The sequence below is a fragment of the Petromyzon marinus genome, chromosome 1, assembly GCF_048934315.1.
Source record: "Petromyzon marinus isolate PM22_M1 ecotype Great Lakes invasive population chromosome 1, UKy_Petmar_22M1.pri1.0, whole genome shotgun sequence".
In the NCBI taxonomy this organism is placed as follows: domain Eukaryota; kingdom Metazoa; phylum Chordata; class Hyperoartia; order Petromyzontiformes; family Petromyzontidae; genus Petromyzon; species Petromyzon marinus.
Genome location: NC_133667.1, coordinates 8,054,612 through 8,194,273, shown reverse-complemented (window position 1 = coordinate 8,194,273; position 139,662 = coordinate 8,054,612). Strand labels below are relative to the sequence as shown.

The 139,662-nt window shown below is 43.8% G+C and overlaps 4 protein-coding genes across 6 annotated transcripts; 3 read left to right on the top strand and 1 right to left on the bottom strand.

The window, feature by feature from the left end:
- Nucleotides 1-7,244: 7,244 nt before the first annotated feature.
- LOC116942706 (adenine phosphoribosyltransferase-like) lies at nt 7,245-28,021 on the top strand. 2 transcript variants are annotated; one of them, XM_032955007.2, is made up of 6 exons: nt 7,245-7,400; nt 11,703-11,840; nt 12,651-12,744; nt 14,854-15,000; nt 25,441-25,536; nt 27,259-28,021. In XM_032955007.2, exons 2-6 carry the CDS (start codon nt 11,718-11,720, stop codon nt 27,435-27,437), a joined length of 639 nt encoding a protein of 212 aa, XP_032810898.1. In that variant the 5' UTR covers nt 7,245-7,400; nt 11,703-11,717; the 3' UTR covers nt 27,438-28,021. The 2 variants fall into 2 exon arrangements, with proteins under 2 accessions (XP_032810898.1, XP_032810952.1); XM_032955061.2 differs by having other exon boundaries at nt 7,311-7,404.
- A 16,977-nt stretch (nt 28,022-44,998) lies between these two features.
- Nucleotides 44,999-111,911, bottom strand: LOC116941482 (uncharacterized). The gene is made up of 6 exons (XM_032952597.2): nt 111,726-111,911; nt 64,765-66,371; nt 63,946-64,009; nt 61,052-61,370; nt 59,969-60,038; nt 44,999-59,149 (listed from the first exon to the last, which is right to left on the bottom strand). The coding sequence occupies exons 2-5, from the start codon at nt 66,336-66,338 to the stop codon at nt 59,977-59,979; spliced, it is 2,019 nt and encodes a 672-aa protein (XP_032808488.2). The 5' UTR covers nt 66,339-66,371; nt 111,726-111,911; the 3' UTR covers nt 44,999-59,149; nt 59,969-59,976.
- LOC116942562 (E3 SUMO-protein ligase ZBED1-like) lies at nt 97,295-103,916 on the top strand. Of its 2 annotated transcripts, none has more exons than XM_032954752.2 (2): nt 97,295-97,445; nt 98,442-103,916. In XM_032954752.2, exon 2 carries the CDS (start codon nt 98,682-98,684, stop codon nt 100,674-100,676), a length of 1,995 nt encoding a protein of 664 aa, XP_032810643.1. In that variant the 5' UTR covers nt 97,295-97,445; nt 98,442-98,681; the 3' UTR covers nt 100,677-103,916. The 2 variants fall into 2 exon arrangements, with proteins under 2 accessions (XP_032810643.1, XP_032810557.1); XM_032954666.2 differs by having other exon boundaries at nt 97,295-97,735.
- MRPS23 (mitochondrial ribosomal protein S23) lies at nt 111,596-117,301 on the top strand. The gene is made up of 5 exons (XM_032954876.2): nt 111,596-111,713; nt 113,400-113,621; nt 114,160-114,231; nt 114,993-115,113; nt 116,234-117,301. Exons 1-5 carry the CDS (start codon nt 111,667-111,669, stop codon nt 116,300-116,302), a joined length of 531 nt encoding a protein of 176 aa, XP_032810767.2. The 5' UTR covers nt 111,596-111,666; the 3' UTR covers nt 116,303-117,301.
- The last annotated feature ends 22,361 nt before the right edge of the window (nt 117,302-139,662 follow it).

Here is a 139,662-nt window from a genome sequence, read left to right as displayed (position 1 = left end):
GCTGGGTGGGGGGTGGGAGAGGTGGGGCTGGGTGGGGAGGGGCTGGTCACCCCGTGGTGCCCTTATAAAGCTCAACGTTTAACCTACTCACGCCGGCTTGTGCCCGCCCTCACAGTCGGGCATATTTGCGGAATACACCTCGCCGCCATTGACCCTGGCCATTGACCGAGCAACCCAACGTTCCTACCAGCTGCCTCCGCAGGAATGTGTTTTGCTTCGCATAGTAAAATGCACGGGCGAGCATTGGCATCATTTTGAAACGGTGTGTTTACATGGTACGATGGTACGATGGAAAGCAGTCTTCCAGAAGATTAATGTAACTGCTCTGGTTGTGTCTCATCAGTAGGGTGAGACTTGTTTGGCCAATGAAGGACCATTTATATGGGTGCCGCAGTGACGAGATCTTAACTACCTCGCCTGGTATGTAGGAGGTTCGTGGGTTCGATCACAACCCTGACTCCTGCTGTATATTTGGAGTTTGCATGTTCTCCCCGTGGTTGCCCTCATTTATTTCTGCGCCCTCCGGTTTTTCCGTCGACATTTAGACTCAACATGTTTAACACGTGTTCAACAATGACACTCAATTGATTTTGGTAATGTTGAGTGCTGTGCAAAACTAGTTACGATTGGCCAAGACTAATTAGAGAATCTATCCAAATTGAGAGAAAGAAAAATAATTTAACCGTTCGGATAGCTATAGGCTTAGTGCTGCTTTGAAGCGAATCATAAAGTTTAACTGCATGCCTGTACAGGTCACCCCGTACGTCGATGATGATTAACTGCGAGCAGACAACAACAGCTACTGCGATTTTAGTGCACACAAAAAACGGCAGGATGTACAATCTTGATTTGAAGCTTTCGTGACTGCAGGAATCCATACTATTTGGTTCTTTTGGTAAAGTCACGTAGGTAGAAAATAAAATAAATCACGGCGTTTCGGGCGCACACACAAGCGTCCGTCATCAGGTGGGAAAGCGATGGTCTGCTGCTGAGGCAGACTGTTTGAAAAGGTTTGAAATGGGTGTACCCCAAGGTTCATAAAGAAGTGGCCGAGGCTAGTGATGTTAATACCTCTGCCGTGGGCTCACGCGAAATTAATTTTTCCAAGACGGAGGTACTCTGCAAACCTACCGGCTTCCTTCAGAGATTTGTTCATTAAGCCATCCAGATATATAAACACAGACACAACTTCAACCAAGAGGATGGGTACAAACTGAGCGATCATTGGAAGGACGTTATTAACCAGGTAAAGTCATAACTGACTGTGATGTTTCCATCCTACCTGCCTATGTCAGCTGTTATTTCTGACTCTGTCTCTCTCTCTCTCTCTATGCCTCTCTCTTAGATCTCTCATGCTCACATGTCCTTGGGATTACACTCTCATGCTCACGTGTCACTTGTATTACACTCTCATGCTCACGTCTTTTGTATTGCACTCTCATGCTCACATGCCTTTGTATTGCACTCTCATGCTCACATGCCACTTGGATTGCATCTGTTGTGTTGCACTCCCTCGTCGAGGAGGCCGCTGTCCTCCTATCTTACAGCCATATGCTAATTGATCAAATTAACATTATGCTAATTTATCACATTAACATCACTAGCCCCGCCCACTTCTTTATAACATCACTAGCCCCGCCCACTTCTTTATGACCCTTGGGCTACACCCATTTCAAAAAAATTTTAAACAGTCTTCCTCAGCAGCAGGACCATCGCTTTCCCACCTGATGACGGACGCTTGGGTGTTGCGCCCGAAACGTCGCGATTTATTTTATTTTATACCTACGTGACTTTACCGAAAGAACAAAAGAGTAAGGATGTACAAGTACAATGTGCATGCATAATGTATGTTGAGTACCCTGTGAATAACCCAACCGGAAATGAATATCCATTGTAATTTATATGCATTGATTAAACCTCCTCTTCCCCCCCCCCCCCACACCTGATTGGTTCACAAGTGACGACATCACATTTATCCTTCTATTTAAGAACGAAACAGGAGGATTTCTCCACAAATCTGGATGTCGCCTGATGATGTTATTTGTAATTACTGGCAAAACGTCGTGCTCGAATTGTGAATGTTGTGGGTTTACTCTCTAACACACCGGTGTGCTGTACCAGTAACGAATTGGCATGTTTTGCTTAAGTGACAAACCTCACAAATTGGCTGTCGGATGGTGGCGGGTTTAACGACACATTCATATTTACGTGATCTAACCCAAAACGCCTCTATTATGGAGAATCAACATGCGTTTAGAGTACTTGGCTGCTATACATTTCTACGTGATAAGCCACTTCGTTGAGCTATCATTTGTGGCCAGGTCGCTCGGTGGGGCTTGCCTGGTAAAATAAACACAGTCGTTGAGTTTATATGTCCATTACTGTTACGTTGGCTGCAGGGCTACGTTGTCAGCAGGGGGCAGTGCGGCAAATGCAGGGTAGTCCCCGACTTACGATGGAGATGCGTTACGACGACCCCATCGTAAGTCGAAAATATCGTAAGTCGAAAATGGCCCTAGCCTACCCAAGAGTCTTAAAGAATGGTGATAATTTAGCAAAACAGAGGAATTTACGGTACCGTACTGTATAAACTATATACTGTATGTATTTATTAATTACAATACTGTATTGCACAGTAAAATTTAAAGTAATAAGCAAAGGTAAATTCTTAGCCTACCTATATGAGCTGCAATTTCATAGAAAGTTTTTTTCAGGAAACAATCCTATCTGCTATAAAACAAACTTTGTAACGTGCATTGCACGTATGTATCGTACCGTGATAACCCTAAAATGAAATCGCTAAAGCTACGTATCACACATGCATTGAACGTATCGTAACGTATCATATTGTCACTGTGCTCGCCAAGATTCTGTCCGTCGTCTGCATACTTGAACGATGTTAGATTGTTGATGGCTACATTAACTTATCTTCTTTGGTTCTTTCGGTAAGGTCACCGTAGAATGAGAATAAAATAATAAAATAACACAATAAAATTATCACGATGTTTCGGCCACAACTTAGTTGTCGGAAGAGGAGGATGGCGATGATAAAGTTACAGTATCGTTCCTCGCAGTACGCTGCTGCGTTTGCCTGCCGCGCGAAATTAAAAATATTTACAATTTTGTCATATCGCTATCGCCATCGCAAGATCGAAATATCGTAGTTCGGACCATCGTAAGTCGGGGACTGCCTGTACTTGAGTTTATGTATTCATTACCGTGACGTTGTCAGCAGAGGGCAGTGTAGCAAATACATTGTTCTTCCGCACTACACGCAAACGTTTATGCTCCTGCTTCCACGGAACGACAATTACAGGCGTGGTGAAGTACAGTAAAACCTTGGATTGCGAGTAACTTGGTATGCGAGTGTTTTGCAAGACGAGCAATTTTTTTAAATAAGTATTAATTTCATAAACGAGCGAGGTCTTGTAATACGAGTAGCAGTACGTGTAGACGCTTTGTACTGCCGAGCGTCACGTGATCGCAACTGATATACGAGTGCTTTGAATTACAAACACGTTTCCGGAACGAATTATGCTCGCAATCCAAGGTTTTACTGTATTGTCAAATAATCCCAACAACGCACACGACGTGGGGAAGCCCCTATCCAGCAGTGGATTGACAAAAAGGATGAATATATACAGCATACACGTTTGCTGGCGCAATGGAAACCACATCACTTAGCACATACCCACTGGACTTAACACACACCTACTACGCGACACGTGTACCAGCGAACACTGCCAACCCACAGCGAACCCACTGGACTTAACACACACCTACTACGCGACACGTGTACCAGCGAACACCGCCAACCCACAGCTAACCCACTGGACTTAACACACACCTACTACGCGACACGTGTACCAGCGAACACCGCCAACCCACAGCTAACCCACTGGACTTAACACACACCTACAACGCAACACGTGTACCAGCGAACACCGCCAACCCACAGCTAACCCACTGGACTTAACACACACCTACTACGCAACACGTGTACCAGCGAACACTGCCCTGGCCCCAGGGCCCGATGCCCCCTCCTGGGCATGGTGTTTCGGCATGCGGTTGACAGCCGAAACACCATTGAGTTCGCGCAGCGGCCACCGTGATCCCCGTGAACTGCAGGTGATTGACGGCCACCGTAAACCTCGTGAACATTTATTTTAAAAAGTCTATTTAATCAAGTAGAGCGTGTTGTCTATATTTATTTAAAGTTGCGCATTTTTACGTGACGTCACATTTCTCAACTCCCCCACTTCGTCACACATCGTCACAAATGTCTGACCCCCCCCCCACCCCCAGGTGCGTGACGTCATTTATGGACAATAAACTCAACACAATCATTTGTTTTTTATGTTTACAAAGGTAAAAATACATCCCCGACAATGCTCGCTGACACCGCCGCTAGCCATAGGGACTACCGGATGGTGCTCACAAGTTTCTCGGGAGGATAGTTGGCCTACTCTTCCACGCTGGTCGACAAACTGTGCTGTGCACCCTAATACCGCTGCTGGGTATAGGAGGTTGGTTAGACGTAATGAACCCTCCCATTGCAACAACTGTCGAGCGGCGATATTTATTAAAAGTGGCGACATCTGAACTGCGAGGCGAGTGCGCTGACCATGGCACCACGGCAGCGTTTATTATTAATCAAGCGCTCACAGATGTAGAACAATGCGATCCAGGACACGGTCTTCGAGGACATGTTCTGAGCTTGTATGTTGTGTTCCCCTTTGATGCAAATGTAGCTTACGTGCGTAGACAAACTAACATTTGTCGTCATGGCTAAAGGGACGGAGGCAATTTCTTACTGCCGTTTTGGACAGTGAGGACGAAGCAATGTGCGAGTTGCGGTAAACTTAAACTTAAAAACTTAAGCAGTGTGTTTTGTATTCTTAGTTCTATCGGTAAAGTCACGTAGAAGGGAAAGAATAAAATAATAAAATAATAAAACAATAAAATTGTGAAAAGCACAGCAAGAAATTTTGAAAAAAGTATATTTTTTCTTCAAGTTTAACTTTTTTTTTCAAAATTTCTTGCTGTGGTTTTCACAACTGATGATGATTGCTTGTGTTGCAATCGAAACGTCGTGAGAATTTTATTGGTTTATTTTTATTATTTTATTATTTCCCTCCTACGTGACTTTACCGAAAGATAAAGAATTAAAGTTTTCGTGACTGCATAAATTACTCATTGTTTTTTTCGGTAAAGTCACGTATGTAGAAATCCAATAAAATTATATTAAAACAAAAAACAATCACGACGTTTCGATCACAACACAAGCGATCTTCATCAGGTGTCAAATACAACAAGGAGATGAGAGACGAGAATTCAACAGATCTAAGAAACATTATGTGAAGCACAACCAGTCAGGCCAACAACACAGACACTTCCTGGCGGACCACGAATTTCAAAAGAGAGTTAAATTTCGTGTTCAACCTCTGGATTGCACTTACCATATGTATATGTATTTCTGCTGAGTTTGTACCTCGTATTTGTTCACTCTGTGCTGCTACACACGAGACGTTTTAAATAAGCATTGATTCAAATGATTGCTATTTCAACCGATTTGTCAGAAGGCAGTAAAATAACAGTCGGATATCTTTGAGAAAGGTAGTTACACTCGGCTAAAGTGTAACTTATCCAAGACGCCTGGAAAGTTTTGACTTAAAACTTTCGTGACTGCAGGAATTCGTATTCTTTGGTTCTTTCGGTAAAGTCACGTGGGTAGAAAAATCATCGTAAAAATGAAATAAATAATGCGAATAAATAAGCATTTATTTTATTTACAATTTTTTTTCCTATCTTCGTGACTTTACCGAAAAAACCAAAGAATACGTTTGGAAAGCTTGGAAAAGTTGGCCAAATATCCTCTATCGAGCCTATCTAGAGCTCCCTCCAGTGGAGACCCTTTTGCTAGCAATGGCATGAGCCAGATAATTGCAGGGCTGCACCCTTACCTTTGAATAAAAAATGACCAGCTGTAAAGAGATCATATATCGCTGTGGATGAAACTGAAAACTATAAAATGTAATCGCTAGAATATATTATAATATTAAATCAAATAACATTATTTACACGACTAATCAAATGAGCGTTCCAAAGCTCTTGGGAACGTTTTGGAATGTCTCGCCAATGTAATGTCAAAGGGTTCCATTCGAGTTGAATCATTTATAAATGTAAATTAACCTATCATAGTGGTGCTGATAATAACGCAATGTGATCAAACAAATTAGCCCCCAATAACAATGTAGGGTCAATTCTGTTCTCCAAAATTGCCTGGGAAACCGACAACCCAGTAAACATCTAACGTCAAGTCAAGAACGGTTGACTTTGGGCCAATGTTGACACAACGTTGTACGTTTTCTGCGAAGGGATACGATTGCGTTTCGTTACACGAGGTACTGACGTGGAATGGTCAATAGGCCATCAGTGTTCCTGTTTGTTTATTTGACTCGGTCGCAGCATGTTCTTTTGAGCGTCTGTGAAAAACGTTGCCCCCATTGTCGAAGAGTGCCAAGAGCTCAAACGCGTCCAATGCAATATTGTGAAATTGCCATCGGTGGGATATTAATCTGAAGTTAAACTATGCGCACCAGTGTCACGACAATTCGGTTAAGTCCACGAAGTTTGTGCAACTCCCTGTGTTTGTTGCGTTTTTCAACAGAGCTGATGTCGAGTTGTTTCAGTCAGTTACGGTGCATTCTTTTTCACGATTCAATCTCACTATACCGTACATGCGCACCTATGACCAAATCAAACAGAATGTGCCGGGTCTCCTTCAGATGTATATACAGCCTGGGCATCTGGTCTGCTGTAAACAGAGCCCACTTGCTAGTCAGCTGTGTTTATGTCCTCTGCTCTTCCCTTCTGGCAATGTCTACAGCCCGCTGGGTTCACAATCAGCCTGCTGTGTTAACAACCTGCTGTCTGGTCCGCTGTGCCTGTATCCTGCCATCCAATTTAATGTAACAGGCCTCCACCTGGCCTGCTGTGTTTGCAGATTTGCCATCTGAAATTTGCCTATATACCACATCTGCTCTGTTCAGCCCACATTTTGGTCAGCTATGTCCGCAGCCTAGCTGCCACGTGTTGAGCCCATGTCTGCGGTGTGTAACGCAACTTTTTGACAGCTGTGTTTAGACCCTGCCACATTGACAGCCGTATTTAGAACTTGCAATCGAATACGTTTGGCTCGTCCTCTTCTTGTGCTGCGCGGCTAAGAAATGCATTTCTAACTAATCGCCCTTGAGTGTCCGCCCTGAAAGTTCGCGATTGGCCGTGAATACATCCGCCCACTGGCAATGCGCTGCTTTTAAAGGTGCCTCGGAGCACGAGGGCATCATGAGGCCGAGAAAACGGCACAGGATCTGAGCTCACATCGGCAACAGTCCAAAGTAGGTGCGTGGCTACGTGTGCGCGTTTATTTGTCCTGGTGTGTGTGTGTTAACGTTTGCAGCACTTGCCCCAACACTCTGTTAAGGCCATACGGGGGATCATTGTCTTTGTGTGCAGGTGTGTGGATTTCTGTGCAGGTGTGCGTGCCAGTCTGTGTGAGTGTATGTATGTAAGTGTATGTTCACCTCGTGTGGGCTGCGGTAGTGTAGTGGTTAGCACCACCGCTCTACGAACCCGGCGACCCAGATTTTGATTCCCCCCCCCCTCACGGCCACCACCAGTGACAATTGTCTAAACGGATGCTGGGCCTCCCCTGGGTTGACTCAGCCCTAAATAAGTGCGGTTTGTGAATGTAAAACGAGTAGGCCATTGTGGTCCAACTTTTCCAAAATCGGAAAAATTACCTACAAATCGCTCAATTCGGATCACACGTAGCAACATCGCCCCCTACTGTGAAACGACTGCGGACTGTGCCTGAAACGTAGCGCCTTCTTGATAGCCTTGTGCTCTAAGAACGGCTGAAACACTAAAGGCGGCTAAGCATGTGGTGTTGGTCATACTACCCTCAGAGGTGCTATGGGGGAGGCTAGAGAAGGACGCTACCGGTCAATTGGAAGCAGTCGCCCTTAAACAACAGCGGAGGGCAGAGGAGCGACGCTCACAACAACCAGCGGAGCGCCGGGTGGCTAAAACGAAGCAATCTGGCACGGTGGGGGAGGTGGGCATAGCTGGTGCATCTGGCTGTCATCTCAGTCGGTCAACCCATGGCACCCGGGTCTGTCCCGTGACTTCCTGTCAGCGAGCCTTCAACACTTCACGTGGCCTCAAAGTGCACCTGGCCTGGCATCAGCGCCGCGGTGAGGTCACCGCCACTATTGTTGTTGCTGAGGTGCTGACCTTTAATAGGTGTTCGTAAATATCGATAAATATCGATGTCCCTCAGTCGCCTTTCCCTCTGTCGCCGATGGCCGCGGCCAATTTCATAACCAGTATACTGCAGGTCCAATCTTTTTTTACAACATGCATTAGACGTGGTAATATGTATCTGAATTTGTACTGGGGAAACAAATTCAGCTGCGCATGGGTCAATTTTTGTCACATCACAGTACCAGGGGCGGAGCCGGGGGGGGGGGGGGGGTGACAGGGGTGACATTCTGCGTATAAGTGTACGACACTCGGTCTGGCGGACTCCGTGCAACTGCATTGTCAGAGAGTGTCGCCAACCGATGGTGCTTAGTTCAACAGCCTGACTCTCTAATCATTCTTGAAATTAAAATTTCTTGAATGTCACCCCGGCCTGAAATCCTGGCTCCGCCCCTGCATCACACAATCACATGCTGTACTAGCTTGAATTTGAGATTGCAGACATCATTTGCATGGATGCATTTGGAACTTATTTTGCGCCGCACAGTAGCCAACCGTGCTAATCGCAGGTGCGGGGCAAGAACGACGAAATATAGATCTGAAGTAAGGACAACGAACTAAACACAAAAAGCAATTCTATTCTTGGTTCTTTTTTTTTCTTGTTGTGGTTTTCACACCTGACGATGATTGCTTGTGTTGCAGTCGAAACGTCGTGAGAATTTTATTGTTTTATATTTTTATTATTTTATTGTTTCCCTTCTACGTGGTGACTTTACCGAAAGAACCAAGCATATGAATCCCTGCAGTCACGAAAGCTTTAAATCAAAACAAAAAGCAATTCTAAAGATATTAGTTTTAAATATAGATTTAACAGTGCATAGCTGCAGTGACTTCCTAATATTGGAATACAAGAGCGCATCATAGACGGCTGCAGAAGTGCATTTGGAAGCATGCAATGCAGTGACCATCTTTGTTCGATGGCTAGCCAACAGCCACTGAACAAGGGATAATTGTGATTTCTGCATGAACTGCCGAAATATTAACTTCACAAATCACAACACATCTCAGTAACACTTAAGAAACAGCTCACTAAGGCAGTACATTTTCTGGAAGCATTCCAATAAATACGACTATATTTAAACTCCCATTTATAAATGCCGTGGGCTATTTGAGTCTTTCATTTTCAAATACAAATGTGTATAATCTTATACATAGACTTTCACGACCCGCAATCGTATAAAACATGAATAATTTATTTTGTGTTATATCGTGTAAGTATAATGTATTTTTTTTACTATAACCCTCCATCACCCAAGTCAATTCAAGTTGTCACGTGGACAAATATGCTAATTGGTCTAGGTTTTTTTGAAAACTGGAATGTTGAAACCCAAGCAAATGCTGAAATACCAAGTAAATTGGCATATTTGCGCATGTGACAACTTAATTTGATTGGCTCTGTCGGGTGCTGGAAGTTTATAGTTCGAGAATTAGACAGCAGGAGGGTCTTTATTTATTTATTTATTGGGTTACATTCAGTGGAGAAGTCGACTGCAGCTCTGTGACGTCACAGGAGCAGGATATTTTACTGACACGAGGTGGCCCATCACAGTTTTTTTTTGTAATGCAATCCTAGAACCCTTAAATTCCCCGACGAGGAAAAGGTCGCTGCTGCAATTTCAGTTATCGCATCAGTTGCAGCACGTGCTGCTGCGTGGTGTTCAGCAATTTAATTTTAGCAACAGGAGTGGCTGTGGCGGTGTCCACATCCACCACACCTCTCGGTGTGGTTTTCACCGAGAGTCACATGCCTATACTCTCAGTTTGCCAGCGATCTTGAATATGCGCAGTCAAATATCCTGCGCTGCACAATTACGATGGACTACAATGAAATACGTGGGCCTATGAACCATACACAGGACCATGTCTTTCTTGGACGCTAAGCAACATTGAGCCTGGATAGAGCTTGGATGGGTGACAACCTTGCATGAAACAGGTTGGCACAGGGCTTTGGGGCTCTGTGGTGGGCAGCAGAGGGCAATGCAGTAAAATCCATTATCGTACCGTACTTCTGTGCTCCCAGACGCTTTGCGCACACACGCATATGTAGTGAGTTCAACTGAGTCGCAGACGTAGACGTGGAGGCAACACATTTATTCAAGTCCAACGCACGGGGTAATTTCCCCTGAACAGAATAACAACCTATGGTGGTGACCACCAGGCTAACTACACTAGTTACTACACTAGTTACAGGGTGACTAGTGTAGTTAGCCAGGTGGTGACCACCAGGCTAGCAACACTAGTTACTGCACTAGTTACAACGTGACTAGTGTAATTAGCCAGGTGGTGACCACCAGGCTAACTACACTAGTTTTTGTGCCAGATAAAAGGGCAAATACCTATTGCTATATCTTGCTACTGGCAAAGGAGGTCTCATAGTGTAAATGCTTACCCCGAGCTCTCAATACTCTGATAGTGCGCTGTTTTTGAGTTGTACGCCTTTTGGCATCTTCTGGTCCAACACCAGTGGAGACTAGGCTCTAAGAAAATCTGTCTCGGGTGTGGACCAATCAATTTCAAGGACAGTGCATATCATTATCAGAGTTGTCTCTTTTTGTTTGCATTTTGACTGCTTGTGTTGTGGTTATTGCAAACATGATCCCTTGTATAAAGGTGTCAGTTTTTGTGCCAGATAAAAGGGTAAAAACCTATTAATATACTAGTTACAACGTAACTGCTACTACGGACTGGAACCAACAGCTTGGGTCTGGGTCCACGTGTTGGAGACTCGTTGAACATCCTGGAAGGTTTCTTTCAGGATGAACAACAACCCCGGTCCCTCTCAGGACCCGGCTGATATCATCTGAAGCGTGGCCAGCTCCGCCCTTGGCCACGACCACCTTCTAGAATCCTCGGGAAGGATCTGGATCCCAACCACGTGACCACCCCTAGCCCCCTCTGGGGGCCCCTTTGTAGACTTAACTGGTCACGTGCCCTCCCGGGTCAACCAGAGTGCCATGGCCACGAGTAACCGGCACCCACACACCCTGTCCTGTAGGGTCGGCACTGCACGCAAAGCGTGGTGTCATCCAGCGCTATCATTCAGTGCTCACTGGGTCCCTCTAGGGCCGGTACTACACCCACACCCCTGTGGTATTCGCGATGTCAGGCGCTGCACGCAACATGTTGACATCCAGCGACGTCACTACAATATTTGCACGTATTTATGTTGGAACGCTGGGATAGCCGGTACCACGCTTTGCTGTGAATCCTTGCGACCTGAGTTGTATTCCCAACCCTGTGTCAAAATTTCCACTGAGCAGCATGAAGTATTCTCAAATAACCTAACCACGTCCTGCACGGGTGTAGTTGCAACTGTATGCGAATTTTACACCGCACCTTCTGATTTTTATCTTATTGAATGTATGGACGATTTTCAGCCTTACCCAGAAGCGATGGACGTGTGGAACCCGATAAACAAGCAGCGACGGGGCTGGTATCTGGACCTCATGGCACCAAACGAGAAGGGACCCACATATGCCTGGCTGGACCCATCTCGTCTCTACTGCAACAAGGAGGTTAGGAAGTCAGAGCTTTCGGGGTGGCCGCAACAAAACAGGTGTTAAGATGTTAAAACACCAAACTGAAACCTGTTTTGTTGCCAGAAAAAAGGGGAAAAACTATTCTCATATTTTGGTACTGGCAAAGGAGATCCCATGATGGGTAAAATGCTAGTTTCTTATAAATTAAGATGTCCTATCGATTTAGGGCTGTATTTGTTTAGTTACATATTTTGCTAATTTATATGTGGCAGAGCCTATTGTACTTACTATGGGTCGTAATGGGATACCGATATTATTAATCTTTGGTAGCCCATACAATCTTGGTGGTTTTGAGGCCCGTGGCTTCATTTGGTATTGCTCATTAAGCAATACACAATAAATATAGAGGAATCACATACTAATTAACTGATTACTAATCTATTATATAATTACAAAACCTCCCCACCTTCGTCTATGATCTCGAAACCTGATGGGGTTCAATGATGACGTCGTCCTGCACTATTTAAGACCGGAAGCAGGTGGATGGCTTCACTATTCTGGCAAATCGCCCGAAGATGCTGGATGTAATTACCAGCAAAACATTGTACTTCAATTCTAAATGTTGTGGATTCACTCTTCAAACACACCGGTGGGCTGAAGAAGTAACTAATTGGCATTTTGTTGACGTGATACATTTTTTACTGATTGGCCATGTCGGGTGGTGGAGGGTTGCGACACATTGATACTTACGCGATCTAACCCAAAAGCCTTTATTATTAATAATACTGGTCGTGAAAGCCTACGTGTTAAATCTACAATTCTACGCTCTCACACCATCTTGCGCAGGCTCTGAGAGACTGCGTGGAGGACCTGGTGGGACCCTTCCTGAACGACTCCATCGACATTGTGGCAGGAATCGATGGCATGGGCTTCATCCTGGGTGAATCACAGCTTCGGAGATTCACGCAGAGTGGTTGACTCCAGTTTCTTCAGCCTCCCACTCCCAGCCCCGCTCACTTGCTCTCCTTGCTCGCCCTACCCCACACCCCCTCTCTATCTCTCCTCCCTGGCTCCTCCCCCCTCTCTTACTTATATAGCCTCTTGTCACAGCAGCCCTCTTGCCCACTTCAGCAATTGTTTATTGCTGTGATTGTCCCACCTGATGACGGACGTGATTTAATTTATTTTATTTTATACCTACGTGACTTTACCGAAAGAATCAAAGAGTATGGATACCTGCAGTCACGAAAACTTCAAATCTAGATTGGTTGACTCCTCCAGTGGCGAGTGTGATGTGGGTGCTAAACGGTGTTAATTCAGTGGAGAATTTTGATTTAATGCTTTCGTGACTGCAGGGATTCATATTTTTGGTTTTTTTGGTAAAGTCACGTAGAAGGGAAACAATTATATAATAAAAATAATCATAAAAATATAAAACAATAAAATTCTCACGACGTTTCGACTGCAACACAAGCAATCATCATCAGGTGTGAAAACCACAGCAAGATAATTTGAAAAAGTGGCGGTTATTTTTAACGTTAGCACCACGGGGAGCGATTTGACAGTTTGTTCAGATGGACGAGTCCATCTATATTCTTGGTTATTTCGGTAAATTCACGTAGAAGGGAAACAATAAAATAATGAAAATATAAAACAATAAAATTCTCACGACGTTTCTACTGCAACACAAGCAATCATCATCAGTCGAAACGTCGTGAGAATTTTATTGTTTTATATTTGTATTATTTTATTGTTTCCCATCTACGTGATTTTACCGAAAGAACCAAGAATATGAATTCCTGCAGTCACGAAATCTTAAAATCAAAAGAGTCCATCTATGTTCGGAAAAGATGAGGGGGGAGACGAAAATAATGGATGCGGTCTGAAAGCCACCGTAAGCGTGAACAATCAATTAAGACCCGAAATAGTTGATCAAATCCTTCCAATGATTGCTAAGCCAGAATCCATCTTCTCGGTTGAAATTGTCTCTGTGTTTGTATATGTGGATAGTCTCATGAACGAATCTCTCATGGTAGCCAGATGGCTCGTGGTCTTAGTCCAGTCAACGGCAGCCCGTGGAGTTTGAATCTAGTATTTTGCTAATTGTATTGTTGTCTTCTTTTGTCGACTAAAGCACCCTAACGTACAGTCCAATCTTGGTCATTAAATGCTTTGGTGTGAGGAGCACGCAAAATTCCTCCCCATTTACAGGTCTGCTACTTGGTGAAATCAGTAATGTATATACACAGCCATTGTTTGGCTTCCTCAGTGCAATGCAGTCTCTAATAATATTACCGAAATAATCTTAATCTGTCTTCATTGAGGCTCGTTAATTTCACCCTGTCACACTTTGGACTGTGGTTGCGTCCGTGGTAGTCATCGTCGCGCTTGATGATTTTGTCCACGCAGGGTATATTAGGGTGCGGTAAGACTGTACAAATTATATATACATGTTTAGACAATACAAACAAGCCATTGCATAGTAGACAGTATGGATAATACACATACGACAGAAACCGGACGGTACAAAAACATTCATTCCTTAATGGATTTGTGAGCTAAAATCACGACAATGCATTACTTTGTGAAAATTTAATCAAATCTGTTGAATCGTTGAAGTGGTAATTGTTTTGCACACACACATGAATGCATTGAGAGGTTGGTGCACCCACACTCTACCCCACCACACGCAACCAATCGACTCACTGCGGAGTACCCGTTTACTGTATTGTCGATTGAGCAGTTAATAACATTTATCCTCTCTTTTATTATTATCCACCATCATTGTCGATCAGGGGGTGGAGCGGTGGCGCAGTGGTGAGTGCACTGCGCTATTAACCCGGTCCACACCTGGGTTTGAATTCCAGATCACGGCCAAAATCAGGTTGCGACGAGTGACATCTGACGACCGATCAAACAAGTCCACAGCACGGTCATACGCATTCAATGTGTTCACCATGAATGACGTCGTGCCTGCATCGCCCCTTGTGGATGATGGCGCACGCACCATCTCCACTTGTCGACGAGACGGTCGTTTTCCATTGTCCAGGAACGGCTGTCGCGTACCGCTTGCACAAGGGGTTCCTGGCGATCCGCAAGGCGGGCCATCTGTGCGTGAAAACCATCAGCCAGAATTACACCGACTACTCGGGAAAAAACAAGGAGCTGGAGGTCAGAACGGACGTTATTAAACCAGGTGAGAGAGAGAGAGACGCGCGCACACACACACGGGGCATGGGTAGGGTAGGTAGGGTCGCGGAAGTGGGAGGAATGGTTGTCGGTGAAGGAATTGCAAAGATTCAGCGGCAATACAAATGCACGTATGTATGTTGAACTTCTTTCGCACCGTACGTGGCCAACTGTGCTAATCGGAGGTGCGGGGGAAGGACCAAAAAAAACGAAACATTAAAAAAATTGTTCAATCTTGATTTGAAGCTTTCGTGACTGCAGGAATCCATACTCTTCCTTGGTTCTTTCGGTAAAGTCACGCTGGTAGGAATAAAACAAAATGAATCACGACGTTTCGATAGCAACACAAAGTCATCGTCTTCAGGTGAAAATCACGACAGCCGCGATGTCTGCTGCCTTGGTGTGGCCCTCCGGCCTGGCATGCAGGAGGTCGTGGCTACCATCCCGACACTGACGCCTGCTGCATATTTGGAGTTTGCGTGTTCTCCCTGTGGTCGCTTGGATTTTTTTCTAGCTCCTCCAGTTCTTCCCCTCCACATCATTTAGAGAAACATGCGTTTAGAGCATTTGGCTGCTTTATACTTCCACGCGACAAGCCACTTCGTCGAGCTGTCATTTGTGACCAGGTCCCCTCTGAAAAACAGCTAAGGGGCCGTCCATAGATGACGTCACGCACCTAGGGGTGGGGGGGGGGGGTCAGACATTTGTGACGATGCGTGACGAGGAGGGGGGGTGAGAAATGTGACGTCACATCAAAATGCGCAACTTTAAATAAATATAGACAACACGTTCTACTTAATTAAATAGACTTTTTAATAAATGTTTTCTCCTACAACGTCAGAGTGCAGCGCCACATTAAATACGCGCTACAATGACACTAGTTTAAAGCGATTTGAAGCATGTTTTATATATTTTGGGGGGGGGGGGCAGAGCTTTGTGACGTCATATTTGAGGGGGGGGGGTCTATTTTTGTGACGTCGTGTGACGAGGGGGGGGTCAAAAATCGTGCAAAATCGCGTGACGTCATTTATGGACGGGCCCCTAAGCTCCATTCAACAGTTCTGCCTTGCATTTTTTACTGAACTGATTAAATGTCTGTGAAGAGTCTCGAAAATCGTGCAGCTACAATGAGTTCCAGGCTGATGTACCGCTGACAGCGAAGCCGCAAGGCCCGACCATCGCTGTCCGAGTGCGCAGAATGATCAGGGTCACCATGAGCTGCCGAACGAAGATGGCAACGATTGGCTAAAGGAGTGTGCCGGCACCCACGTGTCTATCCGAGTGCGTGGAGCAGATTAGTGTGGTCACTTGTATATGAATGAGCGCAGCTTGTAATCAATCATTTGTTTAATTGGCAACCAGATCAGGTCATCAAAAAATTGCCGGTACGTGTATGTATGTCTGTTGAGCCTCTGTCCACCGTACGTAGCCAACGGTGCTAATCAGAGGGTGGGAGGGAGGGCAACGAATTAAACACAATAAGCAGTTCTAACGAATTAGTTTTCAATCTACATTTAAGATGTCGTATTTCCACAACTGCACTTTGAAACGTGCAGCTGACTTCAGGACAGACTGGAGTGTACGTAGGTGGAGGGCGCTGGCGCAGATGAAGACACGATTACAATAGTCAACACGACTTGTGATGAATGCATGAACCAGTGTCTTAGCTGCATCAAGAGTCAATGAACGACTATTCAATGTAGCTGTCACAGTTGGTAACAGCACCTGCCCGTCAGACATATACAGTGAGGGAAAAAAGTATTTGATCCCCGGCTGATTTTGTACGTTTGCCCACTGACAAAGAAATGATCAGTCTATAATTTTAATGATAGGTTTATTTGAACAGTGAGAGACGGAATAACAACAAAAAAATCCAGAAAAACGTATGTCAAAAATGTTATAAATTGATTTGCATTTTAATGAGAGAAATAAGTATTTGACCCCCTCTCAATCAAGATTGTAGACCTACACAAGGCTGGAATGGGCAACAAGACCATTGCCAAGATGCTTGGTGAGAAGGTGACAACAGTTGCTGCGATTATTCGCAAATGGAAGAAACACAAAAGAACTGTCAATCTCCCTCGGCCTGGGTCTCCATGCAAGATCTCACCTCGTGGAGTTGCAATGATCATGAGAACGGTGAGGAATCAGCCCAGAACTACACGGGAGGATCTTGTCAATGATCTCAAGGCAGCTGGGACCATAGTCACCAAGAAAACAGTTGGTAACACACTACGCCGTGAAGGACTGAAATCCTGCAGCGCCCGCAAGGTCCCCCTGCTCACATATACATGCCCGTCTGAAGTTTGCCAATGAACATCTGAATGATTCAGAGGACAACTGGGTGAAAGTGTTGTGGTCAGATGAGACCAAAATGGAGCTCTTTGGCATCAACTCAACTCGCCGTGTTTGGATGAGAAGGAATGCTGCCTATGTCCCCAATAACACCATCCCCACCGTCAAACATGGAGGTGGAAACATTATGCTTTGGCGGTGTTTTTCTGCTAAGGGGACAGGACAACTTCACCGTATCAAAGGGATGATGGACGGGGCCATGTACCGTCAAATCTTGGGTGAGAACCTCCTTCCCTCAGCCAGGGCATTGAAAATGGGTCGTGGATGGGGATTCCAGCATGACAATGACCCAAAACACACGGCCAAGGCAACAAAGGAGTGACTCGAGAAGAAACACATTAAGGTCCTGGAGTGGCCTAGTCAGTCTCCAGACCTTAATCCCATAGAAAATCTGTGGAGAGAGCTGAAGGTTCGAGTTGCCAAACGTCAGCCTCGAAACCTTAATGACTTGGAGAAGATCTGCAAAGAGGAGTGGGACAAAATCCCTCCTGAGATGTGTGCAAACCTGGTGGCCAACTACAAGAAACGTCTGACCTCTGTGATTGCCAACAAGGGTTTTGCCACCAAGTACTAAGTCATGTTTTGCAGAGGGGTCAAATACTTCTTTCCCTCATTACAATGCAAATCAATTTATAACATTTTTGACATGCGTTTTTCTGGATTTTTCTTGTTATTATTCTGTCTCTCACTGTTCAAATAAACCTACCATTAAAATTATAGAATGTCAGTTTAGGGTCAAGGTCTACTCCCAGGCACTTGCATCAGCAGTCAGAGGATGTCTGTGCCCCCCTCCCCTCCCCCCCAGGGTGATGATCCGACATTGATCCTTGGCGAGTTGCTGCCTGAAACCAAGGCAAACAAACTGCGTCTTCTCGGCGTTTTAACTTGAGCCCCTTTTATGGAATCCACTGATCAGCGTGATCAATGCAGGAGCTAAGGCGCGTTGACGGTGCGACACATGAAGCCGCTTTATCATGAAAGTAAAGCTGCGTGTCACCAATACCGTGTCGCTCGGGCGATGGTTGAGATGTCAGCCGGCTAAAAGCATGCAGTGCGGTGCACAGAATGTTGTCCGACATCTGGCCGCATGCCTGCATGTGAGTGACTTCAAATCGCATTTCGCGAATTTTGGGTAGATCTAGAAATAGGTGAGCCTCATACGTGCGACAACGCACACACTGAACCCACACAAAGCGAGGCAAACCTGTACAGTGAAGTCTATTCTCCTATAACGTGTGTTTTCATCACGTGAATTGGACGTAACGCGATGGATATATATCAGGGAACATTTTTTTATAACGCGGATGCGACTTGGATAGAGCGCAATTCAGTGAACAGAGCTAAGTCGCGCGATTAGGAATAATCGGTTTGTCCTGGCTGCCTCAGCTGAGCATCACACAAGGCGGGGATGCTGCTGGATCCTTCTAGATGCTACCCACGCGCCTCAGTCTTTGTTCAGCCTGCATACGCATCTCACGTGTTATCGGGGACTGCGCGTAACCCCATATTACATATTAGAACGTGATTTTTTTCTTCCAAAACGCAGTGTTCTATCAGGAACGCAACTGCCGCGGTCTAGGAGAACAGACTGTACTTCATACAGGTTAATGAAGGATGGGGGGGTATATTTTTATACTCTGCCGTCTACTGCCCACAACGCCTATTGCCCCCGTCTTTAAGACGTGGTGGACATCACCCAAGGGTCACAGCTCGATTCTGCTTGACTTGCAAAATGTGAAAGAAATTGGGTGCATCCCGAGTGATATGGTCAAAGGCCACCCATTCGTCATTGAAACATGTTTGTTGAGCAGTCAACCTGCGACTCAAACGTATGGATGCTCCTATCTCTTACAATGTCTGACCAATATGGAAGAGTAAGCCAAATACCTTATAGAAGGGGCCCCTGAGAGTTTTCCCTAGTAGAGGCCATTCTTCTGGGGAATGGCGTGAGCACGTTTCAGGCCCTACACCACCTGTCTTCTTTCTATTTTTAAAGAGAAACTGGGGTCAAAGCTGGACGACTCAAAGATCAGAGTGCCGAGCATGCACCGCTGAGATCCTGGGTTTGCATCCAGGCAGCCGCCTGCGATTAAACCCGGCTCTCTCGTGTGACAAGTTAGTCGCAGCAGAGTCACTGACGAACTATTGCTAACGAAACTGTTTTTTTTATTTATTTTACCAGGTAAGGCCCACTGAGCTATTTAGCCATTTTACAAAAGCAACCTGTCCACAAATAATAGCTCAACGAAGTGGCTTATCACGTGGATATTTATCGCAGCCAGATACTCCAAACGCGTGTTTCTAAATGTGGAGAGAGAAACCAGAGGACCCGGAGAAAAATCCACACGGCCACCGGGAGAACATGCAAACTCCTCATATACATGCGTCAGAGTCAGGATCGAACCCACGGCCTCATGCATACCAGGCGGAGGTAGTTAACATCCCACCACAGTAATCTCCAACATGCATTCTATTGGGGATTACTTTGAGTGCCAGAAAAAAAGAACACCATAGATTTAAAAAAAACAAGTATTATATGAAAGACAAATTTATTTATTCGAAAGTGGGCTTAGGCAGAACACATCGCTAGGAGGGACGATGGCCCAGGACGGGATAGCCACGAATGTAGCTCGAGTTGTAAGATTCGCTCACATGCAGGAGCTAGATATATTATGACATTGCAAGAGGAACGATGATGATAACGTGTGTGGGGGGGGGGGGAACCTTCATCTATCTGTAAATTGATAAAGACTATTACATGACTGGGTGTTTAAACGTGGGCATCAGCAGAAACTAGGAGTCGGCAGAATTAAAAATAAACGTGACCTAGATGCCATGTGACACATTTAGTTGATGTTTCTGGAATGCAGAAGGTGTCGATGACGGTTAGAAATATCCTTCCTCGGGGTCATATCCTTCAGAAGCAGTGAGCCATAATCTCTGCGGGCCTGGGGCTAGAGCCCTGCTTGTAATTAAGTTTGAAGTCTCGCGAATGATGCCAATATTCGGGCACAGGTGCACGGAGGTGCGTGTAATTATGGTTAAAGGTGCAGCCGTGAAATTATTTGCTCACGCCACTGCCGATGGTAAGGCCTCCACTAGAGGAAGTGCTCGAAAGAGTCTCTTTGGAGGGCATTTGGCCTATTCTTACATGCTGGAGAGGAGTCTTGGAGGAGGTGGGACTACGCACACTTTACCTGTAGTGTACCCATGTATACTGTGCATAAAGCATGTTTCGCAGTTAAATACTACATGTAAGTGTATTGACCGTGTACAAAAAATCCAATTAAATAAAAAAGTAGGGCATGCCCCCCCCCCCGACTGCCAGAATAATTTGAAAGGTCTGTGCTGCCTACACTTGGATTATATAGGAACAGCTGCTACTCAGGGAGGGGTGCGGTCTCTTGGTTTGACCTCCGCAGGCATTGAAATGGTTGAGATGAAATGCGCTTTAAGGCACTTTGAGTTTCTAACGCATTAAAGTGTACCATAAATGCTGCTGATGAAGAATGCTAATCCTGAATTAAGTGGCCTGTGTGGCTGAGGAGAATTTTGAGAGTTCTTCTCTACATTGTACGGAGGTCTCCTCGAGTCACTCCAGAGTTAGATGCAAGCAAACAAAATCCATTCTCAAAATAGGAATTTGGCCAAACACCTCTTGCGTAACCCATGAGTAAGAATGTTGACGATTGGATCTGGTGGCCGGTTGCCTTTTTAATCTTCATTGTTATGAGTCATGGTCAGTCCATTGCTGGATGAAGCCACCATCATATCCGACAATCTTGCGATGTAATAATTCACCGAGCACCCATTGCTGTGGGTTTATGTTTTACATGTGTAGTGTCTTGTAGAATCACTCAGACTGACACTTTGTAACAGGTCACCTGCTTAAACTTTTATTCGCCTATTCTTGCACCTCTGTCTACACGGTCACTTCTGTTCACCAATTCCCCCTAGCTACGTTACACCTCGCTAACCTGCACACAGCAGCTCTCGCTCTCAGCAGCTCCGCACTCAAGGCTTCGCACTCAGCAGTGCTCACACAGAGACTTGCACTCAGCAGCTCTCACACAGAGGCTTGCACTCTGTGTGATTGACGGCCATCAATCGCCCCTTATCGCACGTCTCCCTGGTAACACCTCTGGTGTCAGTGTGTGACCCCGGGCCGACCTGGTCTGCACTCGCTTCTCTCCCAAATTAGGTGGCGGTTTAATCTAGATTTGAAGTTTTCGTGACTGCAGGGATCCTTGGTTCTTTCGGTAAAGTCACGTAGATATAAAACAAAATAAATTAAATCACGACGTTTCGGGCGCAACACAAGTGCCCGTTATCAGGTGGAAACAACCACATCAAGAAACAATTTGCTGAAGTGGGCAAAGGGAGGCTGCTTCTGACACGAGGCTATATATAAGTAAGAGAGGGGGGGGGGAGCAAGGAAGGAGAGACTCCTCTCCTCACAAGTGTAGTGTGGTTAAATACACATGTGTAGTGTCGACGGGGCGGGAGTCGGGATTCTTAGGAAGGCACCTTCTTTATAAACACTCTCAGATTCACAGGTTCGCCCTCGTTCCTTCCAAGTCGTATAGACACAACCCTGACCGCGTTACACCGACGGCGTCGACCGAGGCAGCCAACAGCTGTCCGGCCGCGCAATTATCGAGCGAAGACGGCAGCGAGGAAGGCGGCGACGACGAAGACAGCGACGGAGAGACGAGTCCACTCCCAGAACCGGCAGCCCGGAGCTCCAGCTCTCCACTGCTTTTATCCTACTCGGCAGGGCCTGGCTCCGCCCTGGCCGCGCCTCCCTTCTCGAAGCCACTAGCGGGTTCCAGGGGCTTCCCGATGAGGTCTTCCGTGAGCCTTGCCCCAGTTCCTCCGCCCTGCCGGCACGCACGCCGTGTGTATACGCGAAGACGGCGTGAGTGCGCTAACTGTCCACCGCAGTTGCCGCTGCTGGACAGCAGTCGGCACTGTGTCACTACACGTGTGTGTGTGTGTGTGCATGAAGAGTGGTAGTGCAGTGGTCCGCACCCTGCACTGCGAACCTGGCGACCCGGGTTCGATTCCCACTCACGGTTAACGCCAGTGACGAATATCTAAACCAGTCTTGGGCCTCCCCTAGTACAGCACCTGGTGCGGTGTGTAAACATCGCCACTAGGAAGACAAAGTCGGCTGGGCGTGGTTGCTGGCCACCCACCTCCTTGTGTGCCATGGCGGCCTTCATAGGTGCTCGCGAACAGGACTTGTTCCTGCAGCCTGTTCATGAACATATTGCTCCGTGATCAATCGCCATCGTAGCTCCGACTGCACATCCATATATTTGTGGGAAGGTAAATGTATGCCTTGGCTGGAATAGAAGCAGCTGTTATTCGATAGGCATTTGAGTTTGAAATTACACGCTGACTGAGGAAGCCCGGGTGGAGTGTTCAGTGCTCGTCTTAATGCATATGAATCAAGTGCGTGTGCACACAGCCCCCCAATTTTGTCGAGGCTCCAATAAGTGCCCTCATCTTTCAGTGTCTTTTATGGCGACAGTAAAGAGGTAACATACATACATACGTAAAGGTCAGTTTAACACGTCGGCTTTCGCGACCATTATTATCCATAATATGAGCCAAGAATGTGTGTGTGTGTGGTCCCGCGTGTGACGTCACTGCACATGAGGCCCACCCCCCCGTGTGACGTCACTCCACATGAGGCCCACCTCCCCCCCCCCCCATTAATATTCATGAGTGGGTGGATTTTTACACTAACGCAGAAGAAAGTCGAGCTGAATTAAATAATTTATTTACAGAAAGTGACGGTAAAAAATAAATCCGAGCAGCACAGTGCTACATCTGTGTTTGACGTCACTGCAAACGAGCCCCCCCCCCCTTCATTAATATTCATGACCGCGTGGAAATTTACACTGACGCACAAGAAGGTCGCACACTCCACAAGCCGCACCCCTCCCCTCATTAATAATCATGAGCGGGTGACGTCACTCCACGTGCCGCACCCCTCCATTCATTAATAACCATGAGGGGGTGACGTCACTCCACAAGCCGCACCCCTCCCCTCATTAATAATCATGAGCGGGTGACGTCACTCCACATGCCGCACCCCTCCACAATAACCATGAGGGGGTGACGTCACTCCACATGCCGCACTCCACAATAACCATTAACGGGTGACGTCACTCCACATGGGGCAACCCCCCCCCCCCCTTCATTAATAATCATGAGCTGAACAATTTGTATATTGAATATTTCAGATTAACTGCAATATACACCCGTCCTTGGACGGGCAAAAAAGCGAGTTGGGTTAGATCACATAAATATAAATGAGTCGTTAAACCCGCCACCACCCGATACAGCCGATTGGTAACATTTTTCACGTAAGCAAAACATGCCAATTCTTTACTAGTTCAGCACACCGGTGTGTTGGAGAGTAAATTGTAAACCTTGTGATAGCAGAGTATCTTAAGACAGTCTTTTTGTTGTTCTAATCGGTGTCATGTCATGAGAGACAAATACAGCAAAACCTTGGATTGCGAGTAACTTGGTCTGCGAGTGTTTTGCAAGACGAGCAATTTTTTTTTTTACTTAAAAACTAATTTGATAAACGAGCGAGGGTCTTGCAATACGAGTAGTAGTACATATAGACGCTTTGTACTGCCGAGCGTCACGTGATCACAACTGATATACGAGTGCTTTGATATACGAGTGCTTTGGATTACAAACACGTTTCCAAATAATGCTCGCAATCCAAGGTTTTACTGTAACATTTCAATTCGACTTGTGTTAGAGTGTCATCTCGTGTCACAGCATTCCATTGGGAGATTAAAAGACAGATCGACTTCTCAAATCACATCAGTTGACTCTCATTACACATGAGGTGGCTGACATGGGGGGAAATTCACAATTATATCTGCAGCAGTTCCCTTTAAATCACAATTACGCTGACATTGCAATTCATTACCAAACGACACAATTATAAAGGCAGATTGATCCCCAGATCTGCCAGGTTGTGTCCTTTCAGAAGTGACGTGCATAGAGGGTTTATCACATGGCAGTGGATCTCAATTTTTTATTCTCAAAGGCTGAAATGTGAATTACGTTGAAGACCCACTCCTTCTCGTGCCGTATTTGATATTCCGGCATTCTCCTTCGTTTATATGACAGGGAGTTGATCAGCAACGTACATGGCATGGAGTTGAACAGCAACGCGTCGTGACGCATACTACAACATCTGACCATGTCCGTCCAGTGCTCGCCTAGCTGCATTGGCTTCCGCTTGCCGAACGAATACATTACGAGGTCGCACTCATTACACACAAAGTGCTCGCCACAAATGGACCACAATACCTTGCTGATCTCAAGGAGCAAAAACCATCAAGAAAATCCCGGTGATCCTCGCAGCAGCGGCTTTTGGCTAACCATCGCGCCCTTTCAGATGCGCTTCTTGCAGCCGTCTGGAACGCTCTTCCTTCCGATATTAGGAAGCCACTGGAGCTATGCACTCTTAAATCGAGATTGAAAATGAATTTCTTTAGAACTGTCTTTTTGTGTTTAGCTCGTTGTCCTTCTCCAGTACTTCTGATTATTGCGGTTGGCTGCAGACAAAGTTGGTAAGCGACCCGGCCAGGAGTCGTCTGGTGAATATCAGTGAATGATCGAAGGGGGTAGTGGCGTTATTGTGTGGTCCATGGTTGGAGATTGCTGACCACAGTCACACTGTGAGATATTCTTACATTTTCATGAGTGTAGGAGGTTGGCACACATGTCTTGCGATGTACTGTTGTAATTCAATATAGATAATTGTTTGCATTTTTTAAGATTGCTGAACAATTAATAACAATAATTACAGCCAATGTAGCAGCTTTGATCATACAATCCCAAGGTGCTTTACATCAATGACAATGGGGGAGGGATAGGTAAAGAAGTTAAAATCGGAAATGCTTTTTGAAAGAAGTCATTAATTTTATGCGAAGCTTGAAGGTCCCAATCGAACAGAACTCCTTGACTGCACTTATTGTAAAACTGAAAGCGCTTAGTATGAAGAGGCTATGCCCACTTAAACGGATGAACGTCGTCTTTGTTGTCTCTGCAGGCATCCGCGTCCTCATTGTGGACCAATGGATTGAGACTGGCGGCACAATGAATGCGGCCATTGCTCTGGTGGAAAACCTGGGGGGTATCGTTGCAGGCGAGTGACGGTCGATAATCGATAATTATCCGGCTGCTTCCAACATTATCCGGCGGTCCCGGGACGATCCGGCGAAAGCGACGAAACCGCTCGCAAAGTCTGTGACCAGTCCGGCGGTCTGGCACCACGCGCGTGACAAAAAGAGTTGCCGTGCTTGATGTCAGCGTCAAATGTTATATACAGTGCATTATACACTACATATAACTTAAACGTGTATATACATTTTTGCATGACTAATAACTGCAGAGGCACGGGTCCTAAGGCTGCATCAGTCGCGCGTTCGTCAAACACATCGAGTTGTTGACATTAAGAGGGTAAGCACGAACATCACCCCGTGCAGAGTCTTCGTGATTGGAGTGGTAAGTACGGTACAGTAAATGGAGTAACTTTTAACAGTGGGATATTTGTGTTGTCTATTTGTATGTTTATTTGTGCCAATTCCATATAGTAAACGCATTTAAAACACAAAAAACATATATACAAGAATGTGCAAAAAAAAAAGCTATTTTAAATAATGATGCGATTTTGATTTGAAGCTTTCGTGACTGCAGGAATCCATAGTCTTTGTTTCTTTCGGTAAAGTCACGTGGGTAGAAAATAAAATAAAACAAATCACGACGCTTCGATCGCAACACAAGCGGTCGATGACGACGAAATCACATCGACCGCTTGTGTTGCGATTATCCGGCGTTTCTGAAAATCCGGCACCGCCTTCCCCCCCCCGCCCCCCGATGATCCACTGCATGTTTGGTAAACTTCTTTGACACCGTACGTATGCAATCGCGCTAATCGGAAGGTGCGGGGAAGAACAAAAATCTAAACACAAAAAGCAGTTTTAAAGACTCTTTTCATGGACTGTAGATATATTGAGTTGCATATGCTATTGGAAGCAAAAGCATTGGGCAAACCATTCTGGATTTTTTTACGGTTCGTATTCTCCTAGGGTAGCAAAGTTCTCGGCAAGTTAATACCTACATTAGTGAAATAGGCTGGTGAACTCCTAGGTTCATGAACATCCAGATCGCGTTGAGCCGATTCAAATTAAGATTGACATTTTAAGTGTGTGTGTGTATACGTGTTCCACGTGATGCAGACAGCGTTAATTGTTTAGCTAATCACGTGGGATGTGTTTGTAACAATCACCTGGCGAAAACTGCAAGGAAGGACTTAATTTGTATTTGAATTTGGAGTAAATCGGTAAACGCGGAAAGATGTTGAACTTCTTTCGCACCTTGCATAGCCAACATCATGGTGGGTCATTCGGACTGGAGTTTGGGAAACTCTGCAATCGTGGTATCAGACCTTGTCATGGTGCCTCCCCGAGGATGACTCAGCTTAAATTAACATCTGGCGTTGTGAACATCAGAATTTGGGAAATAAAGGCATCCAAACATGGTGCTGGCCACAGCTCTGCAACCCCTCTTCTGCAACGCGGGCCTGAATAGGGACTCATAGAAGCAGTGATATCAATGGTCTCGATGGTGCTACGGCTCAACCAGGACTTAGCCCCTCTCTCACTTGCATCATTCCAACACAGCCTCCGCAGGAAAACATCTCCGAGCCAGACCCGGCGAGAGTGCAAGGTCACCCATTGTTGCCGTCTTTTCCCACGCACCTTCCGATTAGCACGGTTGGCTCCGTACGTCGCGCGAAAGAAATTTCAACGTGAGCACGGCAAAAAAATGGTGACGAAAAAAATGCGTCCGTGATTGTGCATTGCAGGCGTGGCCACAATCTGCATGGAGGAGACGGCAGCGGGGCTTTCCCTGCAGAAGAGCTACAAGTGTTCCGTGTGCATCCCAAAAGAGGTGCAGGGAGAGTTCAACTCCAAGTGGCTGGGCTCCTTCAACGCATTTCAGATTCAGCACGAGCCTCTTCGTAACGGCGTCGGGTGGAAGTGACGTGGAATAGGACCATGCGAGCTCATGAACACACAGAACCGGATTTTATTGATCAAGGGCCACTTTTCCCCCTCGGACTGAGCCGAGATGGGATAAAATTAAATATATTCAAACTTACCCAAAAGTTGGCAACCACCAATGGGACGATTAGTCGATCAATTGTTAAAAGCCACGTGAGACCGAGTGGTGTTTATACAACCATTGGGAGATGGACTCTGTGACCAAGGGGCAGCGTTATATGACCCACAAAATGGACGGGCTCCATCCATCTCTCACTCCCCCTCCATATATGGTTGCCACCTGCCCTGGAGTTCGCAGGATCGTCCTCTTTTTGAGGTAGCTATCCTGATGAAAAGTCTGTAAGTTGCTCCGGGACACTAAAATGCGAATTTATTTTTGTTAGTTAGTTGCGTAATAATTACACCACGCAAGAGGATGCCTTATATATGTAGTTCTCCCTTGTTTTCAGCAATGAAACATATATTATTCTCCCCATCGTGTCCCAATTTGTTTTGTACCTCAGCAGTGGAAACCCTAATTTCATCTGCAAAATGGAATAAAAAAAGTATTTTACGCTTTCAAAACAGACTTCTATCTCACGTCATCTCCATAATCGAGGGCTGATGTCCATGGCATAGGCATTGGATCTGTTGCGATCATCAGGGTGTCTCATGGAGAACAGTCAAATCAAAATGTAATTTTCAATTCCTCTACCCTATTTCCTTCCATTTTTCCCCGTGGGAACATCCTTGTTATCTTTCCATCGGCCGTCTCTCGGGTTGTATTCTGCATACACCACCTTCCATCTCAGCAGATGTCTCAGTAATTCCTGCTTGTAGCCAGAAGGAGAGCAACCACGTAGATGTTTGCTACACTGCACTCTGTTGCCCGCCATGTAGCCCCACAGCAGCCTCTAGCAACCTACTTGTGCAAGGCAGTTGCCCATCCAAGTACCATCCAGACTCACCCCTGGCCGGCTTCTGATATCTCAACAGATTAGACCAATTGCTGGTGATGTATTCACGTGTGTGTGTATGTATAAATGTGCGTGCAGGATGAGTGTGCTGCACGATTATTCTTATTATAGTGGTGTAAACTCACGCGGAGACGAGATTCTCTGTAAGGGCTATTGCCGGTTTATTAGCTACTACACTCACGTACAGGGTCACCGGATCGCACCAGAGGTAGGTACTTCTACACTTGGTCCTTCCCGTGGACCGTCCGGGTACCCGCTTTAACTCCTCGGCCTATCCTCACCTAACTCCCCCCCCCCCCCCACTAATCCCACTCCGACCCCGATCGAGAGTCTTGGTGCCGAGCGGCGTGTCGTCCGTTCCCTCGAGTTGTCCTCCGTTCCCTCGGCGCCCCACAACGACCCCGCCCCTCTACCCCCTTAAGTACCCCTCCCACTACTCCTGTACATTATTAAGATTGGAAATTAAAGGTAAGGGCTGCAGATATTAAGAGTATGGATGAGAGGGGTTTAACTGTTATTACATCCCACGAAGTTTTAAGAACCAAACAGAAAGCAACGTGGTTATTAATGTTACTCTGCATACCCAGTGGATTTGCTGCAAACAATGTATATAAGAATATGCAATTCTAGTGCAATAATATGCTGTGTTAAGACAGTATTGTACAGTGATATAGTTTATTTTATGTTTTTTTTGTTCAAGCCAGTCTGCTTTAACCTGTTATTGCCAACTGAGATTCTTGCAAAGCAGACCTGGGTAACTTTCAGTAGTCCTAACTGGCGTGGACGAAATTTGTAGAAGCAAAAAAACTTTATTTGCAGCAGAGTTACACATTACATGCACAAAATAAGGCTATAAATGAATCTGAACACAGCTTACAGTGAGGGAAAAAAAGTATTTGATCCCCTGCTGATTTTGTAAGTTTGCCCACTGACGAAGAAATGATCAGTCTATAATTTTAATGGTAGGTTTATTTGAACAGTGAGAGACAGAATAACAACAAAAAAATCCAGAAAAACGCATGTCAAAAATGTTATAAATTTATTTGCATTTTAATGAGGGAAATAAGTATTTGACCTCTCAATCAAAAATATTTCTGGGTCCCAGGTGTCTTTTATACAGGTAACGAGCTGAGATTAGGAGCACACTCTTAAAGGGAGTGCTCCTAATCTCAGCTTGTTACCTGTATAAAACACCTGTCCACAGAAGCAATCAATCAGATTCCAAACCCTCCACCATGGCCAAGACCAAAGAGCTCTCCAAGGGTGTCAGGGACAAAATTGTAGACCTACACAAGGCTGGAATGGGCTACAAGACCATTGCCAAGATGCTTGGTGAGAAGGTGACAACATCTTTGGTTCTTTCGGTAAAGTCACGTAGAATGAGCTCCAGCGCTGTCCTCCAGACAGTCTCGTCCCTTCACCTGATGAAGGCCACTTGTGTTGTGGCCGAAACGTCGTGAGAATTTTATTGTGTTATTTTATTTTATTATTTTATTCTCATTCTACGTGACTTTACCGAAAGAACCAAAGAAGATGAATCCTTGCAGTCACGAAAGCTTTAAATCGAAAGGTGACAACAGTTGGTGCGATTATTCGCAAATGGAAGAAACACAAAATAACTGTTAGTCTCCCTCGGCCTGGGGCTCCATGCAAGATCTCACCTCGTGGAGTTGCAATGATCATGAGAACGGTGAGGAATCAGCCCAGAACTACACGGGAGGATCTTGTCAATGTTCTCAAGGCAGCTGGGACCATAGTCACCAAGAACACAATTGGTAACACACTACGCCGTGAAGGACTGAAACCCTGCAGCGCCTGCAAGGTCCCCCTACTCAAGAAAGCACATATACATGCCCGTCTGAAGTTTGCCAATGAACATCTGAATGATTCAGAGGAAAACTGGGTGAAAGTGTTGTGGTCAGATGAGACCAAAATGGAGCTCTTTGGCATCAACTCAACTCGCCGTGTTTGGAGGAGGAGGAATGCTGCCTATGACCCCAATAACACCATCCCCACCGTCAAACATGGAGGTGGAAACTATATGCTTTGGGGGTGTTTTTATGCTAAGGGGACAGGACATCTTCACTGCATCAAAGGAACGATGGACGGGGCCATGTACCGTCAAATCTTGGGTGAGAACCTCCTTCCCTCAGCCAGGGCATTGAAAATGGGTCGTGGATGGGTATTCCAGCATGACAATGACCCAAAACACAGGGCCAAGGCAACAAAGGAGTGGCTCAAAAAGAAGACATTAAGGTCCTGGAGTGGCCTAGCCAGTCTCCAGACCTTAATCCCATAGAAAATCTGTGGAGGGAGCTGAAGGTTCGAGTTGCCAAACGTCAGCCTCGAAACCTTAATGACTTGGAGAAGATCTGCAAAGAGGAGTGGGTCAAAATCCCTCCTGAGATGTGTGCAAACCTGGTGGCCAACTACAAGAAACGTCTGACCTCTGTGATTGCCAACAAGGGTTTTGCCACCAAGTACTAAGTCATGTTTTGCAGAGGGGTCAAATACTTATTTCCCTCATTAAAATGCAAATCAATTTATAACATTTTTGACATGCGTTTTTCTGGATTTTTTTTGTTATTCTGTCTCTCACTGTTCAAATAAACCTACCATTAAAATTATAGACTGATCATTTCTTTGTCAGTGGGCAAACGTACACAATCAGCAGGGGATCAAATACTTTTTTCCCTCACCGTATGTACAGTACTAATCTTACGAGGACTATCAACTTCAGAACGTATATAGTTAAACATACACAATGCACTAAACAGAATTAAGATAACGACGCTTATTACACTTTACAATCCAGGGCACATTCAGCACATTGAAAGGTGCCAATATTCAAATCACCTACGAATAGACAAGGCAGCTTTACAATTATACTTCGGACAAAAGTCTTTATATTTCTCATCCTGACTGCAGTCATAGCTAGGGCTACGTTCTTCGCCTGTTATTCTGAGCGTGCCATCCTGGACAGGTCGTCGACAGCAGCCTATTTGCACGGGTGTCGATTCCACTTCATTTCCACCCGATTTGGACCTTCGAGTTGATGCTAACAAGTCGCATACCTTGTGCGTGCACAATTAGTCAAAACTAAACATTTTTTTTTGTATTTTACCAGGTTAAGGCCCACTGCGCTATACAGCTCTTTTTCAGAAGGGACCTGGGCACAAATGATGGCTCAACTGAGTGACTTCGTCGCGTGAAAATGTATAGCAGCCAAATACTCGAAACACGTGGTGTTGATTCTAAATATGGAGGGTGAAAAAACAGAGGACTAGGAGAAAAATCCACGTGACGATGGTGAGAGAGACACGGCAAACTCCAAATATACAGCATCAGGCGTTAGGTCGGGATCGAACCCACGAACCTCCTGGATACCAGGCGAGGAAGTTAACATCTCCTGGCCACCGTGATGATGATGAGAGAGAGAGAGAGACACGGCAAACTCCAAATATACAGCAGGCGTTAGGTCGGGATCGAACCCACGAACCTCCTGGATACCAGGCGAGGTAGTTAACATCTCCTGGCCACCGTGATGATGATGAGAGAGAGAGACACGGCAAACTCCAAATATACAGCAGGTGTTAGGTCGGGATCGAACCCACGAACCTCCTGGATACCAGGCGAGGTAGTTAACATCTCCTGGCCACCGTGATGATGATGAGAGAGAGAGAGAGACACGGCAAACTCCAAATGTACAGCAGGCGTTAGGACGGAGATCGAACCCACGAACCTCCTGGATACCAGGCGAGGTAGTTAACATCTCCTGGCCACCGTGATGATGATGAGAGAGAGAGAGACACAGCAAACTCCAAATATACAGCAGGCGTTAGATCGGGATCGAACCCACGAACCTCCTGGATACCAAGCGAGGTAGTTAACATCTCCTGGCCACCGTGATGATGATGATGAGAGAGAGAGACACAGCAAACTCCAAATATACAGCAGCAGGCGTTAGGTCGGGATCGAACCCACGAACCTCCTGGATACCAGGCGAGGTAGTTAACATCTCCTGGCCACCGTGATGATGATGAGAGAGAGAGAGACACAGCAAACTCCAAATATACAGCAGGCGTTAGGTCGGGATCGAACCTCCTGGATACCAGGCGAGGCAGTTAACATCTCCTGGCCACCACGGCGCCCCAATTAGTGATCGGAGTCGTACTGTCTCCACCCGTATCCAATCCCGATAGACCTTGCACGTGGGATATTCGTGATCAGTGCCGAGCCATCTATGCTCAGAACCCAATCTGGACGTACCTCTCTCTCTCTCTTCCCTGTGCTGTTCTCTGACACTTGGCGCATGCTGCTGTGAGATTTCTGGATTATTCACCTCTGAACACGACGTCGATAACACAGTTTGACTACATTGCTATTATCGATCTGCATTATGATGCTAGCTAGGACCTGAGCACCAATGAGAACCTTAACAGTAATGATCAGTGCTGTATAGCCCTGATATCTTACACAGCAACAGCAATGTGTAGTAGAGTGGTTTTGCTGCAGGAAAGTTCTGCAGCATATATACAGCAATGGTCCTTAAACCAATGTTTATATTTTCGTATAAAAATGCTGCTGCGGTCAACGAATTTGATATGAAAAAAGGTTCGTTCGAAATATTCGACTTTTCTGGCGTCACTTAGCGGATACTGACATTTCTGGCAGCCTTTCGAAATTCGTTTTGAGTTAACATACGAACGTTTACGTTTCTGATCTATTCGACGTCACTTAACACCGTGGCAACACGTCTTAATTTGCATATTCGTTGGATGCAAAAAAAAGCATCGTAGTTAACCAGTGCTTAAACAAAAAATACAACGTTAGCATGAAACATCGCTGATGGGGTCACATCATCAGTGGCAGTGCCTGTGCAATGCATGCAGACTTTTAACGAGACTTTTAAATGCAAATACCCCCCTTCAACGTGACTTTACCGAAAGAGCTAAGAATATGAATTACTGCAGTCACGAAAGCTTTAAATCAAAATTAAAACCCCACACATTATTTTCTGTATTTTTTACTTAATTTTTTTTTAGTTTTATCCAATATATTCTCTTTCTATTTTCTTTAACCGAGTGGGCTGCAATTCATGTCTGGGTTTAAGAGCCATCTTTCGGATTGGTTGTCTCGGCAGGAGAGAAATGATAGAGGTGGTCACAGGACTGACTGGCATTCTATACAGTATTGCATTGTTAACTAAACTTGATTCGGCGCTTTCGTGATTGCAGGAATTATTCTTTGTTTTTTTCGGTAAAGTCACGTAGAAATAAGAAATAATAATAAAATTACATAATAGCATACGACTGTTTCGATTGCAACGCAAGCAATCGTCATCAGGTATAGAAGAGCTAAATTTAAGAGAGAGAGAGGAAACACAGAACCGCAGATATATATACAGACACCTAAGTGGAGGGAGTTAACACAGCGACACAAAGAGAGACACAACGTATGGAGCACAGAGAGATAGGGTCTCTGTGCCGAGGCCTTAGCATGTAGGGGAGACAAAGAGAGATGGAGAAGCACATCAAATCGAACAAGATTTAGTAATATTAGGAAACGATATAATGCAACACAGTGGGTCGGTCAAAACACAATTAACGCATGGTCTGGCTGATTACGTTAGTTCAAAGATTGCTAAATTATAGGTTAAGAGTGATAGAGTACAGATCGCAGACACATGTATAGACATCTAAGCAGAGAGAGTTAGCACAGAGACACACACACAGAGACACACACATGGGACACAGTGAAACAGTGCTTCTGTGTCGAAGCCTTAAATAGAGGGAGAGGGGGGTGGAGACAGAGATAAGGGACTGACTTGGAGCAAGTAGAGGCACACACACACACATGCCGCCGCAAGCGTGGTGAGGGGCACAAAATTAGATAAGCATGCCCACAGTGACTGTGGAGAGAGAGACAAGAGACATACACGTAGACACAAAGGCAGAAACACAGGTAGAGACAACACAGAGACACAAACTTAAGTTAAGTGTGACATTTGAGAGAGAGAGAGAGAGACAAGACACATACACGGAGACATAAACAGAGACAACGCAAAGACACAGACTCGATACCTCCCCGTAGAGGTGGTTCAAACTTGATTTGGCGCTTTCCTGACTGGAGGAATTATTCTTTGTTTTTTTTTCTTTCGGTAAAGTCACGTAGAAATAAGAAATAATAAACAGGTCCCTGCATGGTGGGCTGGTAGGAACATTGGCAAAGTAACGTCACGGTGCCTTCGAACTCCGCCTCGCAAGTGGTACTCGGCCGTGGGCTTCGTGTGAATTTGCCACATCCCCAAAAGCGAAGTTCGCAAATGAGATAGTGACTTCCAAATGTTGGGTGCAATAAGACATATCAAGTCTCGGCGCTGTCTATTGCTGATTTTATACACCCAACAGCACGAGATTTCACTTCGTTAAAGTATTGAAAGGGGACGGACGGACGGACACATTCATCTATTGCAGGCTGGTACACTCAGTTTACAATCTTCGTTACTACCAGTATAAAGGATGTCAGTGACAAGAGAGTGACTCTCAATGACGTCACTCACGGCGTTAAATAAAGGATGTCAGTGACAAGAGAGTGACTCTCAATGACGTCACTCACGTGGTTAAATAAAGTATGACAGTCACACGAGATTTCACTTCGTTAAAGTATTGAAAAGGGACGGACGGACGGACACATTAATCTATTGCAGGCTGGTACACTCAGTTTACAACTTCCTTCCTACCAGTATTACATAATAGCATACGACGAAGTATTGCATTGTAATATTGTTTTAAAATTGCCTGATTGTTAACAAATCTTAACAAATCTTAACGACGTAAAAGTGAGTTGTGAGAAGCAGTTAGTGAAGGCAGATACCCCAGTTGCAAAGTGTAACGTCGGTAGCTCTGCATCACCAAAAGACTGATGAGGTCACTTCCCATATCGATGTTACAATTTTTTTTTGCATTTGCCAAGGAGCGGCGGAAACTACTGCGTATCCTCGAAATCGCGGGATATTTCGGGGGTGGAGCTTCCCCCGTTCATCAGTTTCTAAACAAAGGTTAAAACTACTTTCAAAAGTAACGAAAATTACACGCTGTGGTTTAGGGGCCGTCAATAAATGACGTCACGCGATTTTGACCCCCCCCCTCCCCTCCCCCCTTCGTCACACGGCGTCACAAAAAGTCAGACCCCCCCCCCTCAAATATGACGTCACAAAGCTCTGCTCCCCGCCCCCCCCAAATAAAACATGCTTCAAATCGCTTTAAGCCATTGTCATTGTACTACGTATTTAATGTGCCGCTGCACTCTGATGTTGTAGGAGAAAACATTTATTAAAAAGTCTATTTCATTAAGTAGAACGTGTTGTCTATATTTATTGAAAGTTGCGCATTTTGATGTGACGTCACATCTCTCAACCCCCCCCCCCTCGTCACACATCGTCACAAATGTCTGACCAGCCCCCCCCCCCCCCTAGGTGCGTGACGTCATTTATGGACGGCCCCTTAGCGGTACACATTGCCGAATGCCCCTTCTGTCTGACACCAACTCAAGCTTTGAAGCGAGACACTGCTATGCACGTTACATTCATTACGTTTTAAAGTCATGAATAAACCTCAGGCGTAAAAAAAACCCCACCGTAATAAAAACAAATTATTTGGGAAGTAAAAGCCTGCACCACGTGTAAAAAAAGACAGTCGATGAATTAAGAAGAATTAAAATATTGCAGCTGCGAGGCGGGGGGAGGGGGCGATTGGTTAGTTTGGAATTTTATAAGCATACATTTTTCACGTGTTGAACGCGGCGGTGTGATAAGACATTCAATATTTTATACTTGCAGAAATCTTTCTAAAATGCGATGCAATTCAATTATAAAATGTAGTGCACCGTACACATTCTAGTTCACGCGACGACTTTATTGATTGGTTGCATTGGGCAGAGGAGGGTGTCGAACGTATCGCTCACGCGATCCGACCCAAATGACCGCGAAACTCGGTCTCATTTGTGCATTATGAGTTCCTGCTTTACGCATGACATTGCAGAGCATTTGCTTGATGGTAAAAAAAACATGCCATCTAAAACTATTACGCCGACATTATCCAAAGTCCTGTAATAACCAAAGCTGAACTGGTCATGCAGTCTGGTCTCATCCAATAGCGAATCGTCGTACACTCCTATACTTAAACTTCATCTCATCAAAATGCAGAACCTCCGATTAATTTCAATGCAAACACATGTTTTTTAGTAGCTGTCCAATGTCTTCGCTCCACATGCGGTTCCTAAAAAAAAAACTCCCATCACGTGCACCGAACAATTGAAGCGTCCCAAAAAAACAAGTTGTAGAGGTGTACAGCACCACCAAGGACAACCCTATCCTTGTAGTCGGCTTAGTTTTGCTGAGAAATGCACAAGACACACACGTATACCATTTCAAGAAGACATGGTGTTATACAGGATCTTTTTTTTTGTAAACAATGCAGCTGTCATTCCAAATACGTACACTTTCACGAGAAATATTACGAGGATTAATAATTAATTTACGGGTCAAAAATGTGTCGTACACTCCTTCGCCCAACACAGGCACACGAACAAATGTGCCAATGTATTATTTGCTTGCGTATGGTAATGTGTTCAGGAGACAAATGCCAATGTCGAGATCTGCTAAGCACGAGCGAGCGGGCTGCACGAGAGAGTTTGTGTAGTTTTCATTATAAAGTGTTTTTTAGGTTCGATCGCGTTATTATAAAATGCAAAATCCCCGATTAATTTCAATGCAAACGCATTTTTTTTAGTAGCTGTCCAATGTCTTCGCTCCACATGCGATTCCTAAAAAAAAAAGCTCTCAGCACGAGCACCGAATAATCGATGCATCCCAAAAAATTACAAGTTGGAGAGGTGTTACTCCTCGGTTGAAGGAGAGCAGACTGCAGTGAATTACTATGTGGTCCATAGTTTAGCTTGCATGGCCACAATTGCTCTCTGTGACTTGACTTTCATTTTCAATTTTTAGAAGCCGACGTGCACATCGGCCTGTTGATGCGCCGATGCGGTGAATGGTTACACCAGTGTCTTCAAGGAATATCAAAGCCAGGAGGTGCAATGTTTGGGTCTCGAATGAGGCCTTGTTCCACTCTGTTCGCCATCGTACTGCCGGATTTTGGTGAGATTCTAGGATGGTGACAGCGCCATCCCAGAAGGAGGATCGGAACTTCAGTTGGCAGCAAGGCACGTTGCTGAGGTCTTGATTAATGGGTAGGTTGTCGTTATTCATTATAAAGGTTTTTGGGTTAGATCACATAAATATAAACGCGTCGTAACCCTCCACCACCCGACAGCCAGTTAGGGTTGTCACGTAAACAACGCACCATTTAGTTACTACTTCGGTGTGTTGGTGGACGGTTACGACACGGTCATACTTATGCAATCTAACCTAAAAAAAACCCTTTATTATGAATATTGGGTCGCGAAAGCCTATATGTTTAAACTGAGGTTGTTAGCAAGAAAATATGTAAACTCCCATGCCAATATAACAGCTTCAGCACACCGGTATGTTGGAGAGCAATCCACAACATTAAACAAATGGATTCCTCTCTAACATAGCAGTGTACGACAGCCGAAATTAATTGGCACTTTTGGGTGGAGGAGGGTGTACACGACACATTGCTTATGCGCTCTGACCCAAACAACAATTATGAATCATGTATGTAGTAGTGTCTGAGTGCTGTAGATCTGCGGTTGACTGTATCACTAAGTTTCCAGATCGACAACAGTGTTGATAGAGCCACAGAAAGGGGAGCCCACTTTTTTTCAGGCTCGGTGACAAGAGGCGAGTGAACTGGAGAAGCAGATTTGAGTAACTTTTTTGACAGGGGGTGGAGCAAATATTAATACCACGAGACAGATAAATGTGGAATGGGCACATTCTCAGAGGTGAAAGCTTGGCGAAGAACGTTCCGGAGGGGAAAATATTGAGTAAGAAACCAAGGGAAGCAGAACAATTTGAATTCTGGTCGATGAAAAAGTAAGAGGAACCGTACCGTGCAGGTAAATGGAGATTAAAGTTTACGGTCAGACAAGTGGAAGGAAACTTCATCCAAAGTCCTGCCATTTGGTAGAGACCGAGAGAAACATCCACGTAGCCGAAATGATTATATTTTATATGTTTTATACTCTTAGGGACTTACTACATTTCATTGGCAATTTTACATATGCATGTATCAATAAGTGCCTTAATTATAAGGTATGCTGAAGCTGCTTCAGTGACGTTTAAAAAAAAATGTTTTTAATGCTTTTGAAATGGCAACGTTCACATATCTGGCCAGCTAGCACGGTGCTGGAGCACGCAGCTAGCACGGTGCTGGAGCACGCAGCTAGCACGGTGCTGGAGCACGCAGCTAGCACGGTGCTGGAGCACGCAGCTTGCACGGTGCTGGAGCACGCAGCCGGCACGGTGCTGGAGCACGCAGTCTGCACGGTGCTGGAGCACGCAGCCTGCACGGTGCTGGAGCACGCAGCCTGCACGGTGCCGGAGCACGCAGCCTGCACGGTGCCGGAGCACGCAGCCGGCACGGTGCTGGAGCACGCAGCCTGCACGGTGCTGGAGCACGCAGCCTGCACGGTGCTGGAGCACGCAGCCTGCACGGTGCTGGAGCACGCAGCTGGCACGGTGCTGGAGCACGCAGCCTGCACGGTGCTGGAGCACGCAGCCTGCACGGTGCTGGAGCACGCAGCCTGCACGGTGCTGGAGCACGCAGCCTGCACGGTGCTGGAGCACGCAGCCTGCACGGTGCTGGAGCACGCAGCTTGCACGGTGCTGGAGCACGCAGCTGGCACGGTGCTGGAGCACGCAGCTGGCACGGTGCTGGAGCACGCAGCCTGCACGGTGGGGAGCTGCGACTTAAAGTCCCAGTTGGAGGTTGACTAGGTCCTTCAATTTTTCCGGGGGGTCATTAAAATAAGTATTGCTCTTAGGGGAAGTCGACAGTGGTCGTCCCACCACACATTCTGCCACCTTAAATATTTAGCAGGGGCGGAGCAAGGGGGGGGGGGGGTGACAGGGGTGACATTCTGCGTATAAGTGTACGACATTCGGTCTGGCGGACTCCGAGCAACTGCATTGTCAGAGTGTGTCGCCAACCGATGGTGCTTAGTTCAACAGCCTGACTCTCTAATCATTCTTGAAATTAAAATTTCTTGAATGTCACCCCGGCCTGAAATCCTGGCTCCGCCCCTGCCTGTGACAGTCCACAGCATGGCAGCGCAGATGTGTTTTGCTGATTTAGCATGCCGCACGAAACAACACTGCTGTGTTAGTGGTGGGCATACCAGCTAATTTATGAAGCCTACAGCAACATAACAGGAATTAATAACATGCTCCTGTAATACAAGGTGTTTAAAATTTTTGGACCCAATTTCAAAGCAGTATATTTCACGATGGCAACATGTTACAATTACACAAAGTTAAAAACGGTTTAATGAGTTATCAGGTTTTGCGAACCATTTTATAAATGCTCTATGTGCCCTCCACCTGCTGTACGGACAACATCGAGACGATAGCTGAATTCTTCCCAAACGTCTCTCAAAGTGTCTTCTCTTCCATTGAAGTCTCTGCTGCCGTGATTTTGTTTTTGAGGTCATCCAGATTAGTCGTTAATGGTGGCACAAAAACACCACGGTCTTTGACGTATCCCCACGAGAAAAAGTCGCAGGATGTGGTGATGTCTGGGGATCTTGGGGGCCAAGAGTGTAGCGCCAAGTCTTGGGGTCCCGTGCGACCTATCCAACGTTGAGGCAGTGCGTCGTTTAGAAAACGTCGAACCCGCAGGTGCCAATGTGGCGGTGCTCCATCTTGCTGATGAAAAATGAAGTCATCGGAATCTTCATCAAGTTGTGGAAAGAGCCATTTCTGCAGCATTTCGAGATACGCTTGACCTGCAATTGCGTTTCCCTCGAAAAAGAAAGGGCCATAAACCTTCCTTTGAGAAACAACACAAAACACGTTCACTTTCGGGGAATTACGCTCATGCTCTACAGTTTCGTGTGGATTCTCTAATCCCCATAGGCGCACATCGTGACGGTTAACTTTACCGCTTCGATGAAACGTTGCTTCATCATTAAAAATCTAATGCGGTAAGAAGCTGTCGCCCTCCATGTTCTGTAGCATCGCATCACAAAATTCCACACGCTTTCCTTTGTCGCCTGCACGAAGAGCCTGTACCGTTTGCAACCGGCATGGCCGCATGATTAAACGTCGCCTTAACACACGCCAGACAGTCGTATGAGGGATCGCAAGTTCTCGGCTGGCACGACGGGTGGACTTGCGCGGGCTACGCAGAAAACTCTCTTGAATTCTTCTCAGTGTTTTCATCTGAGGTGCGTGGTCGCCCCGTGCTCTTCCCCTTACATAAACAGCAGCCTGCTTCCTCAAATTGTCGCTACCAACGACGAATGCTCTTTGACATTGGCGGATCAATGCCAAAACGCAGTTGAAACGACACGCTGCACCGCAAATGCGGATTCAGTTTTTTGCTGAACTGCGGAACGCAAAACGCCCCTTGTGTCGCGGTGGGGTCACCGTCTTGCCAATGACCGAGGCTAGGGGCTGTTTGTGCGCTGGCAGTGGCATCTAGCGGTAATAATTTGAAACTGTATGCCCCGCCCTCTTTATGCCCCGCCCTCTTTATGCCCCGCCCTCTCAAGTGGTAAGAGTTCCATTCATGGGCGGTTCGTGGTTGCAGAGATATAGCGATTTCAAATCGGGTCCATCGTTTTAAAACACCCTGTGCAGTATATGTGGGCCCATGGCTTAGCAGTGGTCTCTATCCTAGCGACCCAGAACGATCAAGGATTAACCGACCGTGAAAATGCTTAGGATTCAGTTGACGTTTCCAAGACTCAAAAAGTGTTTTCAAACGGGGAAAACCTCCCAAATGCTGGACTGCGATGGTGCGTAAATTTGTATAGCAACACATTGATGGTGTAAAACATATAATTGCGGTTAACAATTCAGATACTTTTATGTCATGAGCATTAATAACAGCTGATTTACTCAATAAAGGATTGTGATTGAAAACCTAAAACGAAGACACGTGTGAATGACTCGTGAAAATAATTATCATCAGCATTTGGTCAATTCACTGCTGGATGGCCTCCAAGCCACCGCCATCTCACGATCAAGCGATGATGTAATGATCCACAGAGCACCTCCAAACGAGAGTTTAAATCTCTTCATCTACACAATGCCCTCTTGAACGCGTTCAATTCCTCAACTGCCAGACAATCTTGATCATCCCTTCTCGTGATGTGTCCTACTCAAGCCCAGTTACTTTAACAAGTCTAAATGTTGCCATTAATCTGCGAATGTTCTGGAATCACGTGGCCATGTTCCCAAAACAGGGCTTTGGTAACTGAGTCCGGTTTTCAGAGGTGGCCACCACTCTCCTTATCTATTTTTATATTTATAGAGCGCGTTCACTCAAGCCGGTTAACATAGTCAAAACAAAATCGAATTATTTAAATGGCAGGGGAGTGCAAGGGTTGAGGAATGAGTGACCACGATAGAGGATACTTAGGGGTCAAGAAAGGGTAAGGGGCCGTCCATAAATGACGTCACGCGATTTTTGACCCCCCCCCCCCCATCGTCACACGGCGTCACAAAAAGTCAGACCCCCCCCTCAAATATGACGTCACAAAGCTCTGCCCCCCCCCCCCCCGAATAAATAAAACATGCTTCAAATCGCTTTAAACTATTGTCATTGTAGCGCGTATTTAATGTGGCGCTGCACTCTGATGTTGTAGGAGAAAACATTTATTAAAGTCTATTTAATTAAGTAGAATGTGTTGTCTATAGTTATTTAAAGTTGCGCATTTTGACGTGACGTCACATTTCTAAACCCCCCCCCGCCTCGTCACAAATGAGACAGGTGGGTTGAGGCTTTCATGTGCGTGGTGGGACGGAGTCGCCAAACAAATTAATTACGATTTTGACTTGTTTATTCGGGACCTCGGGGTCCCACCATAAGGTTCATTTGGCCAGCTGCCATGCTCCCCACAAGTCCTAAAAGACGGCTTTACTCGCGCCACACAATCTGCTGATTTTAACTAACTGTGGTGTGCCCCATTTATACTGCTGGGTGGACAGAGACGTGGGATTTAAGAAAGTTTCCCAGGACGTCAAATCGAACCAGCAACCTCTGATTGCAAGTCCCGTGTGATAACAAATACACCACAACACATGTGTTGGCCGGGGAGTGTTAATTACGGTCATAGCTGCATTACGTAATGCCTTATTATAAGGGGGGCGTATCTGGGGTAAAGGTGAAAGGCAGAGTCACTCGAGAAGCTCCGGGAAACAGCTAGAAGGATCTGGAAAGGGGGCGTGGCCAGAGGTGGAGCTTGGCCGCGCCGGGACAGATATTAGGGGGACCGAACCAGAGGTTTGTGGCTGTTATGGGGTCCTGGCTGCGTCGCTGCTCGTCGTGATCTCTTCGTCTCCGACCACGTGGCTGATCTTCTGAAGACTCTCTCCGTCGCCGCGCTGGTCGAACATGCTTGCGATGCGAAGCCGCAGATGGGGCTACGTGTCAGTATCGCCTATGTGTGGCTGCTGTACACAATGTATCGCCCAGTGTGCTCTTAAAAAAATAAAGCCTTCTACTCGACATGTCTCAGAAGTCGCTCACTACACACATTAACCTGATTTCAGATTGAGATTTCCAGATGGGATGCGTTTGATAACCATGGAAATCCGTGACAGGTCTTTAAAAACTGTCATCAGTAAGAGGAGCAAGCTGGGGCCCCATCCATGGAATTCCTTATTAAATTAAACCGAATTGCAGAGTGCACAGTAGAACCTTGTAAATAAGGATTAAACACCGTGTCTAGGTGGGTTTATTTAACTCTCATGATTACATTGTTTAAACATAATTATACTTACTTACGGGGTAGAGTGATGAAGCATTGATTTGCACAGTGCACTAACCCAGTGAGCTGAATTTTGATTCAAAGCCAGAGCTAAAATTAGTGGCGAGTGATATCTGAACCGGTGCTGAACACCACTGCACGAGCCAGCAAGGACGAGCGTGGTCAAGCAGCCTTAACCATCACACGAACTCTTAGTCATCCTCGCTGGGGCTTTCGCGGTCAATGCAGCGCGCACTTTCAGCTGCGCTTCTGTAGCCATCTACAACGCTCTCCCTTCCGATGTTAGGGAAGTCACTGGAGCTATGCACTTATAAATCTAGATTTTAAAACTCGTTTCTTTAGAAGTAATTTGTGTTTAGTTTGTTGTCGTTGCCCCGCACCTCTGATTAACATGGTTGGCTACCTACGGTGCGAAAGTTAAACATATATATACACTAACAGCCCAGATGTCTGAAAGGTGCGGCGGGGGAGGCCTTCGTCCAAACAGTGGACTGATGCAAGTCTATGATTATTAATAAACCACTTAAGAAATGTATTTCAGCCATTAAACATTCTCTATTTATATTTATTACAATTGCAAGTTTAGGAATTCAAATGATCTGCTTGTAATCGACAGCGAATAGATATAGTTGCCAACACACAGCATTGTGGAGGCGTTTTAAAATAAAATGGGGAGGTAGGTTTGTCTTTACCTGCGACTATTGGCGTCAACAAAATAAATCAAAACACTGCCTTTGCGTGCCATCACATATTATCCAGCCTTTTTCTCTGTTGTATGTTCTTGTTCACATGGCATCTTGTGCAGAGACCACAACGTAATTTTTGAAACAGTAACATGTTTATACATTAACGTATCGGTTATTTAGCCTCTCAACGGCGTTGGTTGGAATTGCTTGGGTGCGGCTGTTCAACGGTCTTGATGGGCAGCAGTCGAGTATGAGTTTTTTTAATGGATGTTTTACATAAGTTGTTTGAGAGTTTTACCAGTCCAGAAAAGGTGAGAACTGGCTGAACAGGATGCTCTTCACTCGCATTTGTGATTGCTGAAATTACACTTGGGGAGGGCATGAAAGGAGGTATTTATTTATTTATCAGTGAAGTTATTTTAATTGAGACAACGATTCTGTAACAGATTGAGGATTATATATCCAATTCTATTTGTGAGATGACACAAATACTCAGCTTTTTTTTACAAGATCAGGGTGTTAACCAGACCAAAGGTTTGATGTGGGATGAGAACCTGTCCCAGTATACAATTGGACAAGGGTAATGTACCAACAACAACCGCCATTCGCCACTAAGTGGTGGTGACGTCACCACGACGCTTGTGCCAGGCCATGTGCACCTTGAGGCCACGTGAAGTGTCGAACGCCTGCTGGCAGGTCACGGGGCAGACCCAAGTGCCACGGGTCGACTGACTAAGATGACTGAGATGGCGCACCACCTGTGCCCCCTACTGTGCCAACCTGCTGTGCTTTAGCCACCCGGCGCTCCGCTCGTTGTTGTGAGCGTCGCTCCTCCGCCCTCCGTTGTTGTTGGAGGGCGACTACCTCCAACTGCCCAGTAGCATCCTTCACGAGCCTCCTCCACAGAGGCCGATCTTGACACCGCTGGTACCAGTCATCGTACCGTACATCATAAGACAGAATATGGAGTCGGGAAGTTGATGGGTCAATGTTTATCTACCACATGGGTTACTGTGGGTGGTAGTTTTATAATACATTTCCACCACAAACCATTTAATCTAAAAGAGAAAGCGATCGACTTAATTGAACCAACTTCACTCAAAAGCAAAGGCAATGATGCAGCTGTAAAACTACATAGTATATACAGATGTTTACACTGGATCGTGATGGGCACACAAGATGTAACAATACAAAACCAGCAGCAAATAATTCCGGCACAGGTTAAGGTTAAACATGTACTTATTTAATTATTCAAATTCTACAAGTTAAACGGTCAAAGTATTTAATACTGTTCGTGGCCAATGTGGATTCGGAGAGGACGCTGCCATGGCAGTGCTAAAAACTCGGGTGCATAATGGAGAATGCCAGTTGGAGCGACACAGTTGGGTATAAATCACACGCATACATACTTTGCACACACGTACACAACTCGTATATATAAACCCTCCCCCCCCCCCCCGTTCACCATAAAAATGAAGGGGAAAGTGTGGCACAGCACACTGGGGGATCATGCTTATTTTATGTCGAGTACGTCCAAGCCAGGTCCAGATACCACCTGTCAAGTGTGTGCATTACCAAGAAGATGCTCCACATATCCCCCATACACACAGATTATTCTACGGACAAATGTCACTGCTTTGTTAGCGAGCACCTATTCAAGTTGGTTGCCATGACGACTGAGGGGTTGTGTGGGCAGCACCAAGAGCGTCTGCCTGCTTTGCTCTCGGCAGTGTCAATGATGACCACACAGCAACAGGCGCGACTCGGTTCAGACCGAGCGAGCCCGGGGGACGCCTGGCCCAGGTTAATGTATCGGTCATAAATTCTGTATGCATTGTCAGCAATCGGCTTCGGATGAAAGCTACGACTGCCACGATGACACCGACAGTACACACAACGCAAAAAAAACACGCACAAGCACTCACACAAGCATTTTTTTAACCAGCTGTGCCGCACGCGCACTATTAAAGGATTACGTTACTTAAATGTTGTCTCAAAGAAATAAGCTCCCGAGCCATCACCACTGCCATGGTGCAAAATTCCTCATACTTTACACCTCCCAGGTCCCCAGCAACGCGCTCATCGGGAAAGAGGATGGGGTTATAGATAAGCAGTGCTTGAAAGAGGAGAGGGGGTGGCGCACAGGGTTTGGGATACAAGGAGAACTTGTGTAAAGGAAAAGCAAGGGAAGGGATGCAAGAGGGGGGGGGGGGGGGGTGCTTTGGGTGATGGTGGGGAACCAGGTCATGTCACGAACGAAACCCCACAATTGCGGAGGCACTATTCATGAATGCGATACTGCGCCGTAATGAACAACAAACCAAAAGCCAAGTGATGCAGTGTGGAAAAGCGACGTGATGCAGACTTTGGCCCCAGCTGCCAGTCATGAATTTGACATGATCTCCCCCCAGCCTTAACTCTCTTCCTATACACAAGCCATCACCATAACCTTGACAGAGGCCCTTGCCAAACGGAAGTAGTATTAATCCTCACGGCAAATGTTACATTTACCCAAAAAGCCTTATTCTAGTCCGAACAGTCTTAATCATAGATCAAAACATATTAAATGCTGATTTGAAGCTTTCGTGACTGCAGGAATCCATACTCTTTGGTTCTTTCGGTAAAGTCACGTAGTTATAAAAAAAAAAATTTTTTACTTTAACCCTTTACACCTAGCATAACCCATTAATCATAACCATAATTGTTGCCATACGTCTCAATTTCACCATAGTCCCAGTCATAATAAATCGAGGCTTCATTATTCTTATAACTTAAGCCATTACTTTAATATCGGCTCCCTGATCCCAATTCCTTTCCTAGCATTTGGGCCACAGGCTAAAATACTGTTAATAACATTTGGTTAAGGGCTAGGATATTAAGTTAGGAATGAAGTCTGAGCACCCGAGTGAATTAGTGTTAGAGCAACAGGATTCACCCTCTCGGCTTCCACATGGGCCACGGGTCATAAATCAGTATTATCGTCGCCAGTTCACTTTTCTATACTGCAGAATCATGTTTGGTTTAGTTTTGCATTACACAGCCATGGTTTATGGAAATACATCATCACGCCCGGACTATATAAAACGAGGACAGCTTTGACCGTTTTTTTTTAAAAACTCAATTCGATAACACTTCAGACGTACATTTTGTGTTGTGACAACACATAACACGGCCAAGTATAATGTTGTTAAAAAAGAATGTATCTTACTTTTCTATCGCTTTAAAACAGTCTTGTTACTGCATACAAGAGGGTGCTGTGTTGTTTTGAAACATTTGAATAAAAACGTTTACAAACATTAACGTGCATCAGCCACAAGACGTGAGAAACGTTCACAAAAGATCTTGCAAAAACCACCAAAAGCATCAGTGTATATTGAGGGTGGTCTCTAAAACTAGCCGTTCAAGTGAAATAAGATAAAATACTCTTGATGGGCAAATTATTTGGTAAATGTAATTTTTACTCCCCGTAAGTCAATCGCGCCATTCTGGTCATCACATTATCTCTTGCAGTGGGCGTTACATCAATCTTTTCTAACAACAAAAGCTTGCCATCAGGCCAATCGGATTCGGCATAAGTTTAATTTTCGTCAACACTGGTGACAACTCTGGACACCAGATCGTTTTGGAATTCAGAAAGCATGGCTATGATGTCACAGCAGTGACTCAAACCCAAACTGTGTTCAAGTTTCACCTTTTTGCTCGAGGTCATCGGTACAGCATCTTTCCCTTGCTAACCTGCACTGCCATAAATGTGCGTGCGGTTTTACACACGCAAACGTCTAACAACATAGCCATGCTCTTTAAGAGTTTATTTCAAGCCGATTGGTGATACGTGCCGCAGTGGAACTTGCAGAGTATTTAGCGAAGTTTCTTGCAACCTTCCATTGTGGCATTTCAACCTTTGCCAATGTTGGCATAGATTGCTCTGCGGGTGTTAATATTAGCTTGCTTATGATAAAATACAAACAAATTTAAGGGATACACAGGCAATGTGTCATTTACACCTCTCCCCCACCCCACCACCACCAGTACTGTATAGTAAATTGCAGCTGTATTCTTTGGTTCTTTCGGTAAAGTCACATAGGTAAAAATAATGACGGGCGCTTGTGTTGCGCCCGAAACGTCGTGATTTAATTTAGTTTTAATTTTTGTTTTATTTTATTTTTACCGACGTGACTTTACCGAAAGAACCAAAAAATATGGATCCTTGCAGTCACGAAAACTTCAAATATAGAAATTGCAGCTGGTTCCAACATTTTTTGGCAAAAATACCGAGCAGGGAGGTATAAAAATAATATTTTTTTACATCGCTGTTTACCAGGAGCACGTGGACACAACTAACTCAACTTATATTTAAGCTAAGAGATCAGAGGACAATGGTGGAAGGTCTGCACTCAGTCAAATGTTCAACTTAATTCCCAACTTCAGCTGTCTGTTCATTTCCTGCTGGGAGCTATGAAATTTATAAGTCGATGTTGAAGACCAGGCCGACACCAGCATTGGCAAGAATTGACCTCCAGGCGCAAATTTCAGATTAAATACCGAAAAAAATGGCAGCACAAAATTAAAATAATTTACAATAAAAATACTATTCATGTGTAATTGGGGAAAAAAAAATCAATAAATGCACTGAAAGCTAGAATTAGCTCGCTGGACGATAGCACTAAAATTGAGTTTGATAACCCCAAATACAAAATACAAGTTTATTTTTTCCAATTCAACAAGGTATTGGATTGAAGCATGCATCAACGGTTTGGTTTAATGGTGGTAATAAACAGCATTTCATGTTATCTGTAAGGCCCATGGGCTGATACCGTAAATGTTTTTCAGTGACTTCAAAAAACCATGTTACCTTCAATAATCCTACTATAAATACATTTAAAATACCAACCTTTGTAGTCAATTAAACGTTTTTGCCAATCAGGAAATTGGAATGTTGAAACTCTTATAACAGGAACTATTAATCAAATTGCCATCCGATGGCCCAACCCAGACCACTCACGAATGCAGACAACGCTCAGTTATCTTCATGGCAAAGTAATAGGGGTACCTAAAATATAAACAAATACAACATCTGCATGTGTAGCCAGAAGCTGGTTTACCCACTGCACACTGCTCATGTTTATTTATTTAATCAGAGCTGCATTATGCATAAAAAAGCAGTTTACTAACACTTACAATGTTGAAATCCACGCTTCGTTTGCAGGGAGGCAAACATGTTAACATTTTTCACATGACACACAGTGCGATAAATTACATATTTACGCTGCACAGTAGGGGGGTATAACAATTAACTGATTAATATCGATACATGCAATGAATCGTGTGAAAGAATCGATGTTTTTAAAATCGTGTATGTTGTACGTTATAAGTTCATGTCAACCCCCGCAGCCAATCCAGCCAACAGTGGCCGTGACATTCATCCCATGTGATTTGCTTTGCTGGGGCAGACATGAGAATTGTTGAACTCCTATTACTTGCCACAAATACTTGACATTTCCCACCGCCCCCACCAAACGATCTGGGTTTGTGAAAATGCAAAATACAATGCAATGTTCATGGAGCGTAATTGCACCGCATTAACACGTGGATAAAAATAATATGTATACATTTTTTTTGACAAACATAATATCTGTTTTATATGCAGTAGCAAGACTGAAACACAAACAGAAAAGTTGTATTTTTTTTTCAAACCTCCGTTTAGAAACACAAACATGAGTTTATCTGTTACAGAAATGTGTTTGTTTTTAAAACTTTACACTTTTGTACATCAAGGACGGATTACAGTGAATAATTGGGTTTAAGAGAGCAAAAAAAAGTTCAGATTACATATATTTACACGAGGGAGCAATAAAGAGCGCTACATTAATGTGAAAATAACAGCGAAACAAAACATAAAATTTAAAAATATATTTATATATAAAATGTCGCTCAGTAAATCTGTGAAGCATATGTTGGGAGGGACACTGACAAAAACACTTTTTTATTGGCATGTTTTTAAAGGGGTAGCATCTCAAACTATACAGCCTCCGATACACTTTGCCTAATCCAACCGCTTATTGGTGTGCTTATGTGCAGAAGCAAACCTTAAGTCTTAATTTTCAAACTGGAAATGTGGGCCTTCGTAGGAAAATAATATTTCTTATAAGTTTCAAATTGCATCACGAATTACATCTAAATTACGCAACCAGCGTTATGTTGTGCGAATAAACACTGTTGAAGGACCAACAATCAACAGAACTTCGTATCATCCTGTTGGGAAATGGCCCTGAGAGGTGACATTACAAAACTAACGCAATATGTTGCTATTTTCCTGGTACCAGAAGGTACTCAATTATGCTTTGTCAGGAATGATTCGCTGCATGGCAATCATCTGATGGACACATACAAATTACAGCCCCCAGAGCTGATGTCTATCAGTAGCCTAATGTTGTGTCAGTGACTGACAGCTTAGCTTAGATTCCTAGACGTGCCTCTTGCGGGAGGGCTGATGTCCATGTCTGTTCAGTGAACAAGCACTCAACATATCTCGGGTGAGAAACAGACGCGAACCCTAGATGCCAGGATCACAAATAAAGCGTATTTTTTACCCAAAAAATTTGTTGTAAGATAAATATGGAGCGAATGACTTGGTACTCCATACAGCTCAGGGAGGGGTAATTCTACTGGCTGTCGTAAATACACCATTAGGGAATGACAGGCAAAGCATTGTGATGTCACTTCCAGGATTTTTCCCCACACGTGCAGGAATTGTGATGTATCAACAATTTCCTAACACACCTAAGATACCGTTAGTACAATTGGGGCATATTTGGTATTTTTTTTCAAACCAGCATGAGTAAACCGTTTTAAAATTCAACCGAGGTCTAAAGAGAAGATGGAGGACGTATTCCTTGAACGGTGAGTGTGACAGCTCCATTAAAGCAAAAACTACAACCCCTTTAAAAAAATACAAACCGTCCACTTCAGTTTGAGAACAGATGACATTAAATCTCTAGTATTTTTTTAATAATAAAAAAACAGCTCATTTGTGGTCAATCACATTTAACAGCTGTCTTTGCACACCAAGGTTTTGAAACAAAGTGAACACAAAATTAATCACATGCATATACGATCACAGGTGCTTGACAAATGATCGAACACCTGCAGGAAATAATCTAATAGCTTGAATTCACCTCATTAGCACATCACCACCAGCAAATGGACTCAACGACTCCCAACAGCGCAAGTGGACTGTATGATTGGTAAACACTGCTAGATTGCAGACTTCAAATACTGTACTGTGGTCTTCTGTTTATTCTGCATACACTGTTAGGCAGGTGCTTTTGAAGAACTATTAAGGTCAGCATATAGTGTATGGTGGAGAGGACATCACCACACAAACCCAGCTACCTATATCTCCTGGCTGGTGAATCATGAATTGGGCCGAGTATTCATTTTAGACGAGTCGAACCGTCCCCCACATCTCCGATTAGCACGGTTGGCTACATACGGTGTGAAAGAACATGCACACCAGGTGCGATTTGCACTTGTGATAACCACCATAAGATATGGAACTTAGATTACTGGGAAGATAGCACAATGCTGAACCTAACAATACCACCACTACACAAGAAGCACCCACAGAGGATTGTGGACTTTATAGGATTACAAAAATCTACATCAGTGACCGGGGGGGGGGACACACCATATTGCAGATGCACAGTGCACAGCAGAGGTAACACCAAATAATCCATGAAAACATTTTCACTCCAACATGGTGTGCCACGGATTATGGGATGAAAGAGCCACGCGATTCCGTGAACCTAAAACAATTACACGGATTACAGGGGCAAGCACGGTACATGACTATCGGCTAAATTAATTTACGAAAATTGGCGGATTGCAAGGTCGTGAGCTGTTTCTAAGATCCAAATGGTGCAACATCTGCTACGAGTCTCCTTGAATTGATATTCAAGGAAAAAAAAGCAGAAATATTATTCTACAAAACAAATCAAGTCAGCACTGTTAAATAAAAAAATAAAATATTACCTCTGCATTTCCCTGCAGCATCACACCTACAGCTGTGTTAGCCCTAGCTATTTCTATAGATCACGGCTTGTGATCCACGGAGCATTTTCAATCCACTCGGGATTAGAGCAGCCGCGAAGTGCCAATAATCCGTGAATTAAAGGGATTTGTGGATGATTGAATTTCAAACTTTTGAATTTCTGCTGTATTCAGTATTTCTATGCTCGGCATTTTGAAATAAAATAAAAAACCTGCTGCAGACCTGGTCTACCAGCTCCAACTGAAAAATGATTTAACTCGGCCCATTTGTTTAACAATTATACAGTCCGCTGCCGGCTTAAAACATGACGATAATGGAAATAGAGGATGTGAAACCATGAATTCAGAAAGACAAACTAAAATGAATATGTCAATAATAGTTACAAGTCCAAATTAAACAAACACGATATGAAACGAGCCTCCCCAACACCCACCAGCCCAACCTCCCCTAAACAGACCCATCACGTTCACCAAAAATTGCACATTGCAGTTATTAGTGTCATGTTATCCAGTCTGCAAATATGCTAATACATTTAAATGATATGCCATTCTTTATCCATTTGGTGGGGAGGGAGGGAGGGAGGGTGGGTCATATGCTTCACGCTTCATAATTCGGCAGATACACAACTGTTGAAGTCAATTAAAACAAAAAAGCCCCAAAGTAAAAAAAAACTACAGTACTTACAAGATAATAAAGTTAAGCTTTTTTTTTTCTTCCACAGTAGAAGAAACATTAGAATCAACTTTTACAGGCGACTGCTCCTTGTAGCATTGTGCTCATATATTTAAAAAGGCAAAAGCAAATTTAAGGGAACGGTCCAGGCTGGCAGAACACATTTCTTCCACAAATCTTAGAATTATAAGGTGCCTTAGTCTATTGAAGTATTGTGCTTTGCCATTTAATATTGAACATAGCCGAGATTGGAGTATCTGCACTTGCAAGCAAAGTGCCGGAACATGCATTATTTACTGACAGCTTATTTCCTTTTTTTATAGTAAAGTTCTGTAAAGAACACATTTAAAATGGATGGTGATTCAAATATTTTTCATTCTCCAGAAGGTCAAACTAGGAAATAACAGCTTATCTTTGGCATTACATTCACAGCAATTGTCATGGTTGCTAATAAGATCTATTATGAGATATGCATGTGAATGTGGGGGCAACTAAAAACGCTTAAACTTCTATAGTTGTCTATCACAAGTCATGAAATTGAGCCTTATTGCTTGTTGGGCCCCTTCCTGCTGAAATAAATAGAATATATCTAAAATGTATCTTCATGTTGGCTGATACAATGTTGTAGTTTATCATTGGGCCTGTAATATTATTTTAAGCGAACCAGATCTGGAGGCCATTTGCATCGGTTAAGCATACAAATTGACGAATTAACGGTGGCCGACCTGGTCAACAGTTCGGATATATGAAGTCTCATAACCATGCAGCTGTTGTTACTACGTCCATTAATAAGCTGCATGTGATAAAAGAAAAACTCCAATTATGCAATATATAAATGAACAACATTAACATAACTCCATGTATTACACTCATGGCTAAGCTTCTCCAAATTCAAACGAGGCTTTAGCCCTGCTCATCTGTCAACCAATGGTGGGGAAATGCACATTTACTGTTGCAAGAACCATTCCAAAAGTCATTAAACTTCTCACAAAGGTACTCATTTTAAATAACTTTGGAGGAATGATGGGCTGGATCAACATGATAAATTGGTTTGACTTGACCAAAGTACATGAGAAAAGCATCACCAGTAAAAGTTGATTATTATTCAAAAACAAAACATTTCCTTCAACATCACGTTGATGTCACTAAAGCTCGAGGTGGAGGCTTAAATGTCTCTCTGCTACATTGTCTATAGGATACATAATAACAGCACATTTAAAAAATCGAGAAAATAAAACCACGGAGGAAAAGAAAACGCGAAAATAAATCACATCACACTCTTTCAGAATCCGAGCACGCGATCGACACGATGCCACCGCCCAGCGAGAAAGGGAGTTCATTCACAAGGCCCTGGGCTCTGGGAACCAAAGCAAAACCCCACCACCATCGCCACCACCACCACCACCACCACACCCAGTCACCCTGCCTTGTCTCGGACTAATGTTAGTGTGCCAATGCCAATTGCTGTTGCCCGCGTGGTTAGAGAAATTGGCACAATGCTGCACCAAATACTGTTTGCCAAAGCGCATAAAGTATCAGAATTTGGAGAGGGTGTGGATAACTTTTGAGGTTAGAAAGAGATCCTAGTGTGTAGCTCTAGCATGGGATTATAGCAGACGAAGTCAATTATAAGGATGCCAGGTTATTTGTAGCTCTGCAATGTGTTTTTGGGTTGTACCGCATATTTTTTGGTATATCTGAAATTTTGTTCCACTTGCCAGGGGCTTCAATGGGAACAATTCACAAATAATTAAGTTCCTACAGATGCTCCCAGCACATCGAGGGAAACGACGGATATCCATGTTGAACAACACCTGGTATTACCTGAAAGCACATTGGACAGCTACACAGCACGCAACCACAAAAGCGTAGTACAGTTTGGTTTCCGCAATTTATCGACATTTCCCCCACTCGCATAAATGAGTTATGCTTCAGTGGCATACGTTTGAGAGGGTGTGCACCACAAACCATGGGATTCAACATATCAAATAGAAATTTCCTCAGTAAGGACACATAGAACTCATGCCAGGTGGTTGAAGATGCAATCTAAGTCTCAGCAATGTTTTGCGGCGGTATTTCGAATTGTCTATCAGCTTTTGTTTTCACTCGAGCCCTTCATTTAACTATGATAGCCGGCTGAGATTCATTTCTCCAACTTGCAAAAGGAGATCTGGATGAAATGCACTTATGCGGATAGATTTTTCATGGATTTTGTACAGGGTTATTCCAATGTCCTATTCTGATAATATAAACATATAAATGAATATAACAAGTAACGTGAGCGAATATAGTTGCAATATACAGAATATTAAAACAAATTAAAACTGGCAACGTATGCAGTTCACAAATCACAACATTTACTTTGAGTTGTTGTTTTTCAAGAGCGTCAGTGTGTGCACTAGGGATGGGGTGTTGGATTTATAAAAATGCAGATTCTGATATTTTTATGGAAAATTCAATATGCTAAAATTTCGGCGGCCGTAGCTCCCACGGAGGTCTTCTCAGCGCTTCGCGGCGCCGCCTGTCAACATGCCCTTTTCTTCTGCCCATCCCCAATGTGTGCAGACATTACTGACTAGTGTATGTAGGGTGTGAAGGCATATATGCCGACAAAAAAACATTTCTTTTGGGGGGGGGGGGGAGAATTTATTTGTGGGGGGGGGGTCGACAATCTTTGGAGACCTGTGGGATCCATTTTTTACCACATTTGAGGGGGGGGGGTCCACTTTCTATACCTTTTTGATTCAGGGCTTCTGAAATGCTCTTATTTAGTTGATAAAAGGAACGCCGGGCTTTTATAATGGATGGACAGGAATCACATCATTTGTGGTGCAAACTGCTGGACTGACCATTGTCTCAAATCTGCATTTCCGCATTCAGCCTAAGGGACGCCCTCAGGGAAAATGGCTCGCAAGCGGCTTTAACATTGAGGTTTACAAGGGAGCCGGTTAGAGACCCTCTGTGAAAAGCTAGATAGCCAGCTAGATTCCATCAACTTTGATCACAATAGTGTCAAGGAGAACTGGACATCCTTGAGGGATGTTGTCTACGTCAATCCCTCGAATGTCTTGGATCCACCACTCACAAGCGTTAGGATGTTTGATGAAAATGAGATAACAGTCCGTGGTGGGTGAGAAACATTGGCGCCATAAAGAATACCATGACAAGATGTCATCCCCAAATAAAACAGACTTCAGCAACATACGCAGAGCTGTCCAGGTTAGGCTCAATAGATGTAGGACTCCTGGCTTCGTCGGGAAGCAATCACATTCAATGTTATGCCGATATAAATTACATGAAGTGCTTCTATGACGTTGTAAAGACAGCCTACGGACCACAGGTCAGAACCTTTCCTCTCCTTGGTACAGATGGGTCCACTCTGATTAGAGTTCTTTGACAGATGAGCAGAGTGTTCCTTTTAACGGGTATTTGTCGATCCACAAAGAGGAAATCACCCGCATGCCCCAGGTTGAGGTCAACATGTCACTTGCTGATCCCCACCACCTTAACTAAAACCATGAAGGCTATTAGCCTTCTGGCAAGATGGATGGCACCAGGATCGGATGAATTTCCATCAGAAATATACAATGTAGGTAGGTTGTGCTTGGGTTGAGCTCAGAACATTTTCAAACAATTCTGAGCAGCGCCACACTCTTGTCAGGTCGCGCAGTTGTTCCGCCAAGCCATCATCAACTTCTTGCTCCAATCAATCGTGTCGCTGCGCCACTCACTCCAGGTTATCAATGTCCAAGGGTCCCTTGCTGGTTATCAGCCAGTGGCTTGCTTTGGTGGATTTCTGTTGCTCATTGGCATTCACCTAAACACTGCCCCTTCCTCGCTCTTGTGCCCATCTAGGCAAACTTTACTCAACCAATGCTTTTACTCACCTCTAGCATTCCGTCAAATTTCCAGTCTTCAGAGCCACTCATTAGTCACAACAATTTTCGTTAATGCACCAGACGTGGATGCAGGGGAGGGCATAGCCGAGACAAAGTGCCTCAAGTCGGTCCCTAATTTGAGTGTATATTGCTCCAGGTTTGTTGTGCACTCGTGATCTGTTTTCCTTTTTGATGTTCGTGTTGTGTATTGGGTTTTAGAATAAAAAAACCCTACAACATCGAATGTTAAACAGATTTATATTTATATTTCCAGTTTAGCAAGGGGCTCCATCTGCTGGATAACGTGCACATTATAAACTATGAGTATTCAGTTGCTGTAAAACGTTGGTTGGTCATTAGATACACCATTGTGAACCATCTTGGTTGGAAACCGAAATTATCCTATGGCTGGGGAAGCAGTTTCAGGTTGATGTTGAGGTTAGCAATCAATTCGGCTTCAGGTGAGGCAGAGTGAATTGTTGTGATGTAACCAGGAATGGGATTGTTTCTCTGGGCAGGAGTTCAGTTTGTGGACGAATGTCTGACTTGGGTGGCCAGTCACAAATTGGGCTGCTCCTCATGTTCCACTTGGTGAGCAAGTGGACACATCTTCCCTGGCCTGTCCTCATGTGGTTGAGGGTTGTCCAAGCTTTCCGTGGAAGGATGAATACAATAACCCATCACTAAATCTAATTGTTTGCAGGTGCTTGGTGGATTGTCGCATCACAAGACCGTGAGATATGGCTATGGCTTGGGGGTTAACGATTGATGTTAATGATGATTAAATATAAAACATTACTTGAAGCATTCTTGTTTAGTGTATGGTTGTTTACGTCCCCATTGGAAAATATACAAATAATCTAAATGGGTTCTCAAAAGGTTAAATACAATTTTTGTACCAGTAAGCATTAAAATCAGGGTTAAGTAAAATGAAACTGAAATAAATAGATGAATCATGCGTTTTCTCCATGCGCTCCTCATTCCATTTGCAATAAAGAACGAACAAGGCAACCTGCCAAACATCCAATGCAGGAGCATAATCCTCAAGTTCTCAATAGTATGACGTTTTTTTATATATTTAATTGTAAATTTAAGTAACTGCAAGTGTAACAAACCTATTACAAAACGTAATTAATTCTGTATTATCTGAAAAAACTGCTAGAATTGAAAAACTGACATCTGTGCAACTGTTACAAGAGAGTTATTTCAAATTTTTAAATGTCAATGGTTGAAACATGAACAATTTTTTTTTCAAACATGTAATGTGGAAAACTAATTTATAATGTAAAACCACACCGATTCATACAATCTCAAACATTAGATGATGTATAAGTTGAGATGGTAGAATATAAGGCTTCAGAACAGAGAGATATAACAATTAAGCATTTCCAAAAAATGCTTGTTCCCATTTGCAATTTGCATTTCACAAAATTATTTAAGTAGTCTACATTTTATATTTGATTTTACATTTGTAACAATTAAAATACTAAATTACTTTCATCATATCCTTAAAATATAGCTCTTCAGCATTTCTTATTTGTTTTCACAATGGAGCTCTTTCATGAAATTTACGTTTTGGCAGCATGTAACTAAATGCACTGCAATTAATTTTACAATGTACACCTACTCTGGTGTTGACAAGCTACAAAACACATTTTTAAATACAAGGAAACATGCCATCTGGTATGTTGTAGCAGAGTAATGAGACCCATTCGAGTGGTTTTCCTCTTGTTGCTATTTTTTAGACCACGGTCAATTCGGCTCCGGATGCAAATGGAGCAACAGCATGGTTATGTTTTAGGCTGGGATGCACGGAGGGTGGGTGGTAATTGGGAGTAGCTGATGGGCGACTGCTGAATCAATTGTACACAAAGGAAGAGACAGCTGATGGGCAGGGTTATGTATGCCCGAGGGAGGAGGGTAGGTGGTGGTTAACAGTGGATTGGGTATGACTTTTCCCCACACCACTCGCACACCTCAAAAGTCCGAGACCAGGCCATCAGCGAGGCCACGGGACCGGCTAAACGCAGCTGAACGCACGCACATGCACCTACACCAGCTCAAAGACACGCACTGATGCATGCACACTTCCAATCCCGCTCGCTGCTGTAGTTGTTATCACTGTGATCATAACAATGATTTTTTTCCACTTGAACAAACTCAATATTCTCTCAATCCCAATGTGGCAAAAACGTATGATATATTACAAATTAAAACTTTCAAACTACACGAAAACATTACAATCTTTTTTTTTTAATTTTGTTTAAAATGTGGTTAACTATTTTTTTTTCCATTAAAAATACAAATGAAACTAAAAAATGCACACAAATACAAGTAGACCTCAGTCAGTTTATGTTTTTGTTGCTGTTGTTAGTAATAGTAAAAAAAAAACAAGGAAAAAAAGGACTTGCTTCAGTTTCTCTCAAAATGCTTGTAGTGTTGAATGTGGATTTTTTTAAAGTGGGACCCCAGGTGTGATTCCATCCTCACTTCAGATCCATAAAAATCCCATCAGATCGTCCTGTCTGCTGGGGATGGAGGTAGACACAGGGAGAAGAGAAAGGATAGAGAGATGCATAATTACATTTTGGGTTAGATGTCAGTAAAAGTTCCTTAAACCCTTCCACCACCCACCCAACAGCCATTAAATTAAATTTTTACAAAAACAAATGTGCCAATTTTTTTACTGCTTCAGCACTCCAGTATGTTGGAGTGTTGGAGAGCAATCATTAACATTTAACAATTGGATATGACCTTTCGCTGGTAGTTCTACTAAACTAACTGAAACTATTTTTTTTATTTCACCAGATAAGGCACAATGAGCGAAATAGCTCTTTTTCAGAAGCTACTTCTTCCAGATTGGTGGTCCTGAGGCAGTGAATGATATCTCATTATTATGGCAGGACCAAGGCTTTCCAAATAACTACTCTCTTTACTTTCTATCATGTGACAAGTCACCAAAAGGGAACTCAATTTTACCAACCCCAGCAATACGAAGCCAAATAAACCCAAGCTGTTCAGACTAAGAGCTCTCCTACATGATTACAAGTAGAGCTGGAACAATTAGTCAATGAACAATTGTCATATAATAGTTTGATCTTAATCAATTACTCAATTACCTATAAAAAAAGGCGGCCACACCAAAGAAATGTCGCCTCAAAGGCAAAAACGAGATGTATAAAAGTGTCATTTCTGAATCAAATGACGATTCCAGTATCACGAAAACGATGAGAGAGGATGAAATCATTGCTTGCCTAGTTTGTACACTCACGATGAAACGCCAATAACGTTGAATGATCTCTAAGGGTTAATGATGCTTGCACACGTACGCACGTTCGAACACTCACCTACTGACCTAGAAGGCAGAGAAGTAAGCTTGCCTCATATCCGTGGGCTGTGCTGGTGGAAGCACCTCGGCTGCGAGAGAGACAAAGGTACAATGTGGCAAGAGTAAAGCGATGTTGGTACATATGGAATTTCATTCGAATAAGCAAATGCTCATGACGGCCACAACATCATTTTTAAAGACATCAATGTCTCACGCGTGTGATATGCATGCAAGTTCCCCGAGCCAGCACCTCAGACACCGGATATAAACTAGGTGGAACAATTAGTCAATGAATTGACTAAAAATGTAAATCAACGATTCTTTTTGTGGTTGATTACTCAGCTTTCTTTATAAATGGCGACTACCCCCACATTCTGCCTCCCAAAATCGAGCAACCCTTTAAGTGGCTCACAATGTTGAGGATATCACTATGCCTTGCCCATAACCATTAAAAAGCATGCATGGGAACAGATGTGTGACTTTTTAGCAATTATTTTCGTGTTTGATTAGTCAATTGAACCAATAATTGGCACAGTAATTAATTACTTAAAGAATTGGAAAGCCCACCTCAAGTTTAAAATCAAGACCATCACTCACAATAAAACAAGGTTCTCAAGCATTGACAGTAGTATCCCAGTCACTGGTAAATGCACCAAAATAAAAAAAATATTAGGTACTTCACTAAAATCGATCTAGCTGAAGTCTACATTTGAAAATACATACTTTGCTTCTCAGAATATGGCAATTACCCAAGGTGTTAGTTTAATCTATACCTTTCAAAATGTAAGGCAGTTTGTCAATGATAACTGAGGAAAGTATTTTCCATGTATGCTTCTACACTACTGCTAAGTAAATTAGCTTTGAAAAAGATTCCGTTCTCGTTTGCTATTCAACCATTTAAACTGCAAACATAAAATGTAAGCATAACCTGTCGTCTAGATGATGACATATGTAAGTACAGGAGACTAAGAGTACATGTACCATGTAAAATACATTGCATTCTACATGGTGACCCTCTGGATTGCAAGTCCAGGCAGCTAGCCATTGCACCACAGAAGCTCTCAATGAGCCTTTGCATTGCTGTCAAGGGTGCCCCGTTTACTTTTGATGCAGACGACAGGCGCCGACGCCCCTGTCACGCCCAGCTGGCCTGTCTGCTGGACAAGCGCCGATCCCCCGGCCGCCTGCGCGGCCTGCGCTGCCTTGTGGCACGCGTTGCACACTGCGTGCGAGGCGCCTGCAGCCGCGGCCCCCTGCTGCTCGCCCTGGTGAGCGCCGGCAGCGGCGGCGGCGGCGGCGGCGGCGGCGCGCCCCGGCGTGGCGCGTGTTGGCTTTCCGCACGAACGGCACGGCACACGCTCCTGGTGCCGCACCATGTGGGCGCGCAGACGGTCGCGCGTCGCAAACGCCGAGTCACAGGTCTGTTTTGGGGGGGGGGGTTATCGCCAGGGAGGGTGGTACAGATGGAAAGATATTGGTGGGAGGAGGGGTAGGGAGAAAGGTTCGATGGGGGGAAGAGAAGGGTGACTAGATTAAGGATAAGGATTTTCATTTACAAGGCGCTCAAATGCCTTATGCTACTCAAAGCGCCTTACATCTCACCTGAAGCACTCCAATAACCTGCTGCAGTCATACCAAACCAACCCCCATTGGCAACTGTCCCTGTGTGGCACAAGGTGTAAGCAGGACCGGCCTATAAATGAGCAGGATTCAGATTTTTCCCAATCAAGTATTTTCCAAATAATGTATCACATTTTGCAACTCAAAGATGTGTTCAATGTGGAGAGTTGAGGATTTTTTTTTTTACATAATCCACACAATGGCGAAGCGTGGTTGGCATGCAAGGAACAAAATGGGGCCCCTGTCCAATATCTACCCCTCTTCATAGAATGGAATCTGGGCCCAACCTGCATTTGGGGCCCAGCGCAGTTGCACAGCTAGTAAGTAACAGCGATAACTACGCCACTGAAAGTACATGTTCTGCCACTTTATCAATCAACTGCTGGATGAGGGCCTTCCCATGCCATGATGGTCATAGGGGTTATGGATCATACTTTCACCACACTGGTCAGTGTGGGTTGATACAAGCAGAAAGTACAAGTGTTGGAACACAGTAGAGAACATATGGATTCTGCAACACTGCCCTCTGCTGACATTTTATAAAACAATAACTATTCAAATATTGTATACAAAGGAAAGCCTCACTTTTAATAGTAAATGCTTAATGGGCTCAAATATGCATGTAATGATGCATATTCATTGATTCATTTAACCAAATATATTTTCAAGCTCAGAAAACATGTATAAAATAGCACATGAATTATACAAATGACATGCAAACAATGTTTCAATTATTTTTAAGCAAATTCAGTGCAAATTGTACAAACAAGACAGATAAATGAAAAACAATACACATGAGAAGGTAAAAACACAAAAAAAGAATGGATCCTCAAATAAAATTGCCACCCCCATAGAGTGACCATTCATAAACTTACCAGTAGGTGAAGCATTACATAATCATAAAAAAATATAACATAAAACAATAACATCGTCTCGCGGAGTCTCACGACTATTTCAAAAAGGGTCCTGCATTTGATGTTGAGCTAAAAAAATAACTTTTTCTAGGCATAATTAAACTCGGTGTGGGTGGAATACAGAGGCACGCAGAAAGGTCTTCAGTCAGACACGCATGTTGCAGTTGGAGTGGCAGAGGCTCACTGATGGGAGGGACAGGTGACAAACCCCGTTGTTGCAGATGGAGCTGTCATGGCACACTGACAGGTCAGAGGACAGACCCATGTAATTGTAATGCGGGTGGAGGAGGTGAAGGCCTATGAACAGGGGGACACAGAACAGGCGCGGGGAGAAATTTATCAGAGCAACTGTGTTTCGGCCACGCAATGCTCAGCTCATTCCCGTGAGCATGTTTGTCCGATATACTGCCGTTGCTGAAGAGTGGTTGCAAACAGCTACACTGCTAAACCTTTCCCAAGTATCCTAAGACAGTAGGTACTAGCAAGTGGCAAGTTCTCTCAGCTCCAGGTGCTCCTATTCTGCTCAGTAGTGCACTCAAAGGCACAACCACGCACGCTGGCGCGTGTGTATATGCACGTATGGCCAAATGCATGAAGATATAAACGCACATAAAGGGGTGAAGAGATCGTCTGAAGCGGCAGAGGAAGACCTGGTGCTGAGTGGACTTGCAGCAAGTTGGTATCAGCGGTGGCAGGATCAGCCTCTGAGGAGGCGGAAGAGCGATGCTCACAACAAGCAGGTCGGGTGGCTAAAACACTAATGGTAGACCTACCAGCTTAACGTGAAATACTTATCACCTGGGACCATCTTGTATTAAACTTATTTTCATGAGCCTTCACCAATAAGTGGCCTCGAAGTGCACCCACCATTGTGGCTAACGGTGGCTGCCGATGAAGCATGTTACGATTAATTGATTGATCATTTGTTTATGCTCACAATACATGTATTGAATCACGCATTTAAGATATTTGACTTTGAATATGTGCACGCATTATATTGTTTCAATTGGACTAATGGAGCGAATTAAACCAAAAATCCACCCGATATGAGACAGATAAGACAACATGGTATACGTTATAAACTGGACAGTGCTCACAAGACAGTACAAAATATACGAAGGATGAAGAACAAATATTACAATTAAGGCGGACAGTCGATATGGTACAAAGACAACACAATTTGTGCTTTTGTCTCCTCGAGGCTAATAGGGATAATCGGTACAACAGACGCAGAAAACAAGAGACAAAAAAAATGAATTCCAAAATTGAATTGTGACTGAATGGTGAGAATTCATTGAATGGCGGGGGTGGTGAATCATCTCAAAACTGTCTGCATTCGTTTGAGACCTCCAGGAAATTGCTAATGTTGTAATACCAACGGCGTACAGTGGACGGCGATACCCGACAGTCAAGACAAGCCTAATCGCGACGTTGCTGTTGTTGTTTGCGTGTAAATGGATACCGGGCATCTGAAGGGCCGCTCCGTCGAGTGCACGCGCTTCACGTGGTTGTTCAGGTGGTCGCGGCTGAGAAGACACAGGAGCAAAACTCATATTGGGTACCCAAGGTCACTCTTGGCAAATTAAGACTATCCTGGTCCCTCAAGTTTTCACGTAGTTAAACAAATTAAACTTGAAACATTTCTAATAAAAAAAGAAACACTGCAACATCGACACAAACATCTAACTCAGCAGTCATTACAAACAAGCAGCAGGCTCTGTCTCAGTCAATAAAGCTCCATGAGAGCTTTGCCAGCAGCAGGAAGTTGTTACCAAAATATAGTGCTCCAATGAGATGCATATTAGCCACTGCCACTACTCTTAGAATGTCTGATATGTTGTTTTAGTTTGTCTGAAATATGGTTTGATGCAACTTCGGCTAGACCACCAAAGTTCTTAAATACACTCACTATTAAGGTTTTGCTTTCGTTTGTATTATTAAAGTAATTATTATGGGAAGTTATATTATTGTTGTGGTTGTGTCTGAGTGCATCTTTTACTAATAGCCTCCCAGACATCACCAGCATGCAGTGCTATCACGTGGCACTCCCCTTTTAGCAATGGCCTAAAATGGGAATATTTTAGTAGTGGGTTTGTAAATTTGCATGCGCTCACGATTTGAATGACAAGAGCCTCCAATTAATCTAAGCCTTGTATCTTTAGATAAAGTGTGGGGAAAAAAAGATTGGGAAAGAGCAATAAAGATGTGATCCAACACGCATCTCCCTGCGGGAGGAGCTCAAAAAACACACGCGCGTGGCTGTGCCGTGCCGTGGGCTCACCGGGAGAACCGCTTGTCGCAGGCAGGGCAGGCGTAGGGCCGCTCCGGACCACCCTCGTGCGCGCGAACGTGCGCGCTCATGCGGTCGAGCCGCTTGAAGCGCTTGTGGCACACGGGGCAAGAGTGCGGCCGCTCCTCCGAGTGCGACAGCTTGTGCCGGTTCAGGTGGTAGACGTCGCGGAAGGCCTTGGTGCAAACCTCGCACACGTGGTTTTTCTTGACAGGGCGCCTCACTCCGTTCACTGCAGACGCGCCGCTCCGTGACTTCTTGCCGGTTGGCGCTGCCGGAGCTGTCCCGGCTGCCGCCACTGTCCCAAACGCCGGCTGCCCCGCACTCCCCACTGTGCCCGACGCGTCGAAGCTCTGCTCCGAGCCCGGGATGAGGCCATTGCTGACCATGGCCACATCCACTGTTGTGAAATGCTGCTGCTGCTGCTGCTGCGAGGCCTGTCCACCAAGGTGCTGCTGCTGATGGTGATGCTGCTGCTGCGCAAGCACGGGTTGTGCCGACGTCTGGTCAAAGGGTGTCACGCCGGCGCTCGTCATCACGAAAACGGGCATGGTGAGAAAGTGTGCCGCTGCAGCCGCACTACCGCCCCCACCCCCACCGCCTCCGCCCCCACCGCCCCCGTCCACGCACGGCTTGCCGTAGGCGTACTGCGCCGCGCTCGCGTTGCCGGCGGTAGTTGCCGCTGCCAGCAGATGGTGGTGGTGGTGATGGTGGTGGTGCTGCTGCGACGCGCTCAAGTCGCCGGCTCCCGCCGTGTGCACCTGCTGCTCGGCCGACGAAGACGACGATGCCGCCGCTGCCGCGGATGACGCGAGCAGCTGCGCGGGACTCACAATTTGCCCGGCCGTGGCGATGATCTGTGGCGCACCACCTGTCGCCAGCAGCCCTGCGGGGCTAGCCGCCGCGATGATCTGTGCCGTCGGTGTGGCCTGCGCCAGGATTTGGCCTGCGGTTGCACCGCCCGCTGCCACCAGCTGCCCGTTGGGATGCGCAGCGGCAATGAATGCCTGCGACGAGGACGACGTGCCAGCACTGCCCGCTACCAGCGATGCTGAGGAGCCTTGGCCCTTAATCTTGGTGCGTGTGTGCGTCGCCTCGTGCCGCCTTAAGTGGTAGCGGTCCTTGAACTCCTTGCCGCAGGCGGCGCACACCAGCCGCGCCTTGGTGCGCGAGTTTGCCTGCTGCTTGACCTGAGACGGGGTCACTTGCTGCCCTCCAGCTGCCTGTTGCCCGTAGGTTCCGTCAGACGACGCCCCAGCCGAGGTGCTCTGGTAGCTCTCCTGCTGCTGTGTTGTTGCTGCAGCAGCGTAGGCGTCGCCCTGCCCGATTGGCGGCTGGGTGGCGACCGCCGACTGATCGGCGCTGGAGGGGGCAGGCGCCACCCGGACCTGTGGAGGTGGGGGTGGTGGTGGCGGAACTTCGGTCTGGACTGATGCGGGATCGACTGTACGCTGCTGCTGTTGCTGCTGCTGCTGTTGTTGTTGTTGCTGCTGTAATTGTTGCTGCTGCTGCTGCAGGGCATCAGTGCCACTCCCGACTCCGACCACCGACTGCAGCATCTGCATAAGGTCCTGTGGCTGCTGTGCCACGCGGTTCAGCTGCGGGAAACACGACGAGCGCCTGTTAAACGTGGGATCACTTTGCTGAACTCACTTCATTTTAATTAATGAACACAACATTAATTTGCAAATGACCAAAAGACCATTAAGAATTCAGTGTACATTACAGTGTCGGTGGCTTAATAAAACTGGGATATTTTAAGAAATACATTGAGATGCTATTTCATGGATCAATTTTGTCAAATTCTAAGGCATCACAATGACTATCACTGCATTAAAGAGTCAACCGTTCTAAAAGTAAGTCATTCGGCCCTTTATCTGCTATGGAGAAAGGCCATTGCCCATAACTTAAACCTATTATATATTTTTCTGTCACACAGCATTTGTTAATGACAAAGGTCAAGTAAAGATACAGCCCTGCGATTAATTTATCACAGCACTGCTGGCAGAATGGCCTCCCTAGAGTGAGCCTAAGTGCAAACATTGAGTGGACATTTTGCCTGCTCTGCCATGTTGGCCAAGGTAGCGAGATATTAACTCCCTTGCCTAGAGTATATACAGGAATTCATATTCTTAGTTTTTCGGTAAAGTCACGTTGAAGAGAAACAACAAAATAACAAAATATATATAAAACAATAAAACATTCTCACGACGTTTCGACCATAACTCAAACGGTCATCATCAGGTGTGTCGGTTTGCATAAATTTATTTTTTCAAAATAAATTTATGCAAACCGACACACCTGATAAATTTATGCAAACCGACACACCTGATGATGACCGTTTGAGTTATGGTCGAAACGTCGTGAGAATTTTTTATTGTTTTATATATATTTTGTTATTTTGTTGTTTCTCTTCAACGTGACTTTACCAAAAAAACTAAGAATATGAATTACTGCAGTCACGAAAGCTTTAAATCAAAATTTATATACAGGAAGTCGTGGGTTCAATCCGGGATTCGACGCCTGTATATTTGGAGTTTGCATGTTCTCTCCGGTCCTCCAGTTTTTCCCTCCACATTTATAAACATGTGTTTCGAGTATTTAGCTGCTGTAGGGTGGCCAGAAAGAGGAGGATTAAAAAAAAATGGCCTATTGTTTGAATGACACTGATATTGAGTTTTATTTTTATGTGAGCATTGCTTTCAGTATTAGTCATATTAAAAAAGGGTTACAACCGCTATTGTTTAATCAATTAATGTATATTTGTATAGATAACCTTTATTTATAACTAGCTCTCCTTAGGGAGACGTAAGTTACAAAAACAGCTAAAATTGTCTATACAATGGAAAAAAAATACAATTGAAAACTCAAAAGTAATCACGTGACATATTATGATGCCTATATAACCACTTGAGAGCGTGTGATGATTCATTAATTATATATGTGGTTTAATGAAGCCCTCTGGTACTGAATTTAAATAGGTTGCCTGGGTGATGGTGGCCGGGTCACTTTTAGGAGTCAAAGTGTAGCTGGAACTGCTGAGATCCTGGGTTCGATTGCAAACAGGCTCCTCCTGTACTAAGCCAGGTTCTAAAATGGAGTGAGTTGGTGGTCTCAGCCCAGCCACCAATAAAATCACAAAAACATTGATGTTACATTAAATTCAAATGTAATTTTCAAAAATTATCGCTCAAGCCAATTAAAAAGTAAAATGTTAGATTCAATGATGTGGCATGAATAGCTTACAGTATGGATAAGAGGTCACTTGAGTGGATCTAAGTCATTCTGTGCTACGCAACTTCTATGATCCATTCGCTAACAAAAAAGGCAATGCATTGCCATGCGAGCATTTTAAAAGGCACAAAATTGTTCAAAGATAACATTTCTTAAAAAAAAGAAATATTTAGTTTTGGTAAATTAAGTAAGCCTTAAAGCTTTTATACAATTCATCATATGCTAATGGTGAAGCTTTGTCAATTCAACAGTCACATCTCTCGTGATAAAGTCCCAAATAACATTGATAACTTTAACATGGGCTTCTGCACTGGGGAAATAAGTTTACAATTCAGCGCGAAAGCCTAAAAATCCATAATTGTTGCACAAAATGGGTTTGGAAATAGTGCCGTGCACACTGCAATCACATGTGCAATGTACATCTTTATCAATGTAACTAAAACATGTTAGAAATAAATTCACTCTGATGAAATCTGGGCTTTATAAAGCATCTGAATACAATTTTATCCCAAGAGGCAGAATCCCCACGGAAAGGGACATCACAGTAGCACTCCCCACTCGCGAGTACACTTTCTGCTCCTGCAATATTAGAGTTGGGACTGCTGCTGGAGTAACGATTAATAAACTGGCCTTTCAATCCAGGGGCCACCGGTGTTGTGAAAATGTAAGCAGTTGGTAAGTTCCTCGAATTCCCTCACTTGTCCACCCAGCAGGATATATATGGGTACTCCATAGCTTGTACCCATTGGTGGGTGGGTTGCGTGCAGTGAGGAAAAAATGTGGGTACTCCCACCTCTTCCAAGACATCTGTCTGCATGGAATAGTTGGCCAAATCTAACCTATAAAGGGCTCTCTAGAGCTCCCTCAAGTGGAGGCCCTTCTGCCAGAAGTGTTGTTCGCAATCAATTGCAGGGCTGCACCTTCATCAACTTTTCTAAAATATGCATTCCAATGTATCCGGCTTATAAAAATATAACTATAATTTTAACTAAAACACAGATATAACAAGGGACATCACAGCAGTATCCTTCCTCCCCACTCACCTGCACAATTTACATTCCGCTATATTGGAGTTAGCGGCGTGGCACAGTACCTTTAAAAGCATGACACGACAGGAAATGTTTTTTTAATAATGGTTGAATTGAGTTGGGTCATGTAAACTTTTGCAGCCACCAGAAAGCGATATACTCACAGCAACAGATATGCTCAAAGGATTCCTGAATAAAATTGCAACTCTAAATGGAGAATTTATCAAATCGCTTGGGTCGTGACTATCGAAGGTGGACAATGGTTGCTGGAGGGGATGGTACAAGGAGAAGAGATGAACAAGACGAGAGGAGTAATATTTGTAAGGACGTACCCTTGACAGGTTGTTGAAAACTTAATTTCTTGCAAATTATCCACAGTTGGACTGGAAGTATAAAGAAATGGAGAACTTAGCCAATGTAGTCATATTCATGAGTGAGAGTGTGAAGTCTGGCAGAAGCTTTAAGAGACTTAAGCAGCGCACAGTGATTTAAGCCGATTGCTGGCGATGATGGAATTATGGCAATCAAGAAGACGCGTTATAAAAACGAGGCTTTTTCAGTTGTGATGTAAAAAAAGGTGATTGTGGGAGACATTCAGACTTGAGGAAAGGAGTATAACTCCTCTGATACATGGTCATATTCATAACAGTACAAACACAGTTTGATAAATTGTAAAAAAAATTGCTTCATAAAGTATTGCACATTGATCAGTGTTACAATGCACCAAGTGGCATTGAACGCAACATTTATCAACCTTTTTAATGCCATTATATACATTATTGCTACAAAATGTTTGTCACGTCTGCAATGCACCTCTGCATATGAAAACCCTGCAGAAATGTACACCCGTATGGTGATTACATTTTTTCATATGAAAAGGCTATAGCTAGAACTGGTTTGACTTAGCCGAGACTAAAGAGGCAGGGGTTGGGAAAGATCTTCGGTGTGGCCGGAACCTGGGTGTAAAAGCAGCCTAGGCGAGGCAGTGTCAGACCATTAGAGAGCACTTCCCACCTCCAGTCAGCTCTGCAGCCAACCAGACTTCAAGCGAGGAGGAGATGACTCTTCCTTAACTGTGTTTCATTCTCCACAGTTTGATAGAATGATGTTTCGGCTAATGTGGGGTTCCTTCCTTTCCTGGTTGTGTGACGAGCGTTTTCCGCGTGGGAAACAAACTTGCGACACGCCTGGGAGAGTGGGCGAGGACGTGAGAGAAGCGACCGCAGGTCAGGCCGCAGTGCTTGGCCTCCGATCGCCGGCAAAGCGTGCAGCAGCGAATAAGAGTGGGTAGCGTCAGGGCAGAGACTAAGTTAAAGGAGACCCACGGTCATGCGGCACTGTTGTGCGCAGAAGATGCGGGCCGACTCACACCGGCTTCCACAGACAAAGCAAGATCCAATGCTTCATACGCAGGGAAGAGGTATAAATAGGGAGTTCCATAGTGAAGAAATGCCCAGTCTCGCCGGATAACACTTCGAATCCAACTCGTCCACACACCCCCGCGCGGTTCTCAACGGGCGCTCACCCAAGACTGTCATGAACAGTGTATTTAGAGCCTTTCCTGTATGCAGTAGTACGAATAATTGGTTATAGCCGTGCCATCAGGGGGTATGTAATAAGAAGGGTAAACTGTACCTAATGTGCTTGGAGTGTAGACTCCCATAATTTCCAGCTACAAGGGATAATAAATCCAACGGTATTGTCTTTCTGTTGCTGCACCCTTGCTCAACATATTATTTGTATTCTTTGGGTCTTTCGGTAAAGTCACGTAAACAGGTTCAAAGAAAATAAAAAAACAGCTAAAAACTACCACGTTTCGATCACAACACAAGCGATCGTCATCATTCACCCATACCCAGTCTGGTGAAAAGGATATTGCTAGAGGGACCTAGGGTTTAGAGAGAATGGGTTGGGTCCACTCTAGCGTGTGAAGTAATAACAATGTTGAAACCAATTATGCAAAAAATAATGCATACGAGGATAGATTACTCATTCAGCACATTTAGGTCAGTTACGTACTTGATATACTACAGATAGCAGTAATGCAGTGGTTTGTCCACTGCGCTATGAAGTCAGTGAACCGAGTTAAATTCGCTGGCCACAGCTAACATCAGTGACGAGTGATGTCTGATCCGGTCCCTATATTTACAAAAGCTTTCTTTTGTCTTCCCACTGCTGTGGAGTGATATTGTTTAACTTTGTAATAAAATAGCACATGGCTTTGGGTGATTTTCCTTTGAGCTCCCTCATTGGTGTACATGTAATAAACATGACGTAAAAACCGTTCAATAGAACAATACATCTTAAAGTTTCACTTTAAAGTATGTTATTTTATAGAGCCCTTTGTCAGTTCATTGCTGGATGAAGATCTCCTCATGCCGTGTTAATGGTGGTGGTTGATGAAGTGGGGGATCCAGGTCCGGTTCAGATATCACTGGCGACTTATGTCCACCCAGGCTGGCAATTGAAATTATCTCGCCAAGTTAATAGGACAGTGCATGAACTACTGCGTTACCGCAATGACCTGTGGCCCCTCTATCAATTGCTTAAACAATTTGCTTGAAACAAAGCAATCTCTAGTTCTCTCTTTTGCAGCGGAATACGTTAGACTTCCACAGTAAACTTCTGCAGTTTAACTAATAATGTTAAGGGGTTTAAAATGGATGCCTTCAAAGAAATCTACAAGCAGTGCTTTTTATTTAAAACTAAACTATTTTAAAAGCCTATAACAATGCTTATTTTGGTTTAACACGTAAGCGGCTTTCACGACCAATATCATCCATAACAGGTTTATTGGGTTAGATTGCGTAAATATATAAATGTGTCGTTAAAACCCGCCACCAGCTGTGTCGGGTGGTGGCGGGTTTTAACGACACATTTATATATTTACACGATCTAACCCAAAAAAAAACCTCTTATGGATACGTTTATTTTACCAGTAAAGGGCCCACCGAGATATTTTTCAGAAGCGACCTGGCCATAAATGATAGCTCAACGTGGTGGCTTGTGTACATTTCTTGCAAGCCAAATACTCTAACGCATGTTGCTTCTAAATGCGGTGGGAAAAACCGGAGGGCCCGGAGAAAAATCCATGCGACCACAGGGAGAACATGCAAACTCTAAATATACAGGAGTTAGGGTTGGGTTCAAAACCATGACCCCTCCTGTATACCAGGCGAGGTCGTACAGTGTCCTGATAAACTGCTGCATTTGTGCACGAAATCATTCCAAACTGTACAGTGTTGTAATCGTAGGTGTGAATGCTTATCATTATGCTGTATTGCAAGTTAATTGGAAGGTATGTAACGTTTCACCTCATAACTTACACGACTTGATGAACTTTCATGATTTCGTATCACGGATTCAATTCAAGAACCTCGCTCGTCCTGTTGCATCCCACAAATATAAAAGTTAATATTTGCATACTATTTTCATTTTACTAAAATTCATACAAGCATGATTCATTGCCTCCACCATGGGTTTGAATTTTAATCGATGTTTTTTTATGAATGCCAACCAAGTGTGCACCAACTAAGTCTCCTGCCCCTACAGTACTTTGTCCACATCTCAATGAGAAATTGCGCAAGGTCATTCAATAGCGTAATCACAGTTGTAAGAACCAATCATGGCTCACAAATGTGCTTTTGATGAAATACCGTCGCTACAAATCGCGAAGCAGATCACTTGAAAATGCAGTCTCTGCTGTGAGCAGCGGTTGCACAACTGCTCGCACGCGACTGCAGAGACGTTTGCATACAAGTGATTCAATTGCATGCAAATGATTGCTCAACCGTGGCCCCCAGCTTAACACTTCACCGCTTCATGTCTATGTATCGATAGTTACATTTTAATGTACAATTTTTACTGAGGGTCTGTGTCTTGGTGTCGTCTGCCACTGTTTTTGCTGTTGTGCTACCTTGGCCAAGCCTTTGAAATTAATGTAATCATGCAATTTGAACTTAAGACGCTTTATTTATTTTCAGTGATTTGCCTACCTTTCCTATACTTTGCACTGCTATTGTTTTTTTGTATTGTTATTATAATTTTCTGACCCACCCCTTCTGGACATCTGTGAAAAAAGCTTCATAGCACATCAGATTTCTCCTGGATAAATAAAGATTCTGATTAATAAGTAGGCCCTGATTCGCACTCACAACCAGCCACTTAATTTAGGTCCATTTCCAAATTTCTATGCAACTAACACCGAAAAAAGAATTTATATTTATATCACCTACATGTTTTACACAAACGCACCCCAAACAAAACGTAATTTGTGCCTCCAGAGAAAGCATTGCTGCTCACACTGAACACTGAGCTGTACGCGTTTTGGCGTCCTCTGGACGAGCAACAATTGAGATGAGGCTCAAAAGAAAGCCGTCTCTGGTGTGGACCAATCAGTTTCAAGGACAATGCATATATTATCAGTGTGTTTTTTGTTTGCATTTTGACCACAAGTATTGTGGTTAATGCACACATGATTCCTTGTAAAAAAAAGGTTTCAGTTTTGTTGCCAGAAAAAAATGGGAAAAACCCTATTATTATAATAAATAGCTATTTAAAATTCTCCACAAAGAAACAACCTGGCAGTTATTAAGAAGACGCGATCCCATGCTGCGCTCGTGATCAAACAGCGTGTGTGCTGTACGTGTGTGCTGTACATGCTATAAAAGTGAGCATATTAATAATTACTAGACTGTTTAAAAGGAACATTCAGCTCTCACAGAAAAATGTCTCATCTCGCTGATGCCTCCAGTCTGCTCTAGGGTGCCCAGACAACGTTTTAAGCTTCATTAATGACAACAGGGAAGTTACATTTCGGGTACACTGCCTTAGTATTGCAGTGATGGGACTGCAATGGCTTCATTCGAGTGCAAAGGCAGCGGAAAAAGAATCGTCACTTAAAAGTCGTTATTCTCATTTTAATGAAGCTTTAAACTCGTGTCGGACAATTTGTGTGGCGGTGTGTAGACGGTTACGAATAAAACTTTAACACATTTTATAATGTCCATCACATTTGGTGAATTTTGTTCTCACTGGATTCTGTATTTGAACCTTATGGCGGTAAAGCTGGGTAGGCTACGTAGATTTTCATGCAATTAAAAAAAATAGTTTCTCATGAAAAGCTGATTACATTTGTAAGTAATTATTAGTTTGTTACACGAACAATACATTTTCTCCAAAAATATACCAACGCTCTCGCATGTCCGTGATGCAGTCATTTTTAGTCTGTTGATGGTCGGCGATGCGGCAATCGACTCATCTCGATGAGCTGTACACGATGCACTACGGTGCATACGAGCGTTGAGGGTTTCAGCGCATTATCGTCCTCGCTGCGTTTCGACATCGCGGAGTGTGGCACTGATTTCGGATTGATTGGTACCCCAGTCGCGGAGTTAAGTAACCACCCCTGGAAAAAAAAAAGTGTCCCAGAAATAAAATATAAAATTGCCTCGGCCATTTTGTATTATTTGGTACCCCGGGGTACCGCCATAAGAATAATTTACATGAATACAATAAAGTTAACTATTTATAAACCGGAAGGACAGGTCGGTGTTAACGAATTTTCAAAAATTTGAGCAAGGTTTCTTTTGCCAAAATGAATTTGCACTCGGTTACAATAAATTACTGGATTCTGAATTGATGTTAATTTTTTTTTAAAATTACTATTTATTAGTGTTCGCTAATTTTCACAAATTTATCTAAGTGCGAGCAAAAGTCATCAAAGTGAAACTGCACTGAGTTCAAATTAAAAGTGATATTGCTTCTTTAATTCAATTTCTATTCGATGTCCAAAAAAATAACTATTGTCACACACAAATTAACCGAATAGATTATTTATTATTATTCTATAATGGTGTGCAAATCTAAAAGATTAAAAATGAAAACAGGGGCACACTTGGCTTTTATCAAAAGCAGCGTTGGAATTTTTTTGGAGAAAATTGTTCTTGTAACAAACAAATTTAATTAGCTTTCCATGAAAAACTAAAAAAATATTTTAAAAAATGCATGAAAATCTACATAGCCTACCCAGCGTTACACACTGCAGTGTCAGGTATTTGGCACAGATCCCAAAAATATATGTATAATAGTTCAGTTCCGATTCACCCACCCTGTGCATTTGTAAATTGGCACGATTTTGGAGTCTGTTCTATTCAGGAATCATTTTTGTCTTGTTAATTATCATCTGTTTCATGCATTGTGTATAGAACATCTTGTCTGGTATGCACTTCCTCATCTGTACAATTTTATCTGGTCTATTTGGTGTTGTTTGTGCTCTCCATCAGGCCTGGGTCAATTACAATATCGCTTGTGCAGTTCATAATTAATTGCAATTACAATGTAATTGTAAATGCAATTCCAACTGACAATGCCACTGTAATTATAATTATAGCGGTCCCCAGATCTGTATCAGGTCTCATTTATACAGACTTTTTGTTCTCTTTCCATTAGCTTAATATAATTGCTAAGATTTTGCAGGAAAGCCAACAGATTCTCACACAAACAATTCAATTTAATGTATTTAAGCATTCACATTATTTTAAAAGACTTAAGACAGAACTGATAAATAATCACATCTACTGTCCATCTTCCGTGTCAACCTTTATATGGTGGTCAATAGGTATACACAATACAATTGAATTCACATCGCATCTGAATGCAACTATCTCAATTTGCTGTACAAACGCGATGGGCATATCCCAGCAGCTCTGGTACGTCATGCTCCAAGGGTAGACGAGATTTCCAAACTTTGAATTTGAAAAAGCATAATTTGTTACGAATCTGAGTTGCAATTCAATAGATGAGCAGCTGGACTCTCGCACACCTTATATAAACACAGGTCTAATATAAACAACAAATCCTTATATTACACTGGTGGAGGGGGAAGGCAAAAGACAACTTCTGATACAAGCATCTGTACAATAACTGGCTTTACTCTCAACGGGTGTGCGCTTATGTCCCAGCCACTACAGTACTTTTCCAATTTTATTTTTGCCATTGTGAAGGGACTCGTGGTTAAAATATTTATTTGAACCAATTACACTACTGTATATAGAAATCTAAATTAACCTATTATTATGCACGCAACACAATTCAAGTAGCAAGTGCATAAACATTTTTATTTATTAATTAGGTTATCATCCCTGTTCTGCTGCTACTTCCACTGTTTGGAAACCCCTTTCTCTGACCATATGCACTGAAAGTTCCATCTTAAGCTGGGCTATAAGATTATTGAAATTAGCAATTACTCTGGTCTACAATTTTTTAGACGTCATCTGCTTCAGACATGAAATGTGCTGTTTATTATGGATTTTGATGTGCTGAATTCAAATATGACAATTACAACAACTGATTGCCCACTGTTCCCAAGATATTTCAGTTTTTACATTTTACGTCCATGTACAGCTCTGCCATACTCTTGGATAGTTCCAAATCCCTGATAAGGTATTTCAGTTCACCTTGTGTTATGAGGTGTGGTTCAGAGGAGGATAGGAGAAAATCTGGGTCATAGTTTCATCCTCTTCCTCATCTGACTCAAGTGAGAATGATTCTGGTGCATCACGAACTGGCAGTCCTTCTGCGTGGGGTACTGGGCATATAGCTGATGGAATGTTTGGATAATGCACAGTCCACTTTTTCTTCTTTGACACACCTTTCCCAACTGGAGGCGCCATGCAGAAGTAACAATTGCTGATGTGTTCGCTCTCTCCAAATTAATGGCACTGCAAAAGGCATATATTTATTTTTCCTGTTCAACCACTTGCGAAAATTTGTTGCACAAGTGTTGCAGCCTATGTCTGGGGCCCACATCTCGTCCTGATCTCCAATTTTGCAGCCAAAATAAAGGTGATAGGCTTTCTTAACCAGTGGTTATACTGCACTTTTGTGATGCAAAAGTCACTTCACCACAAACATAGCCGAAGTTATCTGCTTTGTTCACACAAGTACGAGGCATCTCTGCTCACTTTGGCTGAACAGAAATGCGTACCTTTGCAAAATCAAACACTGACAAATAAGAGAGCACGACACTGTATGATTTCTGGAGCTGATATAGGGCAATTTGTTCAGCAGAGGGATGTAAGCCTAGTTATGATTGTATCATCCATGACTTATAGGAATAACATGATACAATTCGTATCTTGTATGACACGATACCAGGTTCAGATTGCATCATTCGTTGTTTTACTCAAAAAGCAAGAACTGTCCAAACCCAGTCATAGTGTTATTCATAGATCCAGTCAAAGATGTATTTTAGTCATTTCTGGTTTAAATTTGAGATCCCTTCCCTTTATAACTCACTTAACATAATAATAGGGGTTTTCCCCTTTTTTCTGGCAACAAAACTGAAACCTTATTACAAGGATTAATGTCTGCATTAACCACAATACTTGGAGTCAAAATGCAAACAAAAAAACACACTATGATAATATATATTAATTTAACACTTCAAAATATATAATCAAATGACTAAGTTGGGCTAGGTCGATTGATGCTGAGAAACTATAAAGCTGGGATACCTGTTTTAATCATGGATTGTCTTGAATTTAAAGTGTTTTGTAGGTATGTATGTTGAACTTCTTAAAGACCGTACATAGTCAACCATGCAAATTGGAGGTGCAGGGGAAGGACAACTCAACACAAAAAGCAGTTCTAAAGAAATTCGTTTTCAATTGCCATTTAATGTGCATATAGCTCCAGTAGCCTCTTAATATCGGAAGGAAGAAGCATTTCAAATTGCCGTAGAAGTGCATCTGAAAGCACGCGATGCGGTGACCGTCTTTGTTTGATGATTAGCCAAAAGCCGCTGTGAAGATGACCGGAATTTGCGCGATGGTTTATGCTCTTTGATGAGATGAAGGTATTGGGGTTCATGTGGCAAGCACTTTGTATGTAATGATTGTGACCTTAAATCAATGCATCTTTACACGTCTAATTAATAGGCTTCATAAATCCAAAGCGTATTACATATCTGGCAGGCAACAACAATCATTGATCGTGTAATGTGTTTAAACGAACATACACAAAAGCACTGTAAAATGTTTTGCTAAATATACTCTATAAACAATCAACCCTTTTTTATTTAAACTGATACCTCAAAAACGATAAGCTAACATTAAGAAGCTTCCATTGCTGCTATCGTGCAGACACTTAATTTGCAGACAATTAGTTTAAATACTAAACTATTCATCTCTAATGAACTGGCATTAAAAAGACAAAGCACCTCACTTGTGCCATGGCCTGGAACCTGCTCTCCTCAAGCTACATTCCGGGATAAAATGTTATCAAGTGCATTCTCTAGGTGGAAACATGGCTCAGGATGTTAATACCCATGTCAGGAGCATTGAATCAGCGGCAACGAAATTCTACGTTCGAATCAGGGCAGTCATCCATGGTTGAGCCAGATTCTCAAGTATGTCAGCAAGTTTTTACGTACAGTAATCAGCCTGGTCACTAATGGCTTCAAATTAAATGTTTGGTGGAAACACACATTATTATACATGAATGGCCACAAACACTACATCGTGAAACTTTTTCTAGTAGTTTGCAATTAATTGCAATAGCATCACATGGTAAAAAAAATACATTAAGTACACCTTAAACTCCATACGGCTCGACTTGTCATCGAAAGCTCGCGAGTTCAAATCTAGGTTGGGTTGACACTGCCCATCACCAATTTATGGTTGATAAAATGAGTACAGCTTTGTGTGAAAACGATTAATTGACCCCTACAAAGGGAATGATGAGGCATGTTCACTACTTGTTCAGGGCTGCTATTGCATGAGTTCTACCCCTTTTATGAATAGGAAGACTGACTTTAAGAGGGGAATCTAAAATTACGCAATGTGCCGTGTCTGATGGGGGGGGGGGGGGGGGAATGGTTTGGCGAGTTTGAGCAGCAATTCAAGTGTGCAGTCCTTGACTAACAGAACGTGAATGGACAAGGTGTTGAACAAATGCTATGGGGGGGGGGGGGAGGGGGTGTCAAGACATGATTGAAATATATAACACAAGTCAGTTCAAATTGTGTTTGTCAATTTCAATGCTGCTTTTGTCAATCAAAGATTGGAATAATGCTGAGTGTTTGGTGAAATAGTGTTGGTTGTGCCTATTTAAAAGTTTTTTTCAGTGTTTAATGTCGATGTTTAAAATTGGTCATGAAATGGAAGTGCATTTTTAATAAATGTATGCCCTTTCTTTTATAAGGAAACACTTAAGACTCAAAGATCCTATTGTGGGTCCTGCATTAGGATGATTGGTCAATTCTATTTCGAAGTGTTTTAAAAGTGCAAAGAAACCAGCGTGCCTGAAGAAAACGGACACAATACAAAATCATACCATTTAAAAGGTTGGCACAAATGAATATAGAAATCCATTTGCTATACTATAGTACCATCTCCTGGTCACCTGATGTACCAACCCTTGCCTCCAAAGTGCTGATTACAGACATGCATTGCCACCGCCACAACCACCTGAATGATCTTTGAGCAAACCACCATACCAGCAAGTGTGCACTATTAACATTAATAGTAACCAATGTATCCAAGGTTGGTATGCTGTGATGGCGAGGTATTATCTCCCTCGCCTGGTATACAGGTGGTTGTGATCGATCCGGAACCTGACGACTGAATATTTGGAGTTTGTTCTCCGTGGTCATGTGGATTTTTCTCCGGGTCCTCTGGTTTTGCCTTCCACATTTAGAAACGTGTTCAGATTATTTGGCGACTATAAATTCTCACGTATGATATGCCGCTTCAATAAACTACCATTTGTGGCCAGGTCACCACTGCAATTGAGCTAATAGCAAAGTGGGCTGTATCCGGTAAATATGGAGCGACCTAGTCACGTACCGCCGGGCGTGGAACTAACCGGGCCAAGGGACACCCCGCTGTGTACTGTCAGGGCGGCGTGCGTACAGTACCCGCCCCGTGAGGGTGAGGTACGGACAATAACTGGGCCCCCAGGGGATAGGGGACCCTGTGTCGGGGGCGGAGCCTAGAGGGGAGTGAAAAGCCGATCCTCGAGGGGAGGATCGGCAGTTAGAGCTGGGAAGAAGACTCGGCGCTGAAGCCTCAAGAGGACTCCACAGGCGGACTCAGACTCAAGTAGGGGAGTAGGTTGGGTGCGCGGTAGCGCGTGTTAGGTCAGCTAGGTCCGGTGGGTTACCACCCTAGCTATCCGGGTGAAGGGGCCGTTACCCCTTATGTGTTAGCCTGTTAATGTTAATAAATGTGTTGCCTCCTATGCCTGGTTGAGAGTGTGTTTATATCCACTACAAATATGTTGTTTTTAGTTTAAAAGGTCAGGTTACACACAACCAATTGGTTTCAGGATTGGAGTCGAGTTTAGTTGCCTAGAACTCGCACCGATGTGTTATAAACCCACTTGCTGTATGGTCATCTCTTGCCCAAATCACAGGTCAGCAAAACGTATTTCTCACACGGTATGGACTCTTAGGTCATCTACCAACCGTGTTCAAAGTGCTGTATTACAGATACGTGTCACCAGACATACCCAAAGGCACCACCAACCAGCAAAATATACTTTAACACAAAGAGCCGCTAACTTATGAATACATGTATTAAAGTAAAAACATGCACAGCCTATGTCAGTCCACTAGCTCGATGAGGTTTCCCCCACACCTTGTGGGGTGTGCAGGTTAATTAACCCTACTTCACGTTGGTCAGTGCAGCTTCGTAAAGGTGAAGGGCACAAACAGTGCACAATGCCCTCCATGTAGCCCTGAAGCCGTATTACAACCGGTTTATAAATTGTGGTTTTCCTCCCAGGCATTACCCAGATACAACTTTTGCTTTTCGCTTCTGAGGTCTGATGAGAAGGGGGTGCACTCTGGGCGATTCGGTCATCTATATATATAAAAGGGAAATTTGTGCATGTGTGTCTGTTCGAAATGTTTAGCGTACTTCCCGACATGCAAAAAACTTGAATTTTGGTCATGTGGGTAGTTTCCAGACTGTACACAATGCAACAAGTATAAAAAATAGACTTTTGTATTTGTGGGGGGGGGGGAGCGCAGTAATGGATTAATTTTGCAAGGCAAGTGAACGGTGACGTCACATTCGTGATATCACCTGCAAGTGGGAGCGTTACGCAGTGTGCTTGCTGACGTCACGCATCCCCCCTTCCTACCCTCCGCCGCGTAGGCCGTGTATTAATCCAAGACAAGAATCCAAGTCTCGGGCGAAACTGGGCAGTAAAGCTAGTCTATGTAGATATAAAAAAAGTCAAAAATTGTCTGTTTGTTGGTTTGTGGCTTTGTGTGTTCGCGCGTTTGCGAAGGATTTGGCTCTCCAACGGTGGGGTTTACGTTAAATAAAAATAGTTAGGTACCACGCCGTAAGCCCCGCCGTGAGCAAGCGCTATTCCTTTATCACATCCATCAACTTTTAATAAGTTGAATCAGCGATTTAGTGCGATCGCTTTATTTATTTAATTATGACGCGTGCACGGCCATACCAACTCACGCATCTTTGGTGGGGGTGACGGCCCATGCCAAGTTGCACGCCTTCGGTGGGAGGGGGACATTTCCTTTCGCGTAAAAAATAAACTAAACGCTGAGCTTAAATTTTCACTGTGTGATGTCCTCCCCACCCCGATGCGTGCAGTTACTAATATATACAGTCGCTAGATGCTACCACTATAGGCCGTAGATAGTACTGCAGAGCGGCCGGGGAGATCATGGCTGGGGAGGGGGGGTCAGGGGTAGCAGACCAGTCCCAGCCTGCCAAGGTGCCATCTCGGCCGGCTGGACAATCTAGGCGAGGCCGGAGGCTCTGCACGGGACAAAGCCTCACCACGCCACTCTGTCAGGTGAGTACTTTGTGCGATAGAGCCGATAAATACTGCTATAGAGTCAGCATGTATTACTGTAGTGATAGCAGGTACCACCGAAGTCGGTATGCACTGCTGTTAGATTTCTAAGAGTAGTTTTTAAAAAAAAAATTGGCCCGGGTATATAAGCTAGTATAAAACCAAATAAAAAATATATACTTACAAAAAAGCAACGATTACGACTGACGAGCCATCGCCAAGCATTGCTGGAAATGTTTTTATATTTGTATTTCTGCTATATAACCGACAAAAAAATTCAGCTTTGTTAAGGATTGTGCTCATTGAAGAAGAAACTAAATGTTCTCCTGAAAATTAATCCTTTTGTGAATGCTGCACTGCATATGTGGAATCTCAAATGTTAATGCTGTATGACTAATAATACCGAAGCTGTATTAGATGCCACAGGCATACATTTACTTGAATAAGATATTTAAATATATACTGGTTTGTTTTTAAGTTTTTTCAACGTTTAAAAGTAATTTTGTATTGTTTGTTCAACATTTAATTGCATTATACTAGCAATTGCATGTTATTTTTACAAGCATTTATTTTGTTCTCTGTAAAATTACCATGACGTGGCCGAGCGGTATGTGTTTACCACTTGTTGCAGAGGTTTGTGGTCCGAAACCTACAGCCACCCTGGATAATACTGCAGGGATATTAACCCTAAATACAAATGCCGTCTCCTTCAGATTGACCGTTAAAGATCGCATGACCTTATGACACGAAGTGTAGGTGAAATATGTCAGCGTCATAGCACGAATTTTGAAATTTACCTGGCATTGCCCCGACTGCAAAATTGTTCAGGAGAGGCCTCCAAAAGTTTTGAGACTCATTGAGGCTTTCTTGGGTAAACAAGTAATAATATCTTAAGTTTATTTTTTTCTCAACAGGTACATAACTGGTGACCATGGCTACCGACTGCCCTCAAAATACTTTGACAAGTAAACAACCCACAATGGAATGTAGTGTAGCATTAAGACATGACACCACCTGCTTCAAGGTGAACCAAAATGCGAAGAAACAACCTAAACATCAAGGGAGCCTCGCAGGCCAGCTTGGGCCGTTTCTCCTGCCACTACAAGGATCTTAAGTCTGGCTATTTGATCCATTGTCATTTCAAGAAAATCTCTAAAATCTTAACAATGGACACTGTGCCATTTACAGTTAATTTTAACAGATAGAGTTGTGGAGAGACTTCTGATAGCCATAAAGGATGTTGCGAATTGGTGGCATGAAAGCTGAATAACCTGCAATGACCCCAACAAGTAATTAACCGAAGACCCGATGCAGAAAGTACCTGGCATCAGCCTGAGGAGAAGGCAATGGGCTAAGCATAATTGTGTGCGACAAATGCACAGCAGTGTGGCTATTTTGTTCACAAATGGAATATGAACGAGTCGCCTTTGTGTGAATTTGCATTCTGGTCATCACATAACCGAGCACTGCCCATTGCATGGTTATACAGGACGTACAGACGCTATACGTCAAGCAACTCTTCATGCAATCAAATGGAATTCCAAACTCAATATACAGTGATAATCATCTCTCAGTTTCTTTTCACTGGCAATACAAAAGACACATAGGTTTATTAATTTAATGTTTTTTTAGCATTATCAATACCCGCATACACAAAACATATTTTTTTCTCCCAACCGTCAAAACTTATACAGACCATACTGGTGAAGTATGATCAAACAAGCCCCATGACTGACGTGGTGTGGTAAAGAATTCATCAAGCTGTAGATTGACAAAAGGGCTGTAAGTTTTATGTACAGGTTTCCCTCGATTTATCCCGGTACGATTTGTTTGATTTCCCAAATATATGCGACTAGTGTATATATATGCGACTATGTGGTCGGACGTGGGACATTGTGTACTAGTGTATGTACTCGACACTATGTAGCCAAGCGCGCATAAAGCGCGGGAAACATATACATATTTAGTGTATATGTGCGGCTTGAACATTCTGACGGACGATCATTACTAAATGGATATGATTATAGATTTCATGACTTGAATTGAAAGTCAATGTTGAAAACTCGAGAATAGATTCATAACCTAATCACAACTGTGTAACTGTTGATTCGTGCTTACCTCATGTGTGTACAGACAATACTGTATTGATTTGCACGAATGTGTTGAATTTCAAATTTGTGTACAAATCAAGTGCTCTAAATATCCAGTAATGTGTAAACATCCTAATTTCTACTCGTTATTTAGCACATTCTTACACTTATATTGCTATTATTAAAGCACAAATGAATCAAACTTCTCTTGCAACTGTCTATAAAAAGGCTGTACATGTATGATGTATCATACGTACCTTTTCCCATTCTGATGACATACGTGTACGTGAAATCAAATATCTTCAGGTCAGAAGATGTAACGAGGACTCCCACAAGGGCATACGGGAGGGCGTGTGGCACAGTTTGGTGACAGCTATCATAGTGCGGTCATGTCGCTGCAGTTCTCTGCGGAGAGTACAATGTCTTTTAAAAACAGCGGTGCTATGCCTCTAAATAAAATGTATGCTAACCGCTTGTGCGTTCCGAGAATTAGCGGTGAACGGAACCCACCCCGCAACTTGCAGACGTCTCGGAATGGAAATGGGTTAAGAGACAATGTAGTGAAATGAGCTGCATTGCTAAGGATGTATTCACGATTTTGGATTAACTCAAAAAATCAGAATATCGGGCATAGATACAACTTTTTTGACCATCCCAAAAAAATTGCTCGGGATTGATACGAAAATATGACATCACAGGAAGTAAAGTCACTTACATGAGGTTACACTGTGCTTGTACCACCAAAAGTGGTTTGTGGAAATGTAGCAGATGACATTCCTTTGGTACATCGAAAGCATGTTAAAATCTTGATTTAAAGTTTTCGTGACTGCAGTGATTCATATTCTTGGTTCTTTCGGTAAAGTCACGTTGAAGGGAAACAATAAAATAATTTATTTTATTTTAACAATAAAATAATTTATTTTATTTTAACAATAAAATAATTTATTGTATTGTTTCCCTTCAACGTGACTTTACCGAAAGAAACAAGAACATACTCTTTGGTTCTATACGGTGAGAACATGTTAAAAATCTTAAAAAATGTAAATTGTGAAAATAAAATCAGACAAACCCAATTTTGTTCTTAAGAATCAAAAAATATTTGTATTCTTAAACTCATCTCTAGCTCACACAATGATTACAATGAATTGCAATGAAAGAGACACTTATTTTTTTTTACAACATTCATCCACCAATGGTTGTCTATTAAATGAAGTTTATTTTAACTCGGTTAATACTGCAAACATTGTAGAGCCAGCGCTACAATTTAATCATAATTCACGGTGCATGCTGAGAGCCAGCATTACAATTACATCACAAATCAGTGCTTTCTTTCATCACGTTTGTCTATTTTACTCCGTTTGACTCCATTACGTTATGCTTTAATTGTGATTGTCTATCTTGCATCAAGGTTTAAACGTTTCATCAAGTTTACACGTCTGATTTTTTTATGGAATACAACACCACAAATATGATCTGCTATTTTTTGATGGATCAATATTGCTTTGGTAACAAAATCAGAATGCGCCATTTTGTTGTTTTGGGTTACATTTTCCTTTATACTACAATACCATAAAGTACATGGGCTCACTAGACTGATGTTAAACCTGGAAGATGATATTATTTTCAGGAAACTGCCAGTATTGAGTGCTGGATTCATATGTAGAAATGTTGGAGGGTTTAAGTTTTCTGGGTGGCTGCTTATGCTGTTGCTTAGTGGCTTCAGGATAATGCAAAGTATTAAGTAAAGTATTAAGATTTTAGGTTCAAATCCTGACAACTGCCTACCAGGTTATCCGAATAAGCCAGATTCTGCAATTAACTCTCGCTGTATATAAATAGCATCAAACGAGGCATCACTTATTTGGTTGTTGCGGTCCAGCTCTGATTGATAAAATAATAAACACATCATGTCAGGTGTATGACATGCGTTCAATTATGTGTAAAATGGAAGAGAAACTTCTATAAAACCCAGCTCTGCTCATGTTGGTTGGGATCTATTTTTTTCCCGTTTCCCAATTTCCTGTTATTCTATTACAAATTATCGAAATGGAAATTGTACATGTATATGCAACAACAGGCTAATGGGTCTGGAATTCAAGTGAGTTTTATCTCCCTGTTTTAATAAGTGAATCATTGACTCATCATTCAATGATCAAAGGCATTTTAAGTTAATACTGCATGACGAACCTGACGATGTGATTTTGATTCCAGGCCACAGCGAGTGATATCAAAATCAGTTCTGACCCTCCCCTTTCAGCAACTGGCATTGCCCAGCATGGTGTCGTTTGGTCAATTAAAATAAACCCCATGATTGACAGTGTGGGGAGGCATGTATACTATTATAATGGGAAACATTATAATACAGATTTAACGGTGCATTATATAACACATCTAGTATAATGACAACTCAAATTTTATGCATGACAAACTGGGTAAGTGTAGTGTTGGGTTTGAGCTGTGTTTAGTTATAAGCTTAGGGTTAGGACAAGGGTTAGAAAATTTTCTTTGTGAAAAAAATTGGTTTGGTAAATGCAAATGTAAAATTTAAGATTTGTGTTAATGGTCGCAGTGGTTAGTGTTTGGCTTTGTGATAAAGGAATTGCTAGGTTTCAACATAAAATGCCGGTGAGGCAAAGTGTGTTACATCTCGTATGTCCATTTTTTAAAAAGTGCTATGCTTAAGATTAGTTATAGAGCTACTGATGTCAGATATCATGTTATTGCTAGGGTTAGCATTAAAGCTAGTTTTACAGTCAATGTTGACATGTTCACTTTAGGTTAGACCAATAATGCACAAGACTCACATTCTTTTTACAAATGTAAACATGTTCTCTTGCTTTCCCATCTACTTGAACTGTTTAATTTTGCTCCATTGAAAATAATTACATTTTTTAAATTACTCTGGAATTAAATGAAACGGAACAAAAAATCTCCATGTTTCATCAGCAAACGTAATTGGCAACAGCACATGCTCAAAACACACGCTAACATATGTTACATAACTTTTCGTATATACTGTCCACTGCAAACAGCAACAAATGACAACGGCTGTTAATGTGAAGTTTTAAAATACATAATACACTTGCAATATGTACATTAGGGAACCACAAGTTTTATCTTCGTCTCTAAACCTTTATAAGATAAAGTGCTACACAGATTCGTAAAGTTAGTAGTTAAATCCAGTCTAAAATACCCTGACCAAGACATCCATAGGAGTCTTATGGTTCTTAACACAAAAATGCACAAGGCTGGAATATTAAGCCATTATGGTTTGTCAGGCAAAAGGAACCACAGGATCATTATAACAGAGTACGTAGAGTTTCTAAAGCTAAAGCACTCATGGGATTCATATGGATAAGAGGCAAGTGTCAAGTCTCACAAAGCCTTAGTATTAGAGGCTCCTTTTAAATGCCTGAGGTTCAGACAGCTTGAATGGATCGTTTATCATCTATGGGATCAAAACAATTTTAAAGGCAGTGATAAGCTAGCTGTATTTGTGCAGACCACACTGAAGCTCCCTTCATAGTGGCTTGTTAGAAGACGTGGAGACAAATCATCGATTAAAACTAGTTTTTGATGTTATGCATCAAAGCTGCTGTTTGCTTTATGAATACTTCATAAAGTAAACTAATTTACGGTTTATGTATATGTTACCTTTTGGACAACTTAAAGTTTGAGATAGAGCAAACGAGATCGAGGTGAAAGAAAAAAGGAGAGATACAATTGACTACAATTGAAATGTGCCCATGATTTATGGGGGGGGGGGGGGGGGGGGAGTTGAAGGATGTCACCTTGGGCTCATACTTGCTAGCTTATTTTGTCCATGTCTGGACACCAAACACATTGCTTTGCCTGCTACAAGCAATAGATTTAATAACCCTACAGCAGTGTCCTTCATTGCAAGGCCCCGCAGGCCACTCTCGGCCCGTGGTGGCCTTTAGTGCAAGCCCTGACGTGCGACCCCCGAAAATACACAAATGTGAAAAAACCCCATCATGCTGTCAAACCTAATGGTTTCAAATGTGTGATGGCCCTCGCACCGATGTCTTATCGGCGAAAGTGGCCCCCCCACTGAAAATTAGTGAAGAATATTGGCCAACGGTGACTTTAAAAAACAAATGTCTTTGTAATTCTTACAGAATATGCAATCTTATTTCAATAGTATTTCCGAAAATCCACAATATTTATAAGAATTTTTATTTGAATTTTTTTGCATTTCATTCTACTTGTTTAGAACATGTTCTCTCGGTGTGTGTACTGAATTAAAATTATTCTATAACACACTTGTTTCACTGTACAGTTTATTTATCCCGCTAAAGACAGCGTTTGATAATAATGGCAAGTCCGTCAATATCCGTGTCAACATCAGTATCAACGTTAATCTCTCAAACACACGTATGAGGAAGTGCAATGGATGCACAACTAGCCGTAAGATTTTGGGATTAAGTGATTTTGGGTAAGTGAACCGGAAGTGCCTGATAGAACAATACATTCATTATAATTGACCTCTCAACAAGCAATGTCTCATTTATAAAGTGATTGCCACAGCCACCTCTGAAAACGAATGTAGATGGGTGACTCGGCATTAATGCTGATGTCTTTCTCTGAGAACTGACCTAGTACCAGTGGGACACTGGGTTCAAACATCCAGTCCCAAGCTCCCACCTGAAACAAAAACGAGTAGGGAGATATTGAATCGCCCCCTCCACGATTCAATTGTCATAAATTTGGGTCGAGTCAATTCACAAACATTATTTGCTGCCAAGGTGGTGTCTGGAGCATCGATGCTACTGCTACGACTAATGCACGTGACTGACGGTAGGTCATTGCAACCTCCGCAACAACAAATAATGCGCTGTGTCAAATGCTACCTGGGGTTCAAGGCTAAAGGCAGTTCTACACAACAGTAACCAAGTGACGCCTCCAATGACCGCGGTGGATCTTCCACGATTTTTTCTGGCCGTATTCTAAAATGCAAACGAGAGTGACCAGATGTGACTCATACCCGTTCATTCATCCGTCAGGAATGCCCAAAAACAGTGTGATGGCTACTCGCTGTCACTTGCCAATGGCGGGAATTTCTGTCCGAAATTGGCACCTCTTGTCGTAAAGCATTCAAACCACACTTCAAAAGTACGATGCTAGTATCGCAGTTGAACAGCACGAGTACGCACAAGTCCTTCTTAAAAAGTGTCCACGGCTCTCCAAGGATGTCAAGTGTGCAATTGGGATTTATATTTTTTTAAATAACACAACGTAATATGAATATATGCAAGGACATGAATGCGGTTGAGTAGTTTTACTGGGGTGGAACGGTAAATCAATTGTAATTGTCTAGTTCATGAACAAGATTACACTATTAAATCAATTGCGATCCTCAATCAGGACTAAATAATAAGTAGAGTAAATGATTATACCCCTAATGTTCATAAATTGCAATCTAATATTTCTAACCAAACACATAATACGATACAATAAACACAAACTTGCCTATGTAGCTGATTGCTTACATGCCTGGCTGAGCCCGTTTATGAATGTGTGAATTACTCGATGGGTCCCAATAGCTCTTGCGAGTACTGTACTTTGCATGTTAATGTGACACTAAACTGGATGAGGTGTTGCGTTTAAGTGAAACAGTGCTTCTTTGTTGCTTGCAATGTTCTTGAGGTTCTCAAAGGTTAATCGTCACGAATAATACACTGCAACGTTGCTTACATTATGCTATTGTTTTCTACAATAAAATACTGTTGCAAATAATCACATCACATTTTAATAGTTAATACAGCCTGTAATAGGCACATTAGGCTATAGTCATATTTATGCTTTTTTAATACATTCCCCAGCCCAAATATTTCACTCAAACCAGACAGAATATATGGGCACAGATCCACAGCTTCTCAGCCTATGAAAACAAAAAAGGGAAGCAGTATAAAAGCATACTAACAAAAAAATAATTGTGATACTCTACTCTAGTTATTACTTTATAATTAATTCAGTCAAAATTACGTTGATTACATTTGCACACCCTTTCAACAAAAAAATGTCCACCATGCTGCTACAATATAAACATGTTTGGCTAAATTAATGTTTAAAAGTTATACTAGAACGCATGGCCTTGGCAAATTGCCCCATCATTGGCAACTTCGACCTAAAAGAAAAACCATTAAATTATACATTCAACATGTTAATAAAGCCTGTTTACTTAATATGACAGTAAAAGTTAAATGTGACCAGATGTCAGCCAATTATAATTAAAAACGGTCACGTGCGATAGCATTTTCACTTGTTTTAAACATCGTTGCATACCAGCGGAAACCCCCCCCCCCCCAAAACGTACACTTCCATAGTTAATTGCAGGCATATATTAAAAAAGTCATACGGGAGTATGTACTGTTGCAAATAATTGACTGCAGAACATTTTCACCGTTTTGTCACTTGAGCCTTAAACTGGGATGAAAATGGTCATAATGGCCTCGCAGTCGGTGTGCTTAACTGTGGTAGTGTTCACGATTCTACTCTCGCACCTGCAGTAAACCTTTGTAGTTGTGAATGCTGTCATTTGCTTGTGCATGCCAGTCGCAACGTGGTTGTTCAAGTCAGCGAGCGTCACATATGTAATGGACCGTTGAGTGTCATTCTTGCTCAAAGACCAAACGTGAACATTCGGGAGTACAATTACAAAAAAATTGCAGCTAAGAAATCAAGATATCCTCTTTGCAAAACAAATAATTTATATAAACTGGTCGACAATGCGTTTCTGAAAATTATTCATTGTTATTTTACCAGGTAAGGCCCGCTGAGCTATATTGCTCTTTTTCAGAATCGACTTGGCCACCAATCATAACGCAAAGGAAGTGGTTTATCGTGTGAAAATTTATCGCAGCCAAATACTCCAAATTCACCCAAGTAAATAAATTGGGTCAGTGTACTCTCAAACGCATAAAACTTTCAGAAACGGCGGCCACATCGCATTTACAGCCCAATGCTCACTTTTTAAGTAATCTAACAAAAAATAAAATAACATTTTAATCGTCACAAATAACTACCCTGCGACTATAGCAATGAGCGATCGTTAAGTAAAAAAAGTCAATTTGTTATTGTCCTAATTACGATTACACTATGATAAATCGCGAAAGAATTTCGATGCAGAGAAAAACGTGGGGAGGGAGGGAGTAGCAAAGTTACAAAATTAAACGTCGTGAGGATATGCAGGCAGTGATGATAACAGCTATGGAGATCGGTGGCTAACGAGTTGTCGAAAACCTGGCACTCAACGCAGCATTGATGAAACCGAACGAGTGATGGGAGAAACCAAAGAGGCGTGATCGCCGAAGACTTCGGAAACATGCAATGTGCGTGAATACTACGCGGGGAACCAATTAGTACATGTTTACTGAATAACAGTGCATGGAGACCTTGAAAGAGCAATAGGGGCGACCCAAGAATATCAGGTACTGTAGGCGAGCAATAGCTGAAGAAAATGAGACGTGACTACGAAGGAATAGCTATGACAGCGATGGTGATGAATCGGAAAGAGATGGAGAAGAGGGTGTTATTAATTGAGAGTTACAAAATAAGTAAATTGGATTGTCGAGATGTGTGTCTGAATTGACAGCGATGGGGTAAAACCCAGGGAACGAGACGGTGTGGGTGGGGGCGACCGAGTAGTGAATGAGAGTGATGGGGGATGCCCTGGGCACGTTCTGGGGTGGGTGGGGGAAGAAACCCAGTACTGAATGAAAGTGATGATCCGGGAGATCCTGGAGGAGAAACGAATGGCTTGAACGAGAAGGGAAAGACCCAAGACTTATGACGGGGTAAGGTTCAAAACAATGAGTGGATGGAATTACGACGGGGGGGGGGAGGGGAGCACTGAAGCGACGTTTGGAAGCCAGCGATGGAGGGACGCCAATCCGAGGCTATGGTTGGACTGAATGTGAAAAATGTGGGAAGAGTAGAAGCCTTTGGGGAATCCCAAGACATTAAAGGCGATGCGAGGAGACGCACAGTGAACCCAGGCGCAAAGTTAAATAAAAAAACGACTTAAAGAGTTAACCACCCCCCCCACACAACACCTAATTGCGACGCTTTAAACGAGAACCCCGACTTCGGTCTTAACGTTGTTTTATGTAACCGGGCCCTGACATCGGCAGCTCGAGTGAAGCTGTGGGGGGGGTGGGGGAGGGGGTGCCTAGGCCGCGCACTGAAGACATGCCCAGCAGCAGCGGCGGATGAACACTTCAACGGCGTACGCACTCACCTAGACAACGACGACGGAAGAATTCAACTAAAGCTGCAGTTCGGAAAAAAGAAAAAAAAACTTAAAAACCACGCGAAAAATGACAAAAAAAAATCCCGCCTGGAATTGGGACTGGGCCTCACCCCCTGACGCGGGCCCGGAGCGGCGGTGAGGGGTGGGGAGGGGGAAGGGATTCACATCGCGCGATTCTCGATTTTTTTTCCTCTCACCACCACCACCAACACCAACCACCGCCGCCACTGTTAATCATGAATCATCATCGCATTTAAAACGCGTCAAAAGAGGCAAGGCGGCTATTATCGCAAAGCCAACGCGGCACTCACCTGGTACAAGTAGCTTATCCAGTTGGCGTCCATGAAGAGAGCGGGAAAGTGGGTCTCAAAGTTAAAGGATGGGAAGTTTATTTTTAATTATTTTTTATTTAAAAAAAAATTAACGGCGCGCCCCCTGGGAGGCTGGGGGTGGCGGTCCTGGTGGTGGCGGCGCGGCGGAGGGAGTAATAATGTGATAAGATCGCGTTGGAAGCCGCCGCGACGCGACCAAACAAAAGGGTTTAAAAGGCGCGGCCTGCTCCCGCGGAGAAGCCTCCTCTCGCCTCGCCTCCGCGAAAAGTGGGACGAGCGGCCACTTCCGGTTGACCCATAACCCCTGCCCCCTCCCTCCCCCCCTTTCGGTCCCCACCTCGCAACCACCGCCCTCAGTCCTTTCCGCTTCCCACCATCGAGAGAGCTTCCGGTTCACTCCTGACCCCTGTTTGTCCTGCTCCGAAATCGCTTCCCCCCTCCTCCTCCTCCCTCCACTCAACCTCTCTCTTCCTCCTCCCCTCAATCTCCCTCACTCCCCCATCAAATAAAATTTCCTCTCCCCTCTCCCTTATTTCTCTTCCCCCCTCCCCTCAGCTCAGTCCCCATCTCCCCCTAATTAATCCTCTACCCTCTTCATTGTATATCCCCCCCCACTCCTCATAACTACTGATAGACTCCGTCAGAAGGTGTTCTAATATACACTGAATCGCATTACAACTGCTCACTGGCAAAATATGTATCAAGGCCAAATGAATTAGAAATAATAAGGTTGAGCTTTTGTAAAATTATTATTTTCTTCTCACAGTATACTACCGTCCTGCGAGGGCTCTTGTTGCAGCCATCCAAGATCAGTGACCTTCCATTTTCAGCCTCGCATTAACCCCACAAATCACACTCCAAATACTATATTTATAAAATGAGCCTAAAATGTATTGATTACATCCAAAACTTGATTTGTCTTCAGTCCTTACTTCAACTGGCCCACTTTCAATATGTATTTCCCCTCTAAGAAATGAGGAAAAATAAGAATAACTCCTGGTTCATTTCTGAACTAAGTGACCTCCGAAAATAACGAGCATGGGCCATAGCAAGGAAATCAATAAGTCCTAAATCTACCATAAATTTCAGAATACTCCGTAATAAGTGTACTGCTCAAATTAAAAAGCGACACCTAAACACTTAAAATTATAGATATCTCCAAAGACAATCCGAAAAGATTTTGGTCTGCCATAAAATTCTTCCAATCTCCAGGACTCAACACTAACCCTGTTCATACTCTTAATAATTGGCAGTGAAATTTCTGGTGAAAATATTCTTGACGCTTTCAACAATCGTTTTCTACAAGCAGAGAGTACCTTTTAAACTAGTAATCTTTCATCAATGCATGCCACTCATTCCCCGACACCCAACCCTAATTACTTTGCCCCCAAATTTTCTCAGGACATTCAGACTTAAAATTAAAAACAATTCTTTACATCTTTTTTTATCCCTACAATGCTGCTGAACTAGACAGCATTGTTCCAATATTTCAAAAATTAGGAGACAATGCTCTTGCATACCTGATATGCTATTTGCTTAATATGTCAGTACATTCCAACTCAATAACCATTTATTGTAAATTGTCATATGTCCATCCTTTGCACAAAGGGGAGGAAGGGGGGGGGGAATTTAAATAACCAGCCAAATTTACCAGCCTATCTGTTGGTCTTTTATAAAACATAAAAATACGGTTCAGAAACAGCTGGTCAACTATCTAGTCTTATGGAAAATCAACTGAACATCAATCTGGCTTTATACCTAAGCTGATCACCATCACTACTTCACAAACAGTTTTAGACAACGTCTCACAACTTCCACGTTTCGTTCAAGCATAATAATCACTGGCTCCACGATCAAATTCTCTAACCACAAAAATCCTTGGCGTCATTTGACTTCAAATTTTCCTTTGACAGCTACTCCAACCACACAATCAGATCTTGCAACTACCACCTCAGGGCCTTCTGTCATGTATGTCCACTCATCACCACTGATATCGCCAATACCCTTGCCTGCAGCATCGTCCAGTCCTGTGTCGACGATTGTAACACTGTACTTGTTTGATTCTCATCAAGCAATTTCAAGAAACTCCAATGGTTGCAAAAAATCTTGCCTGCATAGTCCCTGGCGCCTGTCATCCTCAGTTAGATTCCCTCGCCTCCCTCCGCTCTGTTCACTAGTTTCCCATCACCACCAGGGTCAGCCAAATGATCACCCGTCTGTAACATTGTGCCTCTTTTTTCAGTCCACCTTATCGCTCTTCACTTGTCACTCTGCAATACAGCTCATGGTAGAACCATCTTCAACACAGCTCACACATGACTAGCATTGCTAGGCATAATTTATCTGTGGCAGCCTCTGCCATCTGGAACACCATCCCACTGAAAATCTACATCTACTTTTAAGATACACTTAAAGACCCACTTCTTTAGCCTGGCGTTCGAGCGACACTGAGCTTGTCGCTGCACCTCAGTCATGTTTATATGTCTGTAATTTTGTGCGCATGATAAATTGCATTAGTATTCATCTTCTTTGGTTCTTTCGGTAAAGTCGCGTAGAATGAGAATAAAATAATACATTGATAAAATAAAATAACACGATAATATTCTCACGACGTTTCGGCCACAACACAAGCGGCCTTGATGAAGGCGAATATTATTGTGTTATTTTATTTTATCAATTTATTATTTTATTCTCATTCTACATGACTTTACCGAAAGAACCAAAGAAGATTAATCTTTGCAGTCACGAAAGCTTTAAATGCATTAGTATTATTGTACCTTTGATCATCACATCTTACAAGTCAGGTTACTCGATTCTGTCCAATGTAAAAAAGTAACAGACTTGTTTATAAATTATTTATAAGGTAGAAAACAATGTGTCAAATTGGTAATTCTTTCCTTTGACTTTACTCTACTAAAGAAAGGTGAAATCATAGGGTTCAGTGCTCATTCCTATTCTATTCTCGATCCATATAAATAAAATATAGTCAAATCTATCTCATTGTAAAATTTGACTTTTTACTCGTGATACTTATTTATACCCCAGGATCTTCATTATAAATGTATGACAAAAAGTTACAAGGAGACTTTCCATTTTTTTACATAATCGCCTTGAAACCACACCTGAATGCAAACACAACTAGATATGTTACTTTTAGGAATATCTACTACATCTCGGAACAATTTGCAATTTTCCCATAACCACTCTCTGCTGTAGAATTGAAAATGTTTCCTCAAACACGAATCTTAACATCTGGCTCAATTGTCATCTCGACTTCAAACATATATAACATTTGAATTAAAAACTTAAGATCCTGCTTTTCATGTTCTTCACAGAAACATTGTATAGCTACTTCCGTTATGCCTATCCTAGACTATGCCTACATCGTATACGAATAAGCCTCTAAAACCACTCTGGATGAGTTAAACACTGTGCTATATCTTATACTTCCTTATGTTTTATCTTACAAACTACTATCACTGTGATCTATACCCCAAGACCAGTTATCACCCACTTTGAACTCGAGAAGAAATTCATTGGACAAGTTCATATTTAATGCATACACACATAACTCAGTCCCTTACCTATCCAAAGTGTTTATGCATGACCAAAATCCTCAAAATCTTAGACGAACCACAGCACTGAAGTGCATTGTACCAAGGGAAAAACTCAACTGGTTCTCACTCATTCTCTGTAAATGTCCCCAACATCTGGAATTCTAGATTCAAACATGTCCATGCTCACTCTTCCACCTAAGTCACAATGTAATGCTAAGCTGTTGATTCTTTATGAAAACTTAACCCCGCAATTGATTTTGGCATACATCCTTCTCTGACATATATTGGTATAAAGACCCACCTTATATTTGTTGAATGTTTCTGTAATTTTATTGGCAAATGTATTTTGATCAGTCTAAAATAATATTCCCAAGCTGACTTACATTAGAGGGATTCTATTATGCATTAAACAATTTTTTTATATTTGTGCAATCATTTATAGTTCTCATGTGATACTGTTTTAGTGCTGATTTATATTTGCTTAATTGCTATACTTTCTTTGTTTTGAGATTGTCAGTCGGTACCCAGGTCAATTTTGCAATTAAGACTATCCTGGTTTATTCAGTTGTTCTCACCTATGCTGTTGTAACTTTCTGACCCGCCCTTACTGGACATGTGTGAAAAGGAGCTTCACGGCTTATCAGATTTCTCCAAGATAAATAAAAACTCTGATTCTAAAAATAAACGTTAACCTTGATTCCCACCCCCATTCCCCCTCAAGCTCCCTCTTCACTTCAATCTCTTCACTGTTACAAAAAAAATCAACAGATTCGTCAACAGCCTTAAAGATCACCAAAAATTGGCGATGTTTCGGGAAATGAACCTTCTCCAATAGCACGTAAATCATAACTGGTATAACTTATCAAAATACTTTCCATTGACCTGCCACTCCCCCCTAGATTAATTTCCGGCCCCCACCCCTCGTCCTTTGCCCCACCCTTCCATCCACCTCTAACGATTCGATTCCCTCGATTCCAATAAAATTACATATCGCGATTCTCGCATCCTACTGAATGTTTTGCCATCGAAGTTAACTCGGTCGATCGGCAACCATCGTGAGCTCGCAGACATGCCAGAGACACGTGACGCGAAGGAGCAAGCTCAACGTTCAAAAAATTTAAAAAACGCGTCAACTGTGTCGAGTTTACAAACATCGGTTCTAACCAGCCGAGAATCGCGGGTCGAGTTGAATCGACGCGAAATCGCGGGAACCCGGCGGGCCCTTGGGGGGTGGCCGCGTGTTTTTGAACTCCATCGAGGCGGCGGCAGCGGAGGCGGTCGCGAATTCGCCGCGGACGAGCGAGCGAGCAAGCAACCACGCGGGACAATAAGTAACATCGCAAACGCCGCGACAAGCGTGTGTTGACATCCAGTCCACCACACGAGCGGCGAGACACAGAGGCGGACGCGGCAGTGTTGTTGGAGGGTTTGGGCAATATGGCGATACGATGCGACGATAATCGTATCGCCCAGTGTTTCCCCCCTCCCTCCTTAAAATTATCGTAATATCGCGATTATCGCGGCTGATTTAAGATTTTTATTTTTTTTAAATCGCCGTATCTCGCTGAGCCAGAGGATGCCGCTATTTTGCGGAAGCAATTCTTAAATGCCGCGTTGGGAGGTAATTTTTTTTCTTTGCCGGAGTAATAGAGGCATGGCCGGTTGTGACACCATTGTCGGGATTTTCTGTAAATATTTTTTTAGTATTTCTCGTGTACGTGTGCGTTAATATATTGTACAGGTAACGATTACACGTATTATGGCAGGATCGTGATCAAATAATAGCGATTGAACGTTTGAATCATCTGTACTGGCAACGCATGCAAGAAGCAGGAAAACGATAAAAAAATATATTTTTTTTACAATCTGTGAGATGCAAAGTTATGGGGTAAACATCCCGACAATTGTCTTATCGTGGTCATTTATATTGTTGTATCTTGTGGTAAATTATATCGCGGTAATCGTTGGTCATAAAAGTAGTGGGGAGGTGTTGTCGACTTTTAACGGCGCTTAAATGTATGGCAACGAGTCGACGTGCCAGCAAGCGAGCCTTCCACATTTCACGTGGCCTCAGTGTACCTAGCCTGGCACCGCCACTAAGTGGCGAATGGCGATTGTTAAGTCAACACTGGGAAAACGCAGCGCACCGTCAACTCGGAACGTCACAACAACAACAAAGCGTATTGTGATATATCGTCATTGTCTTTTTTTTTAAACCAAATATTTACATCGAAATAAATGTTAACGAGCCAGATATCTGTAGTTCTAAAACAATATCAGTCTTATACCCATTGATTGTTGTTTTTTTGTTGTTGTCACTGACGCAGGTCGTTGGACCCACGTGGTTGCCCTGGGATTCACTGGTGCTTTCACTGGCTGGTGCTGCACCCTGGTTGCTTCATCCCGGGCTGTGTTGGACTACTGCCCCCCTCTCTTCTAGCTTCCGTGTTTCCCTGCCGCTAAGCCAAAAAATCCCCACCCCCCCCTTCTACCCTAACATCGAGTGATTGACAGCCCAACGTTTACGTGACCCGTCATCGTTTTCGTCACCAGTAACAATACACAAAATGGAGTCGGCATCAACAGCAGATGTTGACATTTTGCTCTTTCCGCCAGAGAAACGAATAAAATCAGCTGTCTGGGAATATTTTGGCTACCAGAAAGATGACAAGGGCTGCCTTATTAATACTGGATGGCCAATTTGCCGAACGTGTTTGGTTGCAGTATCCAACAAGGCTGGTAACACATCAAACATGATGACTCATTTGCGTGAATATCACCCAGCACTGCATACAGAAGCATCATCATCTGCTGGTGTTTCCTTTGTTTCACCAAGCTCCACCCCTGCTACTCCTAGATCCATTCCACTGTCATTTGCTGAGACTATTGAAGGGACAAGGTCTAAGAAGTTGAATCGTGAATCAAAAGAGGCCAAAGCTTTGGATAAGGCTGTGTCCTACTTCCTTGCTAAAGACATGCAACCTTTTTGCACAGTTGAAATGCCTGGTTTTAAGCAGCTTGTCTCCAAGCTGAATCCTAAGTATGACATGCCTGGCAGAACCTTTTTCACGACAAAGGCAGTACCAGAACTTTACAATGAAACAAAGGCCAAGGTCCAGCAGTCATTGGATTCTGCCTGCTGGTTCTCTGTCACAACTGACACCTGGGTGGGCTGCACTGGGAAAGGGGAGCCCTACATGAGTCTGACAGTGCACTACATCAGGGTAACAGCAGACGGTGAATGGAAGCTCGAGTCACACTGCTTGGATACATGCTACATACCCGAGGATTACAGCGGCATGCAAATTGCAGAAGCTTTCCAAGAAATGCTGCAAGAGTGGAGGCTAAATGTCCTCAAACTGAGCAGCGTCATCACAGAAAGTGCTACCAGCATGAAAAAGGCATTCAGTGAGCGGATGAAATTGCAGTGGTTGGGCTGCTTTGGCCAAAACCTAAACTTGGCCGTTCACAAGTCTCTGAAGATCGAGATTGTGGAGTCGGCAGTGAACTTATGTCGTAACGTGGTAAGTGCCTTCAATAGGAGCTGGAAGAAGAAGAGGGAATTGACGACGAAACAAGCTGAGCTGGGAATGGAGCAGCAAACCCTTATTCAAGACACAACAACCAGGTGGGGGGGCATATACGAAATGGTGGCCCGACTTCTGGAACAGCGGCAACCTGTGCGCGCTGTGTTGTCAGCAGACCAAGGAAACTTGCATCTTAATCCAATGGATACTGACATTGCAATACTTGAAGACCTGGCAGCGGTGCTCGGCCCACTGCACGAGTTCACAGACTCATTGGCCTCTGAAAAATATGTCACTGTTTCTGCCTTGCGACCAGTATTACACCACATCCTGAATGACATATTGGGGGAAAAGTACGGTGACACCAGCTTGGCGAGAGACTTAAAGACGTGCATCGCTGGTGAACTCAAGTCTTGCTATGCCAGTGACAACGTTGTTAAGATTCTCGATGTGTGCTCATTTCTAGATCCTCGATTCAAGAGTGACTTTGTAACAGATTTACCATCTGTCACCGTGGATTTGATGGAATGCATCAGCGCAGTGGAAGAAAACATTTTCACAACACAAAGTGCTGCCACGTCTACAAAACTAGAATCCGGTGCCAGCTCAGCAGGAGCTTCTGCTAATGTGACTACCTCTACTGTGAAAGAAGAAGTGCCTGGCGCAACCGGAGCCAAAACTAACAAACTTGGGGCAATACTGAAAAAGATTACGGCCGCCAACCAACTTCATAAAGAAGGCACTGACGCTGATGACGGTGCTTCATTAGCAAGCAGAGTGAGGAAAGAGATCCACCACTACATTTCTGAGCCTCTATATAATGCTGAAAGTGACCCTCTGCGTTGGTGGTCCGTTCGTTGTATTGACTTTCCCTTGCTGTCAAAGGCAGCTGAGAAGTATCTGTGCATCCCTGCCACCAGCGTACCATCTGAGCAAGCATTCAGCACACCGGGACAAATTGTCACACCGTTTAAATCGCAGCTGTCTCATGAACACTTAAACATGCTTCTTTTCTTGCATCACAACTTAAAGTAAGCCTTGACTATTGTAGTAACGCGTGTTCTGGATAAAGTACTCTGGAAAATAGATGCACCACATACTTATATAGGAGCGAACACGTGGGAGTGGTGGTTAGCACACAGCGTTCACTGATACCATAAACTCGCACCCCAAACTTGCACCCGGTGTCAATAAAGTTATACATCTGGTAACATCTACCGAATTATAAGATGCAATGCCCAACTTTTGCTTTAAAATAAGGAGGAGAAAATGATAGGGAATATGGTAGTTTTCATTTTGTGTAACTGACAGCATGTCTAAACAAAGCATTTTGGATTGTAAAGTTTTAATGATTCTAAGACTTAACGCAGGTTTTTTTGTTGTTAAACAACAGTTGCTGGCACAGGCGCAAAGACCCAAAATGTCAAGCAGTCTTCAACAGACAGCACTGTCAAAGTTATACGAGATAACAGTTAACTTTAGAAGTGAATTTAGCAAGGTTATAAGGACGAGTGGGATTTCCGAAGTTGACCAGTGCACTGGAAGAAGCAGAAAGAGAAGTGGTTTGAGCCATAGTATGGAAGTCGAACACAGTCTGGATGTATGGTGGTTGAACAGGCAAGTAGGTTTAATCCTCAAGATGGGTATAGGAATCCCTGAGTGAAATCCACAAAACAGTAACGGTCGTAGCAAGAGTGATACTATGGTGACTGACCGCCGGTGAGCGAGTGACTGGATCATTAAATCAACCTGCTGTATAACATCTATCAAGTATAGTGAAGTAGGATCTGGATGCTTTACTCCATATATGACAATTTTTCCCATTCAAATTTGTGATTCAAACAGTTCAGAGTAAAGAAAAAGGCTTTGTTATAAAATAAAACTAGCTATGATACCTCCTTAGCCAGATTTGTAATATAGCAATTCCATGACATCATGTTGGGTTGTTGCAAGTAGATTAATAGTTTTACTATGGATAAGAATATTGTTTAATATGATGGCAGAAACAATGGAATTTCCAGTCTTACATGATATATAAAATACGTATCACCCTTTTTTGGGATGCAAGATTAATTGCCCTTTTTATGTTGAGTGAACTGCAATTAAGCAAATAAGTCATCTTTAATACCGGAAGTATTGCAAAACACAACAAAAGATATACGTGTAAAATACAATTAAACACAATTTATGAGAAACTGACATCGTGATTATACCACAACACCTGTACACATGCACCCTGCAAAATGTTATATGAAACAATATCTCGTATCTGATCCGCTGGGGACTGAGGTACAAAAACACTCCGACTAGCTGGACTAATACGGGGGGCCCTGGTTCGGTTAGCTGAAACGTCCGGCTTGCCACGTAATTTAATGAAAACCTCTGGTTTTATTTATTGTGATCAGGCTTGTTTACACAGGAAAGCCTTGCTGAATCTTGACTTTTTCAGAAGGATCTACCAAATGCTTGTAGGAGGGAGTGATGATTGCTATGTATATTCCAATTGAGTAACTTGCAGATTATTTTTCAAACTTGGATCATGACGCCCGCACACAATAGCGTGTTCTGAAACAGAACACGCTATTGATCGTCCATATCACTGCCGTACGTAACAAAAATAAAATATTGTGTACATACAGTGAGGGAAAAAAGCATTTGATCCCCTGCTGATTTTGTACGTTTGCCCACTGACAAAGAAATGATCAGTCTATAATTTTAACGGTAGGTTTATTTGAACAGTGAGAGACAGAATAACAACAAAATCCAGAAAAACGCATGTCAAAAATGTTATAAATTGATTTGCATTTTAATGAGGGAAATAAGTATTTGACCCCTCTGCAAATCATGAATTAGTACTTGGTGGCAAAACCCTTGTTGGCAATCACAGAGGTCAGACGTTTCTTGTAGTTGGCCACCAGGTTTGCACACATCTCAGGAGGGATTTTGTCCCACTCTTTGCAGATCTCCAAGTCATTAAGGTTTCGAGGCCGACGTTTGGCAACTCGAACCTTCAGCTCCCTCCACAGATTTTCTATGGGATTAAGGTCTGGAGATTGGCTAGGCCACTCCAAGACCTTAATATGCTACTTCTTGAGCCACTCCTTTGTTGCCTTGGTCGTGTGTTTTGGGTCATTGTCATGCTGGAATACCCATCCACCACCCATTTTCAATGCCCTGGCTGAGGGAAGGAAGTTCTCACCCAAGATTTGATGGTACATGGCCCCGTCCATCGTCCCTTTGATGCGGTGAAGTTGTCCTGTCCCCTTAGCAGAAATACACCCCCAAAGCATAATGTTTCCGCCTCCATGTTTAACGGTGGGGATGGTGTTCTTGGGGTCATAGGCAGCATTCTTCCTCCAAACACGGCGAGTTGAGTTGATGCCAAAGAGCTCCATTTTGGTCTCATCTGACCACAACACTTACACCCAGTTGTACTCTGAATCATTCAGATGTTCATTGGCAAACTTCAGACGGGCATGTATATGTGCTTTCTTGAGCAGGGGGACCTTGCAGGCGCTGCAGGATTTCAGTCCTTCACGGCGTAGTGTGTTACCAATTGTTTTCTTGGTGACTATGGTCCCAGCTGCCTTGAGATCATTGACAAGATCCTCCCGTGTAGTTCTGGGCTGATTCCTCGCCGTTCTCATGATCATTGCAACTCCACGAGGTGAGATCTTGCATGGAGCCCCAGGCCGAGGGAGATTGACAGTTCTTTTGTGTTTCTTCCATTTGCGAATAATCGCACCAACTGTTGTCACCTTCTCACCAAGCTGCTTGGCAATGGTCTTGTAGCCCATTCCAGCCTTGTGTAGGTCTACAATCTTGTCCCTGACATCCTTGGAGAGCTCTTTGGTCTTGGCCATGGTGGAGAGTTTGCAATCTGATTGATTGCTTCTGTGGGTAGGTGTCTTTTATACAGGTAACAAGCTGAGATTAGGAGCACTCCCTTTAAGTGTGCTCCTAATATCAGCTCGTTACCTGTATAAAAGACATCTGGGAGCCAGACATCTTTCTGATTGATAGGGGGTCAAATACTTATTTCCCTCATTAAAATGCAAATCAATTTATAACATTTTTGACATGCGTTTTTCTGGATTTTTGTTGTTATTCTGTCTCTCACTGTTCAAATAAACCTACCATTAAAATTATAGACTGCTCATTTCTTTGTCAGTGGGCAAACGTACAAAATCAGCAGGGGATCAAATACTTTTTTTCCTCACTATATGTTAAATGTGTGCATTTTACTCGATAAACCAAAAAACTCAAAGTACTGGCTGTATGTGTCCCGTGTATCGTTTTCTGTCGGTCGGTTCGGTACGTTGGTCCCCATCATCTCCCACCATTCATACACCAACCCCGATAACCCCTCCCCTCTCCACTACCTCTATCATTAAGTGCATTGCAAAGTACAATACTGTACTTAACTCCGTCAATTGGTTCCTCCACTACCCCTCCGAGTAACCCCCACCACTGAAATAGGGAAATGTAATACAAATAAACACTGTCCAGCTCGTCCATCCCCTATGGGCAGGAATTCCACACAACTCCCCCTCTGTCACACCCCTCTCTCGATTTAAGGCCTCGACACAGACGTTATCTTTCTGTGTGCCTATGTGTGTCTGTGTGTGAGTCTCCCTCTGTGTGTCTGTGTGTCTCCGTGTCTATGTTTTGTCTCTTTCTCAAATTTAGCAATCTTTGGAAGAACGTAATCAACCAGGTGGGGTTTTGTTTTATCATTAATTTGTACCTGATGATGGTTGCTTGTATTCCAATCGAAACGTATTCTATTTATTTTCTTTCTACATGACTTTACCGAAAGAACCAAAGATTAATTCCTGCAAGTCACGAAAGCGTCGAATCTAGTTAGATGTAATACACTTTAAATACTATTTATCCATATTTTTGACGTACACTATATAACATGGTTTCGTCTAGGGGTTGGAAAACAATAACGAGCCATGTTTTTTTTTTAATTCGTTACAAAACTCAATATTTCAAGAGCCGCAATGCATGTGAAATACATACATTGCATCACGAAAACAGTCCTGAAAGAGCTGCATGCGGCTCCAAAGCCGCAAGTTGCCGATTCCTTCCTGTTCTTCTTTGGTTCTTTCGGTAAAGTCACGTAGAATGAGAATAAAATAATAAGATAAAACAATAAAATTCTCACGGCGTTTCGGCCACAATACAAGTGGCCTTCTTCAGGTGAAATGAACAAACCTGTCGGGACGACAGAGCTACAATGAACGCTGCTAAGATTCGCAGCGTCTTAAGCTGGTTGAGAGAAGTGAGGCACCTTGACAAAGGGGTTTACATATCAAATAGCAAAATTTAGCATTGAAACAGTTGAGGGATTAGCTTGTGACTGGTCACAGAAATAGCTTTGTTAAAGTCAAAGCCTACACATCCACAGAGGGACCTCGTAAATGGACGCCAAAGGGGCTGCAACAACTCAACTATTATACAGTAAACCGTGTAGTGTATACCCAGTTGCTGTTAATAGCTCTGCTTATTGAAGAATATATTGAGTACATTTATTATATTGATGTAATTTAGACTTAGGTGTGTTTTTTTACATCGGTTTACTGTATGATAGTTGAGTTGTTGCAGCCCGTTTGGCGTCCATGTACGAGGTGCCTCTGTGGATGTGTAGGCTTTGACTTTAACATAGCTATTTCTGTGACCAGTCACAAGCTAATCCCTCAACTGTTTCAATGCTAAATTCTCCTGTTTGATATGTAAACCCCTTTGTCAAGGTGCCTCACTTCTCTCAACCAGCTTAAAAGACGCTGCGAATCTTAGCAGCGTTCATTCTAGCCCTGTCGTCCCGACAGGTTTGTTCCTTTCACCTGAAGAAGGCCACTTGTGTTGTGGCCGAAACGTCATGATAATTTTATTGTTTTATCTTATTATTTTATTCTCATTCTATGTGACTTTACCGAAAGAACCAAAGAAGATGAATCCTTGCAGTCACGAAAGCTTTAAATCGAGATTCCTTCCTGGTCGAGTCAACTATAGACCATGTTATATTCTTAGCTCTTTCGGTAAAGTCACGTTGAAGGGAAACAATAAAATAATACATAAAACAATAAAAATTCTCACGACGTTTCGACCATAACACAAACGGTCGTCATCAGGTGTGAAAAAACCAACGGCAAGAAACATTTGAAAGAAGTGTCGGTTCGCATTAACTTATTTATTTTTAAACGGCGTATTTATAAAAAAACGTCAGTGCCACGTGCAGCGATTTGGCAGTTTATTTAGAAGGACTAGTCCATCTATGTTCTGAAAAGAGGAGGGGGGAGACGAAAAATTAATGTATGCTGTCTGAAAGCCACCGTAAGCGTGAACAATCAATTAAGACCTGAAATGGTTTATCAAATCCTTCCAATGATTGCTAAGCCAGAATCCATCTTCTCGGTTGAAATTGTCTCTGTGCTTGTATATGTGGATAGCCTCATGAACGAATCTCTCATGGTAGCCAGATGGCTTACAAAGAACCTCTGTCTTGGAAAAGTCAATGTCATGTGAGCCTACTGAATTATAACAATGATCTGCCACGGCCGAGGTGTTGGTCCTACCGTGTTTAAGGTCTGCTTTGTGTTCACGAATGCGGTCCGAGACATGGCGTTTGGTTTCTCCAATGTAACTACTACCACAGAGGCAACTTAGTTTGTAGACACCGGGGTATTGTATCTCCGGAATCACATCTTTTACAGACGGAACCAGATCACGGATTTTATGTAATGTGTTGAAACGGACCTGGATCTTGTGTTTATTCAAGATTTTGGAAATCTTTTTTTGTGATCCCTGCAATGTAGGGTAAAGTGATGGTTTTGAAAGGCTCCTCAAGAGGGTCCTTCTTCATGGTTTGAGTGATAGCTTTGCGGATTGTATAGTCGGAGTAACCATTAGCCTTAAGAACTTGGTGTACGTGCTTGAGTTCACTGCCTATGTGTTCCTGGTCGGATATGCATTGGGCTCTATGGTACAGAGTCTTGATGAGAGAATTCTTCTGTGATGGATGGTGGTGGGAATCCGGTTTCAGATAAGCATCCGTATGGGTAGATTTCCTGTAGACAGAGTGGCTCATTTAACCATCAGGTCTCTTTTTTATTAGGACATCCAAAAAAGGTAGCTTGCCATCTTTTTCGACTTCCATGGTAAATCTGATGGCTGGGTGTATGGAATTGATGCGGTCGAAGAATTGGTCTAGGGCAGGCCAGCCATGTGGCCAGATGACAAAAGTGTCATCCACGTACCTCGTCCATAAGGTTGGGCGCAGAGTCGCAGTGTGGATGGCGTCAGTCTCAAATTTCTCTAACATTTTCATGGAGAAATTTGAGACTGACGCCATCCAGACTGCCACTCTGCGCCCAACCTTATGGAAGAGGTACGTGGATGACACGTTTGTCATCTGGCGACATGGCCGGCCTGCTCTAGACCAATTCTTCGACCACATCAATTCCATACACCCAGCCATCAGATTTACCATGGAAGTCGAAAAAGATGGCAAGCTACCTTTTTTGGATGTCCTAATAAAAAAGAGACCTGATGGTTCAATGAGCCACTCTGTCTACAGGAAAGCTACCTATACGGATGCTTATCTGAAACCGGATTCCCACCACCATCCATCACAGAAGAATTATCTCATCAAGACTGTACCATAGAGCCCAATGCATATCTGACCAGGAACACATATGCAGTGAACTCAAGCACGTACACCAAGCTCTTAAGGCTAATGGTTACTCCGACTATACAATCCGCAAAGCTATCACTCAAACCATGAAGAAGGACCCTCTTGAGGAGCCTTTCAAAACCATCACTTTACTCTACATTGCGGGGATCACAAAAAAGATCTCCAAAATCTTGAATAAGCACAAGATCCAGGTCCGTTTCAACACATTACATAAAATCCGTGATCTGGTTCCGTCTGTAAAAGATGTGATTCCGAACATACAGTACCCTGGTGTCTACAAACTAAGTTGCCTCTGTGGTAGTAGTTACATTGGAGAAACCAAACGCCATGTCTCGGACCACATTCGTGAACACAAAGCAGACCTTAAACACGGTAGGACCAACACCTCGGCCGTGGCAGATCATTGTTATAATTCAGTAGGCTCACATGACATTGACTTTTCCAAGACAGAGGTTCTTTGTAAGCCATCTGGCTACCATGAGAGATTCGTTCATGAGGCTATCCACATATACAAGCACAGAGACAATTTCAACCGAGAAGATGGATTCTGGCTTAGCAATCATTGGAAGGATTTGATAAACCATTTCAGGTCTTAATTGATTGTTCACGCTTACGGTGGCTTTCAGACAGCATACATTAATTTTTCGTCTCCCCCCACTTTTCAGAACATAGATGGACTAGTCCTTCTAAATAAACTGCCAAATCGCTGCGCGTGGCGCTGACATTTTTTATAAATAAATACGCCGTTTAAAAATAAATTAATTAATGCGAACCGACACTTCTTTCAAATGTTTCTTGCCGTTGGTTTTTTCACACCTGATGACGACCGTTTGTGTTATGGTCGAAACGTCGTGAGAATTTTTATTGTTTTATATATATTTTATTATTTTATTGCTTCCCTTCAACGTGACTTTACCGAAAGAGCTAAGAATATGAATTACGGCAGTCACGAAAGCTTTAAATCAAAATTTATAGACCATGTTATAAATATATTTTAGTCTAGTCAACGAGACCTAGTGATATAGTGTATGTTTGAAATAGACTCGTGCAGGTTGAAAATAATGTCACTGCATATTTAATGTAAATGATTCAGTTATATTATTTTCTTTACATTTTTATTAGTTTATTTTTTTCATTGACCACCTATTCCAGCTAAATGCAAAATCCGACTATCTGAGGTTTTACCGTGGAAAAATGTTGAATATGCAAGTATAGAAAATTACGCTGAAAATGTTTTTACGTCATGCACAAATAGGCATACAAAAATATTCCTGGAGAAAAGTAAAGCACAAACTACTTTAAACATAGGAAGATGCTTTACCTTATAAGTGGATGTAGGAGAGATTAAGAATACCATGTATGTGAAAAAGTCAGATTTGTAAACATTTCAAGAACATGACAGACCGTGCAAAAATTCTGCACTGGGTGGGGGCGCTTAATTGGTCAGGGCCGATATGTGGTCAGATATGCAACACTCTTAATCATAACCTACGAGTGCACGGATTTTACAAAAATAATAAATTAGACGATGTTATATTCTTAAATAACATGTACAAGTTTGCTAAACATTTGGGAGATAACTGTGTAAAGGCACAACTGGAAAACAACAAATGAGTACCTAGAGCAAATACCGAAAGTGGATTGGGATCAAATTAAGAGGTGAACGACAGCAGATTGGAGTGAATTTGAAAAGCTAAACTTGATATTTAGGAACATACTAATACAGTAAAACCTTGGATTGCGAGTAACTTGGTCTGCGAGTGTTTTGCAAGACGAGCAAAATTTTAACATGAATATTAATTTGATAAACGAGCGAGGTCTTGCAATACGAGTAGTAGTACGTATAGACGCTTTGTACTGCCGAGCGTCACGTGATCACAACTGATATACGAGTGCTTTGGATTACAAACACGTTTCCGGAACGAATTATGCTCGCAATCCAAGGTTTTACTGTATCTGAATTACTTGTTTTAAGCAAGGCATACTGCCTGATATGGCATGGATCGTAAACATGAACACTGACGAATAATGTGGAGCAAAAGCTCAAAAGTGTGCCAAGCATGGAGCTGTGCATTCTTGGGATTGTAGAAAGAGGAACACGTGAATTCAAGAACACGCAGGTTAAAGACTTAATCTTGACTTAAGTAAAATATGTGGGCTTGGGCGTAACATGTTGCTGCCAGAAGGGATAAATGGCCAGTGGGTGAAAATAACTACTTAGTGGCAAAGGAGGGACCGTGCCCAAAACTACGTCAATCGCAGAGATGGAGTAATGAAAGGCTTGTGTGCAGGTGCTATGTGAATCGTTTCAGTGCGAGGGATGGGGAGGCCTTCATCCAGCAGTGGATTTTTAAACTACAGGATCGTTTTCGTGATTCAGGGTCACGATTACATGCAAACATTGAGCATTTTTCAAGAACGACTAAAGAATATATTGAGCAACACAGCCGCGACAACTCGACTACAATCGCACGACTAGAACGTCTCAATCACAGCAGCAACGTGACTATTATTGGGTTGAACTAGCAATCTTGTATCCGTGGTACGCACGGTAAAGGCACCAGCAGAGTCAACGATATGTATGGAAAATTAACCAGGAACTGGAAATTAAAGAGAGAAGACAAAGAATGGGAATAGGATGGAAAGGGGAATGGAAAAACGTGACCAAAGATTAGGAAAAGGCGACATAAAAACCTCGACGCTGGTGCACGGAACGGCACCTGTTTTCACAGTGGGGATGGCCACAGAGGCATCGGGGTTTATGGGCGTCTTGAGCTGAATCACATATAGAAATGTAGATATTCTGTCCTGTATAGATGAGAAGGGAGTGATTCAGAATGTGGATGGCCCACACACAAGGCTCGGTATTGTAAACTAAATTATATTTTTTACTTGACCAGGTAAAGTCCACTGAGCTATATACTGTATCTATTTTTTCAGAAGCGACCTGGCCACAAATGATCGCTCAACGAAGTGATTGTTTTTTTCGGTAAAGTCACGTAGAGTGTGGGATTCCTGCAGTCACGAAAGCTTCAAATCAACTCTAAACGCGTGATGCTGATGCTAAATGTGGAGGGGAAAAAACCGGAGGACTTGGAGAAAAAAAATCGACGTGAGAGAGGCACCGCAAAATCATAATATAAAGGCCTCAGAGTCGGGATCGAACCCACACCCTTCCCGCATTGCGGGCAAAGGTAGTTAACGTCTCGTCGCCGTCATTTGTGGGAGCCTTGAGCCGATTAAGATCGATTAAGATTCGCGCTGTTGGCTACTTACGGTGCGAAATAAGTTTTAAATAGATACATACAAAGTGCCACCCAGCTGCGTTGCTATATTTCTATATATCTCAACCATCGACAACAACAACAACCACCACCACCACACGAACAACAGCAAGCTGCTTGACCGGTGCTTTTCACCCGTTACATGAACATATTGCAGGGCACTGTATGTGGAACTTCTTTCGCACCGTACGTAGCAAAAACCGTGCTAATCGGAGGCGCGAAATTACCAACGACACGTCTGGTGATCGTGCGTTTGGCAGTGGTGCAACAAATCACAAATTACAAAACAACACAACACGTTCGTTCATAACGCGAGCCTTAAAACGGAACGTAAATATAATATAGGCGACGTTTCGGGCAATAGCCCATCTTTATAGCGCGCATTGCCACAGCGAATAATAGCTGCAGACCGCACAGTTTAACACCATGAGGCCTGATAAGAATCACATCCGGATTAAGTTTTATATATATGTGCGTATTGTTTCCTAGTAGGCGCTAATATGTAACAAATACACCCTTCAGTAAATCAAAAAATAATTATTAAAAAAAACACTCCAAACAATAAATGTCAAAGTATTACAACCAGCATCATCGGGCAAAATCGCTTTTTTGATGAAGCTGGTTGTTGTAATCACCAACCAAAACATCACGGTACTCTCAAATTGTAAATGTTGTGCGTTTTACTCTCCAACACGCCGGTGTGCTGAAGTCGTAACGAATTGGCACGTAATGTTTACCTCACAAACCTTACTCATTGGCTGTGTCGGGTGGTGGCGGGTTAACGACACATTTATATTTACGCGATCTAACCTCCACCAACTGCGCCTCTCCCCTCCCCCTCCACCCCAAAAAAAAGAACACCTTTATTACGGATATTGATCGCGAAAGCTTACGTTTTAAACCATTACTGTACGGTCCCAAATAACGACATGACGTCACTACACCGGTAACATTAACTCGATGGATGACGTCACGTCAACGGTGGGGGGCTAGGGGGTGACATCACCCACCCCCCCTCAACTGCCACCATCCTCACTACATCATGGCGGGGCTGACTCGCATCGAGCGTCACGGCACCATCTTCTCGCGGTGCGCCCCCACCTCTCCTCCTCCTCTCCTCCTCCTCTGCTCGCGGTTGTCGCGCTCCCGCGGCGCCGCCGTCGTCGTGGTCGCGCCGCTCTTAGCCGCCGCGGCTGCTGCTGCTGCCGCCACCGCTCGTCGCGGGTTCTGTGAGCGCGACCGACCACTGCCGCCGCCGCCGCCTCCTCCTGCCTTAGGCCGCGGCGTTCAGGGTCACCGGGTCACGTGACCCCCCCCTCCTCCTCTCCCCTCCTCCCCAAACACGTGGGAGCGGTGGCGCAGCGGTGAGCGCGTCCTCGCTCGGCGGGCGTCGTTCGCCGCTCGAAAGCAAGAACGGTTCTCCTCGCGATTGCGATAGGCGCGCCGGAGAGATGAAGACGCCTCTCTCGCGAACCCCGCACTTGTGCCCGATTTGTCGGGAAATTCACGCGCGCGCAGCGTTGTGAATGTGGCCAGCCTTTCGAATTCGTTCGGAGGTTGGCTGCCCGCCCGCCCGCCCGCCTGTGGTCCGGCGAAGCACACGGAAGCTTCCTCTTTCTCGGGACAAAGTTATGCCCTGGTCCCCGTACCTACGCTTGGCAAACGTGGAATCATCCAAAGGAATATTCTGCGCCGGTTTGAAACGTTCAGGCGAGGCTTTAAATAGACTGGATTTGTGTGAGGAGCTCACGGATCCTTGAGATAGGTCATGCAGCCCGCATGCCCAAGCAGCTTCTGTTTGGCTGGATAGAGGGGGGGGGCTAAACGGGCTCGGGACTAACTAGAGAATAGATGGAGTGATGTGGTACAGGAGGACGTGGAGAGAGCTGATGGGACTTGCCGACGACCGGTACCGGCGGTGTCGAGATCGGCCTCTGTGGAGGAGGCTCGTGAAGGACGCCGCTTCTGGCCAGTTGGAGGTAGTCGCCCTCCCAGCAACAACAACGGAGGGCGGAGGAGCGACGCTCACAACAACGAGCGACGCTCACAACAACGAGCGGAGCGCCGGGTGGCTAAAGCACAGTAGGAAACAGGTCGGGTCATCTCAGTCAACCCATGGCAGCGAGGTCTGTTCCGTGACCTTCCAGGGAGCCTTCGACATTTCACGTGGCCTCAAAGTGCACCTAGCATTCTAGATTGGAAGCTTTCGTGACTGCATGAATCCATAGGTATACCTACGTGACTTTGCCGGAAGAGCCAGAGAAGTACGCACCTAGCATGGTACAAGCTCCGTGATGAACGGCGGTTGTTGTGCCTGTGTGTATGTGTGTAAGGACATGAATTAAGTTAATGTATTGTCGATAACGGAGGATATATTAAATTGGTTTCCTACGTTAAATTATTGCCAGTTTTTTGAACGTACGTAAGTAATGAAACAGAGCAACACATTGAGGTGCCGCGTTGGCGAGATGTTAACCACCTCGCCTGGTATGCAGGAGTTTGTGGGTTGCATCCCGACCCTGACGCCCCGTATATTTGAAGTTTTGCATGTTCTCCCCGTGGTCGTGTGGATCTTTCTCCGGGTCCTCCCGTTATTTCCTCCACATTTAGAAACGTGCGTCTATAGAGTGTTTGGCCCGCAATAAATGCCCACGTGATAAGCCACTTGAGCTATCGTTTGTGGCCAGGTCGCTTCTGATGAAGAGCTACACGCCTTCCTTGGCAAAGTTAAAACAAAACACAAAAAAAGTTGAAGTCTTTCTGTGTGCAACGCAGGGTGCGCGACCTAATGCGTGCCCAGGTGGTCAAGGAGGCGGACAGGCCACTGTGGTACGACATCTACGCTGCCTTCCCGCCGAAGCGCGAGCCCAAGTACCAGGGCACGTGGACGCCACTGCTGCCCACGCGCTCGCAGCGCAAAGTCGCGCACCGTGAACAGCTGCGCCCCGAGCCGGACCCCGTGCGCCCCATCGTTTACGCCGAGGACACCGTTCGCGCGTACGTCCGCCCGCCCTCGCCCCTCTGGGACGAATATTGAGATTCCATTTGATTAGTCGGATCTCCTAGAGGCGCCTTTGCACAATGATCTTGTCAAGTCTGTTGCTTAAATGCATCCGTGAAAAAAGATTATAGAGCTATGAGCTTCGTAGCTCATCGGATGCATCCAGCCTAAATAAAGATTGTGACTGCCAGACTTTTGGCCAAGGACGTCACGAGAGGCCACCTCATCGGTGTTCTTTGTATAGAGATCTCAGCGGAGACTGGTGTGCGGTGTTGTCGATGGTTCCTGTCGTGGAACTGGCTTGGCAATCTATTGCTGAACACCCCCATTGGAGACTGATTTGTTAATCTTTTGTCTGGAAACTCCATCATAGACTGTTGTACAGTCATACGCCTGTATGTGAGAGTCCACATGTGAATGTGTGATCGTGTGTTCATATGTGCTGGTCTGGATGTCACATTTTTCTTGCACGTAGTGTTGTGCATGTATTGACCCATGTGCGTGCATGTTTATGTTACGTGTTTACGTATGCAGGCGATTTTTCCAGACATACACTGCGGGCCGGTACGACCTCACCAGACCCAACTTTGTGTCGCTCTCACAGAGGTGAGGTGTGCTATTCATGTGACCACAGATGATACGTATGTATGTATGTATATATGTTGAACTTTTTTCGCACGTACGTAGCCAACTGCAAAAAGCAGTTCTAAAGGAAAGAGTTTTCAATCTAGATTCAAAATTGCCTAGCTCCAGTGGCCTCTTAATATTGGAAGATTACTGATTGTCATGTGCTTGTGTGATTGCATTGCAGAATTGTTGCAGCATTGTGTGTTGGCTTTGCATTGTTACACAGTAGTTTGGTGTGCATTATTTTTGTATGATGCATATTAAGGGATAGGTGTGCATGATATGACTGTTGGGGTATGGATGTTTGTGTTGGCGATATGCAACGTATTGAGGTAATATTCTATTTTATTGCCATGAAATTTGGTAATACTTAAAAGTAAAGTTAACGTTCATGCTTTGTTGTAGCACTGCACCGATATCAGCATCATATGTTGCAGCTGAAGTGGGCAGTGTATCAGTAAGGTGTACGTTGATGTTAAATTGTATTGTGCTTGTGGTGAGATACTGCCAATGTATATTTTCTATGGCTGTTTGAAGTGTGGTCAAATCACCTCCACTGCTGACGCGATGTTGGGAGGCCTTCATCCAGCAGTGGATTGACAAATGGTTGATCATTGTGGCAATTCGTGGCTGTTCAAATATGGTTCTGGTGTGGTTGTGTGGGTGCATCACAGGTCTATGCCCTCGTTCGTGGAGAAGTGTGGTTGTTGATGTGCGGTGATCGTGATGATTTGATGTAGGTTTGTGCAGCGCTATGAGGATCTTCAGGCATCTGGGGATCACCCTGAAGAGAATCTATTTGAGGAAACTGGGAAAGCATTGTTGGCAGATGGCATTGTACTGCGGCGAAAAGGCAGCAAGGTATTCCACATGTTGAATCTGGAACCTACAACACACAGCCCCCAGAACCAACATTACATACCATAACACAGGAACACCAAAGTCGTCAACTCAAAACAAAAAAAGCAATTGGAACCCAAGAACTCGTAACACAGTGATCAAAACCCATGGTCTCAAAGTACGCAACATACTCAGGGTTATAGACACACATTACTCCAACACCCTTATTTTGGGTTATGTTTTGAACTTGCATATAGCCTTTGTCCAAGGTTGATCAATGACTATTTTTGGTTTATGCTGAGGGTTTTAGTCATTGAATAGGCAACAATGTATCTGTTCATAATAGAACATGGAAACACAAAGCATTGAAGATGCAATTATGAAGAAGAACAGGTTGCGGTCATGGGTAGAGCACATGTACAGGATGGAGGAAGGGAATTTACCGAGCATTGGAGTGGTTTCCTAGATGCTGGTGACCAAGGGAAGGCTCTAAAGCCAAATGGTACGATATTTTTAGAAAGGCCCTTGTGGGCAGGGTATACATTTTGCAGAAGCTGAGCGATTTGGCAGAACGAAAGTGGTGATTGTGAGGTGTGGTGGCATTGGCAGCATTCATTATGATGGCCTCTTGATCTTGCCTTAAAACCTTAGGCATACGCCCTTGGATGCATCACGTATTCTTTCATTGTTTGCTGAATTAAGGTCAGTGTTGTGCCCTGGGATTATGTTCTGCCAGTGTCCTGGTCTGTTTTCTGGTTTGTATCTCAGGTCAGCATGAGGTTTGTACTAAGAATTATTTTCAAAGCTGCATATTGGGTTAGTTTAAAGTTTATTTTGTTTAACCAGGTGAAAACCCAAGAGACCAGGATAGTCTAATTTGCAAGAGTTACCTGGGTCTGGTCATTAGTTGGGTGAAAAAAATATTCGTGGCTTGTGTCAGGGCTTGCTGGTTATGTCCTGGTTTGTGTTGGTGCCTGGTGTTATGTCAGAGTTTACTGTAAACAGTGTCCTGGTTTGTGTTCTGTCGTTATGTCTCTGGACAGGTAGCAACACTGACCTTCAAGTACTGTCATTCAATTGCATGAGATGTATTCATCAATCGACGTCACTGGTGTTAATCGTTTGTGTGTTTGCTTTTCAGCTTGAAACAGAGGCAGAAGCGACCCCTGTGGGAGCATCAGACCAGCCTTCTGAACCCACAACATCTTAACCACAAAACAACACGTGCACCAGCAACTGAATACTGTGACATTCATTGAACCAGCTTAGAGAGCTCACTGGTTGTGTATATCTATTCTGAAGAGATATATTCCAAATAATTCACACCAAAATAGTTTCATCTCTTTTAAATGAGCTAAAGGAACCATCACCCACACCGCTCGTCGTGACCTTTATCGCTAGCGGATACTTAATGCTCGGGGATAAAGATTTTCCCTTGCTAAGACTCCTGTACATCATGATAATAATTTATATTGTGGTCCAGTATGCATGTACAACATGGGCACATGTACATGCCCCCCCCACCCTATGGGCTTCCAAAAGTATTTTACCTGGGTCAAACACAAATATGACAACCAGGGTTGCAGTCAGTTTCCTCTAACTCGAAAGGGTCACACTGTACACACAGTGTACGAATCACTGCACCACCACTGCCATTATAACAATTCCAAAAGTGAGTGTTGGAGATAGACCTTAACGATGGATCAAATTTACATCATGTGGCCAAATAATGTTTTCAAGGGATTGTGGATTTTTTTGTCCATTTGGCAATGCTGCCCTCTATTGAGAGGCAAATCAGAAACCAGTGAAGGGTGCATGGCTGGATTTTTATCAGCTCAGTTTATTTTGAGTTGAGGCTGATTGCCCTAAGAAGAGATTTTCATTGGCTACCTGACCATAACGTCTGATAGGGTATCAAACATGTGATATGGGAAGGTAGGGTTTAGAGAGGTTGCATTGAACACCATGGACATTTTATGAACATGGATAATTACCAGAATTGTGCGCAATCGAAAGCTTGTGCATCTGATCCAGCTGTAAATATATGGTGATCACCCTGGTCATACACAAGATATTTGATGTTGCATAATTTACACTTCATGATTGGCTTGGTAATACCACAGTCGCTTGGGTATTTCACAGATTTGATTCGTTTTTTTACTGCAGGAAAACATCTGTTTAATAAAGAACTATTTATGATCCCTAATAATCTTGCCTTTTTTATGTTTTCACAAACCTACACAATGTACATTAAGCAAGCAAAAGCAAATTGATGTCACCAGCACGAGAGAGTTATACCTCTGAATTTCTGAATGCTAACCAATTACAGCAGGACACCTTATCGGAGCTGTGTAGGACACTGAATTGTGGATATGAACATCGAGGATATGAGATGTTTCACAACTTTAACTCGTAAGATTTTTTTTTCCTCCTGAGTTTGGCAACTCCTGCTTCCTACAGTGACTTCCCTTGCAGTATTGCTTTTAATAAAAAAATGACATCGCCCGAGTAGATTTGGTCTTGTCCATTTGGTCATATCTGTCACTTTTGCAATGGATGTATGGACATCCGTCAATATAAGGTGCTTACTTTTTTTTTTACACTAATGAGAATTTGCAACAATACCACAAGAAATGTGCTGCTGCCTCCGGGCTCTGGAGAGCACCTGGAGAAGATTCCAGGCCACGTGTTGACAATGATGGCGAACAAGTGGAGACTGACTTTTTGAAGCTATTAACATTCATTTATTATTATGTTACAGTGTATCCATATTCTCATTCGAAACGACAGTCCCATATAAGTGTTAAAACCTTTTTTAAGCACCCCATTTATACGCAACAGATACATGAATGAATATTCCTCAAGAAATTATGGATGTCGAATCCTACTTTCCACTCCGTATACGGAAAATATAGTTCCTGCAAAGTTGCTCATATAGCGAATTTCCGTATATTGTTTTGCCGTAAATGAGGGATGATTTTGAAACAGTTCTGAAAAACAAATTGGACTGGCATTTCAGTGTTTGCGTACACTAGGGGGCACAGTTTATGCAATCACTGGCGAATAGCCAAAGACATTTGGCGAAGCTGCTGCGTTGGCAGTGGTACACAAGCACGATTTAAAAAAATTACTCGACCACATTTCAGGAAATGGGAGTTCTCTACAGCATGCGCTATATATTTAAGGAAGTGTCATTGATTAATCTTTTTCAGCCAAAATAGGTGGTGGTGGGGAACTGTTCCCCACAATTTTCCATCCTGGCAATCTTATGATTTACCACAATTCGGGGTTCCAATTCTATTCAAGATTTTTTTTTTATTGAAGTCAATTGGGTTTCTAGTTGCTGCAGGAGTTTTGGAACCTATCACTGTAAATACAATCTGGATATAAAAAAGATGAGATTTTTGGGATTTGATGTACATTGTGAGATTAACGACGAATATTGAACGATGAACTAGTGCTTCATTGTACACCTATTTGTTAATTACATAGCTACTCATGAGCAAATCTTCACCACCCCACCCACAGCACCTACGTCTGTCCTGTGCCCTCCCATCAGCGAGCATTCCATCTGTGTCACGTGCGTATGTACCTTGTCTTCCTGGTAACGACCTGTCGCATGTCCTAACGCAATTCTACCTGTGTTCATCCACAGTTGCCCACACTTCCACATCGGTCATCTCAGATATGCATCACATTGGTGAGGGTTGCATGTGGTCGCGCACGCTTCTGTGATCCAATGCCTTTTTGGCAGGGTTTGGTTTGGTGGTCCACATATATCTTTTGAAAAGCCTCAACTCCGTTGAGAAGTGAGGTGGCTACGAAAACCTGGGGTCACCCTACTGGGGTCACAGTCGAATTGCCTGATTGGGTAACTCCACATAGCAACGTCGAAACTGCAGCGTCTGTAAATAAAACTTTATTAATGGCCTGTGCTAGCAGAAAGGCACGAATATCAAACGGACTCGATATTTTTATTTTTCGATTTAAAGCTTTCGTGACTGCAATGATTCATCTTCTTTGGTTCTTTCGGTAAAGTCACGTAGAATGATAATAAAATAATAAATTGATAAAATAAAATAACACAATAATATTCTCACACCGAGACACTTACCGGTTAATGATATCATTGCCCATGTCGACGTTGCACTCAAGGGCTTGAGTCACATCTCTGCAGACGTAGCAAGATCTGAAATCGCTGCAACCCTCAAAAACGCTAAGTTGCCACCCAGCAACATCAGCAAAGACGAACGTTTTGAATTATCTCCATTAAAAAATAGGGATGATATTGTCGTCCTCTCAGCCGACAAAGGCAATGCCACTGTCATCATGGACAAAACAGAATATAACAACAAAATTCAAGAACTACTCAACGATGGCAGCTACACAAAAATAAAAAGAGATCCCACCAACAGCCTGGTCACCAAAACGAACAAAATAACCTCTGATTCAACAGCATTAATTGATGAGATCAAACAGTTCTCGTTGAAGCCCTCTGCTGCCAGACCACCAAGATTATATGGCCTTCCAAAGATACACAAAGAAGATACACCCCTTCGTCCCATCGTCTCTACTATCAGCTCCCCCACCTACAAACTGGCACGTTTTCTTGCTGATATACTGCGACCTTTCACTGGGAAAACCACCTCTGCGGTACTAAATTCTACTCACCTGGTATCGACAATCAAAGGCATTTCCCTGTCCCCAAACGACCTGCTTGTCAGTTTTGATGTGGTGTCCTTGTTCACCAAAGTCCCGGTACCTGACACCATCGCTATCATTGAAGACCTGGTTCATCAAGGACTGCATACTGATGTACCCCCCCTGGTGAGACATTGCTTAACCAACACTTACTTCACCTGGAATGGAACTTTCTACAAACAAACTGAGGGCACCCCAATGGGCTCCCCCCTATCTCCGGTTGTAGCCAACGTATTCATGGAAAAATTTGAAACTGACGCCATCCAGACTGCCACTCTACGCCCGACCTTATGGAAGAGGTACGTTGATGACACCTTTGTCATCTGGCCACATGGCCAGCCTGCTCTAGACCAATTCCGCGACCACATCAATTCCATACACCCAGCCATCAGATTTACCATGGAGGTCGAAAAAGATGGCAAACTACCCTTTTTGGATGTCTTAATTAAAAGAAGACATGATGGTTCAATGAGCCACTCTGTCTACAGGAAAGCTACCCATACAGATGCTTACTTGAAACCGGATTCCCACCACCATCCATCCCAGAAGAACTCCCTCATCAAGACTCTATACCATAGTGCCCAATGCATTTCCGACCAGGAACACATTACCAGTGAACTCAAGCACGTACACCAGGCTCTCAGGGCTAATGGCTACTCCGACTACACAATCTGCAAAGCCATCACTCCAGTCATGAAGAAGGATCCTCTTGTGGAGCCACTCAAAACCATCACCTTACCCTACATTGCAGGGGTCACTAAAAAGATCAACAAAATCCTGAACAAACACAAGATACAGGTCCGATTCAACACAGTACATAAAATCCGTGATTTAGATCCATCTGTAAAAGATGCTGTTCCAGACATACAGTACCCGGGCGTTTACAAACTAAAGTGCCTCTGTGGTAGTAGCTACATTGGAGAAACCAAAAGACATATCTCGGACCGCATCCGCGAACACAAAGCAGACTTGAAACACGGTAGGACGAACTCCTCTGCCGTGGCAGATCACTGTTATAATTCAGTGGGCTCACATGACATTGACTTCTCCAAGACGGAGGTTCTTTGCAAACCAACCGGCTACCATGAGATATTCGTTCATGAGGCCATTCACATATACAAGCACAGAGACAATTTCAACCGAGAAGATGGGTTCAGGCTTAGTAACCACTGGAAAGATGTTTTAAATCATTTCTGTTCTTAATTAATTGTATTTTTACGATGACCTTCAGACCGCAGCTCTTTCGCCAGCATTGCCTCTTAATACCTCTCACACCACGGTTAATGGTATAGTTTTACAATATGGAGCATACTAGGGCCTCGCAGCTGTCTCTCTCCCCCTCCTCTGTTCCGACCATGGACGAACTCGTCCGTCTGAACGGGGCCCGTAGCTATCCGTGGTGCTGAAATTTGAGGGTAAGAATCCACCCATTATTTCGCCATATAGCATTGTGATATATAACGACTTATTGTTGGTAGCTTAGCTGATTAGAGAATATAGAGTTTATTGATAACATGAAGGTAATTTATATTTTAGTTTTTATTGGTTCACTATATAGTACTGTGAATAGCTCAGATGTGTAGTCATTTCTGGGACCAGTCACTAGCTAATCACTCAGTTGTTTCAATGCTGGATTCGCCTAGTTATTTCAATGCTAAATTCTCCTGTTTGATTTGTACTAAGGGCCTCGGTGAATGTGTATGCTCTGACTTTAACGTAGCTATTTCTGCAGCAGGTACAAGCTCTATTTCTGCAGCAGGTACAAGCTAATCACTCAGCTTTCTCAATGCTAAATTCTATGCTAATTCCATTGTCAAGATGTGTATGCCTTAACTTAGCTATTTCAATGCTAAATTCTATGCTAATCCCTTTAACAATGGGTGCCTCTGCGGGTGTGTATGCTTTAACTTTTAACATAGCTATTTCTGTGACCAGTCACAAGCCAATCATTCAGCCATTTCAATGCTAAATTATATGCTAATTCCTTTGTCAAGGCGCTTTGTTCCTCTCACACAGCTTAAAGGCCGTATCTGAACGTGGCTCTTTCACTCCAGCGCTGTCCTCCCAGACAGTCTCGCCCCCCTTCACCTGATGAAGGCCGCTTGTGTTGTGGCCGAAACGTCGTGAGAATATTATTGTGTTATTTTATTTTATCAATTTATTATTTTATTATCATTCTACGTGACTTTACCGAAAGAACCAAAGAAGATGGACTCGATATTGTATTGCATTTGATTGGCAGGACGACTGATTTCTCATCTGGGGTTGCTACCACCAAGGTAAAATTGACTAGGACATATCATGGGGATAAGAATAACTCACAGTACCAGTAGAGGGGAAAACTACGATTTTGTCATTCACGCAACTCTGATGAGCACGGTTGGCTACATAAGGTGTGAAAGAAGTTAAACACACGTATAAATTGCATATCACAACGATGCACAAGCGGCAACACATAAACATCATATATACCCAGAGACCTTCTGACGAGATTCTTCTGTGAAAAGGTGTTAAGCTATGTTAAATCTATCAGTTGTTTTTCCTTCAGCATTGCAAAACCTACTAAAGCCACGCAGTGATGCCGTCGCTATTATTGGAACATTACAGATGTAGAGATATTATTGTGTCTCTCGTGCTGTTAGCCGGTGGTATCAGACACGTGCCAATATGGGGAAGATGAGGGCCTGAGCCCCAGTGTTAATGGACTATGGCCCACAGGGCCCAACGGTAACCCCTATGGAACGGCATGACCAGAGGTGCAGATCCCAGGAGGGGTGCTGGGGTAATGACATCACCCCCAGGTCCTGCTGGAAGGTTCGAGAAGGAAGGTGTGGCCGGGGTGGAGTAAGCCACGGCTCTGTATAAAAGTCGGACCTCTGAACGGTCCCGGCAAGTCGTCGCTCGCCTGAAGATTGAAGAAGCCTCCTGAAGAGAAGAGCCTAAAGGGCAAAGCCGTACCCCTGGCCAGGGTCGGCTTAAGCTTATACCAGTGAAGACGCAAGCTTCATTCGTGAGTGGTGTACGTTAGCCAGTAAGAGGCGTATTAGTCCGGAGGGGCTACCTCCCTAGCATATCGGGTGTAAGGGGCCGTTACCCCTTTGTGTTACGCAGTTATTGTCAAATAAAAAGTGTTGCCTCAGAGAACTCTCCTCTAGTTATTTACCCACTACACATACATCAATGTGTATTCAAAACAAAACAATAGCAACAATCCATAATACAGGTTTTTGGGGTTAGATCGTGTACACATATAAAAGAAGAGCACACATACTCTTTGGTTCTTTCGGTAAAGTCACGTGGGTAGAAACGACGTTTCGAACGAAACACAACCGCCCGTCTTCAGGCGAAAATCGCAACAGCTGCGGTATTATAGTGTAAGGGTAATAAATATACCCCATTAACACTACTTCGGCTGCCTTTGTTCTCAAAACTTATATAAACTCTTGCTGGTAACAGCTTCTCTTCACAAGGGAGCAGACATCGCAGCTGTCGCGATTTTCACCTGAAGACGGGGGCTTGTGTTGCGTTCGAAACGTCGTGATTTAATTTATTTTATACCTACGTGACTTTACCAAAAGAACCAATACTACGTATATATTGAACATCTTTTTTGACCGTACGTAGTTGACAGTGGTAATGGGAAATACACTACCGCTCCACACACGTGCACAGGGTAGCCCGGAACGCGGGACACTTAGGGTCATTTCATTTATTCTAACCCTAGCATGGAAACATTTCATTGTTTATTCGGTTCCGCCTGATGGCGGTCGCCTGTGTTGCGATCGAAACGTCGTGATTTATTTTTATTTTATTTTATTTCTACCTACGTGACTTTACCGAAAGAACCAAAGAGTATGGACTCCTGCAGTCACGAAAGCTTCAAATCAAGCGCACACACAGCCATTTATATTCATTCACGAACCCACCCCCCTCCCCCCCCCCCCCCCACTTTGCGCAAGAAGAGCACACAAGTGATGTCATCACATCTTCCCCTCTATTTAATGAACGAAGCTTAAGGATTTCTCCACAGATCTGGCTGTCGCCTGATGAAGCCAGTTGTAATTACTGGCGAAACGTCGAAATCAGATTGTAAATGTTGTTGCTTTGCTCTCCAACACGCCGGTGTGCGATACTAGTGTAGCGTTGTACTCACACGGACACTTAACTTTTCTCCCGTGTCACTTTATTTACCTTGCTTCCAGTGTGGATGCTCCTCACTTACACTACCACGCACCCTTGTTCCAAACTCCCCGAATTCCCCCTACTCACCTCCACACACCTCGTGCACGGTAGCCACTCTGTTTCCCCCACTCTCTCTCTCACTCTATACTCTGCTATCCTGTCCTGCTTCCCTCACACCTCCGCCCTCGTCCCTGCCCCCAGCAGGGGATGAGCCAACACTGCTGGGGAGGACGAGGTGAGGAGGGCGAGGTCCCAGGCGTCTTCTCCCGGACTCTTGTGTTCTTCATCACCTGAGCACCAACCAACCAACTCCCCGTGTTGCTCCGCACGCTCCCTTATATATCCCTCCTCATTTGGGGTCCTCAACTTAGCCCCCATTAAGCTGGCGCCTCTACGGCGCCTCCGGCACACGCTCTCTCTTATCGCCTCCATCTCCCGCCTCTCCGGCGTCTACCCCGTGCCCCAACGCGCACACCTGCTCGTCCCCAAATGCACCCGCTCAATCAATGCTTCTCCCCCTAATTGCTGCCGCCTCTCCGGCGCCTAATTCGTGTCTCCACGCTTGCACCTGCGTGACCTCAGTTGCACTCCCTACATCCATGCTTCACCCCCTAATTGCTGCCACGCCACTCCAGTGTCACCTCACCTCACCGTTTTGCTAACCTCGCGCGTTACGCTACTACATTACCCCCCCCCACCCCCCCGTGATGAAAAACCCAGCCTTCTTGGTTGACTGCATATACAACATAAGTAACGCATGAACCTGTGACACAGGTAACAACAAGAACCATGAGAAAAAAAAACTAAAAACAACAGTACAACAATAATAACAATCTGTGGGAGTGTAAGAGTGCAGTCTGTTCCGCCGAGGATAGAACGGCGCAGCGGTCCGTGGTGCCGTCGATCCCACATTTCTCAGCGGAACATAACTCTCCGGGAGCGGGTTCCTGTGGCCGGCCCGTCCCCGCGAACTGGGTCCAGCACGGCCGGAGGAGGAGAAGGGCCAGAACTGGACGAGGAGCGATGTCCCTTCCATGACGAACGGCGTGCCGACGCGGGTCACGTGGGACCATAACTGTCATAACTCTGGGGTTGAACGTAACCCTCCGGGATCGGGTTCCCGCGGCCGGACTGTCCCTGCAAACGTGTCCTTTTAATGACGAGCGACGTGCTCACGGCAGGTCCCGCGACCCGGACTCAGGCGGTGGCCCAGTTGGCTTGTCCTGGGGTGTCAGTCGTCGTGATCCTGTGGGCGAAAGAGGACAATACTCCCAACGCGCATCCCCCTAGGGCGGTGGTGACCAGCTCGTCAGACGCATCCAACACATGCCGTTTTGGGATGGGGGATGACGCATCCAGACGTTGGTGGTACAAATCTTTTGAGGCGTGATAGGTGTACGAACCAACGACGTCACCCAACTTGAATGCGAACACACTGGGGTCATCGAACGTCTACGACCTCAACGGGACCCTGCCACGGGCAATGTAGCTTGGGCGACGCGCATGGGGGGCCAGCCTATAGGCAACTTCCAATCGGACTGAACCGCATTTACCTGCTAACACAACATGGATGTCAAGGTACGGTGCAATCGCTCAACCATTCTATCTGTTTGTGGGAGGTAGGGGGAAGCCTGAATCTTTTTAATGCCCAGGGAGTCACACACCTCCAATCAGTAGCTTGGAGGAATTTTTTTTTACCCTGGTCAGTGAGCAGATTTTCTGGGGCACCTTTATCAAGCACATACCCCTGCAGAAAGGCCTCAGTTATGGAAGCAGCCGACTGATCAGACAAAGGCCACGCCATTGGGCAACGGGTGAGATACTCAACTGCGACCAGCAAATGTTTGTGACCCCTCTGGGTAACGGGAAACAGTCCCAATATGTCCAATGCCACCAATTAGTTCACGCGAGACACTGTTATGGACTGCAGTGGCACCCTGTGCGGTTGTGCAGGTGACTTCCGACGCACCGCACTCTGGGCAAGCCTTAACGAACAGATACACATCATTGTCCATTCCTGGCCAATAGAAATCCATCTTTAAGGTTGAGAGCGTACTCTTTGGTTTTTTCGGTAAAGTCACGTAGGTAAAATAAAATAAAACAATTAAATCACGACGTTTCGGAGGCAACACAAGCTTCCGCCTTCAGGTGGAACAGTCACAGCAAGATCGCTGCATCAAGTGGGGGGACTCTGAGACTCTCGAGCTTATATACAGGTTAAGGGGGGGGGAGCTGAGAGCGTTTTCTTGATACCCAAATGTACCAATTTTTCATGCACCGCATGCATAAGTCTGCCTCGTAGGCTCGTAGGCACCACTCAACAAAAATGTTGGAGCTCTACATCCCATTGTAGTAGGAGCCCCTCACTGAGATGCAGTAAAGGGCACCCCGCAGCACTCGGTTGTCGGGAGGCATGGCGTCGCAATTTCAGCAGGGAGGCATCCTCAACCTGCAGCCATCCCCACTCGCTGTGGTTCAGGCCTAATATGCGGTCGGCTGGCGCTTGCGCATCGCTGGCCGGGACCGAGTCAACTGCGGCGACCATCACGGGCGATTTCAGCAGCGGCGGTCCGCACCGAGTCGAGCCCATCATGCACCTGCAGGAGCCGGACGGCGGCAGTCGGGACAGCGCATCCGCATTCACATGGCGTGCCCCCTTCCTATACAGTACAGTAAAGGAGAATCCCTGGATGATTTCAATACAACGGGCCATTTGGCCAGAGGGTTGGTTCACACGCAGGGAGGGCTTGGCGAAATCTGGATAAATGAGCAGTGGTGCACTGGCCAGAGTGTCACGAAGCGCTGCAAAATAATCATTCTCCGTCTTGTCCCAATGCAATCTCTGTCCCTTGGCTGTTAGAGCATGGAGCGGTTTGGCAATTGTCACACTTTTTTTTTACAAACCTGCTATAGTACGAGGCGAACCCCACAAAACTGCGGACCTCCACCACCGATTTGGGGGTTGGCCACGTGCGCACGCAGGCCGTCTAATCTGGGTCGGTAGCGACCCCTGACGCGCTGACGACACGGCCCAAATACTTCACCGAAGTTTGCAACAAATGGCATTTTTTCGCCTTAAATTTCAAGTTTGCATCACGCACTCGAGAGAAAACAGAGCGCAGCCGCTGCAAGTGCTCGTCGAAAGTACGACCGAAGACAATGATGTCGTCTAAATAAATAAGGCATGATTCCCATTGCAAACCAGATAGAACCAATTCCATGAGGCGCTGAAAGGTGGCCAGCACGGAGTGGAGCCCCATCAGGAGAAATTGAATGTAAACAATCCCTGTGGTGTCCGGAACGCCGTTTTAGGTCTCGATTCTGCGTCCAAGGGCAGTTGCCAAAATCCTGACAGCAAATCGAGAGTTGAGAAGAATCGTGCACCAGACAGAGCATCCAAAGAATCGTCCATGCGAGGAAGCGGGTATGCGTCTGCTATGGAATTTTTTTTTGAGATTACGGAAGTCAACACAACATCGCAAAGAGCCGTCATGTTTTTTGACCAATACAATGGGTACGCGACAAGGGCTGATGGAGGGAGAGACAATGTCTGCAGCCATACCTCACCCGTTTGCTAACCCCTCGCGTTACACCACTACACTAGTAACCAATTGGCATGCTCTACTTACGTGACAAACCTTACTGATTGGCTTTGCCGGGTGGTGGCGAGTTTAACGACACATTTATATATTTACACGATCTAACCCAAAAAAAATCTGTATTATGGATGATATTGGTCGCAAAAGCCTACGTGTTAAAATGGCAACAATGTCCACGGCCCTATGTGTAAACGCCATCATAGTGGGTGTGCGCTGTATAAAGTGTGAGTGCATGCCAGCTTGAGTTAACCAATAGCCTTATTAAAACGCATTTTCCTGATCACGCCACCGCTGGCAAAATGGCCTCTGCCAGGAGCAGCCCTAGAGAGTCCCTCAAGAGGGTCATTCTCCTACTCTTCCATACTGACCAGACGTTTTTTTTAAGAGGTTGGAATACCCACACTTCACTTAACCATCCGCGACCGATTGACTGTGATGTAGCCATTCGCATTGCTAGGTGGAGGGAGGTGGAGGGAGGTGGCAGGAGGGATTTAAGAAAAGTTCCCATTATGTAAACTGCCGTGCCAGGAATGCGAGCCGGTGACCTCTGGATGGCAAGCAAAATTTGCAAATTATTTCACCATTCATGATTATTCCTAAGAAGTAGAATAATCAGCAAAGTCAACTAAATCTCTTAACTGCACATGAGACCATTGTGCTTCTGCATGTTTTTTTTTACAAGGGAGACCGGCACAGCTATTATTCCATAATTGTAGTCTTACTACATCACTTATATTTTATAACGAAAATGGAAAAAAAATCTGTACAGTGTGCAAAGAAGCATGCAAAGGTGCATACATTACTTGGGATATTATGCGGAGAGACAGAAAGTGAAACATGGTTCAGAGGGCAAACGCAAGTTCGAGAAATCACATTGACTTAAGGAAAGTAAGTGTGCTTGGCCAAGACGTGTCACTCGAAGTGATCGAGACAAATCATGGAGTGGCATCCGAAAGACGGAACACAGCTGACAGGCCGTCTACCGAGCATATGGAGCAATGAAATCGGTTAATGTACATGTGCTAGGCAGATGATTGCTTTAATCCAGTTGTGGATTAACATAATAACACACACTTTTGAGCGCATATATTTCGTGAATCGGACTCAATGTTCAATCGAAAACTCAGGGGCACGCTGCCAGAGCTCAACGTCCCTCATATGACAGTCTGAACAGGCGAGAACCTGAAAAGGTGAGAGACTGAACGAGTGAGACTTAATCGGCTGCTTGAAGGTAGAGATGATGGTGCTTGGATGCTGCTTTGTGCAGTGGGAGGACTTCCAGACGATTGCCAGTGCAGCCACATTGGAAAACGCCCCTCAGCCAATTGCAAGTCCTGGTTCTGGGTACGATGCCCCCGGTGTTAGATGTACTCCGTAAGACGTGGCGGTTTTTTTGCCGAGGTCAGTGGAGTGAAAAAGGGCGACGAGGTACGGCGAAAGACCTTGACAAAGAGCTCGGTGGCGCAGGGTGGGATGTTAGCTTGAACGTGATATATATATGGCGCCTTCACCAAGACGCTTTGCAGAGAATTAAGAACGCTACGTGTGAATGTAATGGTGGAGATGATGCGAATAAAATAGATGAGAGGAAGCGATGGGCGAATCCGTGATGCATGAATTCAGTAAAAGCGAAATCGATGCGTGATAGCCATGTAATGGGAATTTGAAGAGGGAACATTTTGACTTAGAACTTTCATGACTGCATGAATTCATATTCTATGGTTATTTTGGTAAAGTCACGTAGATAGAAAAATAATGATAAAAATAATAATAAATAAAGTGAATAAAAAATATCACGACGTTTCGATCGCAACACAAGCGGTCGTCATCAGGCAAAGGAGTCAGCCTCTAAAGGCAAGCTGTTTATAAAGGTTTGGGGATGGGTGTATCAACAGCACCAGGTGTACAGTGAGGGAAAAAGGTATTTTATCCCCTGCTGATTTTGTACGTTTTCCCACTGACAAAGAAATGATCAGTCTATAATTTTAATGGTAGGTTTATTTGAACAGTGAGAGACAGAATAACAACAAAAAAATCCAGAAAAACGCATGTCAAAAATGTTATGAATTGATTTGGACTTTAATGAGGGAAATAAGTATTTGACCCCTCTGCAAAACATGACTTAGTACTTGGAGGCAAAATCCTTGTTGGCAATCACAGAGGTCAGACGTTTCTTGTAGTTGGCCACCAGGTTTGCACACATCTCAAGAGGGATTTTGTCCCACTCCTCTTTGCAGATCTTCTCCAAGTCATTAAGGTTTTGAGGCTGACGTTTGGCAACTCGAACCTTCAGCTCCCTCCACAGATTTCCTATGGGATTAAGGTCTGGAGACTGGCTAGGCCACTCCAAGACCTTAATGTGCTTCTTCTTGAGCCACTCCTTTGTTGCCTTGGTCGTGTGATTTGGGTCATTGTCATGCTGGAATACCCATCCACGACCCATTTTCAATGCCCTGGCTGAGGGAAGGAGGTTCTCACCCGAGATTTGATGGTACATGGCTCCGTCCATCGTCCCTTTGATGCGGTGAAGTTGTTCTGTCCCCTTAGCAGAAAAACACCCCCAAAGCATAATGTTTCCACCTCCATGTTTGACGGTGGGGATGGTGTTCTTGGGGTCATAGGCAGCATTCATCCTCCTCCAAACACAGCGAGTTGAGTTGATGCCAAAGAGCTCCATTTTGGTCTCATCTGACCACAGCACTTTCACCCAGTTGTCCTCTGAATCATTCAGGTGTTCATTGGCAAACTACAGACGGGCATGTATATGTGCTTTCTTGAGCAGGGGGACCTTGCGGGCGCTGCAGGATTTCAGTCCTTCACAGCGTAGTGTGTTACCAATTGTTTTGTTGGTGACTATGGTCCCAGCTGCCTTGAGATCATTGACAAGACCTTCCCGTGTAGTTCTGGGCTGATTCCTCGCCGTTCTCATGATCATTGCAACTCCACGAGGTGAGATCTTGCATGGAGCCCCAAGCCGAGGGAGATTGACAGTTCTTTTGTGTTTCTTCCATTTGTGAATAATCGCACCAACTGTTGTCACCTTCTCACCAAGCTGCTTGGCAATGGTCTTGTAGCCCATTCCAGCCTTGTGTAGGTCTACAATCTTGTCCCTGACATCCTTGGAGAGCTCTTTGGTCTTGGCCATGGTGGAGAGTTTGGAATCTCATTGATTGATTTCTTCTGTGGACAGGTGTCTTTTATACAGGTAACAAGCTGAGATTAGGAGCACTCCCTTTAAGAGTGTGCTCCTAATCTCAGCTTGTTACCTGTATAAAAGACACTTGGGAGCCAGAAATCTTTCTGAATGAGAGGGGGTCAAATACATATTTCCCTCATTAAAATGCAAATCAATTTATAACATTTTTGACATGCGTTTTTCTGGATTTTTTTGTTGTTATTCTGTCTCTCACTGTTCAAATAAACCTACCATTAAAATTATAGACTGCTCATTTCTTTGTCAGTGGGCAAACGTACAAAATCAGCAGGGGATCAATTACTTTTTTTCCTCACTGTATGGGCGGTGCACGAGTGCCAATGCAGCAGCAAAAATCCCTGCACCCTGCTCCACACACCACACTGCTGATGGTGGAGGTTGATTGACAAGAAAACACAAGTCAAGTCATGACCCAAAGTGGTTGATTACAATGATTGCTGAGTCTATAACCTTCATCTCGGTTGAAATTGTCTCTGTCTGTATATTTGAATGGCTTCATGAACGAATCTTTGTTGATAGCCAGTAGGCTTGCATCGTTTTAGATAAATCAATTTCGCGTGAGCCAGCCGCATTAAAATAATGATCAGAAACGTCAGAAGTATTGCTCCTACCGTGTTTCAAATCTGCCTTTATATTCACGAACACGGTCCGAGACATGTCGCTTAGTAAGCTGTATCTGCGGCAGTAGTTACATTGGGGCAACTAAGCAACATGTCTCGGACCGTGTTTGTGAACATAAGGCAGACTTTAAACACGGCAGGACGCCTGGCACACTTTACACCCTCGCCTAGGACTGGTGATCTCACCCCACAAGGAATGCTTGCCCACACGGGTATTACAAGACAATTTTAATTCCAGTTGCACAATGTGGGATTTACAACGTCCTAGCCTCCCTGAGTATTGCGACATGAATGATCGCCACACCTCTCGTTGTCCTATCCGCAACTTCCTCGATGTACAGTAGTGGCTAACGTAATTAATAATTATACTCTTTGGTTCTTTCGGTAAAGTCACGCCAATTGAGACTATCCTAGTCTCTTGAGTTCTCACTTGGCAAAACAAAATCAAACTTAAAGTCCAATGTTATAGTAATTACACCACACCATAATATCTTTTGATTTAAAGCTTTCGTGACTGCAGTGATTCATATTCTTAGCTCTTTCGGTAAAGTCACGTTGAAGGGAAACAATAAAGTAATAAAATATATATAAAACAATAAAAAATTCTCACGACGTTTCAACCATAACACAAACGGTTTTTGTTATGGTCGAAACGTCGTGAGAATTTGTATTGTTTTATATTTTTTTATTATTTTATTGTTTCCCTTCAACGTGACTTTACCGAAAGAGCTAAGGATATATCATAATATCTATTAAATCTTGATTTGAAGCTTTCGTGACTTGCGGGAATTCATACTCTTTGGTTCTTTCAGTAAAGTCACGTAGATAGAAAATGTATTAATTTTTTTTATTTACGTGACTTTGTGCTGTAGTTATTATAACATTGGACTTTAAGTTTATTTTGTTTTACCGGGTGAGAACTCAAGAGACCAGGATAGTCTCAATTGGCAGTAGGTGGCAATGATTACTATGTATAATCCCAGCGTGGAAGAATCGACCAAAATATTCTCTAGAGGGTCTCTCTAGATCTGCCTCCAATCGAAGCACTTCCAACAAGCGGTGACGTGAGCAAAAAATTGCCTTCGCATTTTATCTTTTTTTTATCGTCATCAGTAATTGAGTATCCACTGCTGGCTAAATGCCTCCTCGCTCAATTTCCATCCGCCATGGTCTTGCGTATTGCATTTCTATAATCTGCATCATCTCACTCTTGCACACGAGCTGATTTCATTTCTCCATCATCGCGAAAGTCATTTTCTTCTTCAGATGTGTTTTCTCCTATGGCTGCCATTCTGCCACCAGCCTCGTCCATCAACCATTTTTTTTTTACAATGTGTCCTGCCTATCCATCGCTTCTCTTATTGTCTCTCAGTTTATTTCCATGGCTTCTCTTCGTGCTTCTTTTTCACATTACCTTTCAAGCCTTTGTCAGTGTGTTCTTTGTCAGTGGTCGCGTTTTTTTTTAAATCAATGTCATATCAAGTAATGCGCAGTGATTTAAAACGTTCCTCTTTAGACACATCGGTGTGTTGCTTTTGAATTCCACATTCTATTATTTTTTTTTAAACCGTTCAATGCTGCTACTACGATTTGAAGGGTTTTTATTGTATCGAGTGCGTGCCTTTTCCCACGTGCAAATGCATTTATTTTGTTGTTATTATTATATACTGAAGCAATTGTCGTTAATGTGCATGCTACTGTTTCCATAAGCATTGCAAAAATTATGTTTCTACAGTGGTCCGGCAACCACAATATGAACCGTGTCGTGTCTTATGAGCCCAGCGAGTTTGATTCCTAGCCACAGCCACTATCATCAGTGCGGAATGATATCTAAACCGGTCCTTAACTCCCCCTGCCCCAACCTGCACTGATCGGCGTGGTGAAGTTTTGGTCAATCTCTGCGCCTCTCTCCCTTCCCATCACTGGCACGGCGTGAAGTTTTCATCCAGCAGTGGATGGACAAAGGTCTGCACATTTGCGTTTATTTATTTTATATTTAGGTGGCCTTTGTTCCTCCAAACTGATTTTCAGTGCACATCTTCTAAAGTGTCGCTGTGAATTACTTTGGCGAATGCTTATTCCCCCGTCTGCCTCTCCCTTCTACAATGTATTTATCATCCGTATGTCTTCACGCTGGGTCTGCCAACGCTGTCTGGGTGTGGTGACACGCTTCAAATCAGTTAATCCAGCGCGCAGGAGGCAGGATAAGTGGGAAACGTAAATTCCCCTCCCATTCCGCTGAACTGTGGGTTGTGCAAGAAATTGCAGTAGTTCGTGGAGATTGATTTCGTCACCCATATGTGCAGATTTGTTGTGGTCATCTCCTATTTTGTGAGTTGGGTTTTCTAGAAGTATTCTAGTTCCCGCATGCAAAACACTCATTAATGGGAGTGGCTAAACATCCCAAACGCAGGTTCACTCGAAAGTATAGAAACAAAATGTATAACTCCTGTATACAGTGCTGGATATAATTATTAACATAGTCATGTTTACACGTGCAGCCCTTTGTCAACCTAACGCTGGATGAGAACCTTTCCCGTGCTGTGCGAGTCATGGGGGGATTATTTGACCGTACTTTGCCACGCTTATAGGAATAGGTTTAACCCTTTTAACTGGCACAAAAAACTGACACCTTTATTCAAGGCATCATGTTTGTAATAACCACAACACAAGCAGTCAAAATGCAAACAAAAAAGACAACTCTGATAATAATATGCACTGTCCTTGAAATTGATTGGTCCACACCCGAGACGGCTTTCTTTAGAGCCTAGTCTCCACTGGTGTTGGACCAGAAGACGCCAAAAGGCGTACAACTCAAAAACAGCACACGATCAGAGTATTGAGGGCTTGGGGTGAGCATTTACATTATGAGACCTCCTTTGCCAGTAACAAGATATAGTAATATGTTTTACCCTTTTAACTGGCACAAAAAAACTGACACCTTTATTCAAGGCATCATGTTTGCAATAACCACAACACAAGCAGTCAAAATGCAAACAAAAAAGACAACTCTGATAATAATATGCACTGTCCTTGAATTTGATTGGTCCACACCCGAGACGGCTTTCTTTAGAGCCTAGTCTCCACTGGTGTTGGACCAGAAGACGCTTGTCGGTGCAGGTTGGTGCAGACGGAGGTGATAGACGTGGCAGCATAGAAGCACACACTACAACTGGTTTTGCCGCACTGCCCTCTGTCGCCCTCAATGTAGCCCCGCCGCAACCTATTCCACCAGCCGTGCATTATGGTCACCCATACAAGCATTGTCCAGAATTGGCAGACACTGCAGCTGAAAGCAATGCGAAACCAACATCAACACAGACCCTCCTACGTCAGTGGAAATTCAGCGCACCACCATGATGCTTACAAACGGTAAAGCAGCTGGGCTGGATGGTATTTCTCAAGAACTGTTGAAAGGTGCTCTGCATCCTATCACAGAGGGTTACATCAGTTTTTCAGCAAGGTCTGGATGACCGGCAAGGTACCTGCTGATTGGTAGAGACAGTATAATCCTTTCTATGTACAAGAGAAAGGATCCCGTACAGCATGCAGCAATTATAGACCTACTATATATCTCTACGTTCGGCATCAGGAAAGGGTTTTGCGCGTGTGCGTCTGGGCATGCCGCAACCACTCCTGACCAAACACCGTCGACCACAGCCTCAGGAGTTGCAGCTGGTCGATCTGCGATGGATGCTACCTACTTGTGGAACTGCACTGTGAGTTCGGCCGCCCATTGCGTGTCGCTTAGATTAATTTGAAGGGGGGTTTTGACTCTGTGGTTCGATCAACTTTCTGATCTGTCTTGAGAGGGATATGGGTTCCTTACCTCCTGTGGAACCTTGTGAACGATCTTGTATGCAAGCACAAGCGCAAAGGTAGGGTTCGGACTTTCGCCACAATTCGAGACCACGTCTGCCGTGCGTCAGGAATGTGTCCTCGCACCGGTGATTTTATGTCGGCCAATTGAATGGATCTTTGAAAACATGACCCACGACCTTGGAGTCAGAATTGGCTGGCACCGCTTCACTCACCTCGACTATGCCGATGATGCAGCTTTGTTTGTTGAGAAGCCTGAAACATTCACATCAGCCCGCCAACATTTCGGCAACGATGCGAGATTAAATGTTTCATGGTATAAAAAATATATATATCTAGAACTCGGGCTCCAGACCTCCAGAAGCACCCTGCACAATCAACGACAACACTGTCGAAACAGCGGAGTAATTTGCCTTCCTGGAATCTGCACAGACCAATGATGGACGATGTAGACTTCATGTCATGCACTGGATCGGCTTGGCCTCAGGAATAATGAACGCTTTGAACCGGGTTTTGTCCCAGAAATTCTAAAGTGTGGGCACTAAATTGAGAGTCTACCAGTGCTGTGTTTTGTCAGTTTTGTTGTTTGGTGCAGAGGCCTGAACATTGCTTCAAGCTGATTTAGAATAGCCGCAGTCCTTCCACATGCAATGCCAAAGACGCCTTCTTGGCATCGGATGGTTCGACTTCATCGGGAATGTCACCATCGCATCTGCAACCGGTCTCCTAGCGATTGAGAGCTTAGTTCGAGGGAGACGGATGTCACTTTTTTGGACAAGTGGCCCGTCTCGATGCGCAAACTCAAGCAAATTGCGCACTTCAGTTGGCGGCTGACATTTGAGGTGGACTGCGACCCTCAAAGGAACAGCTCAACAGACAAATTACGAGTTGAGCACCAGGACAAAAAGGGCCTTTTACACCCCACATAGGTCTCTTACCTGACCCTAGCAAGATGTGTGACTAACTATTTGGCATGTGAAGTGGATAGGGATGTTATTGTGACATTAATTGTATTGCACAATATTACAAATTATTGGTGAGATGAATATAACGATAGTTACGTATGTAAGTTGAACTTTTTTTGCACCGTACATAGCCATCCGGATGTGCAATGTCCTTAACCGAATTTCATTCTTATCTATGTGAAGTGGGCGACATTAACGATAGCATTACCGTGCAGTTTCAAAGCTTTAAATCCTCCGCAACCAGCCTGAGTGTATGTTCACATAAGGATCCATAGACTGACAGAGCGACTTACATAGATATACGTAAACTCACATATAGACCCAGATTATCCGGATTTGTACAGTTTTACATTTGTATTTTTTTAATTAGTATTTATATATGTTCCTGACCCTAACATTAAAAAACGTGGAAAAAATGGAAGAGAAGTTAACTAATAATAGGGTTTTTCCCCTTTTTTTCTTGGAACAAAACTGAAACCTTTTTACAAGGATTCATGTCTGCATTAACCACAATACCTGCAGTCAAAATGCAAACAAAAAACATACTATGATATATTATGCATTGTCCTTGAAACTGATTGGTCCACACCAAGGGACGGCTTTCTTTTGAGCCTCGACCCAATTGGTGCTCGACCAGATGACGCCAAAAGGCGTACCTGCGACTGCAAGTATTGTGGTTAATGCAGACATGAATCCTTGTAAAAAGGTTTCAGTTTTGTTGCCAGAAAAAAAGGGGAAAAACCCTATTATGATATTTTGGTACTGGCAAAGGAGGTCTAATGAAGAATTTTACTACTTCTAAACCACCATGAGATTAGTGTGGTGGAAATGTTAGTCCATGGTTTCTCATGGCCTCGGTCACACATGCCATAGCTCATAGAGTACTTAACTAATTTTCATAAACAGCTCATGGTTCCTTGATATCTGTCAGCCAGATATGAGCCCTAACTGGAACGAGAAAAAATTGCTCAAGTTAAGAGTTGTGACTGACAGACCCCCACAGACGGATACACGAGGGTTCTTATATTGCAGGTTATTTTTCGCCGAATCAACATCATGGTGACAGCAACTTGGGATTGCCCATTGAGCTGTACGTTCACATAAAATCAACGAATTCAATTGCTCATAAGGGCGCCTCATAAGGGCGCTTCATGTGCAAGTGTTTTTCACCATTTTTTCTGTAGCCACAAGGTATTGCACCAACACTCTTCAATATGTCATCCTCACCCAATGGCTACGTAGGCAGTTGCCCGCGTAAATACTTTATTCATCAAACCGGGGGATTCATCAGCTCCAAGTCCTTGTGACCCACCACTGCCTTGCCTTTGCACGTTTGTACCAATTATTTGCACTGTGCACTTTGTTGTTGTTTGTTATGCACGCCGCACGTGTCCCGGTTGCGTGCAGCCGACACGGTATCGGAACGAGCCCGACCACCCTCATCGGTGCGTGTGCGCCATGCCAGCCGGTATAAGAGGAGCATGCCAACCAGCACACCGTTAGCAAACTCGCGTGCGCGCGACGTCGTTTTAGAAATGTATTTAACAGCACAGAACAATGTCGTCATCGTGAAGTCAACGGGGTTCTTGGACGGGTTTGCGAAATCAGGCAGCGGTGACACTTTATTGCGAGATTCAATTATCAGTTTTGCAGTACATGTACTATACATACGCACCAAAGAATCCCATTTTAAGCGGCTGCCAGACTTCTCACCCGTACTCGTAAACAAGGCCACATCACCCCAATAATGCTCTAATCGCTCCACCGTGCTCCCAATCCCCCCGGATCGGTTGCAAGATCGCGCTCGCGGTCTGCTTCAGGATCCTCCATGGACACCCACCCCTTGCCTCCCCTATCATCTCTCTCTCTTCTCTACTCCTCCTCCACTAGCTCTGCTCTACCTCTCTTGCCTCTCCCCCCTTTCGTTATGTAGATATTTGGAGGTCACGTGTCCACTGTGCAGCAGAATCTGCGGGATCTGGCAGGGGTAGAATTTGTTGCCGAGATGTGGTGACATGAATGGCTTTGTCCATGATGATATCTACGTTCTGAGCCTGAAAAAAGAGTCTGGAGACTCAATGAGGATTTTCTAGACAAACAAAATCTTATTCTTAGTTTTTTCGGTAAAGTCACGTTGAAGAGAAACAACAAAATAACAAAATATATATAAAACAATAAAAAATTCTCACGACGTTTCGAAACGACTTTACCGAAAAAACTAAGAATATGAATTACTGCAGTCACGAAAGCTTTAAATCAAAACAAAATCTTATTATTGTGAAGACAATGCGGCAGGGTACATCAGTTCCCTATCACTTGCCTGTTGAGGTGCATTGGACATCGTTTCCTCGCGACTCTTGTGTATAGATTGGGTGAACATAATATCCTGGAATAAAATATGATTTATACAATCAAATGTTTTTTATAGCGTATACATGCGATCACATCTCAACACGCTGTATGGAAACAATGGCCTCCATATTATATACTTTTTAATTGGGAGAGGCAGTCATAGGCAGATTAAAATTTAAGATCTTGAGCCCCGACTTCAGAATGATAATATTTATTTAATCTGGAGGAATCCGAAGAGCTATAAAGCTATTATTCACAGGGCAGGGAGTCCACCACACAGACGGGTAGGGGAAGGGAATTCCATATCGTGAGGTTAGCAGAGGAGAATTAGAGAAGCCTTCACATAGCAAAAGTTGAGTGGGGGCTTCGATAGAAGGCCTTGGTTGCTGAAGCAGAGAGTGCGTGGATAGGAGAGTTGTGAAATGAGAGGGGATAGGTAGGAAAGTGTGTGTGTGGGGGGGGGGGGGGGGGTAGAATGAGGTGACAGGGAAGAGCTAGGGGAGGACTAGGAAGGGAATCGAGTGAGTTGAGAGAGCGGCAATAGGTAGGGGAGTTCATGGAGGACTTCCCCCCGTGGTCGCTGGACTTGCCAGGATCGTTTGAATGTCTCAGTAACCGGCCCTTCCCCATCTTACAGACACAGCTGTTTCAATGCTAAATTCTCCTGTTTGATTTGTACTAGGTGCCTCTGTGGATGTGTAGGCTTTGACTTTAACATAGCCATTTCTGTGACCAGTCACAAGCTAATCGCTCAGCTATTTCAATGCTAAATGATCCTGTTTGATTTGTACTAGGTGCCTCTGTGGATGCGTAAGCTTTGACTTTAACATAGCTATTTCTATGACCAGTCACAAGCTAATCACTCAGCTATTTCAATGTTAAATTATCCTGTTTAATATGTAAACCCCTTTGTCAAGGTGCCTCACCTCTCTTAACCAGCTTAAAAGACGCTACGAATCTTAAATACGTTAATTGAAGCTCTGTCGTCCCGACAGGTCTGTTCCTTTCACCTGAAGAAGGCCACTTGTGTTGTGGCCGAAACGTCGTGAGAATTGTATTATTATTTTATTTTATTAATTTATTATTTTATTCTCATTCTACGTGACTTTACCGAAAGA

Coding starts and splice junctions, on each gene's coding strand:
- MRPS23 (XM_032954876.2), top strand. CDS start 111,667: ATGGCGGGGCTGACTCGCATCGAGCGTCACGGCACCATCTTCTCGCG. Junction 113,622..114,159: donor GCCGAGGACACCGTTCGCGC/GTACGTCCGCCC, acceptor TTACGTATGCAG/GCGATTTTTCCAGACATACA. Junction 114,232..114,992: donor TTTGTGTCGCTCTCACAGAG/GTGAGGTGTGCT, acceptor GATTTGATGTAG/GTTTGTGCAGCGCTATGAGG.
- LOC116942562 (XM_032954752.2), top strand. CDS start 98,682: ATGGAGTCGGCATCAACAGCAGATGTTGACATTTTGCTCTTTCCGCCA.
- LOC116941482 (XM_032952597.2), bottom strand. CDS start 66,338: ATGCAGATGCTGCAGTCGGTGGTCGGAGTCGGGAGTGGCACTGATGCC. Junction 61,371..63,945: donor AGCGGCCCTTCAGATGCCCG/GTATCCATTTAC, acceptor CCCCCAAAACAG/ACCTGTGACTCGGCGTTTGC. Junction 60,039..61,051: donor GCCTGTCGTCTGCATCAAAA/GTAAACGGGGCA, acceptor TCTCTCTCGCAG/CCGAGGTGCTTCCACCAGCA.
- LOC116942706 (XM_032955007.2), top strand. CDS start 11,718: ATGGACGTGTGGAACCCGATAAACAAGCAGCGACGGGGCTGGTATCTG. Junction 11,841..12,650: donor GTCTCTACTGCAACAAGGAG/GTTAGGAAGTCA, acceptor CATCTTGCGCAG/GCTCTGAGAGACTGCGTGGA. Junction 12,745..14,853: donor TGGCATGGGCTTCATCCTGG/GTGAATCACAGC, acceptor TCCATTGTCCAG/GAACGGCTGTCGCGTACCGC.